The 144,179-nt window shown below is 39.7% G+C and overlaps 3 protein-coding genes, 1 long non-coding RNA gene and 1 other non-coding gene across 6 annotated transcripts; 2 read left to right on the top strand and 3 right to left on the bottom strand.

The window, feature by feature from the left end:
* Positions 1–6,350: 6,350 nt before the first annotated feature.
* ASIC5 (acid sensing ion channel subunit family member 5) lies at positions 6,351–44,431 on the bottom strand. Its single transcript, XM_012097590.4, has 10 exons — positions 44,352–44,431; positions 41,562–41,868; positions 29,787–30,024; positions 29,016–29,141; positions 26,638–26,787; positions 24,784–24,931; positions 22,203–22,259; positions 19,991–20,159; positions 9,610–9,701; positions 6,351–6,728 (listed from the first exon to the last, which is right to left on the bottom strand). Exons 1-10 carry the CDS (start codon positions 44,389–44,391, stop codon positions 6,538–6,540), a joined length of 1,518 nt encoding a protein of 505 aa, XP_011952980.1. The 5' UTR covers positions 44,392–44,431; the 3' UTR covers positions 6,351–6,537.
* A 36,642-nt stretch (positions 44,432–81,073) lies between these two features.
* On the top strand, positions 81,074–100,619 carry TDO2 (tryptophan 2,3-dioxygenase). The gene is made up of 12 exons (XM_004017292.5): positions 81,074–81,169; positions 81,396–81,501; positions 83,212–83,302; positions 85,463–85,533; positions 86,576–86,703; positions 88,019–88,205; positions 89,698–89,805; positions 92,657–92,768; positions 93,334–93,391; positions 95,236–95,315; positions 96,169–96,259; positions 97,972–100,619. Exons 1-12 carry the CDS (start codon positions 81,135–81,137, stop codon positions 98,123–98,125), a joined length of 1,221 nt encoding a protein of 406 aa, XP_004017341.3. The 5' UTR covers positions 81,074–81,134; the 3' UTR covers positions 98,126–100,619.
* A 1,023-nt stretch (positions 100,620–101,642) lies between these two features.
* Positions 101,643–125,882, bottom strand: CTSO (cathepsin O). 2 transcript variants are annotated; one of them, XM_027980246.2, is made up of 8 exons: positions 125,735–125,882; positions 118,276–118,381; positions 117,585–117,724; positions 114,673–114,840; positions 112,739–112,860; positions 107,293–107,456; positions 106,422–106,514; positions 101,643–103,598 (listed from the first exon to the last, which is right to left on the bottom strand). In XM_027980246.2, exons 1-8 carry the CDS (start codon positions 125,843–125,845, stop codon positions 103,564–103,566), a joined length of 939 nt encoding a protein of 312 aa, XP_027836047.2. In that variant the 5' UTR covers positions 125,846–125,882; the 3' UTR covers positions 101,643–103,563. The 2 variants fall into 2 exon arrangements, with proteins under 2 accessions (XP_027836047.2, XP_042090346.1); XM_042234412.2 differs by lacking the exon at positions 125,735–125,882 and adding an exon at positions 125,057–125,542.
* LOC114108922 (U6 spliceosomal RNA) lies at positions 103,969–104,075 on the bottom strand. The gene has a single exon (XR_003585648.2). It is a non-coding gene; the product is annotated as a U6 spliceosomal RNA (small nuclear RNA).
* LOC121816931 (uncharacterized) lies at positions 125,728–129,858 on the top strand. Its single transcript, XR_006056648.2, has 2 exons — positions 125,728–125,958; positions 126,906–129,858. It is a non-coding gene; the product is annotated as an uncharacterized LOC121816931 (long non-coding RNA).
* Positions 129,859–144,179: the final 14,321 nt, after the last annotated feature.

The following is a 144,179-nucleotide window of genomic DNA, read 5'->3' as shown; positions in this document are numbered from 1 at the left end:
TTCAACTGCATATGGTTACTCTCCCAAACTTAAATTTACTTCTTTCTCTGGCCAGTTAATCTCATGAGCTCTGACATCGGAGGGGAGTTTTAGGTTAATTCCTGAAAACTTACGTTTATCCTGAGATTATAGTTTACTTAAGTTTCATTTATTTTAAGGTTTACAAGTAAATCATAAATCTTTTATTATGACATATAGCTGCTGTGGAGAGCTTCAAATATACTTTATATAACACATCTCAGTTAACAGAAGGGCTTCCATGGTGGCTTGGCAGGTAAAGAATCTGCCTGCTACTTCAGGAGACTCTGGTTTGATCCCTGGGTCTGGAAGATCCCCTGGAGAAGGAAATGGAAACTCACTCCAGTATGCTTGCCAGGGAAATCCCATGGGCAGAAGAGGCTTGTCTATGGATTCCAAGTGGTGTTCATGGTGTCCAAGAGTCGGACACCACTTAGTAACTAAATTACAACTCAGTTAATATTACAATGTTATGTCTTAAACTTTCCTACAAAGATCTCTTTTTATACAAACTGCGCTTCCAATGAACAAAGGAGTTACTGGAGGCCAGTGGTCACTAAATTTCAGGTCCATCTGGACTAGGGGAGCATTCCATACCTTAATCTTTAAGAAACAGATTTCCAGTGACACAGGATTCCAGGTATCATTTTGACACACTAACATTCTTCCTTCTGACTCATTCAATGTACTGTGGGGAAAGTTCTTTGGTAATTCAGAGTGCTCTGGCCAGAAAATTATTGTCACACTGTAGTCTGTGTATAGTCATGCTACAAATGCATCCCTCTATTCAGAGTTTCCATCATCCCTCACCACTGCACTTTAAAAAATATAAATAATACACTATTTTTTTGAGCAGTTTTAGGTTGACAGAAAAATTGAGTGAAAAGTAGGGAATTCCCATACACCCATTACTCTACCACCTCTGTTTTACCCTATTATTGATGTTTTGCATTAATATGTACATATGTTATAATTGATATCCCTATGTTGGCATATTATTATTAAAAGATCACTCTTTTTTTTTAACATTCTGTAAATTTTGACAAATGTCTAATGTGTCCACCACTACAGTATCATGCAGAATATTTTCACTGTCCTAAAAATCTTCTGGGTGTTACTTCCTTTCCTTCCTTGAGTCCTGTAAACCATTGATTTTTCTTCTTACATTTTTGTCTTTTTTGCCATATAGTTGGAACCATACAATATGTTGTCTTTTCAGATTTGTTTCTTTCACTTAGCAATGTGTGTTTAAGGATCTGCTATGTCTTTTTCATGGCTTGGAGCTTATTTCTTTTTACGCTGTTGCACTTTTAACACAATAGGTTTTATTGTAATCAAGACATTAATGAAAGATATACGCCCTTTCCCAGCATGGTTGGAAAGTACAATGTTCCGCTGGTTTAGAGATATGAATAGTGCATCATGCCTACACATAATCCTCGCAGGCATCCTCTAGTAATGCCAGGACCACTTGGCTCAACACACCAAGTTCTATTTCCCAGGTACCTACTCTCTTAGGATGTTGAGATTGATATTATCTAAGTCAGTGGTGACACTTCTACTTGTTATATTTTATGCATGTACATGAATAGTACCTTCCAGAGGTAGTGAGTTCAAACATTCAGCTTCTATGTGCAATTATTTCTGAAGATTCTTTGGGTGACTAATCAGTGACTATGGCTGTGTAAAAGCATCTTTGTAATAAGCATGACTTGAAAAATAAAACCCAGTGATGATTTCAGCCTGCTCTTCATTCAGGCAGGTCATCAAAGGGTGCTGATGATATCTCTTCTGCTATGAATTCAAGTAGTTTTTTGGGTTAATTTTATAAATAGACTTAAGGTCACTTTTCCATCTTAGAGGAAAAACAAATCCAGGGATCTTTTCCCTATGGTTCCTGAACTGCTGCTCCTGAGAGAATTAAGAACATTAATTCTTTCATGCAAGCCCTCTCTCAGGGAAAGTACGACAGCATCCTTCCTAATGTTATTTGTATTCACAAGCTCCTTCCCCATCTCCCCAGTTTCTCCTTGTCTGTTGTTGACCTGTTTTAACTCAGACTTGGTTTTATAGATTCAGTCAGACTACCCACAGTCAGGCAAGTAGCAGAAATCTCCTTTCTGGAATGTTCCCTTTTGTCCAGTCCTAAGGAGCACCTTCCAAAGGCAAAGGCTCTGGGACCATTGTGGCCATGAGCAGGGGGCCAGCATCCTGGTCAGTCCTAGGCGAGCCGCACAGTGTGCATTTCTCTGTTCTCCTGGGGATATTTATACTTTCAGGGGAATTGACAGTGTGGTGTCAATTGTTTGCACAGTGATGCTCCCCTCCTTCAGGACACACAAGGGCAACCCTTGATGAGCGGTGACTAGATCCAGGAAAATAAGGAAAGTATTTTGAGATGAGAAGTCAGTGCGTGATCATAGCATCTTCAGCCTTCATTCTCATCCCTGTACTCTTTGGAAAGAAACTTTCTCAAAGATGCTCCTCCTCCACTGTCCCTCATAGTGTCAGCTCAGCTCTTCAAGACTCTATCACAGTCTCTGCATCTTTGAGTAAAAGTGTTTTGAGTTCAGTTTGAAGGTGGTAGGAAATTTCCTAAGATCAGACAGCTTTAAGCTTCTCACTGTTTTGGTGTGCTGACAGCAGTGATGTGTCACTTTGGTCCATGAAATGTAGCGGGTAGAATCAAACGGAAGCACAACCTGTTGCATCAAACCCTTAACGATGAGACTGGCTTCAGTCAGAGGGTAATACAGCCCGGGGTAGAAATCATGCCTATTCCCGTCAGAACCACTTTGAAGCCACCAGGGTTACTGGTAAGGATGTTAACAATCTACATGCTAGTGTTTGTCCTTAAGCATCCTACCCAAAGCCTTTGAAAGCAGTTCTTTTCCTCTCAGTCTTCTGGACTGTGCTTGACCACACGGGAAAGGAATACACCACCTTCCTACCTATTATTATGTGGCTGGGACATCTCTGTGCTCAAGTACATTCATTTGCCAATTAACCAGCTCCAGGGCCAGAACAAGCAAGCCTCAGCCTTCATATGCCACATTCCCTCTGAGTCAGCCATGGGGTTTTCCAGGTGGGCATCTCATAAGCTGCTCTGATTCTCCTTCAGAATTCTGACAGAGATTTCCAAAATCACCTTCCTCATTGAGAGAAATTCCTAATTGTCCAATTATCTTGGGCCCATTTGACTGGCCACACATATCTATAAATATCCAAGTATTATTCTGGAGTGGGAATCCCAAGGGTCAGTCTCCCCATTGAGCCTTCTGTTTTCCCATTGTGTGGACTCACTTTTACCTTCTGCAACCAAAGTGTTACCCTCTAAGTGTGAAGGGAGGCTGGTTTCCAAACTGACTTTCAGTTAAGAATTTTCCATCAGTACCTCAGGCGGCTTGCTTTGAGATAGCAGAGAGGGGATTGTAACGTTTAGGGCATAGAGCAATAGGAGCTGGCCTATTGAGATTTTGTTTACTGGCTTTATTTTTTACTTGTAACATTTACTTGTTGAGTCTCAGAATATTAAGTTCTGTGCATCTTTCTTATACACCATGTTCATTTTTTAATTTTCATTTTTAAATTAATTTTTGTGGGCGAATAGTTGCTTTATAATGTTGTGCTAGTTCCTACTGCACAGCAAAGTGAATCAGCTATACATATGCATACCTCCTCTTTTTTGGATTTCCTTCCCACTTAGGTCATGACGGAGCACAGAAAACAGTTCCCTGAAATTAGTTATCTATTTTATACATAGTATCAGTAGTGTATATATGTCAGTCCCAATCTCCCAATTCATCCCACCCTATCCCCTTACCCGTCTTGGTGTCCGTGTTTTTCTCTATGACTGTCTCTATTTCTGTTTTGCAAATAACATCATCTGTATCATTTTTACATTTCATATATGTGCAATAATATATTTGTTTTTCTCTTTATGACTTATTTAACTGTGTATAACAGTCATATATATATCCATTCATGTCTCTGCAAATAGCATACTTTTGTTCTTTTTATGGTTGAGCACTATTCCATTGTATAAATGTAGCTTCTTTATCCACTCCTCTGTCGATGGAACGCTAAGCTGCTTCCCTGTCCTGGTTATTGTAAATGGTGCTGCAGTGAACACCGGGGTGCATGTATCTGGATTGTGGTTTTCTCTGTGTATATGTCCAGGAATGGGATTGCTAAATCATATGCAATGTGTATGCTGGGCTCTAGTTTTAATTTTTTAAGGAACCTCCATACTGGCTTTAAATGCACAGCTACAAACTGGTTTTTGATACAACGTTCTTCTTCCCTTCCCTCCATGTGCTCCAGAGTCCACATCAAATGTGCTCCCTGAGTACCATTTCCATTGCATCAGTGACTCTGCTGAGTTGCTCTGTCTTTATTGAAAAGTCCTTCTGATATTGCAGTTATGAGGGGACTTAGATGTCTCAGTGGCAGGATATATCTTCAGCAAAACCTGGTAACACATGAACAATTGACTCCTAAAAGAATTCTAAGTAGTTGCTGCATCTGGTGACTGACAGTCTTAAATTTTCAGTATTTTATGCTGAGATTTGATATTAAATTTTTACGAAAGACTAATCTGCATATATCCATTTTCTGATACTTCCAAAGAGATTCTTACTTTAAAGTTACAGTAGTCCCTGTGGATGGAAATCGGGCAATTCTAGAGGTTCTCAAATCAAAATGGAGCAAAAGATGAAACTGACTTATTTAAGTGATAAGCCACTAGTGGCAAAGCCCTCTATCTTATGTGATAAATGCATTATTAGAGGGCTTTTTCTTTCTTGCTCCCCAACCCACAGTTTCCTGTTCACCCTAATGCCTTCCACTGTAGCAGCACTGCATCCTCCAAGCTGCCCTTTCAGCTTTAAGATATTGCCTTCTGCAGCTTCAGCTTTCTTTATGGCTTCATTCCTTCTTAAGAGGAGGTTTGTATTAAGGACTCAAACCTTTATCCACATCTACCATCACTCTCTTCAGTGTTGTATCACTTGAGGGTGACCCATTACTGGCTGTCATGTCACAAACATGGGTTTGCTTGTTTCCACAATATTTAAAATGTTTCAGAAGGACTAGACCCCCTTTTTTTTTTGCGGGGCAGAGGGGGGTAGACAAGGGGGTAGAGTTGCAATTTTGACTTTCAAAGCAAAAAATCTCTGTGTGGCTACCTTCATCAATCCGCAAAGAAGTAACACTCATAAATGAATACTCGTCTCAAGGACTCCATTTCATTCTCTTCTTCATTCCATTGCATTTACTCTCTGACTATTTGCTCTTGATTATTTAAGTAAAGAAATGAAGAAAACAGATTCCCAGATGGGTGATGGTACCTTTCAGCCACATGGTCCAACTCTTACCTGGCCTGTCTATTACCATGTGCTGTTTATTTATTTATTTTTGAACATTCTAATTTAGTTAGTTTTTCGGCTGTGCTGGATCTTCGCTGCTGCTCGGGCTTTTCTCTAGTAGCGGCGAACAGGGGTTACTCTCTAGTTGCAGTGAGCAGGCTTTTCATTGTGGTAGATTTTGCTGCAGAGTATGGTATCTAGAGTGGGCAGGCTTTAGTAAGTTGTGGTTCTAGAGCTCAGTAGTTGTGACTCCGGAGCTCTGGAGCACAAGGCTCAATTGTGGTGCACTGGCTTAGTTGCTACACAGTATGTGGGAATTTCTCTGACCAGGGATCAAACCCATGTCTCCTGCCTTGGCAGGTAGATTCTTTACCACTGGGCCCCCAGGGGTGCCCCCCCCGCCACCCCCCGACACCTGCTGTTTAGATGGTGCATTTAGTAACAGAGTCACAAAGAGGAGAGTAGACCAACTGCCTGAGGGATGATGGCAGCACAGCAAATCTTGAATTTCCTCCCGAGATTAAAGACGTATACACAGATATTAGAGATAAGCACTCTGTTCTCCCAATATGCTACAAATTCACTTTCACATAGATTTATCGTAAGTATCCACCTGTACAGGAAATTGACATAGATACTGTCCCTCCAAAAATCAGTTACATAATAGGACTTTCCAGACAAAAGAAAAGAAATCATGTTGAACTTTCCCCAAAATAAAATCTCTCAGAAATTTTATAAAGCACAAATTACATGTGCTGCTTCCTAAATAAAGAAGTATCTTGTCTCCTCAAATATAGCGTATCTATCATGTCTAACTTATGTAGTTAGTCATAAAGAGTGTCTTTTCTATTGAACATGCTTTCAATCATTAGTAAGTATTTCTGAAATGCCTACTATATAATCTCTACTGTTCTGGGTACTGGGAATTAATCAATTAATTCCATGGTGGAAAAAAACCCAAGACAGTGCCTGTTTCTTTTTTTAATATATAAATCAATATGTATGTGTAATTAAAGACACAGACAGAGATGAAGTATGTATAAAAAGATAGATATCTCCAGGACTATAGCATAAAGTTACAGAGCAGTGAATAAGCCGTGAGTAAATCTGAAGGTATCGTGAAGAGAACAAATGCTTTTGTCCTAAGTGGACATCAGCATACCTCGATGCTGTCTTTATTCCCCAGGTGATTCTGAGGTGCAGGAGTGCCCTGGGCCATTTCAGGGATCTTCAGCAAGAACAAAATGCATATCCAGTAGAAATTGGTGAATATATACTCAATAATTTCTATAATTGTAATCACGCTGGCCCCACAAAATAGGCCCAGCTGACCACCAACATCTGCTGTAATAAAGCCAATAAAGAAAGTGAATAAATCATGCTTATTCCATAAAAAGCAAATTAAACATTACTAGATTTTAAATTATTTGAAGCTCAAAAGTTAATAATAGCTGATATATGAATATGAGCTAATGGTATTAAGTTTAGCATAAATAATGCAGTAGCAATAAATAATACCTAAGAGTAACATTCACATAATTATCTCAAAAAAGGGAGTGAAAGAAAACATAAATTCTATTTCCAAAAATACAGCTCAAGGACTTTGGAGGGTATTAAATCTCAGCAAATTCATAAAACATCCTAGACAATCACACATTCATTTTTAAGTGGAGAACAGAATGGAGAACAGAAATTGGACACCAGGACAGCCTTACTGGTTAATGATACTTTCCAGAAACAGATTTCCAAGCAGTTTATGACCTCAAGTGTCTAAACAATTTCTTTGTAAGCATTTACAGTATTTCATTGAACTAAGATATATGAACACAGTACTGCCTTCTTTTTAACAAGTTTTTCAGCATCTATAAGTCTTTATTGTTTGTGCTTTTTTGTGGCAAAATGTATATAGAATAAAATTAGCCATGTTAGTCAGTTTTAAGTGTACAATTCTGTGGCATTAAGTATATTCCCATTGTCATAAAATCATCACCAGCATCTGTCTCCAGAACTTTCTCATCTTCCCCAGCAGAAACTCTGTCCTCATTAAATACTGACTCATCACTGGCCCCTTCCCCAGTCCCTTGCATCCACCACCCTATTTTTTGTCTCTGTGAATCTGACTCCTCAAGCACTGCCTTTGTAAATAGATTACATTACTAATCTTTTCCTCTTTGCCCTGAGCCATTCTTAGGACAATGTTATTTTTGTAAGACCTGGCAACGGATTGAGTATGAACGTGAAAGTTGCTCAGTCCTATCTGACTCTATTGGAGAAGGCAATGGCACCCCACTCCAGTATGTGACCCCATAGACTCTATACAGTCCATGGAATTCTGCAGGCCAGAACACTGGAGTAGGTAGCCATTTACTTCTCCAGGGGATCTTCCCAACCCAGGAATCAAACCTAGGTCTCCAACATTGTAGGTGGATTCTTTACCAGCTGAGCTACCAGGGAAGCCCATGCAAGAGCACTGAGGATTCTGCATTGTGCTGAGGAGATTGGCTCAGCCACCAGGGTTTGACCTTGGTCACTCAACCTGACTCTGATTCCTGTTCTGTCTGTTCCGCAACCTCCTCTGAGAGACAGTGAGATCTGGAATTCAGCGGTTAAGTTTGCCAAGGACTGAATGATGGAGGAGCATGAACAGGTAGTGTTTGTAACTTAAATGCAGATTTTACTTTTTCAGGTTCTTTGCAGCCCAGTCTGGGTGGAATTTGTTGCAGAGGTCAGTGACGCTGGGAATTTGTTGCAGAGGTCAGTGACGCTGATATTCGACCCAGACATGGGGTTAGATACATCTGGGTGAAGGCAGATGCTGAGTGACCATGAGACCATGCACTGTACCCTGTACTGTGCACAGTCATGGCTGATTCTTTGCAACCCCACAGACTGCAGCCCGTCAGGTTCCTCTGCTGTCCACAGAGTTTTCCAGGCAAGAATATTGGAATGGGTTGCCATTTCCTTCTCCAGGGGATCTTTCGAACCCAGGGATGGAACTCATGTCTCTTGAGTCTCCTACATTGGCAGGTGGTTCTTTACCACTGTGCCACCTGGGAAGTCCATGAGCCCTGCCTTACTTGTGAGCACCCCGCTGCATTTGCTGGAGACATGTCCAGAGACTGGAAAGGTGTCAGACTTACATGACAAGTGAAAGACAAGCACCATGGATTATTTTTTTCTATTGATAAGCTAAACCTTAAATATGAAAGGAAAATAAACTGATAGAAATTTTTTTAAAATTGAGGAACAGACATTTCTACAAAGAAGACATGCAGATGGCTAACAAACACATGAGAAGATGCTCAACATCACTCATTATCAGAGAAATGCAAATCAAAACCACAATGAGGTACCATCTCATGCTGCTCAGAATGGCTGCCATCAAAAAATCTACAAACAATAAATGCTGGAGAGGGTGTGGAAAAAAGGGAAACCCTCTTACACTGTAGGTGGGAATGCAGACTAGTACAGCCACTATGGAGAACAGTGTGGAGATTCCTTAAAAAAAACTGGAAATAGAACTGCCTTATGATGCAGCAACCCCATTACTGGGCAAACACACCAAGGAAACCAGAATTGAAAGAGACACGTGTACCCCAATGTTCATCGCAGTGCTGTTTACAATAGCTAGGACATGGAATCAACCTAGATGTCCATCAGCAGAAGAATGGATAAGAAAGCTGAGGTGCATATACACAATGGAATATTACTCAGCTATTAAAAAGAATGCATTTGAGTCAGTTCTAATGAGGTGGATGAAACTGGAGCCGATTATACAGAGTGAAGTCAGTCAGAAAGAAAAACACCAATACAGTATATTAATGCATATATCTGGAATTTAGAAAGATGGTAACGACAACCCTATATGCAAGACAACAAAAGAGGTACAGATATAAAGAACAGACTTTTGGACTCTGTGGGAGATGGTGAGGGTGGGATGATTTGAGAGAATGGCATTGAAACATGCATATTACCATATGTGACGTAGATGACCAATGCAAGTTCGATGCATGAAGTAGGGCACTCAAAGCCGGTGCTTGGGACAACCCAGAGGGACGGGGAGGGGAGGGAAGGGGGTTGGGAGTTCAGGACGGGGCGACACATGCACACCCATGGCTGATTCAGGTCAATGTGTGTCAGAAACCACCACAAAATCTAAAGTAATTGGCCTTCAATTAAAATAGATAAATTTAAAAAAATTGAGGAACAGCTAGATAATACTTACCAAGTAACTCAGAGACACTCACTGCTTTTTGCTGCTGGGTTATCTTATAGTTTAAGTCACTATAGTTTATTTCAATATTCACAAGATTCTCCCTGGGGATAAAAAAGAGTTCATTGAGCTCAAGATTGTCAGCCCAATTTTATTTTTTCAGCTTTTGAATTACTTTCTCTTTTTTGGTTACTCATATAAACATTGCCCACACTTGAACATGTGGAATATAATTAAATTTATCTATCTTTGATATTTGCCAACTTTCAATCATATGAAAAGAAATCTATGGTTCTGCTGCTATTTTTGACTTTGTCATTTTGACCATGTACTTGAGGTAGGTGGGCAAGCATATTTTATCAAACAGTTAGGTATCTTATTTTGTACCTTTAAAATACTTAGACCTAAGCTAAGTTGCCCTCTTTATAGCATCAAACCTTGCTTCTATCACCAGTCACATCTACAGCTGGGTGTGGTTTTTGCTTTGGTTCTGTCTCTTCATTGTTTCTGGAGTTATTTCTCCACTGATCTCCAGTAACATATTGGGCACCTACCAACCAGGGGAGTTCATCTTTCAGTGTCCCATCTTTTTGCCTTTTCATACTGTTCATGGGAAAAAGCAAAAATCCTGAAGTTGTTTGCCATTCCTTTCTCCAGTGGACCACATTCGAAATAACATTGATTGTATTCTTTGCACCCAAAGATGGAGAAGCTCTATACAGTCAGCAAAAATAAGACTGGGAGCTGACTGTGGCTCAGATCATGAACTCCTTATTGCCAAATTCAGACTTGCCAAACTGAAGAAAGTAGGGAAAACCACTAGACCATTCAGGTACAACCTATATCATATCCCTTATGATTATACAGTGGAAGTGAGAAGTGGATTTAAGGGACTAGCTCTGATGGACAGAGTACCCGAGGAACTATGGATGGAGTTTCGTGACATTGTACAGGAGACAGGGATTAAGACCATCCCAAGTAAAAAGAAATGCAAAAAAGCAAAATGGCTGTCTGAGGAGGCCTTACGAATAACTGTGAAAAGAAGAGAAGTGAAAAGCTAAGGAGAAAAGGAAAGATATTCCCATTTGAATGCAGAGTTTCAAAGAACAGCAAGGAGATATAAGAAAGCCTTCCTCAGTGATCAATGCAAAGAAATAGAGGAAAACAATAGAATGGGAAAGACTAGAGATCTCCTCAAGAAAATTAGAGATACCAAGTGACAATTTCATGCAAAGATGGGCTCAATAAAGGACAAACATCATAAGGACCTAACAGAAGTAAAAGATATTAACAAGAGGTGGCAAGAATACACAGAAGAACTGTACAAAAAGATATTCACAACCCAGTTAATCATGATGGTGTGTTCACTCACCTAGAGCCAGATATCTTGGAATGTGAAGTCAAGTTGGCCTTAGGAAGCATCACTATGAACAAAGCTAGTGGAGGTAATGGAATTCCACTTGAGCTATTTCAAATCCTAAAAGATGATGTTGTGAAAGTGCTGCACTCAATATGCCAGCAAATTTGGAAAACTCAGCAGTGGCCACAGGACTGGAAAAGGTCAGTTTCATTCCAATCTCAAAGAAAGGCAATGCCAAAGAATGCTCAAACTATTGCACAATCACACTCATCTCACATGCTAGTAAAGTAATGCTCAAAATTCTCCAAGCCAGGCTTCAGCAATACGTGAACTGTGATCTTCCAGATGTTCAAGCTGGTTTTAGAAAAGGCAGAGGAACCAGAGATCAAATTGCCAACATCTGCTGGATCATGGACAAAGCAAGAGAGTTCCAGAAAAAACATCTATTTCTGCTTCATTGACTATGCCAAAGCCTTTGACTGTGTGGATCACAAGAAACTGTGGACAATCCTGAAAGAGTTGGGAATACCAGACCACCTGACTTGCCTCTTGAGAAACCTATATGCAGGTCAAGAAGCAACAGTTAGAACTGGACATGGAACAACAGACTGGTTCCAAATAGGAAAAGGAGTACGTCAAGGCTGTGTATTCTCACCCTGCTTATTTAACTTCTATGCAGAGTACATCATGAGAAATGCTGGGCTCAAAGAAGCACAAGCTGGAATTAAGATTGCTGGGAAAAATATCAATAACTTCAGATATGCAGATAACACCACCTTTATGCCAGAAAGTGAAGAACTAAAGAGCCTCTTGAAGAAAGTGAAAGAGGAGAGTGAAAAAGTTGGCATAAAGATCAACATTCAGAAAACTAGGATCATGGCATCTGGTCCTATCATTTCATGGCAAATAGATGGGGAAGCAGTGGAAACAGTGGCTTTATTTTTTGGGGCTCCAAAATCACTGCAGCTGGTGACTGCAGCCATGAAATTAAAAGACGCTTACTCCTTGGAAAGAAAGTTATGACCAACCTAGACAGCATATTAAAAACCAGAGACATTACTTAGCCAGCAAAGGTCGGTCTCATCAAGGCTATAGCTTTTCCAGTAATCATGTATGGATGTGAGAGTTGGACTATAAAGAAAGCTGGGCACTGAAGAACTGATGCTTTTGAACTGTGGTGTTGAAGAAGACCTTTGAGAGTCCCTTGGACTGCAAGGAGTCCAACCAGTCTATCCTAAAGAAGATCAGTCCTGAGTGTTCATTAGAAGGACTGATGCTGGAGCTGAAACTCCAATACTTTGGCCAGTTAATGCGAAGAGTTGACTCATTTGAAAAGACCTTGATGCTGGGAAAGATTGAAGGCAGGTGGAGAAGGTGATGACAGAAGATGAGATGGTTGGATGGCATCACTGACTCAATGGACATGAGCTTGGGTAAACTCTGGGAGCTGGTGATGGACAGGGAGGCCTGGCATGCTGCAGTTCATGGGGTCACAAAGAATTGGACACGACTGAGTGAATGAACTGAACTGAACTGTGTTGCCCTCTGTTGCCCTGGGCTACCCTCCCCCCCCCATTAGGAGAGGTTCTGACCACCTTTTGTGACAGTCTTAGCTGACTTATTCTATTCTCAGCCTTTATTCTAACACGGTAGCCCTCACAGGCATAGACAGAAGGTTTGGCAGATGGTCTTTTAATTCCCATTCGACAAAGGTAGTATTTATTTTTGTCTCAGAGATTGTTTAGTATTGAATTAGACATGACATTGTGTTCAGTACTAATTACTATAGCTTCATTTTAAATGCATTCATGTCATGTTGGTATTTAGGGAAAATAATTTTTCTCCTGACCTAATAACTTTTCTGTGCTTCATTCCTGAGAAACTGGGAAAAGACATTGAAAGTAAATCTCTACTGAGTATATGATTTACAAATGCTTGACTGTGTGTCTAACTTTAATTCAAATCTGGGTCCTGTTCTTTGTGACTTATGTGGTCCTGGAGAAACCACCTTCTTTTCCCGGGTCTTGGTTGCTTCTTCTGTGGTCAGGATTTCAGTTCTGTGGCAAGAAGCAATTAAATAATATATGCAAATAACTGATACAGAACCTCCATCTATTGTGCTTTTGATAAGTGGTAGTCATTTACCTTATATCATTAGTATTTTGGGCAGAGGCAGTTTTCTCACTGTTTTCTGGAAATCTTTATATGCAGCCAGAGTGGCTAAATAACTATTTTGAAATAACTCTTATGTACACTTACCATCTTCAACCCAGACACTACCTTTAAATTCATTAATACATCGAATTGCCTCTTGGTATTCTACTTGATGTTCAATAGACATTTCAAATATTCCAAGTCAAACTTTAGATATTTCTTCATTTTTAATGCAATAACATTTCACAGCTAATCCATCAGTATTTGCTTTACCTTCAAATATACCCAGAATCCAACCTCTCACCCATCCACTGAGAGCACCTTTGCCTAAACCTCCATCATCTCTCACCTGGATTTTTCTAGTCGCTTTCTGGTTTCTCCTTCTGCTTCTGACCTTAGTGTACTCCATCTCAACAGATACCCTCCGCTCTTCACACAAGAACCAAGGCAATACTTTTGCAACTTGTAAATCATATCACTTTCCTGCTGAGAGCTCCCCAGAGATTCGCCCTCTGTGGCGTTATGAGATTTCTGTCTACCACTGACCTGTTCATGGTGACTGATGCTTACCCATCCTTGGCTATCATCTACTCTGCTTCCTGCTACACCAATTTCCAGGCTATTCTACCCATATATAAGGTGCGCTTGTCAGCCTAGGACTTTTCTTGGCATGTGGTTTTCTTTCCTGAAGTGCCTTTTTCCCATTAATATTGAGACCAGCTCTTATATCACCTTAAAGCCTAACAATTTTCAAAGTGTGGTCATAGACCCCTACTGTGCATGCCTGCTTAGTCGCTCAGTATCAGATTCTTTGAAAACTCATAAACTGTAGCCTGCCAGGCTCCTCTGTCCATGGGAATCTCCAGGCCAGAATACTGGAGTAGGTTGCCATGCCATCCTCCAGGGGTGTTCCTGAACCAGGGATGGAACCCACACCTCATGGATTGCAGGTGGATTCTTTACCACTTGAGCCATCAGGGAAGCCCACACAGACCCCTAGGGATCCCTGTTATCTCTTTTGGAAGTTCACAAAGTCAAAATTATTTTCATAAAATACTGACATGTTATCTAACATTTCCACTATGATTGTTACTTCAAGAAAGCTGCAGTAGCCGCTTCTGATGCGGAACATCAATTTCACTTGAAGGAATGGCTGACAAACTATAGCTCTTAAGAATGCGAAATCTGGCAGAGATTTTCAAAATAATGAACAAAATGAGCTTGTTGCATCCAGAATAACTGATAAGACTTGAGGTCAATAATACATTTTAAGCTTTTAAAATTAAAGCTTAAAAGTTAAACTTTTAAAATTAAAGCTAAAGTTAAAATTCTGGAAAATTTATGTCTGCTATGATGAGCTTGATAACTCAACTTTTAAAGACTTTTATGATAGGAAACAGAGAAGGCAATGGCAATCCACTCCAGTACTCTTGCCTGGAACATCCCATGTATGGAGGAGCCTGGTAGGCTGCAGTCCACGGGGTTGCTGAGTTGGACACGACTGAGCGACTTCACTTTCACTTTTCACTTTCATGCATTGGAGAAGGAAATGGCAACCCACTCCAGTGTTCTTGCCTGGAAAATCCCAGGGACAGAGGAGCCTGGTGGGCTGCTGTCTATGGGGTTGCACAGAGTCAGACATGACTGAAGCGACTTAACAACAGCAGCATGATAGGAAAAGTAATGTTATTACACTGCAATGTATATTACATAATAAAATAGATTGATATTTGGAAAATGCTCATAGCTAAAAGAATTTTTCTAATGCCCAATAAATGATGTTCCAAACCATGCACAATGAAAGACCCATTCAAAGTGCAAGTTTGTATAAAGTGCAAGTGAGTATAAATAGAATTGCATATGAAAAATTCACTGATATGTTTTGACATTTCAGAGATGACAGCTTTCAAATGCCACCCCACCCCTTTCTTGTCCTCGAAGAGTTAAAGTGATGAGAAAGCCATGCTCTTCCCCCTTTGGCACCTGGGAAAGTTCAACCACACAGACCTTGGCCCTCATCTCAGATTGTTTGTCCAAGTCCTACCTCAAAACCATAAGGCCAGGCAGACCCAGCTGCCTTTTCTTGTTCTCTCACAAACCAAGAAAAGTTCTGCCTGGGAGCCTGCCCTTCTGTTCACAGAAAGTGTCATTATGTGAACAATAAGTACATTTTTCATACCCTCCTGATGCATGTATGGCAGCATGAATCTCAACAGTGCCATCAAATGTTGAAACTGGAGCCTATTATACAGAGTGAAGTAAGCCAGAAAGAAAAACACCAATACAATATACTAACGCATATATATGGAATTTAGAAAGATGGTAATGCTAACCCTGTATGCGAGACAGCAAAAGAGACACAGATGCATAGAACAGGCTTTTGGACTCTGTGGGAGAGGGAGAGGGTGGGATGATTTGGGAGAATGGCATTGAAACATGTATAATATCATATATGAAACAAATCGCCAGTCCAGGTTCGATGCATGATACTGAATGCTTGGGGCTGGTGCACTGGGACTACCCAGAGGGATGGTACAGGGAGGGAGGAGTGAGGAGCGTTCAGGATGGGGAACACATGTATACCTGTGGTGGATGCATGTTGATGTATGGCAAAACCAATATAATATTGTGGAGTAATTAACCTCGAATTAAAATAAATAAATTGATATTAAAAAAAATAAAGAGTTGACCTCAGTCCCTCTGGGCAAATGACAAAACACATACTGATGTTAACATGTAAGAAGCTAGTCTTGTTGATTTTTGATGTATCATCAAAGAAAAATATCACAATTATCTATACAGGCTTTAAAAATAGGCCTCCCTTTTTGAACTATACATTTGTTTCATGCAAAGTTGTCTTCATGTTCTCCAACCAAACAACATAACCCAACAGATTAAATGCAAAAATGAGAATCCAGCTGTCTTCTCTCGTCAGACACTGAAGACACCTACCACATCCTAAAACAATACTACTCCTCTTCCTAAACATTTTTGAAAATAGTTAATCTTTATAAAAACTTTTACTTATGTTACTGTATAGCACATTCATTATTGTTGTTTTAAGTGAATCAATAAATTTAAGAAGTCACACCTTACTTTCCTAATATGGCAAATATTGATACTTAAAGCTCACATGAAGGAGAACTCAGTGGACTCCTCAGTGATTCTGAAGACTGTAAAGGGACTTTGACACTGACAAGTTTGAGAAGCACTGGGTCTTTGCTCGGCTATCACCCTGCCAGGACCGTCTTACTTGATCTCAGTCCTTCATGCTGAGACCAGCCCTCCCTGACTCTGACTCCTTCTTTTCTTTCCCTTCCCCTCCCAGGCACTCAGCACCATGGCTGATTGCCCCATGTATTTATTGTCCATCTTCACTCCTCAGGGGATGCGTGCAGCATGGCAGGGGTTTATCTTTTATGCACAGAAGTTATCTCTAGTTTTTAGAGCGTTCCAGAATACTGGCACACAAAAGGCACTCATTTCCAATTTGTGAAATGGACAAATAAGGGAACAAATCAAAGAAGAAAACAACGAATGAATAAATTTATAAATATTTAACCTCTCTGTCTTTTAAACTGAGGTAAAAATCAACTACCTGATGGTTTTCATATGCAACAATAGTTTCATTAAGAAAGATCCTATTATGTAATGTAATATGTAAATGGGAAAAGATTTTGGAATAGATATATGTATATGTGTAACTGGATCAGCTGTACATCTGAAACTAACACAACATTATAAATCAGCCATCAGTTCAGTTCAGTTCAGTCGCACAGTCGTGTCTGACTCTTTGCGACCCCATGAATCGCAGTACGCCAGGCCTATAGTCCAATATAAAATAAAAAGTAAAAAAGAAAAAAGAATAGGTTCTATTAGCAATGATTCCTGGAATTATGTGGTATCTTTAATAGCTGGGAGGCATGGTTGTAAATCACTCTTCTGATTGTTTACCATTTAGAAATCAATATTCCCAAATAGAATTAATTCAAAATATGTCATTAATATGTTTACTTAATTTCCATTGGTTTAACCCTGGGTAACAGGGGAATGTACTGCGTTTAAGTAGCTAAGCAAGGGGTATCATAATATTTGCAAATAATAACACAGCAGCCAAAGTGAAGGAAATAATAAGGTTGTTTTGGACGTTGAGAAATTTTAGCAATGTTGCAATCTTTTTGTGATCCAAATTTACATGTAAACTGATAATACTGTTTAATTTCCCAAGCACAAAAGTTAGAGCCATTTTCCAAAATTATCTATTTGTGTTTTGGAGAGAAGATAAATTCAACCCCTATAAAAATATCACAAGGTTTACTCAGCTCCTCCAAAGTGAGTTACTTGCTAGTAATTTGGGTCTCTTTGAAACTACATTTCATGGTGATAGGAACATTTTTCAGAATTTAGATCCAAGAATACCTGTTTATGTCAAGAGGTACGATTATAAAATAAAACCTGGATTTTAATGAGGGTAAGAAGATCAAAGAAAAAATAGAGTGTTTATCCCATTTATAAAACACTAAAAAATGCTTCCACATGCTTAAGTTTTAGTGATGGATTAATTGAGGGGAATAATTTTTTTTATAAACCAAATCATTTTATACAAAATTTACTTGAAAATTCATTCAATTAAACAAACATTTATTTTGCTAATGAAATTGGCCTAAATTGAGCCACAATTCACTTCCATAGGGTCTGCTTCAATCAGGCTAATCTTCTCACCTCCTTCTTGATGGAATCCAGCAACTGCCACTTGGGGCTCCAGACTGGTCATAGTCTTGGGCTGGTTTGTGCCACCACCATCACACTTCATGATTAAATTAAGAGTGCTTTAAACCCTACTGATGCTAAGCTTTTGTAACTGCTTTCCTAACAAACTGTATGCTCTTTCCTGGTGGCTCGGTGGTAAAGAATCCACCTGCCAATGCAGGAGATGCAAGTTCGATCCCTGGGTCAGGAAGATCCCCTGCAGAAGGAAATGGCAACTCACTCCAGTATTCTTGCCTGGAAAATCCCATAAACAAAGGAGCCTGGTGGGCTAGAGTTCATGGGGTCGTGAAAGAATCAGACACCACTTAGCAACTAAACAACAACAACAAACTCTTCATGTTTTCTGATTAACCACTCTTCGATTTTTGATCTCTGTACACAAAGCACATTTTAAATTATATATGTGATTCCTAACCCCTGGTTCTGTTTAGGATTTGGATAGCCCTGAGTCCAGCTGTGTTTGTTAGCCACTCGCCTTAGCCCTCCCGGCACGGGCCTCTGCTAGTCACAAGCCTGCAAGGTCCCCATGCGTCAGTTATAGGATGAGGTTAATGGGTAGCTACTTACAGTAATATAAATTTTAGGAGAAAAAACAACAACATTCTCTAGAGTCATTTTGTATAACAATGAGTTTTTTTTCTGACTTCACCAATATGCCTCTAAAATAAAGTCCACATCCTCTGCATGATAAACAGGGAGCCCAGGAGATTTTTTCCAGCCAAAAAATCACATGAAGTGCTCTTCTCAGGCACAGCTAAGTATAATAGGAATAATATTATAAATACATCAGTTTTCCATATTGAAATGAAATAGAGGCATCTATACTAGAGACAGAAGTGCTGACAAAGATATAGCTGCAAATTTTCTAGTTTTCTATCTTTTCATCCAACTGTTTAAAGTGATGCCCTATCAACTCCATCTTAATGAAAAGACTTTTTCTTCCTGATTTGAAAGATCATTTTATTGTCTAGGAATTTACACTGGGAGAATGCTTTTTTGTTTATTTCATTAAAATACATACCAGCTTAAAACCTGAAATATGCTTTCAAAGTCAGATACTTAGCTGTACAAAAGTAAATCCACATTTAATTAATTAATATATTTTATTATAATAAACTTAAGTACAAACACCAAATGTATTATATTGATATTTCAGGTCCTCAACTTAAAAATATGAATAAAATACAAAGATAAATATTATGATGCTGCCTGATTTTTAAAACATTTTTTATGAAGTTTGATTTATTTCTGATAGGAGAGTGATATAGCAGGAGACCTAATATAATCTTTAGTTCATCAAAATTGTAGTGATGTGTCCCTGTGGAAAATATACAGAGACCAGAGTTTAGGTTGGGGGCATAAATTCTCTGTGTGCCGCTAAGGACCTTCACAGGACAGTTCACTTGAAATGCATTAACTTCACTCCTTTCCTCTGTAAAATGAGAATAATTTGTATTCCCTTTAATTAATACAGTTATTAGTATACCCAAACTTTATAATATATGCGGTTGTGCTTAGCTGCTCAGTCATATCTGACTCTTTATGACTCTGTGGACTGTAGCCCGCCAGGCTCCTCTGTCCATGGGATTCTCCAAGCAAGAATATTGGAATGGGTAGCTGTTTCCTTCTCCAGGGAATCTTCCCAGCCCAGGGATTGAACCCAGGTCTCCTGCATTGCAGGTGGATTCTTTACCATCTGAGCTACCAGGGAAGCCCAAGAATATTGGACTGGGTAGCCTATCGCTTCTCCAGGGAAACTTCCCTACCTAGGAATTGAACTGGGGTCTCCTGCATTGCAGGAGGATTCTTTACCAGCTAAGCTGTAAGGGGTTTTCATGTTTTCAGTCATGTTAGCATTATTCCCCAGTTGGGCCAAAAGTGTAAGGTCATAAGCAAATTATTCAGTCCTTATTTCACTTTTCACTCAATTAAGTTAAGGGATTGAAAGACAAGCTCTTTTCTACATTTAAAATTCTAGGCTTTCATTGATGATTCACTGCTGTCAGCCCTTGCTTCCTGTGATTGATCAGAATTTCATTCCTGGAGTCTTTGAAAGTAAAGAAAATATGTATGTTAATTAGAAATAATATATAAGGCTGAAACAAATACCTGATATATTGCTGGCTTTGATTCAACTTCTTGGAAAGATATTTCAAAGCTTTTTGGCTTGGAAAAGTAGAATAAGAAATGAACGCAGGGTATTCTGTTTCTTCACAAGGTACAGGGCAGCTGGAATTGTGTGTTCCCACCGTACACAATCCCTTAACTTCAATGTGGTCTGAGATGAAAATTAGGACAGGATATTTGGAGAAAAAGATTATTTCACACTGGGGAGGACAGAGCTTTTCAAAATTTTATCATTTCACTTTCACTGTGCAAGAATACTGGGGTGGGTTGCCATTTCCTTATCAAGGGGATCTTTCTGACCCAGGGAATGAACCCACATCTCCTGCTTGAACGTGGATTCTTTACAGTCAGAGCCTTTAGGGGGAAATCCCTATGTTTAAAACAGTGGTTAACAAGTTCAATCACTGCTTCCTTAACGAGTGGTATTTATATTCTGTTTAGATTTTAGTACAAATAGAGCAAAGAAGACAATATAAATCATAGGGGTTAACCTTGAATTCATGGTGTTACTGGATTCATATCTTTGTTAGAAGTAAGAATTTCTTACCAGAAAGTCTCTGGGCTTGTTTTCATAAGATATTAGACATTTGGATAAAAGATGGAAAGTTTTTGTGACCTTACATCACCTTGAGAGGAGCTTAGAAACATCATCTTGAAAGTGAGTGACACAGGTTTAAACCAAATGTACTCTTGGGCTTGTTTCAATAAAGATGGTATGCATCGTGCTGTGGGGTGCTGAGGTCCTCGGGTCTGGGGATGCAGTGACTTTCTCACTTAGTTCCCTGTCCTCTGGCTTCTCCTCAGCAACCACAACCCCCATGTGAGTGTGTCTTGGGAAGGGAGTGGTGTTTGCCCACAGGCACTTTTGGACCAGTGACTGGGCCCATCTCGTTGCTCTATGTTTTCAGCAAATGTTCCAGTTCTTGTTTTCCTTGTGGTTTTGTTACTGAAACTCCAGTGAATCCTTTGTTCACCAAGACCTTGAATAAGGACCAACTTTGGGCTTGTTTTCTAGATTCTCCTACTGATACTCCTCTGAGAATGACTTTTGTAGGCATCCCTTGGTTCTGAAAGATGACTGGCAATAACCTCCATGTTTTCCCTACACACACACACACCCACACACACACACCCACACACACCCACATATACATGCACAGATGCACACACACATGCACTCTTCTGATCCCATTTCCCCATAAAACTCCCCCAAGAAGTAACTGCATGCACGATGTTCCCCCAAACTTCACATTCATCCTTTTTCAGGGAAAGGAAATGACAAGAAATTTGACAATGTAATTTTAACTCCTCACTTAGTAATGTGACTTCTGCATATTCAGCTTGTAAAGCTGTTTAAAAATATCAGATCATTTCTACCCATGCCCATTCCATGAAATATTTTACAGCCATTAAAAGGAGTCTCTGAAATCTAGTCCTGCTTTCCTGGAGTTATTTCTGCAACAGGTTAGATAAGCAAGTTTCATAGAAGAGTATATAGTATGATTCCATTTTAATAAAATAACCAATGACTTAAAATCATAAATAGAAAACTATATTTGTGGAGAAAATTATGGTAGAATGTACTGGAGTGTTAACGCTGGTTGAGAGTTAAGGTAAGAGATATATAAGTGAAAAATGCTGTTTAAGAGGAAGCTGTCTCCAGTATGTGTGTAATGTACATTGTGATTCCATTTATGTAAAAACTATCCATGCACACTTATATATAAGTTACATATAGTGAAATGAAAGAGGAAAAGAATGATCACCTAAATTGTGACAGTAATTTTCAAAGTGATGCCATTTCTATTGATTTTCAGGTGAGTCTTTCCTATTCTGTAATGTTTGAACTAATCACAAGCGTGTTTTATGTATGTAATAAGAAAAACCAACAAAGCTACTTTCATTATAAAAATGTTTACAGTTTTAAAAAATTAGAAGTAAAAACCACAGCTCTCTTACTGGCACTTTGATAGTGCATATCTTTGATTTAGACGTATTTTGAAGTAAGAAAGGCTTTTCATTGTGTTTTACTGTGTAAGCTATTGTTATTAAATTTAAGAACATTGAAAAACTACCACTTATAGTCTCTCTTGTTTCATTTCCGAACTATCTATAGTATGATTTAAAGTCTTGTATGATTCTGAGCAACTTTCGTATAAATCTTGAAAGTAGAGAAATAAATTAAGCCACTTACCGAGTATAGGAGACACACAGTTGTAAAACTTTTGTAGGTCACACTCTATCCCATTTCCTTAAAAATAAAAAGGGTAAATATAGAGACTTTACAGTTTATGAAATGAGTGAAATAATGACAAAAACACTCTTCATCTATCCTTTTGCAAAAACTAGTGTGAAAACACAGTACCCGATGAAAATGCACACTGGGAGGAAGAAAATAATGTTTTTGTTTTCTTCCATGTTTCTTTCCATTTATCTATTTCATTTAAAATCTTAAGACCCTGATGCTAGAAAAGATTGAAGGCAGGAGGAGAAGGGGATGACAGAGGATGAGGTGGTTGGATGGCATCACTGACTTGATGGACATGAGTTTGAGCAAGCTCCAGGAGTTGGTGACGGGCAATGAAGCCTGGCATGCTGCAGTCCATGGGGTTACAAAGAGCTGGACGTGACTGAGAGACTGAACTGAACTGCAAGTAGGAATAATGATTTCCAACTGTTCATATCTTTGGAATTTAAACTCACTTTTACATTTGTCGTCTCATTCTTTCCTACGGTGATTGTAAGACATGCAAATCACCATTTTACAAACGAAGAAACCAAGTTTCAGAAAGTGGCTTGCCTAAGCAGTTAGGGGGCTTAGACTCATCTCTTCACCTTCTATCCAGCTCCCTATATCCATTGATTTAAATATGCATAGACCCACGCACCTGGTGGGGCTGCCTATTGTGGTAGGATGGGGCAGGGAAGTAGCACTCTCTGTGGAACACCTGCTGTGAACCTTGGGACAGAATCAATCTCAATCAGAGCTGGGTTTCATCCCAGGCTGATTCTAAAACTTCAGTCTTTGCATCTTAATGCAGCACTTGTCTCTTGCTATAACCCATGCATCTCTGGGGTGAGCTCAAAGTTTATTCAATGGTCCTGAAAACAAACAACAGAGAGTGTCACTTACAGTCTGTGGAGAAGTTCAGCTGACAAGGGGGAAGTGTGCTTTGGGAAGAAGTGAAAATAAAAAAAGAAAACTCTGCCTTGAACACTGAGTCTATGAGAAGTCTCTCTTACCACACTGTGGCTTACTTCTTGAATGATATTTCTCTCATTACCAAGAACAATGTGCTTCCCAGGTGGCTCAGTGGTAAAGAGCCTGCCTGCGATGCAGGAGACGCAGGTTCAGTCCCTGGGTGGGGAAGATCCCCTGGAGGAAGGCACAGCAACCCACTCCAGTATTCTTGCCTGGAGAATCCCAGGGACAGAGGAGCCTGTCATAGGCCAGTCCATGGGGTCGCAAAGAGTCAGACACGACTGAAGTGACTGGGCACGTACACATCAAGGCGATGAAATTTTGGAAATGATCCACATCTGAAAGGCTGATTTTTAGAACTACCTCTACAATTTGCTAGTGGGAGTTCTTCACCTAGTTCCTTTAATGTGTATAAATCTCATTCCTCATCTGTTAGCCGACTTGGATAACTAAGTATCAAATCAAATGAGATATATTTCTGTAAGCACCCCAAAGTTTGTGCAAATGTCATGCTTTGTGTTTTACATTTCATTTTGCCTAGTGTCTGGTTCTTATTAGTTATTTCATTTTTTTTTTCAGAAATAATACATTTTAAAACTGTGACATTATTTTTCATATATCAATTTGGACCCTTTCCTGTAACTTTGGAATTTTCAGAGCCAGAATTAGAAGTTTTATAGAATGCCAGTTTTGGAGGAGCCACAAGACCAAAAATAAAAATTCTAGAAAGAAGGAAGTGATGATTCTCAAAATATCTGAAAAGCTGTTTGCCGAGTTGCAACCCTTGTTATAGGGGCAGCATTATCATGTTCATGTGTGAGTGTGTGTGTGGTGTGTGTTAGTGTTTGTGTGTGTGTGCATGTGCATGGGGTGTGTGATGGGCCATCACATGGGGAACTGGTAAACTTGTAGGACCAGACTGGTTTCACCCTTTAAATCACTCTATACTTCTTCATAAATACACTGGAGAATAGGGTGAAGGAAATCTGAATAGAAATATCCAGCTGTTACACGGAGTGAGTTCTGTGTCAAGCAGTTTTGAGACTACCTGCATACTCACTCCATCCCTGTTATGACTTGTCAGGACATGTAGGTTGGATACATTATGCTGCTCCTCACTTTCCAGGAGCTGCAGAAGTTAAATGCAAGGCCAGCTCCATCCACCCTGCTCCAATGCCCTGTCCAGGGCTCAGCTCAGACATCCATGGCTCTGAAAGCATTTCAGACTGGATGCAAAGGGGGACTACAGAGTCTTTCTGACAACAACAAAAAGGTCTCAACAAGGAAATATTCAGTACTGGCAAGAAGATCTACTGTTTCTTTCAAACAGAGAAAATCTTGATGAGCAGCTTAAGAGCACCCAATTGAAAATGTTGAAATCAGATTTGGGGACCGCCTCAGACAACACAAGGCTCTTTTCTTTTCCAGATGTCTCTGCTAGGAGGTTTATTTGTCAGGTGGATGGTTTTCCAGCATAGAATTTCTTAAGAATGTGCAACAGCTCTCTGATACCTTTATTTCCATGTTTCAGATTAAGTAACGAGTTACAGAATGGAACACAGCCTCTATTTACCAGGAAGAAGGAAAGGCAGACATCCGCACTGCTTCTTGATGTGCCAAGCTTTGCATTCCTGCAAGCAGCCAGAGGTGCTATAGGTCCTGAAGTTCTGCAGTTTCATGTGGGGATTGCACTCTCCCCAAGGGTATTCCTGATGGACTGTCTTAAGACAAAATAAACACCTGGGTCAGAAGATCTGTCTGGCTCAATACACCCCTTTTCTTTTCTCTCAAGACTTTGATATTCTTTAGTTGACTACATTTGTCCACTATGCCTACTCTATTAACCTGAAAACCCCTGAAGTTAAGTCTACTGTTTGCCCTTTAATATCCACCCTAAATGCTCTGTGTTGTTCAGTTGTTAAGTCATGTCTGAATCTGTGACCTCATGAACTGCAGCATGCCAAGCTCCCGTGTCCTTCACCATCTCCTGGAGTCTGCTCGGACTCATGTCAATTGAATCAGTGATGCCTGTACCTGTAGTGAATCAATAAAATCAGACAAAGTGCTCCAAAACTGAACTCCTACAAGGAAAAAAATCATTTATTGACATATTTTAGCATATATATCAACCCACTCACAAAACAGCAACCAAAATTATACACACAAAAAGATCCTTTAAAACAGAATCGAAACATGAGAACAGCTTATGGTTGCCAAGGTTGGGGGAAAATGGGCTGAGAGTGTGGGATTAGCAGATGCAAACTAGTATATATAGGACGGATAAACAACAAGGTTCCACTGTATAACACAGAGAGCTATATTCAATATGCCATGATATATCATAATGGAAAAGAATGCAAAAATGATGTATATATATATATATATATATATATATATATATATATATATAACTGAATCACTTTACTGTACAGAAGAAATTAGCACAACATTGTAAATCAACTAAACTTCAATTAAGAAAAGATCCTTTGGTGGTGGTTTAGTCCCACCAAAGATCCTTCACTGAGTACCTAATATGTGCCAGGCAATATGGTACTGTTTTCTTTATATTATTTCACTTAAACCTCAAAGTAACTGTGATTTGGCCACCTGATGCGAAGAGCCGACTCATTGGAAAAGACCCTGATGCTGGAAAAGATTGAGGGAAGAAGGAGAAGATGGTTGGATGGTGTTGGAGGCTGAGATGGTTGGATGGCATCACCAGCTCAGTGGACATGAGTTTGAGCAAGCTCTGGGAGATGGTGAAGGACAGCTTGGAATGCTGCAGTCCATGGGGTCACAAAGAGTCAGACACGACTGAGCGACTGAACAACCACAGAGTAACTGTGAAAGGACACATTAGCCCTTGGCCCTCAGTGTGCAGAGAGGAGATGGAAATTCAGGAAGTTAATCCTGAAAATTACAGAGCAAGGGGCTGCCAAGTGGAAACCTGTCAGACACTGGGATTCTAAGACCTGCTCTGCCCACTGACTTTTTCCTTCCTAGAAAGTCCTGTTGAGAAAAACCACAGTTCAGCCACATGGACTTCCTTCTTAATACCCATTTTCAACTCAAAATTCAAAGTTGACTTGGGTTTGCTGGGCTTCCCAGCACTCACTTACACTATATCCGTGAATTTGGGTTTTGAGCCTCCCAGTAATGGAAACGTATCTGAACTGAAACCATTGAATTTCTGGTGATGTTTGAAATGCAGGAGAGAAAAGAGTTTTAATGAAATGTGTTATTATGTGTTTATGGGATCATTACCCCACTGAGGGACACAGCCTCTATTTACCAGGCAGAAGGAAAGGCAGACATCCACACTGCTTCTTGATGTGCCAAGCTTTGCATTCCTTCGAGCAGCCGGAGGTCAGAGTTCCCTCAGACTCTGAATTTTGTGATTATATGTATGTCTTTATTTGATATTTACCTTCACCTGGCGGATGGTCACCCGTGTATGCATTCCCACTGGTGAGGACAAGCCCAAACCGTCAAACTGCGGCACCTTCATGGGTGAATGGATAACAAAGGTGATCCCAGCGTCGACGAAGCCAAGGGTTGGGTCATCTGTAAATTCCTCCTGAAACAAACAAGTATTTCTTCTCAGATTACAAATTGATGTCAATTATGCACAAGATGAGTTTGTGCAGAATTTTGTGCAGAGTTACTCTCATGATAGTATTTGAATAACTTAAAAATCAAATACTTCATGTCAATATGAGATCTCCTTTTATATAAAAGCTGTGAAAATTAAACACCTAAAGACCTACTTTTCATGGTTAAGCTACACATCAAGGCCTCAGTCATTTTCTCCCGGTCACCTCTTGCCTGAGGCAATTTGAATAGAAACATGGAAGGTATGGTATCCTGACTGTCAGCCACCTGGTTCCCCTGGCCCTCTCCTCACCTGCCTCTTTAGTTTCTTTCTCCTTGGCTGTTCTCTTTACTTATTTGTCTCAGAAAATCCTTTGGCCATCTGCTTCTCTTTGCAGTTAAAATATTTGGCCTGACTTAAAATTCAAATTTATTTTCTCCTAAAAGTAAAGACTTATACTACTTCTTTAGCACTAGTGCTTTTCTTCTGTAAATCATATGTCAGATAAAGAATTTTTTACAAGAAAACAAATATGTATATGTAATTGTTCATTACATAAAAACATACATTTCAGGAGCTCAAGCTTTGCTTTTTTATTGGTTAGGTTTCTTGGTTGGCTTTCATATATTATCATAAAACCAAATTTCTGGTTTATCGTTTCTCTTTTTTTTCCCTAAGAAGCCAGTAATTCTTCATGATTAGGATCAGAAAGGGCTTTTGGAGGCATACTGTGTTTATTCCTGTGACTCTGAGGCAGGAAGAGCACACTCCCAGGGAGGGGTCAGAGTGAGCCTGTTTCTCCAACCCACAGCAGCGAGCACAGCTGGAAGGAACCCCAGCAGTGCAGACATGAGCACCAGGCATAGTTCCACTTCCAAAAGGCAGGACTCAGAGCAGCCGGTTTGCCAGAGAGGCACAAGAAATTCAAGATCAAACTTCCGGTGACTTTATTAGTTATAATTTCAAGTTATAAGCAGAAGGGGTGGCCTTGATGAGGGGCTAGGATGATTTTTCTTGCGAACAGTTAACTGCACATGCAACAATAAACCTGCTCAGTCTTGCGTTTGATACTCAGGACCCTGTTCTCCTAGCCCCACTGTAACTCTCTAAGGAACACTTAACTGCTAGTCTGGAGAAATAGCTCAGCTCTATTTACTTACTGAACTTTGCACTGAATTTGCAGATTTTAATTGCACTCTAAAAACACTGGGGGAAATTCTAGCTTATAGAAGTTATTATATAATATTTGAAGTGAACATGTGGCTTATATTTAAATAACTTGAAAATATCAATGAACTAGATATACAAGTCTGGCTGTGTGTATCACAACGTGCAGTGCTGCGGACTCTTGAATGGAATACAGGGGAAGCGTGGCTTAGGAGAAATTCCTGGAAAGTAACCAATTGCCTTGTTCACTTGGATTGGGGAGTAGTTTGGTGAAATTCAGGGGTGCTACCTTTATTTTTCATCTCTGCCATTAATTGTGTGATTCTGAATTCTTCATTCAAAGCATTTCAAATCTTCATTTACAAGATCATAACAATGGAGTAGAATACCTCTAAGTGTGTAACACTACAAATGATTGTGCACGACAGAGGGTGAGGATCAGCCTTGGGTGAGAGTTACACCAGGTAGTCTTGAAGGAACACTTCTGAATTTCTTAGGAGCCTGGACAGCTGCCACCTAGGTCTAAACACTTAGAATCTACTTACGCCAATTACAAATTTACAAAACTGGCTTAGGCAAAGCCTGCTGATACAATATTTTTGCAAAGCAATATTTTTCATCACCTTTTCAGACTATAGATTTCTATGGTTTGTCAAATATCTCTGTACGGCTTCTTTCTAAAACATACTGCCTATTTTCATGAAAATCTAAACATTTATCTGAACACTAAAAATTCATAGGTCTTCTTGAATTACTATATACATTGAGATTTAGAAATCTTTAGTTTCCTTGTTTTCTGACATGAACATTTCCAGCATCATAAAAATGACAGTAAGTAACATAGCTAAAAATGTCCAGGTTATTCCTCTAAACTGTACATTTTCAATCTCCAAGTCTGTAGTTTCATCCTGAGAGTCTTGACTAAATTAATAATTAAAAAAAAAGAAAAAGACATGTGGGAACGATTCAACAGGGCACAGCGTCCTGAAATTCCTGTGCATTCTTGTTTGGCTTGAACCTTGGTGAAGTTTAAAGAAATTCAATACCTGATTGACATTGAAGAGCAAGTGTAAGCCTCTTCCAGAAACACTCACTTTTTCCTTCGCTTGGATATTTTCACCATGATTAAAGGTAAAACAGTTTCCATATTCAGTGAAGACATGTGCAAAATCCTCCAATATGAAAATAAAAAGAAAATGCAATCAGGTGAGTATTTTGGTCCTTTCAAAGTTTAAATGCTTATAACTTTGTTTTCTTACTCATAGTGCTGAGTGAGAAGCAAAAACAGCAGGAAGAATAGAAATCTGGCGATTTTAGTCTGTATTCCAAGAACAGCTTTATTTTCTTTCTTTCTTTCTTTCTTTTTTTTTTTTTGTAAAATGCACCTGTCAATTTGTATCTGCTTATCTAGTTGAGACATTTTCATATGCAGTTGACCCTTGAACAACAGGGATTTGAACTGCATAGACTCATTGTTTTAAAATAAATACCCATCACAGCTCAGCTCAACCTATGGTTGGTGGAATCCTCAGCTGGGACTTGGAACCACAGATAGGGGTTTCCCTTTAAGGACAATCCTGCAAGAAATATCACCAAATATTTCTGTCTTCTATCTTTCCTTATCTAATTGTATGAAAAAGGAGGTATGTCCCATGCGTATTCACACCTCCTGATATCATAAGGCTGAGCTAAGGACATGTGATCTTGGAGCAAATTTAAACTGATTCCCCATGGGAGTAAACTTTACCTCAATGCAAAATAATACAAAGAAGTAGCTTGTTATATTGATGAAATTTGAAGAAATAGTGCAACATTACCTCTGGGCCACATGGCTTTCCAAAAAATTCACATTCTAACAATGTGCTGCTGTTGAGATAAAAACCATTTTCCTTGACAAACTCTGTAATGCTGAAGTTTCGCTCACTTGCAAGGAAATCAATAGCCTCTTTAGAGCCAGTAGAATTGGTACTGATTTCCTGAAGATGAAGGACTTTGGATACGATATTCCATAAGAAAAAAATTATGCCAAATGTGGCTGCAGCTTCTGCTTGGAACCTATTTGTGGGAATAAAGGCATTATTTAGAATAATAAACACTTGTTATCTCAAAGATGGTATCTGAACTCTATCATTTTCTCCTCCTATCTCCTTTATTTTCCCTCATTTGTAATACATTCAAGCAAAATTGGATTACTAAGAGGTCTTTGTCACCTGCTGCAATCTATCTTGAATTTCTACATATAATTTCATTTACCTAGAATACCTTCCAGACCTTGCTCTGGATACATCCAAATAGATCTTCACAACCCAACACTGAGAGAGGTCTTAGGAATTGTTAACACTATAGGAACCAGATTTCCAGGGTTCACATCCAAGCCCCATTGTGCTCTATGCTAAATCTATGTGGCTGCCTCAACTGCATTGCTAGACCTCTCCCTCTTGTCTGCATCTGTTTACAACCTGCAGTTCATTGCAGAGTGGAGGTGTGGTTGTTCTGTACATTGTGAATGTGGATCTGCCACCCCAGCTTGTCTGCACTGGGCAGTTCCCCCAGCCCTGTCTAGTCTCCTCAGACAGCTTCTGCTCCTGGCTCAAACAAGGGTGCAATCTGAAAAAAGATGCCAACTCCTCCTGCACCACCAGGATCGGAGATGAAACACGCATTCCCAGCTCATGTTTGTTTCCTTCATTTCAAATCTATCTTTTTTTCTTCTTTTTTTTTGCCAATATTTTTATTTTATTTTATTTTTAACTTTATTTTACTTTACAATACTGTATTGGTTTTGCCATACATCAACATGAATCTGCCATGGGTGTACACGTGTTCCCAATCCTGAACCCCATTCCCACCTCCCTCCCCATACCATCTCTCTGGGTCATCCCAGTGCACCAGCCCCAAGCATCCTGTATCCTGCATTGAACGTAGACTGGCGATTCATTTCTTATATGATATTACACATGTTTCAATGTCATTCTCCCAAATCATCCCACCCTCTCCATCTCCCACAGAGTCCAAAAGACTGTTCTATACATCTGTGTCTCTTTTGCTGGCTCGCAAACAGGGTTATCATTACCATCTTTCTAAATTCCATATGTATGTGTTAGTATACTGTATTGGTGTTTTTTTTTTTTTTTCTGGCTTACTTCACTCTGTATAATAGGCTCCAGTTTCATCCACCTCATTAGAACTGATTCAGCTGTATTCTTTCTAATGGCTGAGTAATACTCCATTGTGTATATGTACCACAGCTTTCTTATCTTCCTTTCTAAGCACAGATCCTGCTGACTTCAGATCCAACACCAGAAACAGAGGCAACAGACCTGCAGAGACTGCTTACCCAGCCCCTATGGTTCAATGGGCTGAATCCCTATAATAAACCCCTGGTTTTCTGCCATCCACAGAGGTTCTGCTTCTTGGATGGAGCCCTGACCATTAAAGCCTTAAGGCTATGACAGTGCATTTTCTCATCCCACTGTCACACAGCTTCCTCACTTATGAAACTGGTATTTATTAATATACCAATGATGAAGGTTAATATATTGATTTATTTAAATAACATGTCAAACAATCATTTAGATGATTAAACTATTTTTCCTAACATATTTCAAAGAGTGTAAGGTAAATATTTATTAAATAAATGCCTCATTATTGTCAAAGCAACTTGCTGGCAATCAAAGCAGAAGTAATGTGTTTGTCCTAATAAGTGCCTTGTAATTCTTTTATTTTGCTGGACAGTTTCTGCTTTGCATTCTGTATGGTTCTTTATTTTCATACCTTAACTTCTTTCAATATGTGATTTTCATATTTTGGATGTTATATTATATTATTACACAATTTGAAATGGAACACACTTCCTCTCCTCAAATCGGATGCCAGACAGCATAGAATAAAATACATACCCAGCTGGTAAAGAATCTGCCTGCAGTGTGGGAGACCTGGGTTTGATCCCTGGGTTGGGAAGATCCCCTGGAGAAGGGAATGGCTACCCACTCCAGTATTCTGGCCTGGAGAATTCCATGAAATGTATAATCCATGGGGTCGCAAAGAGCCACTTTCATTTCATTCTTGGTGCGCATACAGGACCATGCGGTGCATGGTTTGTGTGTGACTTTGCTTCTATGTCACAAAATCTACATTTTATTTTCACTTTCCTTTTGTATGATCCGTAATGTAATTTTTCATTCTCAGGACAGTCACATTAAACCCTTTCTCAGTCAAGGCGGGACATACACAAAACCAAAAACAGGAAAAACAAAACAACCAAACCAACATTATATCCGTTTAGAGATGCAAAACAGCTTTTTTTGACCAGGTTTTAATAGAATACCTTATGTAACTAGCTCTAAGCCTCGCAAGACCTCTCTTAAAACCATTGCCCCAGGTCCCAGAACCCTATAAATATTCTCTTTGAACTCTTTTCTTCAGAGACACTATTAAGCCTCCACCCTTGTGGTGTTTTACCTAACTAGAATATATTTAACACTCTTGATTTTCTTGGGCAAAAGTGTTTTTAGTGATCTTTTGGGAAGTTAAAAACCTACACTAGTAACAGATTTTGTGAAGAAGTGTTTGCTCTAAACGGAGGGATGAACCTTTTGCTGACTTCAGGTTTCTAACTCTTTGACTGACAGGGGACCAAGGGTCTGCTCCAAAGCCCTGTGACCTTGGAATCCTACACAGATTGAGCCCACACCACCTCATACAATGTTCATTGCATTCTTTTCATGATGATTATGCAGAGAAATGAAGAAATTATTACAGGTGTAGGAGGTCTGAGCACAATATATTAAAAGGTTAAAGAGGAGAGCATTTTAGAACATTATTTTAGAACTATTTTTTTAATACTATTAATAGTTAGATCATGGAGTAATTTAGGTGGATGAATTAAACTTAGTGAATAAAGTCGAACAGTATTTGGAACAAAAGAAGTGATAAATTTTGTGAGACATTTTTGTTTAGCATAAAATCTAAGTGTTTTTCTCCAAGTTTATTCTCAACTTTAATTCAAGCTCCAAAACTCTTCCAAATATAATTTTTCAGAAACCTTGTTTAGTGATAGCTTGTCTTACTCTTTCATTTCCTATACTGATAAGTCTAGTCAAACAAAACAATAAAAATATGATATGTTTAAATAGTTTAAGAACTGATAACCAATTCCCAAACCCATCTTTCTTAGGTGTGTTAGTACCTCTAAGTACATTTCCTCAAATTATATGACCCAAATGAGTAAGCTTCATTTCAAGTCCACGTTGACGCCTCACTCAGTCCTTTGTTGAGCTCCATCAAAATAGATCCAAGTGTATGTGTGTTAGAATCAATTTCCAGATCCTCTGCTCTAACTCAGCATTTAAAAAGAAACACCCAGTGAAGTAAGCCAGAAAGAAAAACACCAATACAGTATACTAACGCATATATATGGAATTTAGAAAGATGGTAATAATAACCCTGTATGTGAAACAGCAAAAGAGACGCAGATGTACAGAACAGTCTTTTGGACTCTGTGGGAGAGGGAGAGGGTGGGATGATTTGGGAGAATGACACTGAAACATGTATAATATCATATATGAAACGAGTCGCCTGCCCAGGTTCAATGCATGATACTGGATGCTTGGGGCTGGTGCACTGGGATGACCCAGAGGGATGGTACGGGAGGGAAGTGGGAGGGGGGTTCAGGATGGGGAACACGTGTATACCTGTGGCAGATACATGTTGATGTATGGCAAAACCAATACAATATTATAAAGTAAAAAAGAAAAAAGAAAGAAAATGAAAAAAAAAGATTTTTAAATTAACTAATAAAATTACATATACTAATAAAAAAAGTAAAAAATAAAAAGAAACACCCACAAATATTCTTCTCCAATTTATGAAAGAGTTTTTACCTGTCAAGCATTACAAATCTTAGCATATAATGCACCTGGTGTATAGCAATCTCAAGGCTCATAACAGGCAAACACTGGTGGAAGACTCCTCTAAGAATTAATCAAAGCTCCCTAAACTTTGTCTTGTCCTGTATGCACATATTTCTGGCTAGGGTGAAGCTTGGCATTAAACATAGGGTATTTGAGCCCCTACTGGATCCTCTGAATTGAGAAAAGTTGAAGTAATATGATAAAACTTGTCATTTCATTTTTATTTTCTGAGTTACTAAAAAATAGGGTTTTAAAATTTTTATTGGAGTATAGTTGCTTTATAACATTTTGTTAATTTTTACTGTACACAAAAGCAAATTAGTACTCCTTCTTTTTTGGATTTCCTGCACATTATTTTAAATGAAACTGGGTTGTTGTGTGCAAATTCCAGATTATTGCAATATTAAAAAATGTGAAGTGTAGTGAAGTGAAGACACTTAGTTGTGTCCAACTCTTTGTGATCCCATGGACTATAGCCTACCAGGATCCTCCATCCATGGGATTTTCCAGGCAAGAGTACTGGAGTGGGTTGCCATTTCCTTCTTCAATTAAAAAATGTACACAGGTTAAAATTTGCATGATTTTTATCAATGAAGTAATCAAATATTTATAAAATCATAAACATTTATTCTTAATAGTCAATCCTTATCATATTTTATCTCCTAATATTTATTTATCTCAAAATATTTATTTTTGATCTCCTAGCATTTATTTTTCTCATAATATTTATTTTTGACCTCCTAAAACTAAGACATTAAGTTATTTAAAGCTATGGTTAAAATTTTAGCTGCCAATTTAAAATTTGCAACTGAAATGCATAGTTTTTCAAACTTCCTTTATATGGAACATGAGGGAAAATGTTTGAAGACCACTGGCTGTGAGAACAGGGGAGTGCACAACCTAAGTTCTTTTCTTGATCCATCAGTCATTTGCTGAAGAGTGTTGGTGAGATGCTGGTGAACTGACATTCAAAGTATCTATTTTTAAAATCAGACTTTGAGAGTTGAAGATGTCTCTAACCACCACGGTATTGATGATGTATTAGTTGTTACCTAAGAAAGAGTAATTTTCTTATAATTAATAATTTTCCTCTTCTACAATTTTAGTTTCTACACTATTGAATCCCATTTTTCATCTGGATATTACCTATATCTAACTGCAGGGTATACTATCAGTTTTTTCTTAATGCCACCATCCAACACCAGAGTTTAAATCATTGATTTGAGATTTGAATTATGCAAAATAAACTTTTATACAAATAAAAATTTAATAAAAACATGATAGTACTTAAATTTTAGGGTATTAAATATTTTCCTTGAGATCATTCTTCTTTTTTTAATCCATGCATTTTCTGATCAGCACTGCTTGAGTTGCAAATGTAAGTTTAGGTACCCTGTGTGTTTCTTCATTCATTTCAGAGGGTTGTCTAACACCATGTGATTTTTTTCTTTCATTGGTTATTTCGTGTGTGCTGTTTAATATCTCTATATTAGTTAATATCCCAAATTTCTTCCTATTATAGACTGCTTATTTCACTCTGTTGTATTTGATAAACATACTCTGAATGATTGCAAATCTTCTAAATGTATTGAAGCTTGTTTTATGGTCTTGCTACAACTTGCCCTAGAAAGTGTTCCATGCGCACATGAGAAGAGTGTGTAATCTGCTGTTACGTAGAGTGATCTATAGGTATTATGGGCCTAAGTATTACACACTTGCATTTTAAAACAAGCAAGAGAAGAAAGAAGAATAAAGACACATTTATAATGTCTTTTAAAATTGCAAAAGTATATTTACAGGTGCTTTTAGTTTTTCATATGATTTGAAAACTCTCTGAGTTCACTTGCTTTAAGTCTGAAGAACTTTTTAGTATTTCTTGTATGATGGATCTGCTAGAATGAATTCTCTCTGAATGTTTTTATTTTATCTTCATTTTAAAGATACATTTTTGTGCAAACTTGGGGAGTTTTGACACAATATATTAAAAAGAAATTTTTTTACTGTATTTTCTCTCCTCTTCTGGTACTCCCATTTTACATATATTTTTATGTTTTTTAGTATCCCCCATTTCTCTGAGGCTCTTTTCATTTTCCTTCATTAGTTTTTCTCTCTGTTTCTCAGCTCACATACTTTGTTAATTTATCTTCAAGTTCATTGATTCTTTCTTCAGCCACTTCAAACCAATTGCTGAGTCCCTTACTGGATATAGTGAATTTTTCATTTCAGTTATTATACTTTTCAAAACCAGAATGTCCTTTTGGTTCTTTGTATAATTTCTGTCCTTACTGATATTGTTTGCTTGATGAGACATTATATCTTCCTTTATGTCTTCAATCACAGTTTCTTCAGTTATTTGTATTATAGTAGCTGCTTTGATGTCTGCTAAGTCTGATACCCCACGTCCAAGGTAACAGAAACCCAGGTAAAATGATAGGTGTTGCGAGAGGACATCATGGAAACCATAATCACAGAAAACTAGCCAATTTGATCACACAGATCGCAGCCTTGTCTACTCAGTGAAACTAAGCCATGCTGTGCGGGGCCACCCAAGACGGGAGGGTCACGGTGGAGAAGTCTGACAGAATGTGGTCCACTGGAGAAGGGAATGGCAAACCAGTACAGTATTCTTGCCTTGAGAAACCCATGAATAGTATGAAAATGCAAAATGATAGGATACTGAAAGGGGAACTCCCTGGGTCAGTAGGTGCCCAATATGCTACTGGAAATCAGTGGAGAAATAACTCCAGAGAGAATGAAGGGATAGAGCCAAAACAAAAACAATACCCAGTTGTGGATGCAACTGGTGATAGAAGCAAGGTCTGATGCTGTAAAGAGCAATATTGCATAGGAACCTGGAACGTCAGGTCCATGAATCAAGGCAAATTGGAAGTGGTAAAACAGGAGATGGCAAGAGTGAACGTCAACATTCTAGGAATCAGCAAACTAAAATGGACTGGAATGGGTGAATTAACTCAGATGACCATTATATCTACTATTGCGGGCAGGAATCCCTTACAAGAAATGGAGTAGCCATCATGGTCAACAAAAGAGTCCGAAATGCAGTACTTGGATGCAATCTCAAAAATGACAGAATGATCTCTGTTCGTTTCCAAGGCAAACCATTCAATATCACAGTAATCCAAGTCTATGCCCCAACCAGTAACACTGGAGAAGCTGAAGTTGAATGGTTCTATGAAGACCTACAAGACTTTTTAGAACTAACACCCAGAAAAGATGTCCTTTTCATTATAGGAGAGAGGAATGAAAAAGTAGGAAGTCAAGAAACACCTGGAGTAACAGGCAAACTTGGCCTTGGAATGCAGAATGAAGCAGGACAAAGGCTAATAGAGTTTTGCCAAGAGAATGCACTGGTCATAGCAAACACCCTCTTCCAACAACACAAGAGAAGACTCTACACATGGACATCATCAGATGATCAACAATGAAATCAGATTGATTATATTCTTTGCAGCCAAAGATGGAGAAGCTGTATACAGTCAACAAAAACAAGACCAAGAGCTGACTGTGGCTCAGATCATGAACTCCTTATTGCCAAATTCAGACTCAAATTGAAGGAAATAGAGAAAACCACTAGACCATTGAGGTATGACCTAAATCAAATCCCTTATGATTACACAGTGGAAGTGAGAAATAGATTTAAGGGACTAGATTTGATAGACAGAGTGCCTGATGAACTATGGATGGAGGTTTGTGACATCGTACAGGAGACAGGGATCAAGACCATCCCATGGAAAAGAAATGCAAAAAAGCAAAATGGCTGTCTGGGGAGGCCTTACAAATAGCTGTGAAAGAAGAGAAGCGAAAAGCAAAGGAGGAAAAGAAAGATATAAGCATCTGAATGCAGAGTTCCAAAAATAGCAAGAAGAGATAAGAAAGCCTTCCTCAGCAATCAATGCAAAGAAATAGAGGAAAACAACAGAATGGGAAAGACTAGAGATCTCTTCAAGAAAATCAGAGATACCAAAGGAACATTTCATGTAAAGATAGGCTCAATAAAGGACAGAAATGGTCTGGACCTAACAGAAGCAGAAGATATTAAAAAGAGGTGGCAAGAATGAACAGAAGAATTGTACAAAAAAGAACTTCACAACCCAGATAATCACAATGGTGTGCTCACTCACCTAGAGCCAGACATCCGGGAAGGTGAAGTCAAGTGGGCCTTAGAAAGCATCACTACAAACAAAGCTAGTGGAGGTGATGGAATTCCAGTTGAGCTGTTTCAAATCCTGAAAGATGAATGTGTGAAAGTGCTGCACTCAATATGGCAGCATATTTGGAAAACTCAGCAGTGGCCACAGGACTGGAAAAAGTCAGTTTCATTCCAATCCCAAAGAAAGGCAATGCCAAAGAATGCTCAAACTACCGCACAATTGCACTCATCTCACACACTAGTAAAGTAATGCTCAAAATTCTCCAAGATAGGCTTCAGCAATACGTGAACCATGAACTTCCTGATGTTCAAGCTGCCTTTTTAGAAAAGGCAGAGGAACCAGAGATCAAATTGCCAACATCCACTGGATCATGGAAAAAACAAGAGAGTTCCAGAAAACATCTATTTCTGCTTTATTGACGATGCCAAAGCCTTTGACTGTGTGGATCACAAGAATCTGGACAATTCTGAAAGAGATGGGAATACCAGACCACCTGACCTGCCTCCTGAGAAACCTATATGCAGGTCAGGAAGCAACAGTTAGAACTGGACATGGAACAACACACTGGTTCCAAATAGGAACAGGAGTACATCAAGGCTGTATATTGTCACCTGTTTATTGAACTTCTATGCAGAGCACATCATTAGAAACACTGAGGTGGAAGAAGCACAAGCTGGAATCAAGATTGCCAGGACAAATATCAATCACCTCAGATATGCAGATGACACCACCGTTATGGCAGAAAGTGAAGAGAAACTAAAAAGCCTCTTGAAGAAAGTTAAAGACGAGAGTGAAAAAGTTGGCTTAAAGCTCAACATTCAGAAAACGAAGATCATGGCATCTGGTCCCATCACTTCATGGCAAATAGATAGGGAAACAGTGGAAACAGTGTCAAACTATTCTTCTGGGCTCCAAAATCACTGCAGATGGTGACTGCAGCCATGAAATTAAATACTCCTTGGAAAGAAAGTTATGATCAACCTAGATTGCATATTGAAAAGCAGAGATATTACTTTGCCAACAAAGGTCCATCTAGTCGAGGCTATGGTTTTTCCAGTGGTCATGTATGGATGTGATAGTTGGACTGTGAAGAAAGCTGAGCGCTGAAGAATTGATGCTTTTGAACTGTGGTGTTGAAGAAGACTCTTGAGAGTCCCTTGGACTGCAAGGAGATCCAACCAGTCCATCCTAAATGAGATCAGTCCTGGGTGTTCATTGGAAGGACTGATGCTGAAGGTGAAACTCCAATACTTTGGCCACCTCATGCAAAGAGTTGACTCATTGGAAGACTCTGATTCTGGGAGGGATTGGGGGCAGGAGGAGAAGGGGATGACAGAGGATGAGATGGCTGGATGGCATCACCGACTCAATGGATGTGAGTTTGAGTGACCTCCGGGAGTTGGTGATGGACAGGGAGGCCTGGCGTGCTGCAGTTCATGGGGTCGCAAAGAGTCAGACACGACTGAGCGACTGAACTGAATTGAACTGAAGTGTGATATCTAAGTTGGGCAATTTCTGTTGACTGTTATTTAAGATCCTCCATCTATTTATGGCTTGATAGCTCTTTTTTTTTTTTTTTAACCACTGATAATATTTCATTTAGTTGTGGGAGTTACTTCTATATTTTGGTGTTTAGCTTCTAAATGGCTGTTTTTTTGAGTAAAATGTACCAGTTATGGTTGTTTCTCCCGGGAAAATTTCTGTTAAGGTCCTTACTCTGGCATACTCAAAATGATATGTGAAATTTCTTTGTGATATTGGCTATCTTCAACCAGCCTTTGCTTTTCTTAGAACATATACCTTTTGGACATCCCTCGTGGTCCAATGGTTAAAAAACTGCCTGCCAATGTAGAAGACGTGAATTCAGTTCTTGCTCTGGGATCTCATGTGTGGCAGGACAACTAAGCCCATGCATCACAACTACTGAGCTCACGCTCCAGAACCCACAAGATGCAACTACTGAGCACATCCACCCTAGAGCCTGTGCTTCTCAACAAGAGAAGCCACAACAATGAGAAGTCTGTGTTCCACAACTAGAGAGTAGCCTCCCACTGGCTGCAAGTAGGGAAAACCCACACACAGCAATGAAGACCTGGTGCCGCCAAAAATAAGTAGATAAATTAAAAAATTTTTTAAATAAATAAAATTTTAAAAAAGAACACATGCCATTTGAAATACAGTATGGTGCAACTGTATTGAATATCTTTGTGGGGCCTTTGATTTAGTTTTACTCTTTGGCACCTTGACACATATCTTGAAGTAAATCTAACTATTACCCATGCTGTAATATCAACTATATATTGAACCCCTGTGCTTCCCTTGTGGCTCAGATGGTAAAGAATCTGCCTGCAATGTGGGAGACCCAGGTTCGATCCCTGGGTTGGGAAGATCCCCTGGAGAAGGCAATGGCAACCCGCTGCAGTATTTGTGCCTAGAGAATTCCATGGACAGAGGAGTCTGGCAGGCTATAGTCCACGGAGTCGCAAAGAGTCAGACGCAGCTGAGTGACTAACACACGCATTGAACACCTGTCCGAAGAACCACCCCAAGGATGAGACAAAGTGGTGTATATACTACCTGAACTAATGTAACAGAAAATACATCAAGCAGATACTACATCATTTTGTTCACAGAGGAGTTGAAACTTTAAAAGCTGAAGTGATTTGTCCATGGCCAAATAGCTGATTAGCGGTGAACCTGAAGGAAACCACCTCCCCCACCCTCTAGGTGAAAATCCCATGTACAGGATTTCAGGTTTGACCACAGGCAGTAACAAGGGTTTTCATGAACGACCTCACGGGAAAGTTCCCTCCCTACTCACCACAAGAGACCTGGTACACAACTAGGGACTTGTAGATCTCTGGAGGGAGTTGTGGTCAAGAGTGCAATAGCAACAGAGTGCTAAACCAAGTGTGTGCACAGGTCACATGCGTATGGAGCTGGGCACATTCCTATCCCCGTAAACACCGCATCCTGAACACACGGGAACATTTCACATCTCCAGCTTTAGCACAGTGCTCTCCTGTATCTTCAAGTTATTCCTCATCTCCCCCTACAAACTGCCTAGCCACATTTTGACACTCACACTCTGTGACACCTAGACAGGGATGTCACCTATCTGTCCTCTGTGCTCGCAGAGTCCTTGCACATACCTTTCATGTAATCTATAGTCACCATATATATTGCATTGTGATTGCTGATGTGTCTCTCTTTCTGGCTAATTGAAACAAGCTTTTTAAATGCAAGGAGAAAGACTTGCACATCTATTTAACCACAGGGTTTGGTGCTTAGCCTAGCATATAATTGTGGAGGGAAAAAAGAAAGAAAAAAAGGAAAATAGAGAAGAAATCAATAAGCCTCTTAGCCCCCAACATTTCTGTTATTAAGACAGTTTAAGACCACAAGTGGTTTTGTGTATATTAAATAGCACACAATAAACTATTTCAGTCATCCAAGAAAGATTATACCTAGCAAAGTTACAGAGACTTATTAAAAGTGTAGCTTTTACCTGTTTAAATTGCAGAAGGTCACAGCTGGGAACTCTATTCTCTCCACATACTGCACCTCCATAGATGTCGTGGTGGGCCACCTGAAGTAGTTGACGAGACGGCTGTAGACCTGCCAGACAAGGAGACTGATGGAACCCAGGACCACCAGCAACCAGACCACCTTGCGAATCCTACTCGGATTCCGGACAATGTTGTGAACTCCGTGGAAGGAAGTGGAGATGGCAAAGTCATGGTCAAACTTCCTACGGTCAGTGTGAGGTGGCAAAGTTTTCTTTGAAAGGTAGAGCTTGATCTTTTCCAAGAGTCCTTACATTCAACCAAAGACAAAACAAGCAATAAGTTAGGAAAACCTAATGCAGTATGTGAAAAACACGACTCACATGACTTTACACATGCTCCCTGACTCAAAATTCATCTCGAGTTGCACAGCTTCTTCAGGAGTCAAGAAGTGTCTACTACAGAGATCTAATAAGTATGTGATGCCTCTCATGAGAGAATGCCTCTAGTTAATGCAAACCTACTTTAGCCCATTTCTTATTCTAATAGTGTGTTTCTCTTTAGCCAAATGGGAAAAACATTCTCTTCCTAATGAGTTGGTTGTATTAGATAAAATAGCACCTAAGGATAGCTTGGCACCTCACCCAGACCGTGATAAGTACTCAATTCATATTAGCAACTTGTGTTTTTTTATGAATTTGGTAGTGATGTGGTAGATGGAAGAGTTTCATGTCTAAAATTCTCATTTAAGAAATGAGTTCTTGGGTCTTCCTTGGTGGCTCAGTGGTAAAGAATCTGCCTGTCAATGCAGGACACATGGGTAAAATCCCTGATCTGGGAAGAGGCTACATGCCGTGGAGCAACCAAGCCCTGTGTCACAACTACTGAGCCTGTGCTCTGGAGTCCAGGAGATGTGACTACTGAACTCAGCATGCTGCTGAAGCTCATGCACATTACAGCCTGTGCTCCACAACAAGAGAAGCTGCTGCAACGTGAGGCCCATGTACTGCAACTAGAGAAAAGCCCAGACAGCAACAAAGACCCAGGGCAGCCAAAAACAAACAAACAAATAAATAAAGAGAGATGAGTTCTGTCTCGCAAATGCTCATGATTAACTGAATTAACTTTTATATCCTTTGTTTCAGTTCAGGAAGTATTCTTCAACTAATCAGCATTAATTTAATTCCAAAAGGTTTCATTAAATCATTAGTTAATATTCCCCAGGTCCCTAATCAATTAACTAAGTTTAAGTTATGGGATATACAATGATACATAAAGACAACTATGAACATTTTCTAAGGGACTCTATCTCATCTGCAAAGCATTAAGGCACAATTACAAATTATTTTATGATTTTTTACACAGATTCTACACTGAGCAGGAAATTATGTATTAGTCTGATTAGCTTGACTTTGTACTAAGATTTTATAATATCTCCACAAACGGTTTTTAAAAAATGTTTGAATTTTAAACAGGTTATATATACACATATATAATATATATATCCTGTCATGTGGTTATATATTAATACATACTTATTATATATATATGGGGGTTCCCAGGTGGCTCAGTGGGTAAAGAACCTGCCTGCAGTGCAGGAGGGGCTGGAGATATGGGTTCAATTATTGGGTCGGGAAGATCCCCTGGAGGAGGGCACAGCAATGCTCTCCAGTATTCTTGCCTGCAGAATCCCATGGACAGAGGAGCCTGGCAGGCTTCAGTCCACAGGTCGTAAAGAGTTGGACATGACCGAAGCTACTGAGCATAGCACATTTTTTTAATATATATATATATATTCCTGCATGCGGAATCTCAGCTTCCTGACAAAGGATCAAACTCATGCCACATGCAGTGGAACAGCAGAATTTTAACTTACTAGACTTCCAAGGAAGTCCCTAAATATGTGTATTTAGAGTAACTGCACAGCTCCAGAGCAAAATCAGAAATGTATGAAAAGCTTTTTGTTATTATTATTCATGAGCAAAATCAACTTAATAATGCTTGTTTACATACTATTTATCCATTAGCTATAATACATGTGGGGAATTGACTCTGACAGGACAATTCAGTCTCAGGGAACCTGATGCCCTTCCATCCACAAGGGAAGAGTGATTTAGCAATCAGTATTTAGTCAACTGCAGTGTTTCTGGTTGTAAACATTACTCTGAAAAATGTAAATTTTAAGTAGCTCTGTCAAAACTCAGCTCATTTATTATAAATCTACTTCTTGACAACTGCTCTGACTTTCCTGGGGTGTTCTCCATCATTTGCTAGGGCTTAGAAAGAATTCTTAAAAATATTTTTGGATGGATAGTGAAGCAACAAGGTCATGTATTACAGTGAGGAAGATTAGAATTTGTTTAATAAGGAGTCTACCAGTCTACAAAGCAAGACACTTCTTACTTTCCCACTGAAATGGATACTTTGTAATTATTACAAGTGGCCCTTGCATTGAATATTGATCTTTACAGACGCATTCTAAAGAACATCAAACAAGTTTTGCTGTATTTTAATATAAAAATTATAGGCACATGATAAATAGAAGCCAAATCAAATATAACTGCAAAAACAGATTCTGGTATACAAGGATATTTTAAAACCACATATATTTGACTGCTGCATACAAAATAACACTTTTCCTAAGTAACAGAAACTGTGTTACTTATAGTATATCTAAATAATATTGGAAATCAAATTTCCCCAATGAAAATATAACCTCCCTTTCCTTTGTTAATTTCTGGCTTTTACAGATAAAAATTCTACCTGTTCTGAAGATTTTACTCCTTACCCACCTTTCTTAGCCTGGGTGTTTGATTTCTCAAACTGCTCCATCTCCAATTTCAATAAGCAGGAGTCGTTGAGGTCTAACCAATTTCCATCAATAACCATACTCATTTTGTGGCCTTTATATAAAATACAGCAGTTGAGGCTATAAAACGTGGGAGCAATTTAAATGTTTGTGTTGCTATGTTTTGCCTCATAAAGTGCATAACCTGCAAACTGAACACACTGGCAAAACCAGCTATGGGCCTCCATGGACTCATGAGAAGCTGTCATAGTGAAACCAAAAAACATAATTAAGGAAACCATTTTCTCAGAACTAACGGGACAATCTCTACAAATATTTGTGGTTTTAGAATCCCCCTGAACAGGCTAAGTGACTCTGAAGACTCACCTGGGAGAAAGTCTTCATGGTCTTTATTTCCACCTCTCTTTACATCACTGAATCAAAAAGCAGTTGGAGTGAAATTTGTGGGGATAAAGATGTCTTTTCCTCGTTGAATTTTCTTTCTAAATAGTGGATGAAGGTTTTGAACAGAAATAATAACCACATGAAAATGACAAAATAAAACCCCAGAAAAATATCTCCTTGAGAGGAAATGGTTGTTGAAAGCATTCAAACTCAGTCGAGCACAAAGGCTGGTTATTTGTCCATAGGAACAATTCTGAGAAATTATAAGGATTTATAATATTAAATAATAAACTGGAGACTATGCATTGTTGTGTTTAAACGGCACCATCTCTTGACAGAACTGTGGAACTGCCTGTATCACTACTTAAAGCCTTTTAGAGTCACCATGGTAACATTTCATATGATCACTAACCTTTAACATGGTAAGATATGTGTTACATGTATTTTCTTGGAAGCTTAGGACTCTAAGTTGAAACTATTCTTATATAAACTAAGAAATTTCAAACTAAGAAATTTCAAGAGATGTAAATGAAACTCCTGGGATGACTTCCCTAACTATGAAATTAAAGATTTCAGGAAGAGGGTCAATCGTAATGTATGAATTTCTCCCTTAGAGGGCTCTCCTTTGGGGTTAATGACAGCCTCAGTTACAGTCTGTTAAAATCCAGGTGCTCCTCACTTACGTGATCACTCTTCCTTCCCCTGCATGTCCTCCTTCTTTTCTTCTGAGCATCTTTCTGCAGCACTCCTGGAGGTTACATGTTCATGTCCTGTCAGTTACTCACTGTCTGAACTTTTAGGGGCAGACTCACTGGGTGATTTCAGTTTGGGAACAGACTGGTAGGTGATGGGGCCAACATGGAAAGGGCAGGCCAGGTGGGGGGCAGTAATAAAAATGGGAGCAGGTGCCCTGGGGGGAAAATGCTGGAAGGGAAATCGAGAGAGAGAAAGATAGCCTCCAAAGCCACATTTTATCTGCATCATAGTTTAATGAAGGCACAGGCATAACCAGGGCTTCCCTGATGGCTCATCAGTAAAGATTCTGCCTGCCAGTGCAGGAGGCACAGGGGCCGTGCGTCCAACTCCTGGGTCAGGAAGATCCCCTGAAGGAGGGCATGGCAACCCACTCCAGTATTCTTGTCTGGAGAATCCCATGGACCAAGAAGCCTGGGGGGCTACAGTCCATGGGGCAGCAAAGAGTCAGACGAAACTGGAGTGACTGAACATGCAAGCAGGCAGGCATAACTAGAAATATTTCTTTTTTTGATTTTTAAAATTTTTTGATGTGGAACATTTTTTTTCAAGTCTTTATAGAGTTTTTTTTATAATATTGCTTCTGTCTTATGTTTTGTTTTGTTTTTGATCCTGAGGCATGTGAGACCTTACCTCCCTGATCAGGGATCAAACCTTTACCTCCCGCATTGGAAGGCACAGTCTTAACCACTGGACCACCAGGGAAATCCCTACTAGAACATTCCTAAAGTCCCTTTCATGTATTCACTTCCTCTCCCTCTTGCTCACAAATTCTGGTTACTTCCACATAAGACCTCAGGGCAAACAGGAAAGAAGAGTGAAACAGAAGGTTGGCAAGACCTCTCCTGTTTTGCCTACCCTTTACTTGATAGAGAATAGCATTTTAAAAGCCTCTTATTTTTATGTGTATTCCTCACATGTGACACAATTAAAGACTGTGGTTGCTCTGGTCTGCCTGCCCTGATACCTCCCCCTCTGTCTTCTACTTTAGGATGGCCTTTCCAACATTGCTTCCTTTTCTCCTTCTCTGCTCAGTTTTAAAAATATTTCACTCACTTTCCTGTATCAGCAGCTGGTAGTAAATATGAACTCAATCTTTGTCTGGTGAGGAAATACCCCCATTTACTTCATCATGTCCTTCTGTGAAATCTAAGCCCACCATCCATCTCACAAGTGCCTCTGGTTTCTTCTTTGTTAATTAATGTACCTCTTTAAGCAGCTCAGTGAAAACACAGAACCTCCCACTCCCTTCCTTCTGCTTGCCCAGCTCACTGCCCTTGATTTGCATAGCAAGGGCCTTTGGCAAAAGATCCATCTCCAGATTCCTCCCATCACCACCCCTTAACATGCTCACAAACAGACAAAATCAAATTCAGGGGGAGTCCAGAGGTTTCTAAATTATTATCTACCACTCTTGCACCAATAGTATCAGCCGCAGAAAACCACTTATTACTACTGATAAATACAAAAGGTGAAATAAAGAGAGTGGATGGGGCAGAGGGAGCATTTTCTCTGCCCTTGCATTTGAATTCAGAGCATAAGCAACATTAAGAATTTTATGCAGTGTCTAGAGAAGTATATTCTGGCACCACATTCATTATACAGACACATTTTTATTCTATTTTTCAAAAAAATCTTATGTGTGTGTTTTTTTTTAATGTTGTTGTTGTTGCTTGTTTTTTGCCACACAGCATGTGGGGTCTTAGTTTCCTGGCCAGGGATTGAACCTGCACCCCCTGCATGGGAAGCGTGGAGTCTTAACTGGTGGACCACCAGAGAAGCCCCAAATCTTATGTGTTTTTAATAAAATTTTTGATCCCATTGAATCGACTTACATCTAAAGGTATCGAAAAGACCATCTTTAGCTACTACTTTTAAATTTACCTTTGAATTAAAACTTTTACTTTCTCTTTAGGAAAATGCATAACCATTAATAGTAATGCATAACTTTTTTAGATTTAGACAGATCTGATAATGACTATATGATCTGCAAAGAAAGACAATGTAAAAAATACCTTTTCTTGTATTATTTTGAGACACTCTTCTTAATAATCTTGGAAAGGACAAGATAAAGCAAACTCACAGCTTAGCATATCTTAACAAATACTTTCTGTCATTATATCTATTGTTGTGGGTAAGAATCCCTTAGAAATGGAATAGCCCTCTTAGTTAAAAAAAAAAAAAAGAGTCCAAAATGCAGTACTTGGGCATAGTCTCAAAAAATAATTATCGTTTTTGTTTTCAAGGCAAACCGTTCAGAATCACAGTAAGTCTATGCCCAAGTCTATGCCCCAGCCACTAATGCCAAAGAAGTTGAAGTTGAATGGTTCTATGAAGACCTACCAGACCTTCTAAAATTAAGACCAAAGAAGGATGTCCTTTTCATCATAGGGAATTGGAATGTGAAAGTAAGAATTCAAGAGATACCTGGAGTAAAAGGCAAGTTTGGCCTTGGAGTACAAAATGAAGCAGGGCAAATGTTAACAGAGTTTTGCCAAGAGAACACACTGGTCATAGCAGACACCTTCTTTCAACAACACAAGAGATGACTCTACATATTGACATCACCAAATGGTTGATACCGAAATCAGATTGATAATATTCTTTGCAGCTGAAGATGAAGAAGCTCTATACAGTCAGCAAAAATAAGACCTGGAGCTGACTGTGGCTCAGATCATCATCTCCTTGTTGCAAAATTTGGGCTTAAATTGAAGAAAGTAGGGAAAACATCATTCAGGTATGACCTAAATAAAATCCTTTATGATTATACATATGGAGGTGAGAATAGATTCAAGAGATTAGATCTGGTAGACAGACAGTCAGAAGAACTATGGACAGAGTTTTGTAACATTCCACAGTAGGCAGTGACCAAAACCTTCTCAAAGAAAAAAAAATGCAAGAAGGCAAAGTGGTTGTCTGAGGAGTCCTTACAAATAGCTGAGCAAAGAAGAGAAGTGAAAGGCAAAGGACAAAGGAAAAGATATACTCACCTGAATGTGGAGTTCCAGAGAATAGCAAGGAGAGATAAGAAAGCTTTCTTTTTTTTTTTTTATTGTTTCTTTTAAATTGTTATTTATTAAAAACCATTTCTTCCTTAACCTTAGTATGGTCATTCCTGCTTCATTTGGCTATTCATTGCGTGAAAAAGTCTCTTTTCCTCTTCTCATTCGACATATTTTTGTCTTTGTGTTTCAAAAAGTGAGTTTTGAATTGACAAAATGCAGTTATTTTAAATTGAGAGTGATTGACATGACATTAATTTCAGGTGTACAACATAATGATTCAGTATAAGGGCATATTGCAAAATGATTACCACAATAAATATAGTTAACATCCATTGCAACACATAGTTTCAATATTTTTCTTGTCATGGAACTCTTAAGATTTACTTTCCTAGCAACTTTTGAATATATAATTCAGTATTATTTATAGTCATCATGTGGTATAGTCTATCTGCAACACATTTACTTTGTAACTGGAAGTTTATACATTTTGATCCCCTTCATTCTTTTTGACCACCCCTCATCTCTGGCAGGCATTGATACCCAATACCAAATGTGTATTTATGAGATCAGATTTTAAAGTATTTCACATGCAAGATTGATCATACAGTATTTGTCTTTCTGTGTCTGATATATTTCACTTAGCACAATAATTTTAAGGCCCATCCATGTTGTCACAAGTGTCAGGATTTCCTTCTATTTTCATGGCTATATTATATTCTATGTATGTATGGATTGTGTGTTATAGATATGTAATGGAATATTTATGTACATAATTTAAAAATGTATTCTTTTGGGAGTTCCTTGGTAGGCTGATGGTTAGCTTCCTGGTTTTTGCTGCTGTGGCCTAGGTTCAGTGCCTGAGATCCTACAAGTGGAGTGGCCAAAATATAAATACACATATATTCTTATAATATATGTTTAAAATTGTGAGTCCCAATCAATTAAAGTTAATAATTAAAAATTATTAATACTAAAGGACTTATTCCTGCTGTTAGTTTTTGTTCTCACATATGTTTTTTGTTTCTCAGTTCTTCCAGGATAGCCTTATTTTTTGTATGAACATTTTTTTCTAGTGTGCGTTTCTTCCTCTTTCAAATTTTCGTATATTTTTCAGTTAATCTTTTTTTCTTAAATTTTTATTTTTACTTTATTTTACTTTACAATACTGTATTGGTTTTGCCATACATTGACATGAATCCACCACGGGTGTACATGCGTAAATGAACACTGCAAATAAATAGAGGAGAACAATAGAATGGGAAAGACTAAAGATCTCTTCAAGAAAACTGGAGATAACAAGTGAGCATTTCATGCAAAGATGGGCACAAAAAAGAACAGAAATGGCAAGGACCTAACAGAAGCAGAAGATATTAAGAAGAGGTGGCAAGAATACACAGAAGAACTATACAAGAAAGTCTTAATGACCCAGATAACCACGATATATAGTCACTCATCTAGAGCCAGACAATCTGGAGTGTGAAGTCAAGTGGGCCTTAGGAAGCATACAGTTCCGTTCAGTTCAGTCGCTCAGTTGTGTCCGACTCTTTGCAACCCCATGAATCACAGCACGCCAGACCTCCCTGTCCATCACCAACTCTCAGAGTTCACTCAAACTCACCTCCATCAAGTCGGTGATGCCATTCAGCCATCTCATCCTCTGTTGTCCCCTTCTCCTCCTGCCCCCAATCCCTCCCAGCATCAGAGTCTTTTCCAATGAGTCAACTCTTCGCATGAGGTGGCCAAAGTACTGGAGTTTCAGCTTCAGCATCATTCCTTCCAATGAACACCCAGGACTGATATCCTTTAGAATGGACTGGTTGGATCTCCTTGCAGTCCAAAGGACTCTCAGGAGTCTTCTCCAACACCACAATTCAAAAGCATCAATTCTTCGGCTCTCAGCTTTCTTCACAGTCCAACTCTCACATCCATACATGATCACTGGAAAAACCATAGCTTTGGCTGGATGGACCTTTGTTGGCAAAGTAATGTCTCTGCTTTTCAATATGCTATCTAGTTTGGTCATAACTTTTCTTCCAAGGAGTAAGCATCTTTAAATTTCATGGCTGTAATCACCATCTGCAGTGATTTTGGAGCCCCCCCCAAAATAAAGTCTGATACTGTTTCCACTGTTTCCCCATCTATTTCCTATGAAGTGATGGGACCAGATGCCATGATCTTCGTTTTCTGAATGTTGAGCTTTAAGTCAACTTTTTCACTCTCCTCTTTCACTTTCATCAAGAAGAAGCATTACTATAAAACAAGTTAGTGGAGCAGATGGAATTCCAGCTGAGCTTTTTAATATCCTAAAAGGCAATGCTGTTAAAATGCTGCATTCAATATGACAGCAAATTTGGAAAACTCAGCAGTGGCCACAGGACTAGAAAAGGTCAGTGTTCATTCCAATCCTAAAGAAGGACAATGCCAAAGAATGTTCAAACTACCACATAATTGCACTGATTTCACATGCGAGCAAGGTAATGCTCAAAATCCTTCAAAGTAGGTTAGTGTTAGTGTTTTTGTATTTGTTACAGTATATCGTTTTTTTTTTATAAAACACTAAATGAAAGAAACTAGCTACTGTATCATATCTATTCAAAGCAAATAAATTCACATATTTAAAATGATAGCATTTGTCACAGAAAGGAAACTTATGTTACCACCAAGTCCAAGCCTCATTGCTACCTCCACCCTCACCCAGACAAGAGGAGAAGGAAAATAAATTCCATGATAGCAGGGTTCTTTTTTTTTTTTTTTTTGCTGTTGTTGTTTACCCAGCAGGGTAGAAAAATAAGTGGTAAGTAAGAGGTAGTCAACAAATATGTCGAATGAATACAAAGTCTGTCCTCACCTTGTACTTTTTTCATTATGCACATGCTATCATGATACAAGAAAATTATAGCCATTAATTTTGTACTTTTATTTTGAAAAGTACAAACTTAAAATTGCATAAATTGTGCCATGAATACCTATATGCTGGTGCTGCTAAGTTGCTTCAGTCATGTCCGACTCTGCGCGACGTCATAGACGGCAGACCACTAGGCTCCTCCATCCCTGGAATGGGTTGCCATTTCCTTCTCCAGTGCATGAAAGTGAAAAGTGAAAGTGAAGTCGCTCAGTCGTGCCCGACTCTTAGCGACCCCATGGACTGCAGCCTACCAGGCTCCTCCGTCCATGGGATTTTCCAGGCAAGAGTACTGGAGTGGGTTGCCATTGCCTTCTCCGAATACCTATATACTCTACCATAATCCATTCATTTTTAACATTTTCTCACATTTGCTTTATCTTCCTTGTTAAATAAAGGAATAAAATCCATCCTCTTATTGCTTAAGAAAAAAGACGTCTTCCTGTGTAAATATAATGTAAAAATCATACTCAGGAAACTTAATTTTGATGTAGCAGTATAATTTAACACTCATTCTATACTGAACATTTCCAAATTTTTCCCCAGTCAAATTTTATAATATTTTATTTCCTAATCCAAAATCCCTTCAAGGATCATGGGTTTAATTTCCTTATCATTTATATTCATTCACTTTTAATCCAGAACAGTTCCCTAGCCATTAGTTTATTTTTTTGTCTTCTCATCATATTGCTGTTTTGAGGAATTCATTCCAGATGTTTTGCAGAATGTCTCTCAAATCAGGGCTGTATAGTTTCTTCTTCATTAATTAGGCTCAGGTCAGGTACTTAAGGTCCCTGGAGAACCACTCAGGGATTGGTGTTCCTCACAAAGCATCAGACCAAGGAGCATGTGACCTCAGTCTCTTGTATCATTGACGGCAGGAAGCTTGATTGCCTGGTTAAGGGAGGCCAGTCATATTCCTTCTTCATAAATGCACCTTTTCCCTTTGTAATTAATGACTAACCAGAAGGAAGTTAAACTTGTTCCCAACTGTTCACCCACTGATTTTAGCATAAATCAATGAGTCTCATCTGAATTAATTATAGCTATGGTGTTTATAGAATGATATTCTCTTTCTTTATTCTTGCTATATTTTTTGTCACTATTCTTCTAAAAGAAGAGCTTTATCTTCTGATTTCCCTTATTTTTTTAAAATTAGTTTTGAATTGTTGTATACATTAAAACTTATTTCTGTGGTTACTACTTTTTAAAAAATTATTTAAGTTGACAACTTTTCTGGAAGGACTAATTGAAATATATTTGCTGTATTTACTCCTGTCTCATCTTCCATAAGTATCTATTAAAAATTAGAAATTAAAAATACACTTTAGACAAAAATGTGTTAATCTGAGAATAAAAACTTGTGATGTTTTATACTCAGATCAATTAATTTAAAGCACCAAAATACTTAGCTTTAGGAAAGAGATAGGATTCATAATTATTTTAGCACTGAGTTATTTGGGTGGCTGTCAAGAGTGGTAAGGTAACATGTAGACATCCTAACTTTTGGGGGTTCCTTTTAAGTACCTCAATTTCCTTTTCTGTCTTTATTTTACATCAAATAAAGATAAATAAATTTATTTATCTTTGTGTTTAGATATATTAGAAACAAAGCCTCTTGGCTCAACACAAAATTGAATCACAGACTCTGTTTCTTTATCTCTTGACACTTAATAAGATGTTGACCTTGTTATCCAAACAATTCTGAATTTCATTTTAGTGCTCTGATTCAATAAAATGCCCATCCTTCAGTTTTTAAATATAGGAAGCTACTGTTTTCTACACATAGCAGTAAGATAGACAAGAAAATGTCACATAGCTGTAATATCATCATTAATAAACATGTATTAAATGTACCTCGATGATATCCTAATTATTTGTATGTGGAAAAAGCCCACCCCCAGCTGGTACGTTCAACCTTCTGAAAATGGAAAGCTCTGGGGACTCCAGCTCTGCCACAGCCTGCCATTGGTCCATTCTGTGGGAGGTTTATTTGTCACTCAGCGCCTGCCATGCCACAAGGGAAACGGTCTCTGTTTAAACACCTCTGGGTTTTCCTCACAGCACTGAACATGTTTCTGTTATTGGCCAAAGTAGGGGAAGGACTCTACTAATGCTTAACCTGCAGGCCCAGGAGGTTGTGAAACTATGTGTCCATATAGTTCATGATGCTGGGGTCAAGGTTAGTTGGATAGAGTCAACTTATCCAAACATTCTACTGGAGATTTTATGTTCCTGTTTCTTTTCTCAACTCTGATCTCTTATTTCTTTGTGCAATGGCATATTTGGAAAAAATTTACCTGCATTCCAAGTACTTAGAGGAAAAGTAGTGATTCCTCACAATTTTCATACGTTTGGAAACTATTCTAAAGAAGGCTATAAGTTGTGTGCTTAGCATATCTTCAAGAAAGAAGGCAAAGCAAACTCAAAGATGGTGAATTTTTAAAATTGAACATTCAACAGGCATAGATTGTCAGGAATAATAAGAATGATTTAATTTTTCTCATGATCTAATTTTTCTCATGATCTAATTTTTCTCATGCGAATTTCACACACTAGAGGGGGGTAAATTAAAAACATTCATGTCCCTGGAAACTTCAATATGACCTTATTTAGAAATAGAGTCTTCATGGATGTACTCCGTTAAGGATCTCAAGGTGAAATCATCAGGATTTTGGACACACAGAGGAAGCCATGGGAGATGAAGGCAGTGATTGGAGGGACACTGTGCCTTAGCTGAGAATCTTTGGGAGACCCCAGCGGCTGGAGGAGACAGACATCGTATTTGTGGTAAATTATTTTAGCAGTCCTAAAAAACTCTTGGGCTTCCCTGGTAGCTCAGTGGTAAAGATCTGCCCGCCTATGGGAGAGATGTAGGGTATCCCTGGGTCAGGAAGATCCCCTTAAGAAAGAGATGGCAACCCACTCCAGTATTCTTGCCTGGAAAATCCTGTGGACAGAGGAGCCTGGCAGGCTAGAGTCCATGGAATCACAAGAGTTGGACACAACTTAGCCACTAAACAGCAACAACAACAACAAACTCGTACACACAATGAAGAGATATCTGGTGGATTTTTAACTGGATTTGTAAAAAAGTTGTGAGATTCCTTGGCAACTAAGCCTCATGATAAAGCCTAGTTTTCTGAAGTAAACAGTAAGTTTCTATGTGAGATGAAACTCTTTGCAACTCTATAGCAAACAAATGTGACAATCCAGGTGAATGCCAGGAAAGATATTGACGATATCGAGAAATGCTTCCTGAAAACTATGTCACAGCAAAAGCCCAGAATCTCTGTAAGGCTTTCGATAAGTCAAGAACAATGAGAAATACTTTTATACCATACTTGGGTTTAGCATTAAATCTGTGGGGATAGTTGCCTTCATTCAACAAAGTCTGGACACCCTGCTGTTGTTCAGATGCTGCTCCCAGCTCTGTAAGAGGCATCTGTGGGCAAAACAGAGATGCCTGATTTTGTGGAGGTGCTAGTTTAGCAGGAGATGACAGTAAACCTAATCAGTAAGTAAATTACATAATGAGTTAGAGAAGGAACTGTGCTAGAGAAGAAAAAGAGGTAAAACATGTAGGAGAGATCAAGGGTCCTCAGTTGGAGGAGATGGTGTAGATGATGCTGGGGCAGTCAGTGTGTAACAGGAAAGAATAAACCTGACTCCATATTGAATCTGTTCCTTCTATGTTAACTCTGTTCTAGGGCTGGGGAAGAGAGAAGATGAAAATAATGTGAAGAACCAAGCTGGGGTTCATGGGGATGATTTTAAAGTGAATTCAGTAGAACGACACAAGAATAAAACACATGTATAGCTTTTAAAATTTTCTTATAGACTTTAAAAAAGGAGAAACAGGTGAAATTGGTTTTAATCATATATCTCACGCAACAAAGTAACTAGTATATTATTTGGACTTGTTATCAACATGATTATTAAAGAGACATGTTTCCACTCTTCTTTTAGCGCTTGATCTTCAAAATCTGGTGTATATTTTACACTCACATCTCTGTTTGGACCAAGAACACTTCAAGTGGTCAATAGCCACATGTATCTGACGGCTACTGCGTGGGTGGTGCAAGAGCAGGTGGTGGCTCCGGGGGTGACTGGCTGAGAGAAAAGGAACTTCAAGATTCTTAGAGGAGACAGAGAAACCAGAGGACAGATTGGACAGGCTGTGCATAGGGCAGTCTACATGCACTGAAAGTTTCACGAATAAATAAAGGACAACCTCTGAAAGGAAAGCCAACCTGCTGGTAGGTAGAATCCTTGGGAAACATGAAAGGACTGTGCAGGACTCTGTCCTTCATATCAACAGTGACAAGTGATTTAGTTTTCAGAAAGAAACAAAGAATAGTCTGAAAACAAGAATAAGAAGTGAGTGGACCGCTGTAAAAAAGAATTGAAATAATATCATTTGCAGCAACATGGATGGACCTACTGAGTGAAGTAAGTCAGAAAGAGAAAGAAAAAGAAAATACAATATGATTTCACTTATATATGGAATCTAAAAAGATGATACAAATGAACATATTTACAAAACAGAAATAGACACACAGACATAGAAAACAAACAAGTGGTTAACAAAGAGGAAAGGTGTGTGTGAGGGGGTAATTTAGGAGATTGGGATTAACATGTACACACTTCATTGTTGTTGCTGTTCAGTCACTGAGTCATTTCCAACTCTTTGAGACCCCATGAACTGCAGCACATCAGGCTCCTCTGTCCTCCACCACCTCCTGGGATTTGCTCAAATTTCATTGAATTGGTGATTTTATCTAGCCAGCTCATCCTCTGCTGCCCTTGTCTTCTTTTGCCTTCAATCTTTTCCAGCATCATGGTCTTTTCCAATGAGTCAGCTCTTTTCATCATGTGGTCAAAGTATTGGAGCTTCAGCTTCAGCATTAGTCTTTCCAATGAATATTCAAGGTTGGTTTTCCTTAGAATTGATTGGTTTGATCTTCTTGCAGTCTTGTCAAGAGTCTTGTCCAGCACCACAGGTTGAAAGCATAAATTCTTCAGTGCTCAGCCTTATTTATGGTCCAACTCTCTCAACCGTACATGACTACTGGAAAACCATAGTTTTGACTATATGGACATTAATATGTATAAGAAATAGATAAAGAACAAGGACCTGCTCATAGAACAGGGAACTTTACTCAGCATTCTGTAATAACCTATATTACAGGTTATAGGCTGTCAAAGACTCTGAAAAAGAATATGTGTATGTGTGTGTATATACATATATCCTTTCAAGGAGGTGCCCTTGGAAATTTCCTCCTTTCTGGCTTTGCCCTCACTCTTCCTTCATAAGATCCCATTCTTCTTGAGTCCTTGACTTTTTATAAGGAGTGAACTGGAAGATCTCAAAGAAGATGGCAGAATAGAAGGACATGTGCTCATCTTCTCCTGCGAGAATTCCAAAATTGCAACTAACCACTGAACAATCATCAACAGGAGAAAGTTGGATTCTACCAAAAACAGAGACCCCATATGAAAAGGTAAAGGAGAAGCCCCAAGATGGTAGGAGGGGTGAAATCACATTTAGAATCAAACCCCATACCCACCAGAGACATTAGGAGGGCTAAAACAAATCTTGTGCTTACCAAGCCCCAGAGTTAAATAAGCAGGATGCCAATATACAGCCTTGACATACTCCTTTTCCTATTTGGAACCAGTCTGTTTTTCCATGTCCAGTTCTAACTGTTGCTTCCTGACCTGCATATAGGTTTCTCAAGAGGCAGGTCAGGTGGTCTGTATTCCCATCTCTTTCAAAATTGTCCACAGTTTATTGTGATCCACACAAAGGTTTTGGCATAGTCAATAAAGCAGAAATAGATGTTTTTCTGGAACTCTCTTGCTTTGTCCATGATCCAGCGGATGTTGGCAATTTGATCTCTGATTCCTCTGCCTTTTCTAAAACCAGCTTGAACATCTGGAAGTTCACGGTTCACGTATTGCTGAAGCCTGCCTTGGAGAATTTTGAGCATTATTTTACTAACTTGTGAGATGAGTGAAATTGTGCGGTAGTTTGAGCATTCTTTGGCATTGCCTTTCTTTGGGATTGGAATGAAAACTGACCTTTTCAAGTCCTGTGGCCACTGCTGAGTTTTCCAAATTGGCTGGCATATTGAGTGCAGCACTTTCACAGCATCATCTTTCAGGATTTGAAATAGCTCCCTGGAATTCCATCACCTCCACTAGCTTTTTTCATAGTGATGTTTTCTAAGGCCCACTTGACTTCACATTCCAGGCTGTCTGGCTCTAGGTGAGTGATCACACCATTGTGATTATCTGGGTCGTGAAGATCATTTTTGTACAGTTCTTCTGTGTATTCTTGCCACCTCTTCTTAATATCTTCTGCTTCTGTTAGGTCCATACCATTTCTGTCCTTTATTGAGCCCATCTTTGCATGAAATGTTCCCTTTGTAACTCTAATATTCTTGAAGAGATCTCTAGTCTTTTCCATTCTGTTGTTTTCCTCTATTTCTTTGCACTGATTGCTGAGGAAGGCTTTCTTATCTCTCCTTGCTATTCTTTGGAACTCTGCATTCAGATGCTTATATCTTTCCTTTTCTCCTTTGCTTTCCACTTTTCTTTTCACAGCTATTTGTAAGGCCTCCCCAGACAGCCATTTGGCTTTTTTGCATTTCTTTTCCATGGGGATGGTCTTGATCCTTGTCTCCTGTACAATGTCACAAACCTCCATCCATAGTTCATCAGGCACTCTGTCTATCAGATCTAATCCCTTAAATCTATTTCTCACTTCCACTGTATAATCATAAAAGATTTGATTTAGGTCATACCTGAATGGTCTAGTGGATTTCCCTACTTTCTTCAATTTAAGTCTGAATTTGGCAATACAGAGTTCATGATCTGAGCCACAGTCAGCTCCTGGTCTTGTTTTTTGCTGACTGTATACAGCTTCTACATCTTTGGCTGCAAAGAATATATATATAAAACTGACTCAATTTGCTATACACCTGAAACTAACAAAACATTGTAACTCAAGTACACCGCAATATAAGATAAACAGTAAATTTTAAAAAGTGAGTAGCATTTCTATCCCTGGCTGCCAGGGGCCAGCGTGAGGAACTCCACCCATGGCAAAGGTCATGAGGAAGGAGGCTTGGCATACGCAAAGGCGTGATCAAGCCTCAGGAAACCCCCTGTTCCCGAGCATCTAACCCCAAAACCAGAGTCTGTTTTATGCTCTCCCTCATAGCTGTTTCTCTTGGAGAAGGAGTAAATGTGCAGCTCCAAGGCAATAAAAGTTCCTGGGCGTGACAAGAGTATTTCAGCTTACGGACTCCTCTGAAGGTTATCTAGCCCGCCTATATAGGTTCATCCGGCCACATGTGATTGTTTACAGCCTCCCAACCTGAGAGGCATGAGATGTTTTAGACTTACTAAAGGCAAATTCTTTTGGGGAGTTGGAAATTATCAGTATAGTGGGTTGGTTAAGAATTATATTGGTGAAGGCTTTTTCCATTTGTTGTGTCAATAATTGCTGCTAATTCCCTGCTCTGGGTGGGACAAGGATGTCTCAGGTCAAACCTCTCTGCTGACAGACTAGCTTGTATGACAGGATTATCCATACTCCTGCACATGATTGTTTACTACCTCTTAACCATAAACAGCACAGAGAGTTTGGGAGTATTTTGAGAGTCTTAATTAGCATAGGGCTTTTTCTTTTTGTTGAGTCAATGATTGCAGCCAGGTCTCCATATCCTTAGGCACCTGGGAATATATTAATCAATGTATTTGGAATATAGAAAAGGAAATGTAGTAGTTTTTGATGTTAGCAATACTAGACTTTTTGAGTTAATGGATTTTCTCTTTTGTAATAGATCACTGTACTTTGTTATAAATCATTGTGTCCTTGCTATGTAAAAATGTAACTTTATCATTATCTTAAGACTAAATAGATCTTAAGGGGAACATTGGTGAAAGGATTTTCATTTGTTGGGTTGATGTTTGCTGCTAAATCTCCATATTCCCTGCCCTTATAATGAATATAACTAGCATATAGGAGAAATAAGTATTAACCTTTAAGATTAATCATGTTAACCTTGGGTTAAATAAATTCCTTTCTTGATTGTAACTCACTACACCCTCATCCTATAGGAATGTAACTTTATTTGGAGGGTGGTACCTGGTTTAAGAAAAAACACCCTTGGAAGAAATAAGTTTTTGGTTATCAGAAAGAAAGGATCATAAAATGTCAGCAGGTCTCACTCATGGCCAGAAGATGTTGTAATATCCCTAAGACCTTTTTTTTATACATTTATGTGAAACACCTGATTTTGATAAAGGTCAGGACTGCTGACCCCCACGTGACTCTGTATTCATCCCTATATGTAACAAAAGGTATATAAGCAAACCCCCAAAATAAAGAAATCGGATCAGTTTCCGGAAAGACTGATTCCCCCATGTCGTTTCTTTCTTGCTCCCTGTTTTTCTGGCTGAATTCCCATCTGGAGCATGGATGCTATTCCACATAGACCAAGTTATTCAGCCTCTTTTTCTCCACTAATCTTCCTACTACACTATCCGTTTCTAATCTCTCTATGTATCTGTAATTAAATATGTATTTTTCCAAGGACGCCGATGCCGTCCCCACCTTCGAATTCCCTGAAACCACCGGGGCTGGACCCCGGCACCTGGCCATAGTGGAAGAGATGAAGAGAGAAGAAGCAGGCATATTAGAGAGGGCTTCTTTGGGGATAAATAACTTTGGGGAGATTTTCAGGACAGTGAAATGAACCAGTTAATCAAGAGACACTGGTTTGCTTACAGCTCTTAAGAGATGAGCTTTTTTTTGCTGGAGTTGAAAAATTTCATAATAAAACTAGTCAAATACACACATATTTGCATTTTTCAACATAGGTAAACAGATTTGATTAAATTTATAATATTAAAAATAACTATTTTTCTAGATATGGGGATATTTGACTCAAGTTAAAGATTGGTTCTTCCTGGGAAGTGGAGCCCTGGTAATCTTCATTTTTGAGTTGCTGCTGTTTGTATTGATATTGTTTCACAATATGTACATTTTTGTAGGAATAAAGAAAAATTCAAAGGCCTATTTTTTACTGGAGTTCTTTTAATTTTATATAATCTCTCTCCTGAAGAAAACATGGGGTTTAAAAAAATAATTGAATAACACTGTTCTGTGTGTGTGTGTGTGTGTGTGTATATATATATAATACCATGTTAGATAATACATACAAAGGAGAGCCACAGTTACCAAGTATTTAATAAAGAAGGAAACCCCAGGCTGTGTCATCCCCAAGTATACTTCTTTGACATAAAAATTATGTCGAGTTGAAGGCAATTCAGAGCAGTAAATGCAGGAAAAGCTCCCCACTTTCTGCCTAAAGCAGGAATTTTCCCTTTTTGCTGGAGTCAGACTCTTATCAGCCCAGATAAAGTCAGCTGAGCACTCTGCAAACAAGCCTTTTTCCCTTAGCCCTTATATCCTGAGTTACTTCTCCACTCTTTACTACACCAGAACCCCTTCTTGTTAATTCTTCACAGATTTATTGTTTCTCGGTCCAAGAAATATAAACGACTCTTTCCAGGTCTTCACTCCCTTATGAAGGCTCCTGTGTACATGTATAAATTCTGTAACATTTGTGTAATTTTCTTCTTTTAATCTGTATTTGTCAGTTTGATTTTCAGAAACAGCCAGGTACCCTCAAAGTGTCAAGGAACATGCTTTTCTAGCCTTCTGCAACAATCCTGAGCATTCTTTGTATATGAGCTAAATCAGACTTCACCAGGACAGACAAAACACCAAAGTAGGTGGCTAACCACAGCTATCCTCTGTTGGTATCAGTGTTTTCTCAGGACTGCTGAGGAATCTCTATTCATGTGCTAAATTAATCTCACAATTGAGGAGACAGCCATGGTCATTTTCCTTCTGCGACCTGAGATCTACCCTTGGCTGGGGGCAGCAGCCATGGTTTGCAGGGCCCATGGCATTTTACAATTGCCTTTTAAGCTTGAGGTGACTGAAAGCTTTAAAATGAACCACTACACACTTAAGCCTGTATGATAATTTGAATTTAGCGAAAAGCTTAAAGCTGCCATTATTTTTTCAACATAAATAATGTAGTTTTTCTTTTTCATTATGGTTCATCACAGGATACTGAACACAGTTCCCTGTGCTATAGAGTAACGTCTTGTTGTTTAGGCCTCCTATATATAATATATATAATAGCTTATATCCACTAATCCCAAACTTCCAATTCATCCCCCTGCAACCCTCCTCACCATTGCAACAACACATCTGTGTGTGAATCTATTTCTGTTTTGTGGAGAAGTTCATTTGTGTCATATTTTAGGTTCCGTATATGAGATATCATATTTATCTTTCTCTATATGACTTACTTCACTTAGTATACTATGTTGCTGCATATGACATTATTTCATCCCTTATTATCGCTAAGTAATATTCCACTATACATATATTTATACCACATCTTCTTTATCCATTCATCTGTTGATGGACATTTAAGTTGTTTCCATATTTTGGCTATTGTGAATAGTGCGGCTATGAACATAAGGGTACATGTATCTTTTTAAAAAATTAATTTATTTTAAAATGTAGCAAAGATGAATATTTTTAATGATGAAAGGTACAATTAACAAAGAATATAGACCTCATAAACCATTAGACATCTAACAGAAAAGAAACAAAGGTATATAAAGCAAAAATCAGAGGAAATATAAGGAAAAAATATAATCATAGTGAGACATATTAACATTTCCCTGAGAATATTTTATCAAGTGCAGAAAAAATAAGAATAGGAGTATCTTGAAGGATGTTATTAATAACTTCAATATAATGGTTTATATTTATATTGCTCTAATATCCTACATAAATATATTTAAAATTTTATATCTATAGGTTGTTATTAGATTTCCATAGGAAATTTACAAAAACTGGAAAAAGATAAGCATTACTAAATTTCAAAAAGTAAAATTCTTTTTTGTGTGATCCAGTTATACATATACACATATATCATTTTTGAAATTATTTTCAGTTATAGTTATTACAAGGTATGACTATAGTTCAATAGTCAATCACAAGACATTGACCATATTTCCCTGTGCTGTACAGTAAAGCTTTGTTGCTTGCTGCATATCTATTGTTTTAAATTAGAAAGCCAGCATTCTACTCATACTAACTCAAAGTGGAATCAAAATGTCATAGATTTTTTAGTTAGCCAAAAATTCATATGTTTTCTCAAATATATATATTATACATACTATTTATATATATGTATGCAAAAACCTTTCTATTATGCTTGATAAAGGCTTGAGAAAGAACATAAAAAAAAGAGATGGAGAAATTGGAAAAAATAAACTAAATGAAATAGAAGCACTGAATATGAAATAGAAAAAGTGAAAAAACTAGATAAAAGTAGAAGATTTTAAAATATTTCAGTTGTTTTTAAACATGGCTATTCATTAGAAAAATATCTGGAGCTTCGGAGGAAAAAAAGCAATACCTGAGCATTTATATTTTTCAAAAAATTTCAAGATAATTCTGATATGCATCTGGATTTTAAAAGTGATTGCAGGTTTTTCTGTTAAATGGTAGTTTTGGTGATATAGAATTCTATTGTTTTTCTGTTGACCAATCATGATACAATGGTATTAAGTGAGTAATAGTTACATAATCACAATAGTAAAAGATGTTTATCAGTTTTCACAGTCAATAGAAAGTGAAGTGGCTCAGTCATGTCTGACTCTTTGCGACCCCATGGACTGTAGCCTGCCAGGCTCTTCCATCCATGGGACTTTCCAGGCAAGAACTCTCGAATGGGCTGCCATTTCCTTCTCCAGGGTATCTTCCTGACCCAGGGATTGTTTCCAGGTCTCCCACATTGCAGGCAGACTCTTTACCTTCTGAGCCACCAGGGAATCCTCACAGTCAATAGCCAGACAAAAAATAAAAGATAATTACAATTGCAAGCCATATAGGGAATGTGATTACTCTAACAATGTAAAATAATTACACTGTTTTTTGGGGTTCAAGCAGAGTGATGTGCTAAGTGCAAGTGCATACATGCACATGTTTGCATCTGCTCAGCCAATCTATTTCTCTTAGTTGGTGCATTAATCCATTTATATTTAAGGTAACTATTGACATGTATCATCCTTTCACATTGTCTTAATTGTTTTGGGTTTATTTTCTACAGGTAGGTCTTTTCCTTCTCTTGTTTCCTGCCTAGAGAAGTTCCTTTACCATTTGTTGTAAAGCTGCTTTGGTGGTGCTGAATTCTCTTAACTTTTGCTTGTTTGGAAAGCTTTTGATTTCTCCATCAAATCTGAATGAGAGTCTTGCTGGGTAGGGTATTCTTGGTTGCATGTTCTTTCCTTTCATCACTTTAAATATATCATGCCATTCCCTTCTGGCTTATAGAGTTTCTGATGAGAAATCATCTGATAGCCTGATGGGGGTTCCCTTGTATGTTATTTATCTTTTTTCCCTCATTGCTTTTAATATTTTGTCTCTGTCTTTAATTTTTGTCAGTTTGATTACTATGTGTCTCAGTGTGTTTCTCTTTGGGTTTATCCTGCCTGGGACTCTTTGTGCTTCCTGGACTTGGTTGGCTATTTCTTTTCCCATGTTAGGGAAATTTTCAGGTATTATCTCTTCAAATATTTTCTCAGGTCCTTTCTCTCTTTTCCTTCTGGGACCCCTATAATGCGAATATTGGTGCATCTATTGTTGTCCCAGAGGTCTCTTAGGCTGTCTTTATTTCTTTTCATTCTTTTTTCTATATTCTGTTCTGTGGCAGTGATTGCCACCATTCTGTCCTCCAGATCACTTATCCATTATTCTACCTCAGTTATTCTACTATCAGTTCCTTCTAGTGTATTATTTATCTCTCTTTGTTTGTTCTTTAGTTCTTCTAGGTCTTTGGTAAACTTTTCTTGCATCTTCTCAATTTTTGCCTCCATTCTTTTTCTGAGATCCTGAATCATCTTCACTATCATTATTCTGAATTCTTTTCTGGAAGATTGCCTATCTCCACTTCATTTAGCTGTGTTTCTGGGGTTTTATCTTGTCCCTTCATCTGGGATATAACTTTCTGCTTTTTCATGCTGATTAACTTTCTGTAATGTAGTTTTTGTTTTAGTTGTTGTAGGAATGTGGTTCTTGCTTCTTCTGTCTGCCCTCTGATGAAGGAGGCCAAGAAGCTTGTGTAAAGTTCCTAATGGAAAGGCCTGGTGGTGGGAAAAACTGGGTCTTGCTCTGGTGGGTAGGGCCTTTTTTGGTAGGCTTTAATTCATTTATCTGCCGACAGGTGGGTTGCACTCCCTCCCTGGTACATTTTTGGCCTGAGGTGACTCAGACCTTGAGTCTATGGGCTCTATGATCAGGTTAATGGTGATCTCAAAGAGGGTTTATGCCAAGGGGACCTTCCCAAAATTGTTGCCAATGCCCTCATTCATGTGGTGAGCCCCTGCTGAGCCACACCTCCACAGGAGACCTCCAACATTAGCAGGTAATTTTGGTTCAGTCTCCTGTTGGGTAACTGCTCCTTTCTTCTGAGTCTTGGTGTGCAAGGTTTTACTTGTGCTCTCCAAGACTGGAGTCTCTGTTTTTCCCAGTCCTGTGAAAGCCTTTTAATCAAATCCTGCTGGCCTTCAAGGTCAGATTCCCTGGGGATTCCCAGTCCCTTTGTCAGATCCCCAGGCTGGGAGGCCTGACATGGGGTTCAGAACCTTCACAACAGTGGGAGAACTTCTTTGGTATTGTTTTTCTACAGTTTGTGCATCACCCACCTAGTGGGAATGGGGTTTGATTTTATCATGATTGTGCCCATCCCTTCTTTGTCCCTGGACATGGTATATCTTTTCCCACTAGCTGCTGCTGCTGCTGCTTCTAAGTCGCTTCAGTCATGTCCGACTCTGTGCAACACCATAGATGGCAGCCCACCAGGCTCCCCTCTCCCTGGGATTCTCCAGGCAAGAACACTGGAATGGGTTGTGATTTTCTTCTTCAACGTGTGAAAGTGAAGTCACTCAGTCGAGTCCAGCTTAGCAATCGCATGGACTGCAGCCTACCAGGCTCCTCCATCCATGGGGTTTTCCAGGCAAAAGTACTGGAGTGGGGTGCCATTACTTTCTCCTTCCCACTAGCTATGTATTAAATATTTCACACATGGTAGTGCAGTTATGTCAAACATAATCTCCCAGTTCATCCCACCTTTCCCTTCACACCGTGTGTCCAGATTGAAAAAAAAAAAAAAAAAAAAGAAGCCTTGCAGAATCTAAGCCTGCATGCATACAGCCAGCATTTGATGACTGAAACCTTTATTTTGATGACTGTCGTGAAATCAATGAGGGTAATTCTGTCTCAGAGTCCCACTAAAGTGATGTGTTGAAACTGCAAGGTATTAATACAGCTTCATATGCTGTTCAGGGACTCATAACCCTCAATGAAACATCTCCTGATAGAGATGAGTTCTGGCTTAGCCCCTCCCCCAGCAGCTTCCTACCTACACCAGGGAACCTCTGTTTACTAGGACAAAGGGCATTTCTCTGTTTCATTACCAGGACTGTTTGTGGATTTCCCAAATAACCAACTTATCTTTATTTTAACAAAACTGTGACTTGTGTACTTATCTAATTTCCTTCTTTGCATTGGCTACTAGAAAACTTAGAAGCAAATTTTGGCTCCCTCTCTAAAAAACTCTAGATTCTTATAGCTTGCCTTATGATAATATCATTTCTGGCTTAATCTTATTTCCCTATATTCATTCTCTTTTTGCCCTGTTCTCTGTTTAATTTTAGCTATCTTTTTCATGCTCATTGAATTTATATTATAAATTGCCTGAAATTTTTTTTTCTTTTGGAATAAGGGAGGTATAAACACATAATAAATAACTATATTTTTATCCCACTTCCTGCATGTGTTTTGTTTAGTTAACCCAGTCTCCTTTTAGAGAAGCAGTGTAACATAGGAGAATGATTATTCCCTTCTTGGAGGCAGAAGATTTTTAAATGGTTTTACTCCAATCCTGTCTCTACGTAGATGTTGCATTTAAGCCATATTTTGAAATTCTCTGAGCCTTCATTTTCCCACCTGTGAAGTGAGATGGTTAGAAATAAATGGCCTAGGTTAAGAACTGCAAGCCAAGGAGTTTGGCTGAGAGGGAAAATGCAACTTGCATGGCCCTCTGGAGAAGAGAGAGAATGAAGTGGCCCTGGCACTTGTCTGGTGTCGTGTAGAACTGGTGCTGGTCTAGGATATGTGGACAACTGGAGTTAGCTCACAGTGTGGTGGCCATTTAAACAGACATCTCTTACAGAGCTGTTAAGAAGAAATTTTCATTTAATCAGAATTATTGTTTCTAAACACAGACTCGCTGATGATTCAGTTCCAACATCTGAAGTGGAATGAGTAGTTTGAAACTGATTTTTAAATTCTTTCAAAAAAGTTTTCTTTTTAAAATGGTATCTTCATTATACTTCTATATCTTAAATTCCTCAGAAAATAGCATGCCAAGGGATTGAGAATATGTTTATGAAAAGTAAGTTATTTATTCCCATTAAACAGCAATAGTTTTGCATTCTTTCTGTTCAGAATTCCAGCTAACTGTCCTGCACCTGCACATGGAGAGAACATTCAATTGTGATAGGTCAGGCTCTTGAGGAATCTTCTTACCCCTCCATCCTAGCCTTGAAGATACTTCCTATGCAAACAGAGGAAGGCTCTGGTCACATCTCCCCCATGATACAGGGAGCTGTGCAGTCATGTTTATATTCATGTTATCACCCATAACCCTACATCTGTCCTGGGCAAATGAGACAAGAATGCAGGTGAACTGAATGGGTATCTACTTGTTCACACCAGGCACATAGGGAGTGTCTCAGCCTCCTTACCTGGTGACTAGGGCACTGTTGAGGTGCTTGCTACAACACCCTCTGTAGCTGCAGGGGGCCATGATGGAATAAGAGACAGCACTTCTGGACACTGTGGACATCTAGTCATCTGGAACACTGTATCATGTTGGTGTGAAAAAGTCAATGGACACAGTTATGTATGAAGTGTGACTCCAATAAAAGAGAAAAAGCTAAAAGAAAAAAAAAGCCATCCCTGTGCTCTGCTGGAACAGATCTTTCGCAATTGTGTGAACAGACAGAAGTGCTGGCAGGATGGCAGCATCACACGGCCCCGTCACTGTTGACAAGCAACACTCAGGAAGACCTGCCTTGAAACAAGTGTAGGCAGTCACCTGGGGCCAAGCACATGCTATCAACAGATATTAAATTATCTGTGTGAATTTAACTTTTTTGGATATCAACAGTCTTATGTGAAAGTTTTTATAGATTTGCTTAGGAGATAAAATATACAAGAGTCAAGCGTCCTTACATTTATTTTGTCCATCCAGATCTGGGCCTGGCTGACTCCTTGGTACCATTTGGGTTCATAGATGACACCTCTTGGATGGCCTTGCCTTATCAATCAAATGTCCCAAGCCCTGTCTCATGATCTTATTTTATTTTATCCATTGTGATCTAAAATTTTCATCTTTCTTAATTTGTCTTAATTTTTATTTTCATTTTTTCTTACTAAGGGTATTAACATTATTATATAGATATTTTCTATTCTGCTCATCACTTTAACTCTTGAGCTTAGAACACTTTATGACATAATCACATAGTCACATATAACATAGTTATAATATAACATATTATAATTTTAAATAAAATTATAACAAAGTAGTTTAAGTTAACACTTATGATTATTTCTATTTTGGTACACTATTTTAAAGGATTTTCCACTGTTGGACAGATGATAAACTAAGTGATTTTAACTTCTGAAACCCAGGCTGTATTTTAAATACCTAGGATTTTATGTGATAAAAATTCTGTGTAGAAAATACTACACATGAGTTTCTACACCAGAGCTATAAATCTTTGGGTGTTTGGATGCATTACTTTTATTTTATTTAATTTTATTTTTTTACTTTACAATATTGTATTGGTTTTGCCATACGTCAACATGAATCCACCATGGGTATACATGCGTTCCCCATCCTAAACCCCCCTCCCACCTCCTTCCCTGTACCATCCCTGTGGGTCATCCCATGGCAACAGCCCCAAGCATCCTGTATCATGCATTGAACCTGGACTGGTGATTCATTTCATATATGATATTATACATGTTTCAATGCCATTCTCCCAAATCATCCCACCTTCACCCTCTCCCACAAAATCCAAAAGATTGTTCTATATATCTGTGTCTCTTTTGCTGTCTCGCATACAGGATTATCATTACCATCTTTCTAAATTCCATATATATAAGTTAGTATACTGTATTGGTGTTTTTCTTTCTGGCTTACTTCACTCTGTATAATCGGCTCCAGTTTCATCCACCTCATTAGAACTGATTCAAATGGATTCTTTTTAATGGCTGAGTAATACTCTATTGTGTATATATATATCCATTATCTGCTGATGGACATCTAGGTTGCTTCCATGTCCTGGCTATCATAAACAGTGCTGTGATGAACATTGGGGTACACGTGTCTCTTTCAATTCTGGTTTCCTCAGTGTGTATGCCCAGCAGTGGGATTGCTGGGTCATAAGGCAGTTCTATTTCCAGTTTTTTAAGGAATCTTCACACTGTTCTCCATAGTGGCTGTACTAGTTTGCATTCCCACCAACAGTGTAAGAGGGTTCCCTTTTCTCCATACCCTCTCCAGCATTTATTGCTTGTAGACTTTTGGATAGCAGCCATTCTGACTGGCATGAAATGGTACCTCATTGTGGTTTTGATTTGCATTTCTCTGATAATGAGTGATGTTGAGCATCTTTTCATGTGTTTGTTAGCCATCTGTATGTCTTCTTTGGAGAAATGTCAGTTCTTTGGCCCACTTTTTTTTTTTAAATTTTACATTATTATTATTTTTTTAATTTTTATTTTACTTTATTTTGCTTTAAAATACTGTATTGGCTTTGCCATACATTGACATGAATCAGCCACGGGTGTACATGAGTTCCCAATCCTGAACCCCCCTCCCACCTCCCACCCCATATCATTCCTCTGGATCATCCCCATGCACCAGCCCCAAGCATCCTGTATCTTGTATGGCCCATTTTTTGATTGGGTCGTTTATTTTCTGGAATTGAGCTGCAGGAGTTGCTTGTATATTTTTGAGATTAGTTCTTTGTCAGTTATTTTCTCCCATTCTGAAGGCTGTCTTTTCACCTTGCTTATTAGTTTCCTTTGTTGTGCAGAAGCTTTTAATTGTAATTAGGTCCCATTTGTTTATTTTTGCTTTTATTTCCAGTATTCTGGGAGGTGGGTCTTAGAGGATCTTGCTGTAATTTATGTCAGAGAGTGTTTTGCCTATGTTCTCCTCTAGGAGTTTTATACTTTCTGGTCTTACATTTAGATCTTTAATCCATTTTGAGTTTATTTTTGTGTATGGTGTTAGAAAGTGTTCTAGTTTCATTCTTTTATAAGTGGTTGACCAGTTTTCCCAGCACCACTTGTTAAAGAGATTGTCTTTTCTCCATTGTATATTCTTGCCTCCTTTGTCAAAGATAAGGTGTTCATAGGTGTGTGGATTTATCTCTGGGCTTTCTATTTTGTTCCATTGATTTATATTTCTGTCTTTGTGCCAGTACCATAGTATCTTGATGACTGTGGCTTTGTAGTAGAGCCTGAAGTCAGGCAGGTTGATTCCTCCAGTTCCATTCTTCTTTCTCAAGATTGCTTTGGCTATTCGAGGTTTTTTGTATTTCCATACAAACTGTGAAATTATTTGTTCTATCTCTGTGAATAATACTGTTGGTAGCTTCACAGGAATTGCATTGAATCTATAGATTGCTTTGAGTAGTATACTCATGTTCACTATATTGATTCTTCTGATCCATGAACATGGCATATTTCTCCATCTATTTTTTTTGTTTGTTTTGTTGTTTTTTTCATATTTTATTATTATTATTTTTCTCCATCTATTAGTGTCCTCTTTGATTTCTTTCACCAGTTTTTTATAGTTTTCAATATATAGGTCTTTAGTTTCTTATTCCTAATTATTTTATTCTTTTCATTGCAATGGTGAATGAGATTGTTTCCTTAATTTCTCTTTCTATTTCCTCATTATTAGTGTATAGGAATGCAAAGGATTTATGTGTGTTGATTTTATATCCTGCAACTTTACTATATTCATTGATTACCTCTAGTTATTTTCTGGTGGAGTCTTTGGACGTATTACTTTTAATTTGGCTGTTTAAACAGACTCAAGCATTGAAGCAATTTTGGAACTAGTGAAAGAAAACAGCATGGCTTACTTCCTGGAGAAACTAATAAACTTGCCTTACAGTTCAGACTCTGGATTCTGCAATTTTATCATGTAATATTAATATAATCAAGGTCAAAATCAAAGTCAAATCAGCAAATCATTATCCTGACAACTGATTTCTTTATAGTATAAGATAACTAAAGATATTCCTAGATTTACAGAAATGAGAAACATGGGACCTGATTCTTGATAAAGTGGAGAATCAGCAAAGATATGTAAAAAGAAAAACCTCAGTGTTTCACCTGTTGTGTGTCCTTTACTTTTTTTCACAGAGCAGTTTACTTCCTGTCACCAACTGTGGACAGGTTTTCCCCCCACACCAAGCAGTTATCTTTTTTCCCTCTGGACTTACTGATAACTGGTGTTACATCAATGCAGGCTTAAAACCCCACCTTGGATGTGGGGCCAGGACAGAAAGAGGGTGGGCAGCAAATTAATCTGAAGACCAAGCAGAAGGGAGGCAACCAGCCAGGGGTCAGGCTGTTTCCCCAGACGGGGCTGCTGCAGAGGGTGGCCCTCACAGGCAGAGTCTCTGTCCCAGAGAAACAGGTGCAAAGACCACCAAGAGCTCCCCACAAAAATTATGAGAGGGGCAAGGACAGAAAGCATCCAAAAGGAAGGAAAAGGAAAGCTGGATACCAGCAGGTGGCTGCCCTATGACTTAACTGGATTCTAACTCTGTCCACCTGGAGATCACATCAGATTCCCCAGGTTGAGACTCAGTCCCACAGGACTGCTCCCCACCCCTCAGACATCAATTGCAATCATAGTTCCTCTGGTCACCCATACCTTCTGTCTGATTTGACTACAAATTGGAGACTCCTATGACCCTGTCCTCAGGTTCGATTACTCGCTAGAGCAGTTCACAGAACTCAGAGACACAATTACTTATATTTACCAGTTTAAAAACACAGATGAACAGCCAGATGAAGAGGCGTATCAGGCACGGTGTGTGAGGAGGGGTGCAGAGCCCTCATGCCCTCTGAGTGTCCCCCACTTTTGCAGCACCTACCCGCACCTCCCCTCAGTCACCTACCTGCAGCCTCTCTGGATGCCATACTATGGGGTGTGTGTGGAGGCTCCATCACACTGGCAAGATCCATCTTTAAGCCCATTCTCAGCCATGCTAACTTCACAAGAGAATTGTGGGGGTGGGGCTGAAAACCCCAAGCATCTAATTATGGCTTATTCTTTTCAGAGACTGTTCCTCAACCAAGACCCCCTCAGAGTGGCCTTATTAGAACAAAAGACACTCCTGTCATCCAGCAAATGACAAGGCTCTGAGGAGCTGTATCGGAGCTGGGTTCAAAGACCAAATATTAGAACAGAAGATGTTTCCAGCACCCTTTGACATGGACCATTTTTAAAGTCTTTATTGAATTCATTACAATATTGCTTCTGTTTTATGGTTTTTGTTGTTGTTGTTGTTGTTGTTGTTGTTCAAGGCATGCAGGATATTAGCTCCCTGACCTGAGATCGAACCTGTGTCCCCTGTACTAGAAGGTGAAGTCTTAACCACTGGACCACCAGGGAAGTCCAGTCCCAACACTCTAATTACTTAAGAAATTACAAGGGTTTCAAGAGCTCTGTGCCAGGACCTGTTATCTCCTAGGATGTTACTGAAGTCTACCAGCTGGGAAACACAAGGCAGGCTATGTAGGAGAGAGAGCAAGGACTTAGAGTGAGAGTCTGGGTTATACTTCGGCTCTGTCAACCACCAGCATGTGCAGCGTCAGTTCTTAGAGGACCAAAAACATATAAACCTTTGTACAGCCCTAGCATGGTGTTTGGCACATAGTGGACATTACAGAAACTACACAATTATTTTCTCTTTCTCTTTACTGAATTTTCTCTCCATTCCTGGAAATCATTTCACACATAATGACCAATTATTTGGAAGTGACTGATTTAAACTTTGAACTGAGAAGAATTAAAAACACAGAAGATGATTAACTGCACTTGAACAACTTTTACTGAGTAGGTGCTTAGCAAGTTGTTGATGTACTTACCTGCCTATGTGTAAATATTTGTTCTAAATATACAAGTCATGATACTTGAAATTCCTAATTTGAAAACAAAGTTCATTGACTTTCTTCTAAGGTTAACCATGTTTAGCCTCTCCTTTGTAAATACTATCAATAGGCTCCTTCTCTGCTAAATAGCTAAGTTTTAAAATTGGTTTTTGACTCTCCTAAACAAAGGGTGATGGAAAGGGAAGTTAGAAAAATTAATTCCATCCTTTTAAAAAAAATATTATGACAATTTTATATCTTCCTTACTATCATAAACAACTACTTTTTGTACAAATAATTGGGTTGAACATACATATATCATGAGCAGTTAAATGTTGAGAATCCCTTATGTCCATTTGGTGATTATTCTAGGAAAACTGAGGCCTGGAACTACATTTTTTATGATATCATATATATATATATATATATATATATGACCCAGATTTGATCCCTGGGTTGGGAATATCCCCTGGAGGAGGAACTGGCAACCCACTCCAGTATTCTTGGCTGGAGAATTCCATGGACAGAGGAGCCTGGTGATTTGTAGTCCATGGGATTACAATGAGTCAGACACAACAGAGTGATTAACATGTTCATATATGGGATTATAAAAAATATAAATATATATTTTAATGATATATAGTTGATTTACAGTCTTGTGCCAATCTCTGTTGTACAGCAAAGTGACTCAGTTATATATATATATATATATATATATATATATATATATAAATATACATTCTTTTTAATATTCTTTTCCTATATGGTTTATCAAAGGATACTGAATACAGTTCCCTGTGCTATACATTAGGACCTTGTCTGTCCATTCTAAATGTAATAGTTTGCATCTATCAACCCCAAACTCCCAGTCCCTCCTTCTTCCTCTTGCTCCTTTTGGTAACCACAAGTCTGATCTCCATAACTGTGAGTCTGTTTCTGTTTTGTAGATAGGTTCATTTGTGCCATATGTTAGATTACACATATATGAAATTATATGGTATTTGTCTTTCTCTGTCTGACTTGATTCACTTAGTATGATAACCTCTAGTTGAATTCATGTTGCTGCAATATTTTCATTATTTCATTCTTTTTTGTGGCTGAGTAGTATCCATATATATTTATATATATGTATATACATCTTATTTATCCATTCCTCTGTTGATGGACATGTATGTTGTTTCCACGTTTTGGCTGCTGTGAGCAGTGCTGCTATGAATGCAAGGGAGTATGCATTTTTTTGAATTATAGGTTTGTCTGGGTAAATTCCAAGGAGTGAGTTTGCTGGATCATATGGAAATTCTATTTTTAGTTTTCTAAGGAATCTCCCTACTGTTTTTTACGGTGGTTGTACCAATTTGCAATCCCACCAATAGTGCAGGAGTGTTCCCCTCTCTCCACACCCTCTCCAGCATTTGCTATTTGTAGACTTTATAATGATGGCCATTCTGACTGGTGTGAGGTGGTACCTCACTGTAGTTATGATTTGTATTTCTCTAAAAGTTAGTGGTGTTGAGCACCTTTTTCTGTGCCTACTGGCCATCTGTATGACTTCTTTGGAGAAATGTCTATTAAGGTCTTCTGCCCATTTTTTGATTAATTTTTAGTTTTATGTTGTTGGGTTATATGAGCTATTTGTATAGTTTGGAGATTAAACCCAAATATTATCTTTCATTCCATAAGTTGTCTTTTCATTTTTTAATCATTTTCCTTGCTGCACAACAGCTTGCAAGTTTGATTAGGTCCTATTTGTTTATTTTCATTTTTATGTCTATTGCCTTGTGAGACCAATCCAAGAAAACATTGCTACAATTTATGTCAGAGGATGTTTTGCCTATGCTCTTTTCTAGGCAGTCATAGTCATCATAAATCCACACAGAGGGAAGAAATAGTTCCTTAATTGATCCATGATTAGCAACATGAGTACCCCTTCTCTTTAAATTGGTGTTCTAATAGTGTCTTTTCTGTTTTTTCTTGGGTCTGTCATAATAATTACAACTGAGCAAAATTTACTTATTGATAGCTTTTCCAAGTTTTACCAAACAAACTTTGCATAGTTCCTACTTGTATGACTAAATTTAAATATCAGCTAAAATGCACTTTAATTCTCTCGAGACTCCCATCTATGGGACTAAAGCAAAACATCAACAATAACAATACAAGAACAACCAATGAAAGACTACTTCATATAACAAGTGGCGATTTGTCACACAAAATAAATCAATGAAAATGGATTGTGGAATGGCTGATATGTTTATAGAACTTTCTTTGCTTGGAAAGGAAAATGATTTTGACAAACAAAAAGGCAACTACTCAGTTCCAAAATGTTCTGCATCTCATGATGAATAAGAGTTTTCCATATGGCTTTGGTTTTCTCCAAAGCAGAGCCTGAGGCAAGGGCTTGAGCAGGGGGAGCTTATATGGAAATTGGTCCTAGGAGGAGGTAGTGAGGAGTGGGGACATGAGACAGGCAGGAAAGGAGGAAAAGCCCAAACCAAGATTCCTTATGGAGGTAGATAAGTTGAGGTTCTCTTGCGGATGTTTTGAAACGGGTGCAGGGTACCTTTCAAAATTATCTTCTGAAAAATAGAATGCTGGGTCATTTATCCATGAGAATTTCCATTCTGACTCCCTATTTCCTTGTCTGCCACCATCTTTAACTGTTGAGCAAGAAAAATGGGAACAGGTGGTTTGTGGAGTAGGGTTGCGGGTGTTGTCCCAGTTCTAAATGAAAGAAGGAAATGGGACATTCCACAGCAGATTACAGATGGTCTTTCTAAACCAATACTGTGATGGCTGAAGGAATAAAGGAAATTCTCTTCACTTTCTAACCGGAAACATTGGTTTTTAACAGTTCATTTTTTATACACTTTTAATATTTTTAGGACACGTACTGTGCTGTGTTGTGCTTAGACCCTCAGTCGTGTCTCTTTGAGACCCCGTGGACTGCAGTCTGCCAGGCTCCTCCATCAGTGGGGATTCTCCATGCCCTCCTCTGGAGGATCTTCCAAACCCAGGGATCAAAACCAGGTCTCCCACATTACAGGTGCATTCTTTACCAGCTGAGCTAACAGGAGAATGCTTTTAGGACATACCTGTGGACAAGATTATTTTGCTTCCCAGGTTTTCAGTATTTTTTTTTTAATTTTTATTTTTACTTTATTTTACTTTACAATACTGTATTGGTTTTGCCATACATTGACATGAATCCACCACGGGTGTACATGAGTTTCCAAACATGAACCCCCCTCCCACCTTCCACCCCATATCATCTCTTTGGATCAACCAGCCCCAAGCATCCTGTATCCTGCATCGAACATAGACTGGCGATTCATTTCTTACATGATAGTATACATGTTTCAATGGCATAAGAGATGGGTGATTTGTAGGGATTCCTTTGGGCAAAATTGGGCATGATTCCTGTCTTCTATGCATGGTCATCAGCCAGCTTTGTGTCCAGTGTTTCCCTTCTGAAATTCATGTGTGCAGAGTTATGTGTGTGAGAACACACGATGAGTTTGGAAGACTACCATGAAACATTGTCTATTCCCATAAGTCTGTCTTCTCTTTTCACTTTCTTTGATGTCTGAGCTTCTCACCATGAGATTTCTTGGAGTTAAAATTATCTTTCTACAAGGTCTGTATAAACTATCCAGTACATAAAATATATTTGGAGCAATAAGTACTGCATTGATTATAGAAGTTTTAAATCTGATCATGAAGAAAAAATTTTCACTATGAGGTAAGCATCAGACTGACAGATTGATTTCCAAGTGGCAACATGTAAGTATTAACAAGATGCTGGCTAGAATACAACCAGTCCTAAAATTGCATTATACTTTCTATTGCAAAAATAAATAGGAATATTTGTGTATGAGGGATCGTTATTGTAGTTACTGTCCTTAGGTTAACTTATGTATTCTCTGATGCACTGAATTCACATCTTTGAATAATCAGTTCTCATGTTGCATGACAAGTAACTAAATTGACCCTACTTAGAAGATCTGAGGGCTTCCCTGGTGGCTCAGATGGTAAAGAATCTGCCTGCAATGCAGGAAACTCAGGTTTGATCCCTGGCTTGGGAAGATCCCTTCGAGAAAAAAAAATGGCTATCCACTCCAGTATTCTTGCCTAGAGAATCCTACGGACAGAGAAATCTGGTGGGCTACAGTCCATGGGGTCACAGAAAGTTGGATGTGACTGAGTGACTCACACACACACACACACACAAGATCCAAGTGGAATCTTATTTTAAAAAAGAAGAAAACTTTTTGCTTCTAAAATATCTGATTTTTCTAATTCATAGTGAAAGAAGTTTCTTTATTTGTTTCACTAGTATAGGGACCAGTATGTGGAGAACACTTTTCAACCTTAAAGAGAGTAGAATAAATGATTTAGCTGTATTCTTTGTAAAGTCATAGCTAGTTAAACAACCACGTGGAGCAAGAGGAGCTATTAAATATTCTCATCTTCCAAACACTCCAGGCCAGGATACCGGGACCTGTTTCTGTCTCTCTTGCTGACAAACCCCTGTCCTGGGAATAAGCAATTGCCAGATGTATCTGTAAAAAGGGCTTCCCACGTGGCTCAATGGGCTTCTCTTGTGGCTCTGCTGGTAAAGAGTCTGCGTGCAATGCAGGAAACCTGGGTTCAATCCCTTGGTTGGGAAGATCCCCTGGAGAAGGAAAAGGCTACCTGCTCCAGTATTCTGGCCAGGAGAAGTCCATGGACTGTATAGTCCATGGGGTCACAAAGAGTCGGATACAACTGAGTGACTTTCACTCACAGGTGCCTCTGTGGATAAAGAATCTGCCTGTGGTGAAGGAGACACAGTGAGGTGGGTTAGATTCATGGGTCAGGAAGATCCCCTGGAGAGGGGAATGGCAACCCACTCCAGTATTCTTGCTTGGGAAATCTCATGGACAGAGGAGGCTTGCAGGCTACAGACCATGGGGTTGCAAAGAGACAGCCACAACTGAGGTAACTGAGCACACACACACACCTGTATATCTGCAAAAACCCCAAGGGAATACGGGGGTCAAGGAGGTGGCTTACATGATTTTCAAGTTCTTATAACATTTTCATGCTGTTTATCCTTCTGTAAAAGTGCATTAATGTTACAATTTATTATAGTCATAAAATCAGAATTTTGCTTCCCTGGTAGCTCAGCTGGTAAAGAAGTTGCCTGCAATGAAGGAGACCGCAATTCAGTCCCTGGGCTGGGAAGATCCCCTAGAGAAGGGAACAACTACCCACTCCAGTATTCTGGCCTGGAGAATTCCATGCAGTCACAAAGAGTTGGACATGACTAAGTGACTTTCACTTTCAAGATCTTTGAAACTACAGTCAATTTTAAGCGTCTTCATTTCTTTGGATGAAGTTGATACATATACATGTTAATTTTCCCATATCACAAATAAGTCAGTGGTAGAACTATGGACAGAGGTTCGTGACATTGTACAGGAGACAGGGATCAAGACCATCCCCATGGAAAAGAAATGCAAAAAGGCAAAATGGCTGTCTGGGGAGGCTTTACAAATAGCTGTGAAAAGAAGAGAAGTGGAAAGCAAAGGAGAAAAGGAAAGATATAAGCATCTGAATGCAGAGTTCCAAAGAATAGCAAGGAGAGATAAGAAAGCCTTCCTCAGCGATCAATGTAAAGAAATAGAGGAAAAGAACAGAATGGGAAAGAGTAGAGAAAATTAGAGATATCAAGGGAACATTTCATGCAAAGACGGGTTCAATAAAGGACAGAAATGGTATGGACCTAACAGAAGCAGAAGATATTAAGAAGGGGTGGCAAGAATACACAGAAGAACTGTACAAAAATGATCTTCACGACCCAGATAATCATGATGGTGTGATCACTCACCTGGAGCCAGACAACCTGGAATGTGAAGTCAAGTGGGCCTTAGAAAGCATCACTATGAACAAAGCTAGTGGAGGTGATGGAATTCCACTTGAGCTATTTCAAATCCTGAAAGAAGATGCTGTAAAGGGGCTGCACTCAATATGCCAGCCAATTTGGAAAACTCAGCAGTGGCCACAGGACTGGAAAAGGTCAGTTTTCATTCCAATCCCAAAGAAAGGCAATGCCAAAGAATGCTCAAACTACTGCACAATTGCCCTCATCTCACATGCTAGTAAAGTAATGCTCAAAATTCTTCAAGCCAGGCTTCAGCAATACATCAACCATGAACTTTCAGATGTTCAAGCTGGTTTTATGAAATGCAGAGGAACAAGAGACCAAATTGCCAACATCCGCTGGATCATGGAGAAAGCAAGAGAGTTCCAGAAAAGCATCTATTTCTGCTTTATTGACTATGCCAAAGCCTTTGACTGTGTGGACCACAATAAACTGTGGACAATTCTGAAAGAGATGGGAATCCCAGACCACCTGACCTGCCTCTTGAGAAACCTATATGCAGGTCAGGAAGCAATGGTTAGAACTGGACATGGAACAACAGACTGGTTCCAAATAGGAAAAGGAGTACGTCAAGGCTGTATATTGTCACCCTGCTTATTTAACTTATATGCAGAGTATATCATGAGAAATGCTGGGCTGGAAGAAGCACAAGCTGGAATCAAGATTGCCAGGACAAATATCAAAAACCTCAGATATGCAGATGATACCACCCTTATGGAAGAAAGTGAAGAGAAACAAAAAAGCCTCTTGATGAAAGTGAAAGAGGAGAGTGAAAAAGTTGGCTTAAAGCTCAACATTCAGAAAATGAAGATCATGGCCTCTGGTCCCATCATTTCATGGGAAATAGATGGGGAAACAAGTGGAAACAGTGTCAGACTTTATTTTTGGGGGCTCCAAAATTACTGCAGATGGTGATTGCAGCCATGAAATTAAGACACTTCCTCCTTCGAAGGAAATTTATGACCAACGTAGATGGTATATTAAAAAGCAGAGACATTACTTTGCCAACAAAGTTCTGTCTAGTCAAGGCTGTGGTTTTTCCAGCGGTCATGTATGGATGTGAGAGTTGGACTGTGAAGAAAGCTGAGTGCCGAAGAATCGATGCTTTTGAAGTGTGGTGTTGGAGAAGACTCTTGAGAGTCCCTTGGACTGCAAGGAGATCCAACTAGTACATTCTAAAGGAGATCAGTCCTGGGTATTCTTTGGAAGGAATGATGCTAAAGCTGAAACTCCAATACTTTGGCCACGTCATGTGAAGAGTTGACTCATTGTAAAAGACTGTGATGCTGGGAGGGTTTGGGGGCAGGAGGAGAAGGGAGCAACAGAAGATGAGATGGCTGGATGGCATCACCGACACGATGGATGTGAGTTTGAGTGACCTCCGGGAGTTGGTGATGGACAGGGAGGCCTGGTGTTCTGCAGTTCATGGGGTCACAAAGAGTCGGACATGACTGAGTGAATGAACTGAACTGAACTGAACTGAACTGAGAGCCAATACTGGAAATGAGGCTTTTGACCTCTAATGACTGGTGAATTAGACATAAACTGACCATTGATATAAATAGGAAAAGCCATCTCTGTGTGGTTCTTTGTGCACTGCGGTGGTGGATAGGGAGGATGGAGTTTCAGCTCTGGCTCCATGGATCCCAAAGCAACAGTTAGAACTTAAGCCAATCAATAATATTTTCTAGAAAGAATACTTTCTCATGGACATGCTTTGGACTTCAGTTATGTTATTCCTGTTTTAAAATTATCTGCAGACAAAGTGGGTTGACTCCCAGTGCCCTGTAGTCAGTATGCCCAAGTATCAGTAAATTAATAATATGCATTTACGTTCTAATACAGTAAGCAGCCTGACTGCTGCTAATTATTAAATGAGATTCAGACCAGGAAAACTTTGAAGAGGGGCTGAAATTTGGGTTTAAGTGTGACTCCTGTCTCTGTTGAATACTGGATTTCTTTCTCCAGAGACACTCAAGGTCCATCTTTGGCTTTGGCGTTGTAAAAATATCCAAATCTAAGACCAAGAGAATAAATATTTGTTTTTTAACAAGCTCATCCTCTTATACATTCTAACACTATGCAAATGTGTTCTTGGAATAGAGTAGTTAAATCTTTGGGTTTTAAACTTTGCCTCTCATCGATTTATTTACTGCTTGTTACTTTGGATATGAAAGCAGAACTTACCAAGTCCAATACTGTTGGCAGAATACTCAGGTCTATAGCAAACAAACTGCCCCAAACATAAATCCACTCTACAGTCTGCCAAAGTTCAGCTTCTGTACCAGCTGAAACAGAAGTCCCACTAGGAGATGCAAAGGGGCTGATTGGCTGGGGCAGGTGGGCAGGGTGCATAAAAGGCAGCTGTGGACCATCTGGGGAAGTCAGTCTCATCATCCAGCTATAGTCAGAGCTCTGGGCTTCCCTGACAGTGTATCTTCATCATGAGTGGGTGCCCCTTCTTAGGAAACAACTTTGGGTGAGTATTTACCTCTATCCTGAGTATGGTTAAGCTCTTAGGAAGGTCAAATATGAACAGTAATTTCAGAATTTCAAGAGCAAGAGTGAAAACTGTCAGCCTTCTTCCGCTGTTTAATCATCTACTTTGAAAAGTTAGGAATAAGAGGATTCTCGTTGCTTCTGTTATTCGGTACTGTGCTTTCTCAAACTCTATTTTTTTCCCCTTTTACTTCTTTCACCTGCAGATATACTTTTAAACCTCTCTCTTCACAAGGCAGTGAAGAAGACAAATCACAGGCCGGTGTGAATAGAGCCACTAAAGGAGGACTTATCTATGGGAACTACCTGCAAGTAAGTGGCAGGGTCCTTACAAGGATTATCTTTCATTTTTAGGCCCTAAACTCAGCTACATGACATTTTCATGTTTGGGATTGTTTTGTGTTTGTTTTTGCAGTTGGGCTTCCCTGGTAGCTCAGCTGGTAAAGAATCTGCCTGCAATGTGGGAGACCTGGGTTTGATCCCTCTGTAGGGAAGAGCCTCAGGAAAAGGGAATGACTACCCACTACAGTATTCTTGCTTGGAGAATTCCATGGACCGTATAGTCCATGGGGGTCGTAAAAATTCTGTCACCCAACAGTTTTATGGATCTAAAGATATCTCTTTTTATAGAAATGTATGCTTTTTCGAGCATATATTTTTGTTAGAAAATTCTAAAGACTTGCATGTAAAGATTCACCTGCCCAACAAAAGTACAATAACGGTAGAGAAAGCATAGATAACTGGCTGGCATTGCATGACCTGTTCACGTGAGACCTGGTTACTAAATCCCAGCCTAGAATTATAAATGTAGCCAGACAATTTCTCTTTTAAAGTATTTATTGTAAAGTGGAAATGTTGAAGACATATGTTTAGATGAAAGAAGGGTGCTACAAAGAGGTATTTGAACATTATTTTTATTTTATTTCTCTCTCTCTCTCTCTTTTTTTTTTTTTTTTGCCACTTGGCATGTGGGAACTTAGTTCCCTGACCAGGGATTGAACCCTCACCTCTTGCAGTGGAAGCATGGAGTCCCAACCACTGGACCACTAGGGAAGTTGCTGGAGATTATTTTTAAGATGTGAAATGATTAGAGTCCTTGATGACTTTGTTGATGGGTTTCTAAGGATGAGCTGATAGGCAATGTTAAGACCTTCTTAGAACTGACTCTTTAGGAGAATAAAAGAACAGCAGACACACAGTAGGCTAAGCAAGTTATAGAGCTTTTATGGCACTGGCTTCAAGAGCTGGAAGGGATGTGATTTCTCAGTGAAGGTAATAGTATGTTTTAGGATAGATTCCTGGGCTTCCCCAGTGGCACAGTGGTAAAGAATCCACCTGCCAATGCAGGAGACTCTAGAGACTCAGGTTTGAACCCTAGGTTGGGAAGATCCTTTGGAGGAGGGCATGGCAAACCACTCCAGTATTCTTGCCTGGATAATTCCATGGACAGAGGAGCCTGGTGGGCTACAGTCCGTTTGGTCGCAAAGAGTCAGACATGACAGCACACACACATACACAGATATAATTTCTTCTGAAAAGAATAAAACTCATAAATTCAACCCACTCCTTGTGAAGAGACATTAATTGTTTAAAAGACAGTAGATTGGTTCCTGAGTATTTGGGAGACATTTTTTTTAATCATATCATATTCTATTTATTAAAGTTGGTAAAAATCAAGTTTTGCAATTTCAATATCAGTCTTTTTGTAGTATTTTTTTCCAGTTTTACTGAGATATAATTGACATATATCTTCACATAAGTTTAAGGTGCCCACATGTTGATTTGATTACACTGACATATGGCATAGTGATTACTACCAGAGCATTAACTAATGCCTGCATCACATCACATAATCACTTTTCTTTTTTTTGTGTGGTAAGAACACTTAAGATCTAGTATACGGTGCATTGTCATTAACTACAATCACTATGGTGTACACTAGATCCTAACTGTAACTTATCCATCATGTAAATAGAAGTTTCTACAAAATCAGTTTTTCTATTTTTTTTTTTTTGTTTGAAGTTGGAAAAAGTTTTGAATGCACAGGAGCTTCAAAGTGAAATAAAAGGAAATAAAATCCATGATGAACATCTTTTTATCATAACTCATCAAGGTAAGTTGCACACAGGGTTGAACAGTAACTATTCGTAATAGTTTCCCACTGGTAATGAGGAAAGTTACAATGCTTTTAACTGTAGAATGGTGGAAGAGTAAAGGATCATGTTTGTTAGGATGCTTGCAAATACTTTGCCGTCAGATAAATTATCATAGGTCCTCCTTTTGGGATTTATTACAGTCTTCTTTCTGTTACCTCACTAATTGGATCAGGTAGGACTTTGTCCTTAATCCAAAGAGACTTTTTATCTCTTGGAATTCACAAAGAATCTGAAAGTTAAGATATCACTACTTGTCAACTCAGAGCTATTTTCAAGAAATAGATCACTCACATTTACTGTAGCTTTACATGTCCTACAGAAATCTGGTACTAAACAGGAATATAAATGTTATCTAAAATGTGTATTCATTCTCTCCAGACTTCTAACCTCTGGGTAGTGGTTTTTTAATGTAGGAGTCCATAACTTTGGAAGTTTAGGAAGTCTCGGAACTCTTTGAATTTTGTGCAAGATTTCACAAATATGTGTCTTACAGAAGTCTGTTACCCCAAAATATTAAGACTTACTCTAAATCCTTTGTGCCATAATACTGTCCTCTGGTTGATCATTGCCCTGTGTCTCATGCTGATCAGTGATGCATTTCTAGGTGTTTCTTTGTCTTATCCATTCTTTCTGTCTTTTCCTCAAATGATTGTTTTCTTCACTGACTGGCTAATATAACCAACTTCTTTGAGGAAAAAAAAAAAGGAAAATAATTGGCTTAATGTGTTACTTCTTCTGTTTTTTATGTTGACATTCTGTTGGTGGCTTATACCAAGACAAAATCAATGAGGGCAGAATGACAGCAGGTCAGCATACATCTAGAATCAGAAATCTATTTCGAATCCCATCTCTACCATTAAAGATGATGCAACCTCAGTCTGGTTTCTGGACCAGTAATTCTCTCCATTTCCCCATCTGTACAATGGGAAGAATGATTACATCTTCTCATTCACAGAGCTCCTGTGAGGATGACATGAGATAAGGTGTGTTACACACTTAGTTCAAGGTACAGCATGCAATGAGCTCATAGTAAATGGCAGCTTGCATCATTTGATGGAGAAACTTTCCTTCCATCAGAACACAAGGTCAGCAGGTCATGGGACCTGCTACCCAGAGTTAAACTTGAAAAATTGATAAATAAATGGATCAAAAAATATTTGATTTGCTCTTTTTGTCTAAAGATGGAAATTAGATTTCTAAAGTCTCCTTAGCTCTAATTTAAAGGTATAATTTTATTCCTTTCATTAGTACAGAAGCACAGCCTTTGCCCAAACAGAATGCATGAGCAATCATTAAAATGATTCATTTCCATGCTCCCCTAATGACTACATTTGCTGTTTAATTTATCTATTTATAAAACAATCACCCAGTGTTTATCTTATCTCAAGCATTATGCCAGGAGCTGAGGGAAACTGATGAATATGACAGAGTTTCAGCCTGTTCGTAACTTGTCCTCCCTGTAAAGTCTAAATCTCTAGAAATAGAATGTTGTCATACTCCTTAGGTTGTGTGCATGCATGCTTAGTCACTCAGTGGTGTCCAACTTTTGCAATATTATGGACTGTAGCCCACCAGGCTCCTCTGTTCATGGGAATATCCAGGCAAGAATACTGGAATGGGTAGCCAGTTCCTTCTCCACAGAAGCTTCCTGACCCAGGGATTGAACCCTTATTGCAGGGATCAAACTTCTGTATTGCAGGCAGATTCTTTTCTGTTTGAGCCACCAGGGAAGCCCATTCATTAAATTAATGAATTATTAATATCTCACTTTATAGATATTCAGTATTACTTCTGTTTCTCCACACACTTCCAGCTTCCACATGGGAAGATAAGATTATTTGCTGTATCCCAAAAGACATTTACAATATTTTGTTGAAAGAAATCAGTTCAAAAATAACATAAAGCATATAGATAACATACCTGACATATTAAAACATTCATTAAAATGAGGCTATTTTAACTTGATCACTAATACTTGTTTGTAGCATAGTATAGGGCTATGTTGGCATTTATAGACTTTTAAGTTACACTTTTATTTCTCTTTCAACGTGTTAGCTTTGTCTTTCATATAATTACAGTCAAAAGGCTCCCAACTGATGATGATCTTCTCTTTGCAGCTTATGAACTCTGGTTTAAGCAGATCTTGTGGGAATTAGATTCTGTTCGTGAGATCTTTCAGAATGGCCATGTGAGTTGCTATGTCACAGTATTGCTTTCATACTTTTCTTTGAGAGTGTAGAAAATATTATTAATGGGAAAAGTTTAACACCAAATGGTGGAATTAGTATTTAAGAGGAAAAAAAGTTTCTAGTGTAGAGAGTTTAGTCTTCCAGTGTAATTATCACCATGCCCTTGCTTTAAGATGCCTTTCGAATTTTATTTTCAAGTCCCTTGTTTAGAAATCATTTTTTTCGGCTGCAAAAAAGTTGTTACAAATGACATTGGATTGCCAGGACAGCTAATGTAGATTCTTTAGTCAATAGCTACCAGAATTGTATTTCTAATGAACGTTTGCTATGGGAAGATAGGAGCAATGATGAGGGAGGTTAGACAGGAGGAGAGGTGGAGATAGGGAAAGAGAACAGACAAGATGAGGAGGATGAGTCAGAAGAGGATGAGGAGGAAGAGTCAGAATCCTGGTGATGTTCCCTCAGTCTCCCTCCCAGCTCACTTCTCGCACATGTACCTTCCTCCATCCTTGGAGGACACAGGACACAGCCTTGTGTTCTCCAGCTCAGAGCCCCTGTGCCAAGGGGGCTGGGAAGGAGAGAACATCCATCCTCAGACAGTGAACATCATCCCCATCCATCTCCATGGCAATTCCTACCCTTGGTACAGTATAGAGGAACCCTATAAGATTGAGTGTCTGCTTAATCCTTAGCCACAAGTTTCCACGTTCTCCTAACCTTTATTCCTCAGAGCAAAACTAAGAGAGACATTTGCTTTGAAATCAGTGGGAGTTGTGTTCTAGAATTTACTTAATTTGTCCTTCCATAGAATCTCTCCAGTTTTAATGAAAAAAAAAAAAAAAGATTTTAATGTTGCAGACACTCCTTGCAAACAATTCAGAGTAGCCATTAGTTTAGCATCTACCTAAGGCACATTTTAATGCAAATGTTCCTCTTTAAAGTCGAGATAACATCCTCAGGAGTGTATTGCTACTTATACTCTATTTAGTGTCTCCCAGAATTGAGGATTGATTACTCAGTGTCCTGTCTCCTAACACCCAGGTCAGGGATGAGAGGAACATGCTGAAGGTGGTCACCCGAATGCACCGGGTGGTGGTGATCCTCAAACTCTTGGTCCAGCAGTTTTCCGTCCTGGAGACCATGACAGCCTTGGACTTCAATGACTTCAGGTGTGCACGCGGCGTTGCCAGCATGCAGGGGTTACCCTTCCCTTCTGATGGGCTGGAAAGAGCGTGCTTGCTATTTTGTGTGGCGTTAAGGAGTCAGTCTTGCTGACAGTGTCACTGTAAGCACTTGGGAGCCGTCATCTCGAAGCATTTGAGTAGCTATTGAAAATATTTCATCTCTTCCTTTTGCATATGAACATAACAGGATCCATTAAATTCAATTCAACATGTGTACCCTGGTTTTATCCCAAAAGGATTTTAGACAGCTTAGCAAAATGGCTTAAAAGGCTGATATAATACACATACTAAATTTAAATGATTAAAAACCAAAAATACAAGAGAAACAGGAATGATATATAAAGAAGCATGTCACCAAAACTGACAGTATAAGTTATGGATTGAACTATACATTTTATTTTTTATGTGTTTAAAAATTTTTATTTTATGTTAGACTACAGTTAATTAACAACGATGTGTTAGTTTCAGGTCTTCAGCAAAGTGATTCAGTTATACATGTACATGCATCTATTATTTTTTCAGATTCTTTTCTCACTTAGGTTATTATGGAATATTTAGCAGTCAAACTATAAATTTTATAAGAAAACTTTTTCATAACTAAGATTTGAGAATAAATTTTAAGAGCATGGGGTGCAGAAGCAGTGTCCTCTACATGGTTGGTAATCAAATGAAAAGAAGTGGAATTCCTTTTTAATATATACTTAACAAATTGAAGTCTTAGTACCAGTTATAGAGAGAACATCTAGAGGGATGTGAGGGTTGTGCCTGGTGGGAGTAATCACATTTTGTGATGCCCTGTTTTGTGCTAGGCAACACTCCATTCATTTCACTTGTAAAGTCTCCCAGTGCTGAACTTTGAGAATTGAACTTTAAGGAGAAACTGAAGAAAATTTACAAAGGAACTTTTAGCACTACTGAATAAGAAGTATTGCTCAATGTTCATCTGTCTTTACCTTAGGAAAAAGCTTAGTATACACACATGTACGTACATCTATGCATGTGTATATATAAGTACACATGTGAACACACATACACAGATATAAACACACGTTGGTACACATACGACCCTTCACAAACTATACAAACATCAGCCTGCAGAGAGGATGATGTCGAGGAACTCGTCGTCCTGATTTGGATCAAGTCCAAGTCATGGGTTCAGCCCTGGGCTGTTGTGTCTGTGCCTGGTGACACCTGCAGAGTCACATGATCACCACCTTCCCCCTCCCCAAGAAGGCAGTGTTACAGTGATTTACGATGTACACCTTCCCCTGCTCTTCTCTCCCGGGACCTGTTCTCAAAGAGAGTACTTATCCCCGGCGTCCGGCTTCCAGAGTCTGCAGTTCCGCCTGTTAGAAAACAAGATAGGGGTTCTGCAGAGCTTGAGAGTCCCTTACAACAGAAGACACTACCGCGACAACTTCAGAGGGAAAGACAACGAGCTTCTGCTGAAGTCCGAGCAAGAAAGAACGCTTCTGCAGCTGGTGGAGGTGCGTGCGCAGATGTAATGTTTCGCTCAGCACGTGTCGTTCACTGAGCTTCTGCACGGTCTGGACTACAAAACTCCTGTCGAAACTGGGTTGCATTTGTTGTAAATAAGAGAAGAATAAATTTATAAAAATACTTCAACTGGTAAATTCCACTAATTAAAATATTAAGAACTCTCTTGAGAACTTCATATATATTTCTATAGTCAATGATAATGTTAACATTTAATAACCTCTATATCTTATTAAAGCAATCCTTTTAAACATTCCTGCTAAGCAACTAGCCTTGGGTTAGTTGATTTTTAAATTGGGTATGGTTATTTAGTGAGATTTACTTTAAAATATTCCATAATTGAAAAGTTCCACAAGTTGAGTATGTTTCTTAATTAAACTACATCACTAAGGTTCATCACTAAGGTTCTGTCCTTCAGAATTTCCCCCAGTCATATCTAATTCTTTGTGGGTCTGTACATGGTCCTGAGGAATTATTAGTTTCTGCGCAAGAAAATTATTAAATAAGGATTGTACAGTCTTGATTTCCTGGACAAAGGCTTTTACTTTGCAAATTAAACCTTTATTTTAGCAAATTATGCTCCGCTCACTAATCCCCTGGGCATTGTAAATACAGATTTAGGTTAATATACTGTTAATGCCACTAAAGAGGGCTTCCCTGGTGGCTCAGACGGTAAAGCGTCTGCCTGCAATGCGGGAGACCCAGGTTCGATTCCTGGGTTGGGAAGATCCCCTGGAGAAGGAAATGGCAATCCACTCCAGCACTCTTGCCTGGAAAATCCCATGGATGGAGGAGCCTGATAGGCTACAGTCCATGGGGTCGCAAAGAGTCGGACACGACTGAGAGACTTCACTTCAATGCCACTTAATGGCTATAGAAAAAGAATCACAAAGTTAAATTCAAAACTAAGAATAGGATACATGAGAGCTCACAGAGATGCATGGACTCATTTTTATTTCTAGATTAAAAATCCTGTGGAATCTTGAAATAATTGAGTAGCTAGCTGACTTCAAAGTTGCTAAGTACAAAGTATCCTTGCATTTAGATCAAATCAAATTATATATGTTATGATTCCTTCAGCTCCTAAGACATAAACTATTTTGAGAATAAACCAGTATACCTCATTAAAACAACATATACATATGTTCATAGATCTATAGAACAAAATTGGAATATCTGTAATAATTTGTTAATAAAAAGTAAAATTTTAATATGATTGCCTTCTACATTAGGAGAAAAAAACACTGCCTGTTTTATAAATGAAGAAATTGAGGGGGAGAGGGGATGTAGCTCAGTGGTAGAGCATTTGACTGCAGAAATTGAAAGGAAAGAGAAACATTTACATACAAAAAGATTAAGGATGTACTGACATTTTCCTCAATACCAGGAAAAATTTCTGTTTCAAGTTGACAGATGTATGTTACAAAACATTTACATATTTTAAATTTTACAGTGTATTCACTTGAAAAATATTTACTTCAGGCATGGCTGGAAAGAACCCCAGGTTTAGAGCCGCATGGATTTAACTTCTGGGGAGAGCTTGAAAAGAACATTGTCAAAGGTTTGGAAGAAGAATTCATGAAGATTCAGGTATTTGTGAAACCATAAGTAAACATAAGTTTACTATAGGAGAAGTTTCGGGAATTTTATTTTAATTTTATTTTCTCTTAGTCTTTCATTTTCCTTATATTCTTTTTCTTTTACATGTGCATCTGCTTGGAATATATTACACAAGTGATTTAATTTTATTGATGCATGATAAAAAAATGAAGGAGTTTATTGTAGGTAAGGTTTTGAGGAGACAAGACTAATAGACATTTTTCATTTTTCTTGAAAGTTTCTTGTTATGATTGCTTCTAGACAGAAGTGGGCTCATAAAGGACTGGTCAACCAATACATTAAGTCACATAACTTCCCCTTCACTTGTGTGTGCTGAGTTCTTCCTATCCGCTGAGTTCTTCCTCAGACAATGGCAAACTTCTCTCAGTTAAAACAGTACTGTTGATTCCTCAGTTTCTCTCATGTGACGGGCCCTCTTGTTTCTTCATGACCAAATTTTTGGAAGAGTTGTTTCAGTTCTATATCTTGAGAGGCTGCGTGCACCATGCAGTGTTATCACCGTCATGGGCCAAATTCCCCTTCCCTTCTTGGCGACCCTGCAACATACCCTTCTGCTACCTGGTTCATTTGCTTCTCTCCCTTCATTGGCAAAATGTAAAATATGAGTATTTACCTCGCAGGGATATTGTGACCATTACATTGGATTCATATTTGCAGGGTATTTAGAACAGCAGTGAGTGTAATTATTTCTTTTTCTCCATCTAATTCTCACCCTGGTTCAGTCTGTCTTCCTGTCATTCACAAATGACCCCCCGTACATAAATCCAATGGCCGTTTTCTCTTCATGTTACTTCACTTCCTACTGGCTTTAATACTAATGACCACCTACACTTTCTTGAACATTTCCCCCCCGCCTCCCCCCTATGGTTTTGGTATCAACAGTTTGTCCTCACCTAGCTTTCTGACCCTTACTTCTCCAGCTCTTTCATGGATTCATGTTTCTTTCTGAAACCAGTAACTGATGGAGATTCACAGTGCATGGGCTCAGGTCCCTTGTATCCTCTTTTTCCTCTTCCACCGGGTGAACTCATTTACACCTGCTGCTGTGGCATCTGCTTAGACACCAGTAATTCTCAACTGTTTATCTCTAGCTTATTTGGCTCTTTGAATTTCAGATTCCATTCTTTCCCAGATAACTTTTTCCCAGTCTTCAGGTCTTGGTTCAAGGAAAACTTCAGCAGGAGGGTCTTTCCTGACCTCTCTGCTACTATAAGTTGTGATGGTATGACATTGCTTCTTTACTTCACTGCCATGGTTGCAATTATTTAAAATTTTTTTTCAAAAAATTGAGGTATAGTTGTCTTACAATGTTGTATTAGTTTCTGCTGTAAAACAAACTGAATCAGCCATATGTATACAAACATCCCCTCTGTCTTGAGACTCCAACCCCCTGCCCCCCGCCATCCCATCCCTCTAAGTCATCACAGAGCACCAATCTAAGCTCTCTGTGCTATACAGCAGCTGCCCACTAGCTATCTATTTTAGAGTAGTGTATATATAGGGCTTCCCAGGTGGCACAGTGGTAAAGAATCCACCCGCCACTGCAGGAGATGCAAGAGCAGTGGGTTCGATCCCTGGGTCAGGAAGATTCCCTGGAGAAGAAAATGGCAACTCACTCCAGTTTTCTTGCCTGGAAAATCCCACGGACAGAGGCTACAGTCCATGGGGTCACAAAAGAGTCAGACGTGACTGAGCGACTGAACACAAACATGCATAGTGTATATATAATCCCAGTCTCCCAATTTATCTTGCTCTCTTGCCCTCTGTTTCCAACTCTCCATGTCCACACATTGGTTCCCTACACATTTATCTCTATTCCTGCCCTGCACTGTTTATAATAGCCAAGATCTGGCAACAACCTAAATGTCTATCAACAGAAGAATGGATGAAGATATGGTACATGTAAAAAATAGAGTATTACTCAGCCATAAAAAAGGAACGAAATTAGGTCATTTGTAGAGAAGTGGATGCACCTAGAGTCTCTCATACAGAGTGAAGTAAGTCAGAAAGAGGAAAAATAAAGTATATTAATGCATATATGTAGAGAAATGATACAGATGAACCTAGCTGTATAGTTGTAATTTAACAAGTTTTCAGTGTTTCAGTCCCACCAGATAGAAATCAGGGGACTCAGTTTTTGCTCACAATTTTTTCTCTATCACTAGCCTGACATTTACTGAATAAATGAATAGTCCATTGGCCATAGAAGGCACACACATTCTAACCACATGATATGCTTGATTTGGTAAATGGAAGTCAGCTGGAGTAACTGATTTTTGCTCCTAGTAATGAGTTCTAAGTAGTGCATGTGTTGAAGGCAGGAAAATGCAAATTTCCTTAAACAAATCAATAAATATCAAGTGAATAAAAATATAACAGTGAAAAATATCTAAGGAATTGTATTTATAGAATATTGCACTGAAGATAGAATTTCAGTAGAATTAGTAGTTTCTCTGACTAGGAATTCTAAACTTTTCCTAAGTGGAATTAATTTACTCCCTGTATTAAATAATTGTTGTCTAAAATTAGACATTATTGACCCCTCATAGTCACTCTAGTTTTGCCCAAGTTCATTTATCATAACATTTATGAAAAGAGTATTTGAGTTTAACAAATCATTTAAACTTAAACAAAAGGGTAGAAGCAGTGGGCATGAGGGAAGGCCTGGCTCATAGCTTCCAAGCTATAGTCTTAGATGATACAATGCATATCCTAGGGACATCTTTTCTGCACCTGGGCTAGTCTATTTCTCACAAGCAGTATTTTCTAAAATAAGAATTTATTTTCTCTTGGGAATATTAATGCAGCTTTTCTCCCAAAGGCTAAGGAAGAGTCAGAGGAAAAGGAGGAACAAATGGCTGAATTTCAGAAGCAGAAAGAGGTATTACTGTCCTTATTTGATGAGAAACGTCATGAGCATCTCCTTAGTAAAGGTAGGCATTTCTATTCAGAGGATCCTTTCCCTGGAACATAAGACTGTGAGACCAAAATACCGAACCCTACTTCGGGGGGATAAAATGGATATTTCCATTCATAGAAGTAAGGAATTTAAAAATTTATCTTGCAAGTTATCTTTATCAATTTTTTCTTTTTTAAAAGTGACAAAATATATTTAACAAACTTTATAATTCTATAATTTAGTTGCATTATTTTCAATGAGATATTCATAAATGATATAGGAACTAAGTATTTAGAGGAAAAAAGGTCACGTCCCCTTGTCTGTGGCTTTTTATTGCATGATTTCTAACTCTATTTAAAAGTTTTGAGAATTTAAAGTGTGTGTGTATATACATGTATGTATTATTTTGTCTTTTAAGATCTAATACTAAAATAATGTTTTAAATGATAGTTTTCCAAATTCAAGCTAAGGGATTAAATATTTAACTAACATTCACATTATTTTCTAAAAACATGAACAATTGCTTACGGTGATGATGCCAAATTAACATGAGTGCCTTAAATTACCTATTAAATTAAAACTTGTTCCATGTCTTGCAGGAGAAAGACGGCTATCATACAAAGCACTTCAGGGGGCCTTGATGATATATTTTTACAGGTAAAAACAAGTCAAAAGAAGAGAATTTGAAGCAAAAAATTGAGGAGTAGATATAGATAATGTATCCAGTATAAAGCTTATACATTGCAATCATAATTTTAAAAAGTCATTTAGATTTGGGGGAAAGCTTAGAAAATAATTGCGAAGTTTCATGAGGTTTTTCTTTATTTAAATAGTAAGAGTCCAATGTTATCCCTGTCATGGGTTAAACACACACACACACACACACACACACACACACACATAAGTTAATCAAATATCCTTTTCATTAAATTCTGCGACATTGTGTCCTAAGGACCCGAAGTTGAATCTGTCTCAGAATCTTAGCCATGAAATAGGTTCTGTCATTTAACGACATTGTTATTCCTGTTTTATAAAATGACAAAGAATGAAGTAGAAACACCATAGAAATTGCTGTTCTGTTTGCTCTGCAATTTCAAGCCTAATTGTCATCACTGCCCACCATGTCTGAGGCCCATCTGTGTTTCATAAATTGAATGTGTCAGAGCAATAGATGCCATGCTTGTATAAAGCAAAAAAAAAAAAAAACTATGTTTACTGCGTGTCTTACTTGAATTCATTTAGTTTTTTAATCCTCTCTCACCTATTTTTCAGAATGGCAGCAGCATAAAAAACAGTTTTGACTGTTTTCCTCAATTCTTAGTGAATATATGCTATTCAGGCTTATGTATCCTCTGCAGAAAATACACCGAGAGGATTGACAAAGGAGATGAAAACTGAAAAATATATATAAATAAAATTATATATATAAATTTAAAAATATATAATTTTATTTTATTTATATGTATTTATTATGTATATATGTATTAGAGGAAACTTTATTTATTTATTTTTTATTAAATTTTTTTTTTTTTAGTTTTTATTTTTTAAATTTTAAAATCTTTAATTCTTACATGCATTCCCAAACATGAACCCCCTCCCACCTCCCTCCCCATAACATCTTTCTGGGTCATCCCCATGCACCAGCCCCAAGCATGCTGCATCCTGCGTCAGACATAGACTGGCGATTCAATTCACATGATAGTATACATGTTAGAATGTCATTCTCCCAAATCATCCCACCCTCTCCCTCTCCCTCTGAGTCCAAAAGTCCGTTATACACATCTGTGTCTCTTTCCCTGTCTTGCATACAGGGTCGTCATTGCCATCTTCCTAAATTCCATATATATGTGTTAGTATACTGTATTGGTGTTTTTCTTTCTGGCTTCCTTCACTCTGTATAATCGGCTCCAGTTTCCGAGGAAACCAGAATTGAAAGAGACACATGTACCCCAATGTTCATCGCAGCACTGTTTATAATAGCCAGGACATGGAAACAACCTAGATGTCCATCAGCAGATGAATGGATAAGAAAGCTGTGGTACATATACACAATGGAGTATTACTCAGCCGTTAAAAAGAATTCATTTGAATCAGTTCTGATGAGATGGATGAAACTGGAGCCGATTATATAGAGGAAACTTTAACAGGCAGTCTTTGTTTTCACAGTTTAATATCCTTGCCTGGAAGAAGTTTCTGGCTATATTGACTAGAAAACCTTAGATGGTGTTTGTGTCTGCCTTTTATGAGAATGGGGGTGAGGTGTGACTCTGGTTATTTCATGTACTTCAAGGAATGTTCTAGAATCTTTAAACATACACTGCAAGATGAATTGTGTTATCCCCTAAGCCTGGGAGAGTTATCTAAGCTGTCACAGCTCCCCAGAGGCATAGGGGATGTTGGTTTGGGGCCCAACAGATTGTAGAGTATGTATTCTTTCTGACACATTGGACTTGGCTGGACATGTTTATGGTCCAGACGATGATGGTGGTTTTGTTCCCTAGGGAAGAGCCCAGGTTCCAGGTCCCTTTCCAGCTGCTGACTTTCCTCATGGACATGGACTCACTCATGACAAAGTGGAGATGTAAGTCCTTCCCCCCAACCTGACCCACAACCCTGCTCCCCTTGAAGTCCCCATTACCCTCTGTCCTCCACTTGTGTATGTGTGTGTGTGCGTGTGTGTGTGTGTGTGTGTGTGTGTGTGTTGGGGGGGGATGGGATACTTTGTGAAAAAACAGCTCAGAAATTTCTCTGAGGGCCACCCAGCCAGTGCACACAGCAGGCAGTTTTCAGGGCTCATATGTCCTTTGGGGGCCCAGGAAAATGTGTTTGATCAGGAAGAAAAGTGAAGTCGCTCAGTCAAGTCTAGCTCTTTGCGACCCCATGGACTGTAGTCTACCAGGTTCCTCAGTCCATGGAATTTTCTAGGCAAGAGGACTGGAGTGGGTTGCCATTTCCCTCTCCAGGGGATCTTCCCGACCCAGGGATCGAACCCGGGTTTCCCGCATTGCAGGCAGACGCTTTACCGTCAGAGCCATCAGGGATCATCAGAAGGAAAAAGTAAACTTTAGGTGAAAGAAAATGTTTTAATTTATAATAGTAATGTATTCATCTTTGTGTCAATACAATTTGAAAATATGCCAATAGTTTTGTTTTAATGGAGGAAGGGCCCCATGAAGGCGATAGGAACAAGGGCTCATAAAAGTCACCGTGTACCCTCACCCCGCGCCCTGGCATCCAAGAGCTAATCCTAGGGAAGAATGGATGCTCCGCCCAGCCTGGACCAGGTAGAGTGCCAGGCAACCTCCCCTTGTGCCGCATCGGCTCGCGCGTGAACCTCCCATATGGAATGATAAAGGGGAGCCTTTTCTCAGAGGCAATAATCTTTCTAACCCATCCCCCTCAGCTCCCTGGAGCTAATGTGTGTGTTCACCTAGATAACCACGTGTGCATGGTGCACAGGATGCTCGGCAGCAAGGCGGGCACCGGCGGGTCCTCGGGGTACCAGTACCTGCGCTCCACCGTCAGGTAAGCCGGCGTCCCCCTCACCTCGGCGGGGCCACCAGCACCTGTTTCTCCACGGAGATGTGCCTTATCTAGGCAAGTCACTTACACTTGCTCCTGTTGCTCCTGTCTGAGCTGCTGGCAACACATTTAACCTTAAATTAAGGTATTCCTACAGGAGCTTTTGGAGATCATTGTAAACATCCTTATTTCTGGAAGGTCATCAATTGGATCCTGGGATGAGATGGGGCACCATACCAATATTTTCATCACCTGTGAGGGAAGGAACCAAGTTAACCCAAGGAGAAATGTTTTCAACTCATTCTCCCTCAGGTTTGGGCTAGACTAAAATAGGTATCATTAATGTCACTGATGTCCTCTTGGCCAGATGAATGACACAGCTTGTTTACTGAAGTGACTTTTATAGTATTAAAAACCTTTACGTCTCCAGAGTGCCCTTTACAAGGAAAGAGGGCAACATTAACTGAGCACTCAAAACATGCTAGAGAGATTTCAAGGACATTCATTTTCTTATTTAGGATTCCGAATGTTATAGATAGATGCTGCTGCTGCTAAGATAGATATACACATCTGAGAACTGGAAAACTTATATGGCTCCTTGGGAAAGGAGAATCAGCTCAAGAATAAATGAGGTGTTCACATTTAATCTCTGAAATTCTTAAAAAATTGTAGTTTTTTGAGGTATAGGTGATTCACAATGTTGTATTAACTTCTGCTGTACAGCAAAGTGACCCTGAAATTCTTTGTAGTTCACCTATTTTCATCCCTAATCTTACCACCTGATTAACTAAATTATAAAATGCACAGTTTCAGTTTTCATTATTTTTATACATCTTCATTTTCCCAGGAATAAAAGTTAGATTGAATGATTCTAAAAATTTATTAGTTTGAATTTTTATAATCATTACACATTTTCTCCTTTCCTGGGAATAAATTCTGTGAGCATGAAACCTTAAATGATCACAGAAAATGAGCACACCCATCAGTGGTGATGGGAATAGTGAACACAAACCACCTTCCTAGTGTGTCACTTTCTCATTTTAAATCATCACAAATTCCTGGTGAGAGGAAGGCATTGTGGTTTTTATGTGATGAAGTTGGAAACCAAAACACAAAGCTTTGGACAACTTGACCAAGGTCACATGAGTTGCAAATTACAGCAAGATATGAACCCAAATTTGATTTTAAAGACAAATGTTCTTCTGCAAGTGAAATGCAAGTGAAAGTAGTTGGCTAACAAACACAAAAGCAATTTTAAAGTGAAAACCACTCCTATAGACATTTATTATATAATCTAAGATGGTGTTTCAATATATCAATGCACTCATGTCTGTTACTTGGCAGCTACTTTACAGGTGGGAAATATTTTCCAATGAACAACTGGGAATTTTATTTACTTTCAATTTATTATTTTGCATCCCACCCTTTAAAAATCAGAAACAGGAATACGTCTTTATCTTCATGAAAGTAGCATGACAGTAATAACTCTAGGTTTTGTTCTGGCCCAGTCTGGTCTGGATTGCTGAAACACATAATATTGTTTTATGGACATAAACTTTGGATATGGAATAAAAAAGAAGCAATCTTAATACTAATACTTGATATATATAACATGTAACATATATAATATGATAGAATATAGAAATTTATTTGAAACCTTTAAAAATCTTTCATATCAATAATTCTAAAACATCTGTATATATGTGTTTTTTCAGTGACAGGTACAAGGTATTTGTAGATTTATTTAATCTCTCAACATATCTGGTTCCCCGACACTGGATTCCGAAGATGAACCCAGTCATTCATAAGTTCCTTTACACGGCTGAATACTGTGACAGCTCTTACTTCAGCAGTGATGAATCAGATTAAAATCATCTGCAAAAATCTGTGAATTTGCTTCCTCAGTCCATTTAAAATTTTTTCTATGAATTTTCATGACTATACAGAGTCCTAATGTATTATATGTACTTACATATATATACATATATAGCATATATTAAACATATAGCACTGTAGCACTGATTCAAACCTAGAAATAATTTTATCACCTCATGTTTGTGATAACAGACTAAACATTAAGATAAGAAATTCAGTTAAATTATAACATTGTACATAGTGTGTTTTCCTGTTAAAAACAATGTCCTAGTACTTATCTTAATGTAACCATGTAATGTAATGGTTATCTCATTTCAAACATTGTAAGCTTGTAAACTTCAGCTGTTTCAAATATTTTATGCAATAAAATGTGTCATTCTGTACAAAGAGGTGTTCAGTCAAACATTTTGCAAGTATTGTTTGTTGACATATATTGTTTTGGAAACATTGATTGCATCTGTTAGGACTCTTGGTGACCAAGGACAGAAATCTATCTGAAACTTAACTCAAGGGGGTTCACTGGGCAGTTACTCCAGGAGATCCTGTATGTGAGAAAAGCTTGGGAAGCTTGGAGCCCCCAGGGATGGATGCGGGCCCTGGAGACCTCAGTTCTTGGCACTTGGGGGGAACTGGGTCTCACCTCTCTTTCTCAGTAGGGGTTGGCCTTGCTCTTCCCTGTTATGGACCAGTTCTGTCCTTAGGCTGCATCCATGCTTCAGCACCTCTAGACTCCCAGAGGGAAAAGTGCTCTTCCCAGCCCCAAGGCTCATGATCTGGGAGGCAGAGCACACCCTGAGGCACGGCAGAATTGAGGTGACCAGGGGTATTCTTTCTAGAAGACAGGAGACACAGATAAACTAAGAAATGACCAAGTTTATTTGTCATGAAAAGTGTGAGACCCAGAGTTTAGATCAGACAGGAGTTCCTTTCTTCTCTTTCTAGCATGGCCTGGCAATACTTGGTAGAATTTCTGTTATGAAAATATAAAAAAATTTGGGATGTAGAGTAACATTGACCAAGTGATTATCTCTGTAAGAAGCAGGTTCTTGATTCTGAATTATTCTTTGATCTCAATTGCAACTTTTTCTTATAAAAATCATACCGTCTAGTTTAATCTCTAAATTACATATAATTGCTTTTGCCTATATGTGTGTGTATATATATATAGTACCTGATGGTGGTTAAGCTGAAAAATCCAAAGACAAATAGCATGGTGGCCGGTGGTAGTGCCTTAAGTTTGACAGTAAATGAACCTATTACCTATTTTGATACAAGGTTAATCCCCAGTTTCCTATCTAAATGTTTAATGGGGATAAAGTTTACAATTTTTGCTTTTTCTCATGAAGTAATGAAGAAATATGTTAATGGATGTTCTGTCACCAAGATGCCTTGGAAGTTTGAAATAAATGTTGTCAAGACTTATTCTTTTAATAAGTAATCTTATTTAATTATTTTTATCTCATTTCTTGGTGTGCTGGGTTATACAGCTGTAAGGGTTTTTCCAAATGATGTATCACTAATTCTTATGTAAATGTCAAATGCACTTATGTACTATGTCTGCATACAGTTGTGTCTGACTCTGTGCTACCCCACGGACTGTAGCCCGCCAGCCTCCTCTGTCCATGGAATTTTCCAGGCAAGGACACTGGAGTAGGTTGCCATTTCCTACTCCAAAACCACTTATAATGACCCACTTAAACTTGCTTTAGTTTCTACAATGCACTTTTAATAATTCTTAGATAAATCAAGAAATCAAGGCTGCCCAATTTAGTATTCACTCTGAGATCCCAGCGAAATCACATTCAGGAACATATTGATGTTTTTCATTATGACTTCTACTAAATACATGATGATTTCATTGCTCTGCTCTTGGCCTCAATGGGTGAATGCCCAGCAGCTTGTCAGAGCTAGACCACAGCACACACCCACGTGGATTAGCAGCTGGTGAGGCTGAGAAGCCAGTGAAAGAGCTAACGTTTAGGCAGGCAGTCCAAGGCCCTTTAAAACGTGAACAGTCTTGCTCAGGCTGTCCTTAAGCCTTGTGCAACAATGTATCTTGCCTGAGATACATATTTAGGTCTGGAACTAATGATCACAAAGCACAATGTCTTACTCATGGAAATGCTTTTCTTAGGCTCTAAGTGAATGATTATAATTGTGACAGATCTTGCCTGGGAACCTGTTTCTCAAGACTTGTACCCCTGATTGCACAGCAACAGTGTATCTTGCCTGGAGACATTGCAGGGAACTCTTCTCCCTGGCTAGCTAATCTTGTGCCAAAGTTATTTCAGGATGCGTGCCTTGGGAAAGGGTCTGGTGAACTCTTGCAAACTTGAGATATTCTTTTTATGTATTCTCAGCAGGTAGTTGAAAAGTATATAAGGTCCTGCTTAAACTAGTGAGGCAGGTACTCTCCTGCCCCCTTCCATTGCCTCTTCCTGGAAGCTTTCTTTATCCCTGTTACTTTAATAAAATCTTCACAAAGCTCTGAGTGAGTGAGACTGTCTTTGGTCCCAGAGTTAAATCTTTTCCTTCAGAGACCTGAATCCAGCAGCACCATTTACTGTGAGCTATCAACAGGAGGTGGCTTCTTTGGGAAATCTCTTTCAGAAGAGTTGATGTGTGATCTTTTAGGCATGAAGAGACCCTTAGAAGGCTTAAACGGGGGTGGGGGTGGGGTAACATGATTGTGGTGTCTTTTAAAACTGTCAACCCAGGAACAAAGAGTAGATGGATTCACATCCCGTCCACCACAAACACCTGGGGGGACTGATGAAACAGTTTCCCATCCTCAGCTGATTCCTGGTCTGGGGACCACACTTGAGAAGCCTTGGATTAAAGGACATGGACTTCGTGGGTCAATTCCTGGGCAGTGGGGGTGAGAGATGCTAAAGAATATGCATGAGGGGAGGATGGAGAGAAGAGATGGAGAAGTGGCAGGTGATCAGGTGATGGATCAGGTAGAGCCGAAGTGGTAGAACACTCAAGATTTCCCTCAATTTTATTGATTGGGTCAATGTATAATGCTCATGATGTTACCAAAAACAGAGACTCTAAGAGGTGTGGGGAGTTGTTTTGTTTGTGTGTGTGTGTGTGTGTGTTTCTCTAAGGAGGGAAAGGAGATGGTTTACAGACATTGTAGTTAAGGTGTCTATGTGCATGCATGCTAAATCGCTCCAGTCATGGCTGACTCTTTGCAACCCTATGGACTGTGGCCCACCAGGCTCCTCTGTACATGGGATTCTCCAGGCAAGAAGAGTGGAGTGGGTTGCCATGCCCTCCTCCGGGGATCTTCCCGACCTAGGGATCGAACTCTTGTCTTTATGTCTCCTCCATTGACAGGAGGGTTCTTTACCACTAGCACCATTTGGGAAGCCCAACATGTCTATAGAAAAAATTTAAAAATCAATATATATATGGATTCAGAGCTGAGGAAACTCCTGTGTGAATATAAAACACATTAACACTGTGTTCACAGAATGTAAGTTATACACAAGGACAGAGTCTTAAGTCAGTCAAATATAGATTGTTTCATTATTAATTTTATAAAAATCCACAAGAGCTGAAAAGTATACATCATTCTGTAATTAAAGATATCATTTGTAAAAGAATATCAGAAAATCATTTACATTTTACAAGAATTAGTATCACAAACTAGGACAATCAAGACATATTCCTTTCTGGTACAGTTGGATATTTACAATATTAATCAAATAAAATATCAATTTTCATTCTGAAGCATTTCTCAACCTGAGTCAACACATATTCGCTTGAAATTGTTTCTGGCTGGTGTAAGGAAAAGAAATAGTGTCCTGTTGTGGATTTTCTTTTTCTAATAAGGAGACTGATAAAGGCCAACCATGAGAGAAAAACAGTGGATGTCTCAACTGTGTTCAGTGGTTGTTGCTACCTTTACAATTTTGCTTCTCTTGAGCTTGAAAAGTGATCATGAATCTTAGAGAGGAAATGCTTAAACATGTAGTATTTGGTGCAGCTGTATTAACTCCTGTGATACGACTGTACTTGTGTCAATCAGGAAAGCAGCTTTCATACTTTGAGGTTCTTACACAGCCACACTGACTAAGCAAAGGAGGAGATGACCTCAAGAACCAGGGACGAGCTGAAAGCCCAAAGGATGCACAGAAAAGTAGCTAGGAAGGGAGTCTGAAAAACACGCAGAAAACTGGAAAAACAGGGGCTGGGGAGCTCACATTTTGGCTAATACAGTCTCAAATTACTGAGACTGAACTTTGAAAGGAGTGGTGCCTCCACATGACAGAGGAGCAGACAGGTGAGGTCCTGACATGGATAAAGCCTTAGAGACAACTGGAATCAAGTAAACGGTTATAAAATAGAAATAGAAGGTAAAAAATGAGACTTCTTTAGCCAGGGAAGCCAGACCATGAGGAAGATTTAAAGTTTCACAGTTGGGAGTAAGAGAAAATGTGAGAAAATATAGGAAGGCCCACTGCTCCTCAATCCAGGGAGAACCAAGGAGGAAATAAAAAGCGCTGGAGGGACGTCCCTGGTGGTCCTGTGGTTGAGACTTGGTGTTTCCAAAGCAGGGGGTGCAGGTTTGATCCCTGGTGCTGGAGCTATATGGTTCTGCATACCATGAGGTCAAAAAACCAAAACAGAAAACAGAAACAATATTGTAACAAACTCAATGAAGACTTTAAAGATGGTCCACATTAAAAAAAAAATGCACTGAAATCCTACTGATAGTGAAAATTCACAAATAACAATTTGTCTCTCATGCAAGGCTACTTGAGGTTTTCCCATTACATGGTTGCCATATGGGTTACTTTGTTTCAATCAATTGTTTGTCTTAAAAAGTGATTGTCTTTTTGGCTCTTTCTACATGACCTCTGCACAGGTCAAGGGGTGAGCACCATTTTGGGGGATAAAGCAACTGGCATTTCACAACTCTTATGAAATTCCCTCTGGCAGGCTGGGAACACCTCTATGACAGGCACACGCAGTTCTAGGTTGGCTGTTCCTGTGCGTAGGGGCAGCGGAGGCCGGTGACTGTATCCCATAAAAGAAAAGGACTGTTTATCCTCTCCTTAATCCTGTTTGAAATATGTCATTAAAAACAAACAAATGACAAATAGAAACAGCAATCAAACAAAACCAGATAATAGATGCTTCAGAATGAAGAGACCTAAAACACTTCCTAATCTGACCTTCCTCCCAGGAGGAAACTGTTCCCAGTCTTCCTCCCAGGCCATCGTGCTGGTCTTCTTCCATCTGGCTTGGGCAGTTCATCTCTCTCTAAGAGAATTTTCATTGCTTGGTTTCAACATGACCAGGTCCTAGAACCTGGCTTTGTGGGAAGTTGCAAAAGCATAATGATGAAACGCCAAGAATGAAGTGTCAGATCTCATTATGAACCTTCAGTTTTGTATTCGACTCTCAACCTGGCAAACATGTTAAACGAATACAGCCGAAACAGAATCTGCAATACCTAAGAAAAAAAGGAAAATCATTGGTACTACTCTATTTTTTCTTTACATGGTTTTTTTTTTTTTTTTAACTAACGTGAATGAGCTTATTATGCACCACTATGATTTAACCCTTCATCACTAATTTTTAAAATTTATTTTTAATAGAAGGATAATTGCTTTACAATATTGTGCTGGTTTCTTCCACACATCAACATGAATCAGCCATAGGTCTACATATGTCCCTTCCCTCTTGACCATTCCTCCCACCTCCCACTGCTCTAGGTTTTTACAGAGCCCCGGTTTGAGTTCTCTGAGTGATACAGAAAATTCCCATTGACTATCTGTTTTACATATGGTGTGTATATGTTTCCATGCTACTCTCTCTGTTTAAAAAATATGCAATGCTCCACTAATTCGCATGTCATCCTTGCCCGGGGGCCATGCTAATCTTCTCTGTATCGTTCCAGTTTTAGTAAATGTGCTGCTGAAGTGAGTACTATGTGTCTTTTAAATATTAAAACAGTTTTGATTTGGGTTCAGAAAGTTAATATCTACCAAGAAAACAGCTTACTGGTTCTAGTTACCTGTCCATATAAACATGGCAACCTCAAAAGAAGACAGAAATGCTTAATGTTTTTATTTCAATAAACTATTAAAAAAAACTCAAAACAACTCATCAACTGAACAGACGAATGTATCTGAAATATGGAACACACTCATATATACTTTAGAGGCAATACAATAATTTATAGGATTATTTTACATATAACTTAAAACCTTTAAATTCTAAGACTAGAACTTTAACAAAATTTCAATCAGTCACAAGTGTGCTATGCTTCCTTAGCATGAAAGAGCACAGATCACAATGCCATGGTGGAAGCGATGAAACATCCTATTTAAAGACTGGATTTGTGTGATTAGCTGTGTCTCTAAAATTTCTTGGGCCCACAGAATTGCCATCTGCCTTCGGTGGTTGTTCATGAGAGTAATGTGATCGTATCAGGGATTTAACTTTCAGGAAACACTTTCAGAAAGGATGTGGGCTCCTATGTAATGACTAACCAGGCAGGGTGTGCAGACTTAATTGGAGAACAGAAAGAAATGACCCCAACCACCCTTTGTAGCTGGCGGCTGGGAGAAGTGGGGGCAGGGAACAGAGTTGTGATAGACGTGAAGATGAACCAGTGTTTGAATTATGTTCCTGCAACTCTCCTTCTAGAGCTTTAACAGCAGCCGCCCCTCAGCCCAGATGCAGGCACCACACTCCACAGTCAGAGATAAACTGGAGGTAGCAAGGGTTCAGGAACCACATCAGCCATCTACCTGCAAAGCCCCTCAGGGATGCTGAAAGGAGAGGCGTGGCTGGGGTCTGGTGCTCTGGCTGCAATGCTCCAGTTACCAGTTAGTGGAACAATGGCGCTGTTGTCACTAGGTTGAATCAAAATATAAGCTCTCACCACTTAACCACTGGTGGTCCAGTGGTTAAGAATATGCCCTTGCAATGAAGAGGGTTTCGGTTCAATCCCTGGTTGGGGAGTCAAGATCCCATTTGCTGTGGAGCAACTGAGTGTGCATGTCGCAGCTACTGAGCCAGTCTGCTCTGCAGCCCACGCTCTGCAACTAGAGAAGCCACCACGTGCCACAGCAAGACAAAGCCTGCAGGCTGAATAGAAGACCCAGTGCAGCCAAAGTAACATATAAATAAATAAATAAATAAATAAATAAATATATATATATATATATATGAAGAAGCAAAAAAATATATATGCTCTCAAAATTTTCCATAACTCTTTTTTTTTTTTTTTAACTCAGAATTTATCATAAGAACTTCAGTAAACTATTCCTCAGCTAAAAACTCTATTTGGTCCTATTCAAGAGGAGTGGCTTAAATTAGCATATTTGTTTCATTGCTCTAATTTCTCTTTGCAAATACTGCATTTGAACTAGAGAACTGTGCTCCAGTGGTCTACGGGCAACAGACCACTGTTTCATATTTTATCCACTTCAGTAGCAATGCCAAATCAATTATAAAAACATCTAAAAATGACTCTTTATCATTTTATCACAAATATTACAACCTGGGGCATACCACAAAAGTTGTATATTTGTTAGAACTAATGAGAAATTAGATAACTGGTCTCATACATAATATAGTTTGGATCAACTCAATTCAGAAAACTTGCTGATTTTCCAGATCAAAAGTTTTAGAATAGGGTTTGAATATAGATTTTTAGAATACATTTAAAATACTTCAATAACTACTTAACTTTGTTGTTCTTTAATAAAAATGTTATTATTCAACAAAAGAGTGTGTCTGGTATTTTCTTAAGCCTCTCAATTCCAGGGAACAGAATTTTTTGCTAGAATTTTATAGGTGGCAAGAGGTATATTAAATCTGAAACAACACTAATACTCAGATTTTCATTCAGTTTGATACAAAGAAAAAGTGATTCTTGATGATCCTAAGGTAGGCATTATAATGCATTAAATAGTCATATAGTTATAAAAAGCAAATTTGGAAAATTTTGGAGAAGTTCAGATTCTTAAGTGGGTTTTTGGAAGCAGTTAGCTTTGGTAAATTATTGCTATATCTTATAATGTTCTGCTCATTACATTGGTTTTTACTATAGTCCCTTTTAAAAACATGAATATGTGTAGTAGTGTCTTATTTAAAAAAATACTATTTTATTTTTATCAATTAGTTGAAGGATGACCATAATTACTGTAACAGTGGTTTGAAAACCCTGGATGATACTATGGATGGGACAGACTTATAATTTTAATCTATTCAGTCTCTTTCTTGACATTGAGCCAGGAATTTTCAATATCAGTTCAAGACTCACCACAAATATTTCCTCCCATTTTCACACGGACATAGCCATCGATGCCCCATGAAGTTCCCCAGGAGTTCCGTACAATCCAGTATGGGATACTTCCTACAAAATATAAATCAGACTCTGGAGAACATAGCTGTGGTGAAAGAATGTTCACTTAAAGCTCAGGTGGCACAGTGGTAAAGAAGCTGCCTGCCAATGCAGGAGATGTAGGAGACGTGGGTTCGATCCCTGAATCAGGAAGATTCCCTGGAGGAGGAAATGGCAATCCACTCCAGTATTCTTGCCTGGGAAATCTCATGGACAGAGGAACCTGGTGGGTTATAGTCCATGGGGTCTCAAAGAGTCAGACATGACTGAACACTTCCTGAAAAGTAGAGTGGTTTTAAGAAAACAAATATACAAAAAAAAAACCTAAGAAAATGCTAACAAACTAGCCAAGTAAACTGAACAGTACTAGTGTCACACTGCAATCAATGGAAAAGGGGTTTGAATTCATTTTGCTTGTTACATTTAATACATAAAATGAAAACACACATATATACACATTTCCAAGCAATTTGAAAAAAGGAAAGGAAAAGAACTGATAAGTATGATGAAATAATAAGCACTTCTCTTTTCCCAGAAATTATCCTAAACATTGCAGATGGAGAATGTCCAATATTTAGATCAAGAATTTAGTGTCATTTTAACACGGCATCTACCAAAAATTGACAGGGGATCTGCAGGGCGTGTATACCTGGAAGTTTAGGGCAGAGTTATAAAGCTCATGAGAACTTAGATGTAAGAGGACCAAGCTTCAGCATTTTAAAGGATGGAATCACGTGTCAAGCTGGAGTTCAAGCTGCAAAGCAATCAGTCACGTCTCAGCAGCACTCACCTGTTTTATCAAAGCCCGTTACAAGGACGGCGTGATTTGATTCTCCGCTGGAGCAGTGATGCTGTATGATGCCTCCCAGGTAATCTTGCCAGCTCATGGCATCCACCACCACTATCAGAGGTCCCAAGGCAAGAAGTGCTTTTGCCATTTTGTCTTCTTGGCCACTATCAAAAGAAAAACAAATTTAGTTAAGAAGTTTAGTTTCCAAGGTAAAAACATTTTACAAAAGTGATGTATTTAATCTGTATATGGCAAGGAGTAGGTTTGGTGGCAATTATCAAGTTCTCAACAATGGAGGCTGTAAGAAGTCTGGAAGACTGGCAGTCCAGGAGTGCTATGGGGCTCCAGGACACCAGGATCTGGGTTCTTCTTATATGAGGATTCCATTCCCAAGATCACTTCACGGTTCAAGAAGGCTGCTAGAGTGCCAGCCATTTCACTCATATATTTCAGACAGTAAGAAGTAGAAAGGGGAGGTGCGATGTCCCTGTTGAGATCTCAGAAGTGATCACACATTCTGCACACATCTGCATATGTCTCACTGGCTGGATGTCAGTCCCATGGCCAAGGTGAGTTTTAAGAAAGTTGGGAAATTAAATTTTATAGCTGGTGGACAAAGTACCATGCTAAAATATAAGGATTCTCTTAATAAGGAAAGTGGAAAGCCTGGATGTGGTGATATCTCATCACCTCTGCCACACCAAGTATAAATCAAGACAGCAGACAGCCTAGGTTAGTGAATATCAAATAAAGAAAACTACAGAAAAGAGTTACCCAAAAATGTAGGGGGCGGGGAGTGTAGTTATAGGGCGCGAGGGATGTTAAGATGCCAGGAGAACTAGGGCTGAACTGGAAAGAGAACAGGGCATGCAGTTCTGCCTTCCCACCTGGACCCGAATTGATAAAGTCTGATGTTACATAACATGCAGCCTTCATCAATCTTAAAAGTACATAATTAAACCATTAATTGCGTTTTTAAAGGTCAGCTTTGTGGGTGCAGGACACTGAAACCAAGTTACCGATATTTCGGCCCATTAAGATAGCATTTGATAGTTTATTGCTGTAGCAAAGCATGGAGGATTAGTGGCTAGAAAGAGTAGATAAGCCCTCATCCTGCCAGCTGGAGACCGGTTTCTATCAAGGGGATATTGTGTCCAAAGATGAGGGAAAAATATGAGTGCCTACCAATGGGATTTGCTGAAATAGAAACCACAAGTTCATTCTAAACAATCACTCACATTATCTGTTAAGGAGACAATGTTTTTGGAGATTTACAAGCAGGCATTTCTAATTTTTGCTGCTGTAAAAATAATTGGTTTTCATTAAAGAGAGTCAAAATTATAAAATTCTGGAGGAGAACATGATAGGGTATGGGCTTTGAGGTTCCACAGAGTTGGTTCAAATTCCAGTTTCACGCCACAGCCACCACATCCACCTTCGGAATCAACATAAAGACACAATTATAGGCATAGATTTCATAGCCTGCCTAACCCGCAAGTTATACCCCAGGTTTATAATAAACATTGTTTCCTTCTTTCATTTCTAAGTTATCTAATAAATTAGTTTTCTTCAGCATAGGTTTTAGTGTATAACGTCTATTTTATTTAAATTTGCAGAATGTTTTGTAATGCAACTATGACAAATATGATGCTGCTGCTGCTACTGCTGCTGCTGCTGCTGCTAAGTCGCTTCAGTTGTGTCTGACTCTGTGTGGCCCCATAGACGGCAGCCTGCCAGGCTCCGCCGTCCCTGGGATTCTCCAGGCAAGAACACTGGAGTGGGTTGCCGTTTCCTTCTCCAATGCGTGAAAGTGAAAGGTGAAAGTGAAGTCGCTCAGTCGTGTCCGACTCTTTGTGACCCCATGGACTGCAGCCTACCAGGCTCCTCTGTTCTTGGGATTTTCCAGGCAAGAGTACTGGAGTGGGTTGCTATTCTGCCTTCTCCAGACCAACAAGATAATCTCCATATTAACCAGAAGACAACTGCCTCCACCTTTTAGAGATAACAAAAGCTATCCAGTAAATTATTCCAGTAAAATCAAAGATCATTTTACAGAGATGGTGTGAGGGAAGGAGAAGGATGAAAGAGAGAAGTATGAGGGAATTGCAGAGGTGGTGAATGCTATGGGGTCATGGAAACAGTTTAGTTATGGTCTCTGCTTGAGGGAGGACCAGGAAAAAGATTTCATAGTTGCTGGAAAACAGGAAATAGGAGGGCACCTGTGGTCTAGACCAGCAGGGAAAGGCTCCAGGGAAAGGCTCCATTTAGCCCCAGAGCTGTTGTCACTCATCTTTCAGAAAGGTGTGGGCCAGAAACAAGTTACAATATATTCCAAAAAATATCTTTATATCCATTTTAGCCCAATATGGAGTTACTATCATATTACCAAACCTTGTTCCATGAGCTTACTATTACTTTCGCAGATCAGTAAGAGACAAATCCTGCAGTCTTTAAGAATTCTCCTAAACGTTACTGTCACAAAGATTTGGTGATTAGGGCGAGTCCTACCTGTTACAGACCCTTGATGAGCGCATGGATTTACACTTCACCTTCCCTATGGCATCCTAGTTTTTCTGTCCATAGTTATACGTGACAGGTTCTTTCCCTTTTTATTTATTTAGTCATGGTCATATTCTAGTTTGGCTTCTGAAATGTTTTTCTTGAGGTCTGATGAGCAAAAATGCAGGAGGCAGCCTGTGTATGAATGATCATTCTGCTTTAAGGCTAGATTATGCTTTTTGGATTCAGAAGGGTTTTCTATGTAAACACATATTTTCAGAGTTAGCAGACAATTTTGTGAACTTTTTAGCTGATAGCTATGATCTGGGCTGGTGTTGTCTGGGAATACTAAAAAACTAAGAGAGCACGATGATAAAAATAGAGGTCAGGGGAAATTCCTGGGAGATGATGTACACCAACACGGCTGGGGCATCATTTCTGACATGCATATTCTGCCCATCTCTGGAGGTCCTGGTAGGACTGAGGGCCTGGTTACCCCCAGGACTAACTTGTTTCCTGAGGACACTCGGCTCTCTGGTTCTGCTTCACACCCTAGTCCTCCTCCCAGCTTCCTGGGATTACTTTCTATGTGTCTGTCTCACGTGGACCTGCTGTTCTCTATTTCTGTCTTAGACTCTCCAACTTCCTGCCTGGCAATTCCATTCTTTCAGTCTTTCACGGCAAAAGTCCTAGAGTCCTCCCTGACATTCTCCTCTCTTATCCTCACAAATATCCCTCAATACGCCCTGTGGGGCTTTATTCTCTATTCCATCTAATATGTCTAAGATCATTCTTCCAATACTGCCCCAAGATCACCCCCTGATGACCTCTGTCACTCATCCCCTACAGTCTAGTGTGTCTCTCCATGACATGACACAACACGACAGGACAGGACAGTCAGCGGCTTCCTCACTGCTCTACAGCTATGCCAGACCTATGTCTGCTGCAGGGCCTTTGCACATACAATCCCTTCTGCCAGGAGCTGTGTTTCCCCAGGTGCCTGCAGGGTTAAGTCTTCACTAAATGTTACATCCTCCAGGAACCCCTTCCTGAGACTGCAACCCCCTACCCCTGTTGTTTTCTCTTCACCTCATGGCTGTTTAATTCTCTCTAAAACTATTTCATCTAGCAGACCATTCATATTTTTATTTCTTTGGTTTACTGCTTGTCTCTATCACTAAAATACAGTCCAGAGGGCAGAGCTTTTGTCTGCTGTGTTCACTGCCAAATCCCCAGAACCTGAAACGGTTCAGTAAATATCTGAACGAATGAATAAATCAAAGGAAGGTATTTTTGCAAAGAGAGTCTAATGTGGTTAGCTTGGCGCCATGTTCTTAGAGTTTAATATTCTGTGTGATGGGGGGGTGGGCTTTCACAGTGGCCTCTGCCTTCTGATCCAAGGACAGATGAATCTTGCAGTCACCTTCGCTTTGTCTCTCTCTCTAAAGTAGCCCAATGCCATTATTCTCTCATTTCTTCCTAACTTTCTCAATCTGCTCCTTGTGACAAGGGGTGCCTTGAGTTGTCTCTGATCACACTGTGATCCTCAGGAAGTTCCTGTGCACACAACTCATCTTAGACTCTCCAGGAGCTGGCAGCATAGGGGCTCACTTGCTCATTTAGAAAGTCTGTGATCTTCACCCTCACGGGAGGTGGGGACCACTGTGCTCAGGGGCCCTGCCCGTTTATCACGATTCTGTGCATCCTGCCCTTGGGGACTGAGCTGTCAGGTGAGTTGCTCTGGCAGCTGGGAACTGAGGGGACGGTCAGCCCGTCCTCAGACACATGGCTGCTGGTGTGGGTTCCACTTTGTTCAAGGATCCAGAGTCACTCATGATTTCTTTCAGACTCCATAGGGACATGCCATCTAGACCCAGAGATGCTTTTATATTCAGTAAGTAGTAGACCAGTCTTTACTTTAGCCAAATTTAATTTTTTTTTTTTTGCTTTCTCTGTTTCAAAACCCTGTGCAAAGCTTCCTTCATACTTCTAAACAATGAGTTGGATGGTTCTGTTTCTCATCTCTGAGCACCTATTTTGCACTAAAAACACATGGTCATAATGGGTCTTTAGCTGGCTTTGAGTGCCATGTGTTTTTAAAGCATTTTTAAATGATTGTTTCCCTTGAACTCACCCCAAGTCATCATGCCCCTCCCATTCCCAAACAAGTCCCTTCCTCACCCACCCCTGCAACCCATCATGCCTGCAGGATGAGCTCGTCACCTGCCTCATTATACTCTGCCTACTTGCCTCTAATAGGAAAACTTCATTTTTTGTCTTTCTTACAGTCAATGACTTGAACAATATAGGGAACAGAGAGGGGGTTCAAAAATGCTTCTTGGTAAGTAAGACTGCTTGACATTAGCTTCAGACTCTACAGAAAGCAAGGTTTTTTTTATTATTATTAATTCAAGAGTAAGACTGAAATGCGCTAAGGGTAATTGTGACACTGAAACTTGGTAGGAGGTGCTAAGTATCAATTATACCTTCAAAGGAATTTAAATGTGTTGATTTAATTGCCTTATTTCTGTTGGTAGAGATATGGAAAAAAAGTAGATCATATTTAAGAAACAACATCCACAGGCCTCCATGGTGACTGCCAATTCTTCTCTCTAATAAAAGTGTTAGTTGCTCAGTTGTGTCTGACTCTTTGTAACCCTATGGACTGTAGCCCACCAAACTCCTCTGTCCACGGAATTCTCCAGACAAGAATACTGGAGTGGGTGGCCATTCCCTTTTCCAGGGAATCTTCCCGACCCTGAGGTAGAACCCTGGTATCCTGCATTGCATGCCGATTCTTTACCATCTGAGCCACCAGGGAATCAAGTGTATTTTAAAACATTTAAAAGTATGCAGCAATGCTGCCAATCAATTTATTAATTCCAAGTAGTCAGTAGATAATAACTTGAGAAATAGAGGGAAACCCACAAGAGAAGGAGACATTTACCTGAAGTCATATGCAGAATAACCTTTGATTGAAGATCCAGAATGTGAGTCGGAAAAGTAACGGCAGAGGCCATTCTGGGCTTGAAATGGGTATTCTGAATCTCTCACCAGCTTGACTTGCAGCTGAAAGAAAATAATCATCCAACATGATCTATGTCACATGGTTGTGTCAAAGATCAAACAGAACTTACTACAGGGAGTCTAAGATTCCACTTGGTCACATTATCTGGGTTCTTTGAGTTATGAAAATCTTAAGTTAAAACTTTAAGTGTTTTTTTATGGACAGCCTAAGTAATTAAACTCTGTTTGTCTTTGTCTTTTGCTCCTGTTTTCTCTATATCTCCTATTCCTGGAACCTCCATTGATTTGATAATAAAGTCTGGTCATCTTTCTCCTGAAGGTTCAAGAGCATAAACATCTTCCTTCTACAGCTCTGGCTCTGGGTTATCAAGCCTTTGAGGTCGTGCATTATGCTCACAAGCATCCTTCCATCCACTCTCTCTGCTGTTCATCTGGCGGTGACTCCAGACACAGCAAACGAAGAAGAGAGGGATGTTCAACTTTGGGAACTCTGTCTTGACAGCTTTTCACAGTACACAGCAGCACCTTCATCGCTGGCTTTATGCCACTGCTGCTGGACCAGGACAGTGTCAGAGGGTGTGTGCTGGGGGTGGGTGGGAGGTGGGGAGAGGACTAGGGTGCTGCCCATCTCAGCTACTGACCTGGCAATGGGGTCTCACCTCCCAGGGCTCAGTTCTGCATCTACATAGAGGCACCCAACCAGCTGACCTCTAATCCCCTTTTAACCTGGGCATTCAGAAGTTCTATGGAAATGAATAACCATATGCTGTCATTTTAAAAAAAGATAGGTCATCTGTAAAAAAAAGCAATTACCAAGTAATATTAGGGAGTAAACATAAATATTTTTCTGAACAGAGATTGCAGGTAAGATTTTTCACACTTTGGTTTCTCTCTTGATGGCTGACCTGCTGCTGCTGCTGCTAAATCGCTTCAGTCGTGTCCGATTCTGTGCAACCCCATAGATGGAAGCCCACCAGGATCCCGTGTTCCTGGGATTCTCCAGGCAAGAACACTGGAGCGGGTTGCCATTTCCTTCTCCAATGCATGAAAGTGAAAAGTGAAAAGTGAAGTTGCTCAGTCGTGTCCGACTCAGTGACCCCAGGGACTGCAGCACCAGGCTCCTCCATCCATGGGATTTTCCAGGCAAGAGTCCTGGAGTAGGGTGCCATTGCCTTCTCCAATGGCTGACCTACACAGAAGTAATTCTTATTTTTTGGGGTGGAGGGCTTAAACAACTGACATTTATTTTCACATAGTTGTGGACACTGGAAGTTCAAGGTCAAGGTGCCAGCAGGGTCAGTGTCTGGTGAGAACTTTCTCTTTGAGGTGCAGACGGCCACCTTCGCACCATGTCCTCACACAGGAGACAGAGACCCTGCCCTCTTCATTCTCTTCTTCTGTCACAGTCCTATCAAATTAGGGCCCCGGGCTGTTGATCTCATGTGTGCGTGCTAAGTTGTTTCAGTTGTGTCCAACTCTGCGATGCTATGGACAGTGGCCAGCCAGGTTCCTCTGTCTATAGGATTCTCCAGGCAAGTATACTGGAGTGGGTTGTCATTTCCTCCTCCAGGGGATCTTCCCAACCTATGTATCGAACCCACATCTCCTGTGTCTCCTGCATTGCAGGAGGATTCTTTACTGCTAAGTCATCAAAGAAGCCCCTTAAGACCTCACTTAACCTCAATAACCTCCTAAAGACCTCATTTCTAGATATACATAGTCAGATATATGGGAAATCTTTGGATTAATTCAAGCTCTGGTTAGCTACATTTCCAAACTTGAAAATATTATTTAGTAAATGACCGACTGAACGCACCGTAAACAAGCAGCTTAAAAGACTGCAGAGCCACTCACCTTATTGAGCCAGTACAAAGCGTTGAGCGGGGATCCTCCATTGCAGCCGTAGTTGCTGTAAGAACAGTCTATCACCTGCTGAACACTCAGCACCTCCAAGGGCTGCCCTTTTATCGCACACACAGACTCCACTGCACCTACCACGCTGAAAGCCCAGCATCCGCCACACTGAGATAGAATGATGATAGAAACAGAAATGGAATGATATTTGTTATCTAACAATGTGCAAATCACGTCTATCGACATCTCTGACAACACAAATGATCAAATCATGTGAGCAGAATCTGGAGGCCTACAGAATATAAATGCTAATCCTGCTGATTTTCAATTAAATTCTATTATAAGCATCAAAATATACTATTTATTAAAGGTAAATTGGTAGTATCACTATTGCAAGTTAGATATTGCAAAATAAAAGTGAACTTTAGAGATTAGGAAAACACTTGGACGTTCTTTTTAAAAAAACAAGTCAGCACAAACATAGGTAACTGACTTGTAGTTGCCAAGGGGGGGGGGGGGGGGGGAGGGGTGGACAGGGAACTTGGGATTAACCGATGCAAACTATTACTTATAGGATGGATAAACAACAAGCTCCTACTGTACAGTACATGGAACTATATTCAATATCCTGTGATAAACCATCAGGGAAAAAATATGAAAAAGTGTGTGTGTGCTTCTCCCCTGACACTCTGCTCTGCCCTCCAACACCTCCCCTCCAAGGGCAGAAGGCAGGGAAAAGGTGAGCAGAGCCGGGGTGCATGGTGCATATTTGTTCTCATTAACAGATAAGCATAGGACCTGGATGAATGACTTGTTAGCCCATCAGGATTATGAATGCACAGGTAATGTCCCAATTATAGGAGCCCACAGCAATCGTTCCCCATTGAAATACTAACAATTTCTCTGACTCTGCGTCTCTTAACTTGCTTTTATTGGCTAAACTAGAACAAAGGAATGAAAGGGAACGGGACGAAGATTTTTCACATAAGAAAGAAGAATCGCAGGAAAGGCAGAGATGAGAGTGGGATTTGAAACTGGGTGGAACCACCTTAATCCTAGGACCAGGTGCTGCAGGAAAGAGAGGAAGGGCAGCTGGTGGTCCTTGGGGAGTGAAGTTCTGAGAGATTTCGTGTGGCCTTATCTACACCTCTAGCTCCAGGGCATGTGGAGAGTACAGCATTCACTAAGGGATGCTACTGCAGGCTCTGCACCCTTTGAAAAAGGTAAATGCTCCAGGTTGCATTGGAAAAAGGTTGCTCCAGGTCACCCACCTACTGCTGCCCCAAGAGGGTGGTGGCTGCTTCAAAACATCTTTCCTTTAGTACAAAGATTCCTAAATGAAAGTTCTACTTTAAGACACCGTTGAGTGCTTCCTGCATAGACTGGGTTTCAGACTGCATCACTCTTCATTAGAATCCAGTAATAAAGCATACGATATGGTGGTAATTTCAATCCACAACAACAAATGCAGAATCTGAGAAACAAAAATGATCTCATCTTAATGAGATGGTCACTGGGGAACTGTTGGATCCAAAATGCTGGCCTTACAAGAGGATGCTGAGTGACCTGTTGAGGTTCCCACTGCAGACAAACTGAGACCACATCCCTGTAGGGATCAACTTCTACTGGTAAGCTGACTTCCCTGTGCCTGGCAGGGGTGCAGGGCACACACACCTGTCCTCAAATGTTTGCCGGCACGATGGCTCACTGTGGGCCATGAGCACCCCACCAGCATCTGGGGTTCTGCTTTCCCTCTGATTCCAGATAATCTTCACAGGCACACGCAGGACTTCTGCAAGGTAAATGGCTGTATTTTTTAAATTTATCTTTTCATTGAGTATAGTTGATTTACATGTAGTATTAATTTCTGCTGTACAGCAAAGTGAGTCAGTTATATATAAACACACACACACACTTTCTTTTTCATATTCTTTTCCATTCTGGTTTATCACAGGATATTGAATATAGTTTCCTGCGTTGTACAGTAGGACTTAGTTGTTTATCTATTTTTATATGTAATAGTTTGCATGTGCTAACCCCAAACTCTCACTACATCCCCTTACATCCCTCCTCCCTGGCAAGAGGAAGTCTGTTCTGTGTGTCGTGAGTCTGCATCTGTTTCGTAGATAAGTTTATTAGTGTCATATTTTAGATTCCACATATAAGTGATATCACATGGTGGTAAATGGCTGCATTTACTGCAGGACTTACACATTTCTTTATCATTTAACACAGGTAAAACTGTGCTGTTACTTTTACTACTTTCTTGTTCTTTTTCTTTTTAACGTGTCATGAATTTTTAGTGCGGAGTCTTAACCTCATTTCTCCTACAATCCCTTTCACTTCCATTTTATGATTTTGCACAGTTGGTAATTTCCAGGAACGTCTATGTCATATCAAAGCAGATCTGACAGCTTTTTTAAGGACCACAGATAAAACATGTGCGATTCTGCAGGGGTGGGGCTGGGGGCAGGGTCTCTGAGGGAGCTCAAGGGATGGACCCAAGGGTTCAGGGAGCACTGAGGGACCAGGCGCCTGATTTGGGGTTGTTTCCCTTTGGAGCTACTTAACTTGGTCAAGTTCACCTCCTTCAGCCTTCCACCCACTGTTCTGCAGAGTCCTGGGAACCGTGAAACTGGGCAGCAGCCCCGAGTCTGCATGCTGAGTGGGGGTCAGGCAGGCAGGGAGGGACACCCGCAGAGCTCGGCCAGTGAGGCTGGGCCTAACAGCGCCTCCTCCCTCCGGGGGATGGGGGGCGGTGGCCTCCTGGTCTCATCGTTCTGTGATGACCGAGGTGTGAATTTACCTACTGAAAGGATGGTTCCATCACAAGTTTGATTGAATTTGACCCCAAAAGTGACTCCCATCCTAAAGTGATTAAAAAGAAAAAAAAAAAAAAACCTAAGACATACCGTCTTCTGGTTTCTCACTTGGGTGATGACATGCTTATCCCTCCAGTCAAATTTTAACGGCAAAGACAGGTTGGAGATGGACGTGTACTCTTCTGCTGGAAATCGGGGAAACCTGGAAGGGCTGCTTCTTAAATAAATAGCTGAGGACACACACAAGATGAAAGGACAACCAACATTATATTACAGGGATTCCTTTCAGAGGGATGTTTCAACAGAAACAGTGGAGCTTCTGATAAAGTCTGCTTTTTATTCTTTTCCATAATTGGAATGGAGTAGACAAAGCTATAAAAGATGAGAATTCTTCCAATAGGGCCGGGCTGTCACATGAAATGGTTTGAGAGAAGTTGGTCAATAAAAAATGAGTATAATTGACATCATCTGTTTTATCATAACCAGGGGGGTCTTGAACAGAAATAGCATAGCAAACTGGATGAGGGATGAGTTGTTATTCTTCAGAGCCACAGGGAAATGTCTGCATTTATGGTATTTCATTCTTAAGTGATCATTAGAAGAAAGTGGCCATGAGCTTATTTCTCCAATGTCAGCACCAGGTACTTGCTTGAGACTTTTAAGCATTTAATCACTGTTAACTATTACTCAGTTTACTAACTTCACAACTGAAGATTCTCAAGAATTAAGGAAAAAAATTAAAATCAGGAAACTAATCAGCTAATAACCCCAGAGCCCATACCTTTAAACTCTTCAGGAAACAAATATGAAAACTGGTTTATTCCATAGACGGCGGTGGAGTTTTCATGGGGAAATGAATTCAAGTATCGCTGTCTATTAAGACTTTCCTAGAAGAAGAAAAAAAAAAAAACCACACTAATTTCTATCAACTATGTTAACTTTCTGGAGCAATGTGCATATAACTGACTTAGAAATAGTTTTCAGATGCAAAAGTAAAAGCTTGATTTATTTCTTGTGGATCACAATGAAAGGTTATCTAAGATAATAGATTAGATTTATAAATGTTTTGTATTAAAAATACTATCTGACTTCAGGAATAATTTCTGAGGCTGGGAAAGGAATGTCTTATCCATTTATAATTCCTCTTTACCAAGCATTTGAAAGCACTAAATATGCTTATTTAACATAGTGGAAAAAAGAAAACAAATTGCAAACAAATACCAGACACTAGTAGGAATTGTAACCACTAAATGCTTATGTGATCTATATCTTTATCTCAGCACAATGAATGAAGCATGAAAAAAGGAATAAATAACTAATGGATAAATCAGTGTGGTTCTATCTGGGCTTTACAGAGATCTCTATTTCATTTGGGTAAAAGGCTTTGGGAAAGAGATTCAATCCTGGAAATGTCCCAAGAAGATGACTCGGTTTGTCTGTCTGAAGAGAAAATTAGATCCTTGTTTACAGATTCCTCCACTTTGAATTTTGTGATAAGTATGTTAGACTCATCTTTTACACAAACAAGCTTCAATTTGCTAGTACTAACCAACTCTGAAAAGCAGAGACATTACTTTGCCAACAAAGGTCCGTCTAGTCAAGGCTATGGTTTTTCCAGTGGTCATGTATGGATGCGAGAGTTGGACTGCGAAGAAAGCTGAGTGCCAAAGAATTGATGCTTTTGAATTGTGGTGTTGGAGAAGACTCTTGAGAGTCCCTTGGACTGCAAGGAGATCCAACCAGTCCATTCTAAAGGAGACCAGCCCTGGGTGTTCTTTGGAAGGAATGATACTAAAGCTGAAACTCCAGTCCTTTGGCCACCTCATGCGAAGAGCTGACTCATTGGAAAAGACTCTGATGCTGGAAGGGATTGGGGGCAGGAGAAAAAGGGGATGACAGAGGATGAGATGGCTGGATGGCATCACCAACTCGATAGACGTGAGTTTGAGTGAACTCTGGGAGATGGTGATGGACAGGGAGGCCTGGCATGCTGCGATTCATGGGGTCGCAAAGAGTCGGACACGACTGAGTGACTGAACTGAACTGAACTGAGCTGAACTAACTCTGTGGAGTAAATACAACTTCAGGAGACCACCATTCCTTAAGTTTCTATCTTCAGCTACTCTAAACTTGCTTGTTCACTTATATGTTTATTGGGTGTCTGTCTCATAAACCTGTAAGCAAAATGAGGGCCAGGCTGGTCTTATTCGTTGCTGTTTCTGCCTCACTGAGCACATGCCTGGCACACAACAGATGCTTAATTAGCACTTTTTGTTGAATAACGCATAATTATATTTTATATACATCATGCCCTTGATAGCTCTAAGCTATGTTTTTTACATATGTATATATAATGATTTTTCAGACTGTTTTCCATTATGGGTTATTACAAGATAATGAATACAGTTCCCTGTGCTATACAGTAGGAACTTTTTGGTTATCAATTTTATATATAGTAGTGTATATCATTAATTCAAAATTCCTAATTTATACCTCACCCAACCCCATTACCCTTTGGAAACCGTAAATTTTGTTCCTATGTCTGTGAGTCTATTTCTGGCTTATATATAAGTTCATTTTTAGGTTTCACATATAAGTGATATGGGTATTTGTCTTTCAATGTCTGACTTTCTTCACTTAGTATGATAATCTCTAGGGTCATTCTTATTGCTACAAATGGCATAAGCTGTTTATTTTTAAGCAAATCATTCCTGGGATTTATCATGATCATATTTTCCTTACTGAGCATTTGTGGTAAGATTGCTAATCTATGAAATTATCAACAGTTATCGAGTTTCAGGCATTCAAAAGATAATCTTGATGAAGCAAGGCTTTGATTTTAATTTGGGAAGAAGATGTATACATCTAAAAACAGAACTGAATTACAAAGCGAGTATGTGACAAATATAAGCCAGTGACTGTAAACTGCTGAGCAGTTTAGAGGGTTCCTTGGTCCTAAAGACATCTCCTGGACTTCATTGTGAGTTGGAGGGATGATGGACATCCTGAGGGTGTAGGACCTTTATGGATGCACAGGAAAGTACATGGCAGCCACAAGGGTGGGCCTCACAGACAGACTGCAGCGAGGAGGTCCAGGTTCCCAAAACCTGGCCCATGACCAGGCACTCAGGTGTCTTACTAGGGGAAGGGGCTCCCCTGAAGGCTGGTTTGTGATTAATGCATCCCCACGGATTCCTGACCCTGCCCTGGCCTGCAAGGTGTCCAGGGCACATCCCCCACGCCCTTTCTCCCCCTTTTCTCCACTTAGAGCTTTGCTCTAGTCAGATGCTCTCCCTGAGCCCCTCCCTGCACTTTCTCAGTCCTGACTCCTGTGATAAAGAAAAAAGAAGAGAAGACACATAATAAATCACCACTATTGGGAATGAAAGAAGGGCGACAAAGATGCTTCAGGCACTAGAAGAATCATATTTTTAGCACTTGAGGCCAACAAGTTTGATAACCTATGCAAAATGGACAACCCCCAAGGAAGACATAGATCACCAAATCTGGATATAACAAAAATAGAGAATTTGAACAATTTTTTATCAACTAAAGTCATTAAATTCCTAACTGAAAATCATCCCACAAAGAAAACTCCAGGCCCAGATGGCTTCACTGGTGAATTCCATATAACTAAAAAAGAAATGCCAATACCAATTGTACACACACATTCATGGGAACCCCTTGCAGCTGGTTACATAAGGCCTGATTCCAAAACCAGACAAAAACACCTCATGGCAAGAGAAATATACACCAATAGCCCTCATGACTGTAGATGTAAAATCCTTAAAAAAAAAATCAGCAAATCAAATTCAAAAATTTATAAGACAATAGAGCATGACCAAGTGAGGTTCATTAAAAGAGACTACATTGGTTTAGTATTTGAATATCAATCAACATAATTCCCCCCACTCATGGAATAAAAACAGGATCACCATATGATATTTTCAATAGATGCGGAAAAAGCACTTGACATAATTCATAATCCTTTCATAAGGACTCTCAGCAGTGAATGAAAGGAAACTTGATCAACCTGATAGAAGGAATTGATGAAATGCCTACTCTGACCAGAGGCCAACTTCTAACAGAATCCATTTGTGTCTTATTCCCCACTGAATCAATCAGAAAACCTAGACCATCTCATTATCAACTACAAATTGGCACCTGCCACAGGTGCTTGCCATCTTCCTCTACAAGAATCATGTGCCATTGCAGCTGCTGACCTTCAATACCCCCTGAAAGAAGTTCTGTGTGAAGATCAGAAATGATGTGCCCTGTGCTCAAGGAAAAGTTGGCAGGACAGCTCTTCAAGAGGTATCTTCAGAAGCCGATTTTGAGCCCAATTTCTGCATCTCCTACATGGTAACATCTGCTCCTCATGATTAGCAGAAACCTTCTACAAAAAATATGTGCTTGACTGCATGTACTCCCTTTTCACTAAAATTACATATATATTGAACTCCCCTGCTACCTCTTTGGAGCAGTTTCTCGGAGCTATCTAAGATGCAGTCTCCCATGCTATAGTTCTCATTTTGCCCCAAACAAAAATTAACTTGCAACCCTTATATTGTGCTTTTTATTTTTAAAGTCAGCACATTATACATGCATCAGTCATGTCCGACTCTTTGCGACCCCATGGACTGTAGCCTACCAGGGTCCCCTGTCCATGGGATCCTCCAGGCAAGAATACTGGAGTGGATTGCCATTTCCTTCTCCAGGGGATCTTCCCCACCCAGGGATCGAACTCGGGTCTCCCGCATTGTGGGCAGACGCTTTACCATCTGAGCCACCAGAGAAGTCCACATTATATAGTAAATGTTAAAGTACTAGATAAATAGATGGACAGATGAACAAATGAATGAATAAATTTTGAGCCAAGATTTCAAGTTTCTGGTATATTTTAACTTTGGCAGTATATGCATTAAGCTAGAACCATTAGAAATTGCCAACTGAACAAGAGTCTTTTACATCAATTTCACCTCTTAACGTTTCAGTTAGATAAAAATTGTGGTTTAAAGTGTTCTGGATAAAGTTTATTTGGAGGAAATAATCCAGATCTTCAGGGGCTGTTAATAGCAAACTGTGGCTCATTCTTTAGGATCATTCATCATAAAATGATCTATTTAAAGAAACATGCCGCTAAGTATGCATAATTTAAATTTTTTTAAAACTGGCACATGTATCACTAAGGTAAGCATTTTTAACGTGAAGCTGCTGAAATTTTAGGTAAAATCACATGTGCACTGGCATATAAACATTATTCTGAAGTGAGTACATACAGCTATCACTGGTTCCCTTAATGGGTTTGTAGCCCCGAAGCGGTCAGGAGACCAGCTGCTCTTGGTCAGACAGGGAGCATGAGTAAAGGTCAGTGCACAGCTGGGTTCCAGCCTGAGGAACAGGCTGAAAAAGAGCAGGGGCTTCCTGAGCACCAGAAGCTTCTAAGCAGTGAAAAGGTGGGGGCTGGGTGCTGTTTCCCCCTTTCCTGTCAGTTATCCTGAGAGGCATCCCATAATCATCCCAGGAGGGGCCTGGTCTTCACCCAGCAGTAACTGAATGACAATTTGTGAGCAAGGATTACAGATGCCACCTAACTTCCACTCATGGAATATTCGAAGTGAATTTAGGAAACCTCCTGGCCCTCCATATTTGTTACTTTTCACCCTAAAACCTATTGGTTCTCCCTAGCACAACACAGACTGTACTTTATAACTCTATTTTAATTTTTAAACATTAAAAAAAAAATTTAACTTGATTATGGAGCCAGGGAATTTTCTAGAATCTGTACATAATTTACCCCAGATAGGTAAGCAGAGAATTTCAACTTAACCAACTCCTAATCTGACATAATTTTAAGGAGTAAAGTTTTCCAGAGTTATACTGAGCATCAGTCACAGTTAGTCTCTCTTGTCGGGGCAGAGGGAGGCTTCCTAATGCTCAGGCAAGGCCCTTTCTACCTAGTCTGCCCCAGGTTCAAACAGCCATCAATGCTCAAACCCAGTTTCCAGCAGGTGTGGAAAGGAGTCACCAACATCTCATGAAGTCAAGTCCCACGAGGGGCAATTGCTTTGGAAATTTTTCAGGCTCTCTCCACTCAAGATTTTTAAAATGTGCTCAGAATCTTTATCACTCTGCCCTCCTCCACCTAAAACAGAAATTCTATCTCCCAACAAGCACTCTTGTACTTCTCACACAAGCTAGCTGTATTTCCTAGCTGCCATTGTCTGGGTAGGGCCTCTAGTATGAGTAACTATATAATATGAACAAGTGCACATATATCTATGAATTATACAAATAATATATATTTAAGATATATTCATTACTCTTGCCTCCTTGTGATTCCAGTCCCCAAATAAATTTTTGAAGAGGATGGCAGCGCTTTTATTTCTTCAGTCAATAAACACATCACCAGGATAGGTAGGACTGATTATTTTCTCCCAAAGGGGTTTACTTCACCATCACATGTCACTAAGCTCAGGGCAGGAAGAGAACACAGCACAAAAACTTTGTTCTCAAGCAATTATACCAGTGCTTCTGGTTTTGAAAGCTAGAGCAGTAAGTAGGAGATTAAAAAAAAATATATCTTGGTTTGGGCAAAAATACAAATAGACTCAGGTGAGGTTGGCACTTCCCACACACTGTGGCTTCAGGGGACCAGCAGGAGAGGTAGAAGGGAGCACAGCCTCAGAATCCCTGGCAAACCTCAAGAAAATACCAGGAAAAAGAATAAATACAACTCCAATAAGCAGCAGGATTACTGACTTCATACTTCCTGATTAGGAATGAATGAACTTTCTTTGACAGCAAAATTAAACCATGATAATGACCTCTCACAATTTAAAACTATTAGATAGTATCAGATACTATTAATAGAACACACTGAGGTCCACTCTAAATCATTCTCTCTTGCAGCTTCCTTGGTTTCAGGAAAAACACTGATAAGCTCAGCCGACTGGTGTGCTCCTGAGTTTTAACGCTGGGGTGCCATCTGAGATTATGAAGCCTTTTCAAAATAATCTGAAAAGGAAATTAAACACTACACCCTTCTCTAAATCAGTCTCCACCAAGTCAGGTGAACTTTTAGGGTGGGTAGTTCAAGGAGCCAGGGTTCAGGATAATCATAAATGGGCAGGATTCCCTGAGCTCTGGATAAAATTCTGATTTGAGGAGGAGGTGATCAGTGTCCCCCTCCAGAAAACGGCCAGGTTTCTTCCGCCTACTTCTGGTTCCAGTCCCTGAAATGCACAGTCTGGGGAGGCTGAGAGAACGCCCGAGGGCTGTGCCTTTCAATTAGGACCACCTTGGACATAATCAGGCTTCCCTGGTGGCTCAGAGGTTAAAGCATCTGCCCGCAATGCAGGAGACCTGGGTTAGATCCCTGGGTCGGGAAGATCCCCTGGAGAAGGAAATAGCAACCCACTCCAGTATTCTTGCCTGGAGAATCCCATGGACGGAGGAGCCTGGTGGACTACAGTCCATGGGTCGCAAACAGTCGGACACGACTGAGCGACTTCACTTCCACTTTCACTTTGGACATAATCAGTGGGCAACTTGGGACGTACCATATAAACCCTCAGGCACCCATCCTTCCTGGAGGACCAATCTGTGGGTCAGCATGCCCTGGGAAACCCTGGGACGGAGTCCGGTCTGGAACCCGGGCGCGTCACCGGACTGAGTTTAGGCGACCCCCTAGGGATGGCGCTCGAGTGCCACCCCTTTCGCCCCCACCGCTGGGAAGGACGGCGCAGGTATTCTCTGGGGGTGCTCGCGTGGCCCCTCCAGCCCGCTCAGCCCGGGGACAGGGGGGCGTGCTCGCGGTGGAGCTCAGGTGCCCCCTCTCCCAGCCCCGGGACCAGACAGGGTAAGCGACCCCGCGGGTGGCACTCGCGTGGCCCTCAGCCCCAGGACATGACGGGACTTGAGATTCTCCCCACGCCCGCCCCCGCCCGTCCCGGTGTGGAGCTCAGGTGCCCCAGCCCCACTTCTCGCCCCGGGAAAGGACGGGGCAGGTAACCCGCCGGGATCGGCTCGAGTGGCACCTCGGACCCACCCAGCCTAGCCCCTGGCTGGAAAATACGGGAGACTCCGGGGTGTGGAGCTCAAGTGCTCCGCCCTCCGCCCCGGGACCGGAAGGGGCCGGCGACCCCGGAGGTGGGAGTGGGTGGGGCTCGCGCGGCCCCTCCGCCCCACCCAGCCCGGGGCTGGCAGCGCGGGAAGGGACCCGCGGGCGTGCGCGGTACCCGGAAGGCGGCGGCCGGGTGGCGGCCGATCGGCGGGGTCAGGGCGGCGCAGGAGCCCAAGCAGCAGCAGCAGCAGCAGCAGCAGAGCAGCCAGAGGCGCCGCAGCTCCATTCCGCGCTTCCTCTTCGGTTTCGAGCTCCTCCCTGCCGGCGGGTCCGGGGCGGGGCGTGGGGCTGAGACGGCGACGCCCCCTCGTTCCTGGCGGCTCTGAGCCCGGATGTCGGGTAGGCTGCAAGCTGTAGGGTTCACGCTGTTTTCAGTGCGAGCACCTGCCCCGGACCGTGTGCCCTGGGGTAGTTTCACTTCTGCTAGGAAAGAGCCTCTTTACTCGGAAGTGTGACAGTGCAGACAGCTGTGTGACCTGCACTTCCTGCGTCAAGTCGAAGTTTTATCTTTTCCTTTTCCATCTCAGATGGAAGGATGCAGGCAACAGTGGAATCCGAAGGACCTTAATTCTGTTTCTCTTTGTGATGAGCCCTGACTTTAGGAACCCAATTCCAAAATGCTTGTGAATTTATAGACATTCTTTCAGCAGGTGTTTATAATTGCGTATCAAAACACACTTGTGAAAATAATACACCACGTTTTGACGGTTTAGATCATAGCCAGTTCAAAATTTGGAAATCAGTTTCTGAAGGTAGCACTTCTTACATTTGTGTTGAAATTTAAATAAAGTATTTCAAACGCTTTGTAAGATGCCCAGCGCGTTTTAAACGCTTGATTTATCAGCTATTTTGTTTTAAAGGTAGCTTTCCCCCTCTTATTATCATTACACTGCTTTCCCCCTGTTCAGCTTAGTTCATAGTAGCCCATCCTTCACGTTTTCTTCTCTCTTTCATTTATTTTTTTTCATTTATTTTTTTAAGTCATTTCACTTCATATCAACTTAATCCTAGAGAATGGACCATAGACACAACAGAAGTAATGTTCAAATCAGTTAACATCCCAATCTGGCAGCATTTCCAGTTAAGGATTTTCTGGTGAAGGTGGAAGGTCCCCTTTAAGGATGAAAGTGGCTCTTTCGCTCTCTCTCCCCCACCCCCCCATTTCTATGCCTTCAAACCTTAAAAACCTAATTGTAGGAATGAGATCCTTAGGCATCAAAACTAACTCCTGATTTATGCTCTCCTGAATGCACACCATACCTAGCCTGACCTATTGATTCTTCTAGATAAAAAGAGATAAGAATGAAGACTTCATCGGCTAAAGAGTGGCTCCCTTTCTACCCAGAACAGCCCCCTGAGCAGTCCTGCTGGTGGATCACACAGGCAAGATAACATCTGAAGAGTCAGCCAGCCTGCAGCTATGGAGGACCACGCAGAACCCACCCTCCTGCTTCCCTGACTTACTGAGACTCTCTGCTCCCATCCGTTTTTCCCTTGAAAACGTACCATGACTGCTCAAAATCTTTGGAGTTCATCTCAGGACATGAATCCACCTTCTCCCCAAAATGCTGGCTTTTCTGATTAAAGCACCTTTCCTTTCTGTTCACACTTGCCTCTTGGCTTTTGAGCTGCAAGCAGCTGCGACCTGAGTTCAGTAGTAACAAGGAGACCAGGCCACTTGTAATGTGCATTGTCATCAGTGTCCAGGATGGCTTTTGGAAGGGCACAGATTTGTTTCTCAAATTTAAAGTGCACGTTGAATGCAAATTCTAATGCAGGAGTTCTGGAGTCGGTCCCGATTCTGCTTTTCTAACCATCTCCTGGGCCTGCTGCTGGTGGCATCAGGGTTCCTGTTTGGAACAGCAAGCAGTGTACCAAACTTGCTGCTGTTTCTCTGCTCCCCTAACTCAAGAGGGACATGAAGAGAAGGCTAGGGTATCTTTCCCAGGGAAAATTCATACTTTCCTGGTCATTTTATCTCTGCTCATTTCCTTGCACAGTGAATAGTACTGAAACAGAGCAGGGCCCTATGGTTCTTGTTCCTCATGACCTCTGTCTGCCTTTGTCTGTGAAGAAACTTTAGCCAAAGAAGAAGTTTAATCAGAGAAGTGGGAAAATGCAGACCCAAAGGAAAACAGTCTGACAGGACAAAGCAATAATAGTTCAGTTAGTAAGCAAAGTCAAGGACGTTTTGTTCCTTCTCAAGGGCTTTAGATTGGGGCTTCCCTTGTAGCTCAGTTGGTAAAGAATTTGCCTGCAGTGCAGGAGACCCGGGTTCGATTCCTGGGTTGGGAAGATTCCCTGGAGAAGGAAATGGCAACCCACTCCAATATCCTTGCCTGGAAAATCTCATGGACAGAGGAACCCGGTGGATTGCAGTCCATGGGGTCGCAAAGAGTCGGGCACGACTGAGCGACTAACACACGCACACTAAGCCATAGCGTGTGAGCTGTTCTAAAGATATTGAAACCCCCACCAGGTGAGAGAAGTTAACTGCGTGATGACCAGACTGTAGCCTTGACAGTAGCTGCCACAGTTCTGAGAACTGGCCTGAAGAAATGGAAACAAACTGACCCTGAAACTGAAGATTAACTGTACCTAAAACAAGCAAGATGACACTGGTCAGACCTTCAATAACCAACTTCAAGGTGATGGTCAGAGCTAACTGTGCTGGGGTGGCCTTTGGACAGGCATGTGCCCTCCCCAAAGGTTGCCAGAATCCAAAGGCAAATTCCTTTTCACCAACCTAGCCTCCACCTGCCTGATGGCTTTTGAACAGTGAGCAGCTGGACCACTTTTGGTTACAGGTAGTGAGTAATACTGTCTTCCCTGGCTTCAGGGCAGCTACGTGATTTGCAGGGTCCCGTGTAAACAGAATGTTAGTAAGGACTTTAGGATGGCAACAGTAGAACATTAAACCAAGGATGAGTCTCTCTTGTACAGGGTCCTGTGTGGCTCCCCAGGCCACACACCCACACAGGCAGCTTCCTGGGTCTTTCTGCTATAATCTTTTCAAAACGACTTTCAGGAGTCTTCTGAATTGATGTCACGGTCAGCCTCTTAGAATTTTTAGACTCACTCTCTGATTTACATCTTCAGTTTTTACCTAGTACAGTGAGTCATGCTATTCTCTGATGGAAAATTGTTAATAAAGATAATGTATGTTGATAATGTATTAAAAGTAAAGACATGAAAACTTTTTTCTACACATATATGATGAGATTATTGCTCTCGGAATGTAGATGGTAAAGATTTAATTTAAACGGTGAATTTACAGGTCAGTGTTCATATCATCCCTGGCAGTTCTGCATCTAGACCTTCCTTGTAAGACACTGAAGCTAATATATATACAGTGAGTCCCCTATATACGAACCTTCAAGTGGCGAACTTTCAAAGGCATGAACATGGGTTCACATGTTCAATCACAGAGACTAGTTCACATGTCTAGTGTACATCATCGCCTGCATGCATCCTCTACAAGTGGTTGTGCTTTTGTGTACCTTACCACAGTACTCTATAGAGTACAGTGGGGCTGTATCTTTATTTCAAGTTCAGGATGTCCAGAAGCAAGTGTAAGAAGAGATCCAGAACACAGGAAATGGCAGGGGAATCTTCTTTATCGGAGGAGGCACTGTTAGCTTTTGAGGCACAAGGGCCTGAATGTAGAATGGTGCACAAAGGTGGCAGCAGCCATTCAGAATTCAACCCAGTGCTACTGTGTCATCTATGATGAGGAAAGAAGAGCCGCTACCCAGACCTTACTGGGCCATTTTTTTCAAGAGGGTGAGAGAGTCAGTTCCTAGGCAGGTTGATAAGAAGTCTGGGGTCCCTGAGGAGGAGGAGGAGAAGAAGAAGGAGGAGGAGGAGGAGGAAGGTGTCTCTGGGGCTCTCAAGGAGAAGATAGGGGTCTGGAATTCTCAAGGAGGAAAGGACAAACATTTTTTCCCCTATATTCCTTAATAAGGATTATAAAACATTAATGTATCCTGCTTGAGAGCATGTTTCTCCTTCCTGAAAACCTGACTAACCCTGTTATCTTAAAATGTATATTGTGGGAGTGGGTCTAGTAAGATCTTTACAAACTTGAGACATTCTTTTGATTTATTGTGATCAATTAAAAAACTGTATAACTTCCTTGCTAGCACTAGTAAAGGGGGGCACTCTCCCTCCCCCTTCTGATGTCTGTGTCAGAAGCTTTCTCTGTTCCTTTTTATACTTTAATAAAACTGCTACACAGATGCTCTTGAGTGATCAAGCCTGGTCCTTGGTCCTGAAGCTAAATCTTCTTTGGAGATCAAGAATCTGACACTGTTGACTGTAAGCTATCAAGGGTAGACAGAATTGAATCCATCAAGGAACCAGACCTATGGCACCAACGTCAGGAGTGAGTGACTTTGCAGCTTGCCCTCTGTTGCTGATGACTCTTCACCTCTACCATCTCCCACCTCCTCTCCCTCCTCCGGTCAGTAACTCTTCTTGCCTGTTCACTCAGTGCCAGCCGCTGTATGCCAGCTGTTGTACTGTGTGTGTGTGTGTGTGTTAGTCCCTCAGTCATGTCCAACTCTTTGCGACCCATGGACCCACCAGGCTCCTTTGTCCATGGAACTCTCCAGGCAAGGATACTGGAGTGGTTTGCCATTCCCTTCTCCAGGGGATCTTCCCAACCCAGGGACTGAATCCAGGTCTCCTGGATTGCAGGCAGATTCCTTACCATCTGAGCTACCTGGGAAGCTCTGTTGTACCGTACTACTGTACTTTTCAAGATACTGTAATGTAGGATTAAAAATGTTTTTATTTTTTGTTTTTAATGTATTATTTGTGTGAAAAGTTTTATAAGCCTTATTTACAGTACAGTACTATATAGCCAATTGTATTAGTTGGGTACCTAGGCTAACTTTGTTGGACTTATGAACAAATTGAACAAGCATGTTCTTGGAAAGGAACTTGTTCATATTTAGAGGAGTTACTATGCGTGTATATGTGTACATATCTGCAACATCTTGCCAAAAAAAAAAAAAACCTCAAAGGAACTTTTTGGTCAACCCAATATAAACAAAAGTTTTCATTCAGATCATAGCTACTGTTTATTGACAACCTACTGAGTCAGGAAATTTTAACAGAACAGCCACCTAACCCCAGGAATATTGGTATGGGGGAAAAAAAAAACATTTAAACTAAATTTACTTTCTAAGCTCACATCAACAAATATATGTTGAGCGCCTGTTAAGTACCAGACATGGTTCTGGTTGATGAGAATCTGTTAGTAAATAAGTGATTAAAGTAATAAAATTCCCTGCCCTCATGGAGTTGGTGAGATGCTCTTGAATCTGGGGAAAGAGAAGCAGATGGAAGGAATGGTCACTGCCCATCCTTGAGGTGGGACTGTGACTGCACTTTCCCAAAACATCATCAATTCTTTGGCGCTCAGCCTTCTTCACAGTCCAACTCTCACATCTATACTGCATCTACGTGGGAGGTAATTTTTCTCATTAACTTTGTAGAATAGCACATAGCACTTCCTTCATTTCTGTGTTAGTTGTTGCTACACAATAGTGACCCCAAACTTAGTAGCTGTAAGTGCTAACCTTTATGATCTCATACAGTCTCTGTGGAGCAAGCAGCTAAGAGGGACCTAGCTGGATGGTTTGGGCTCAGGCTCTCTCATGCGGTTGCAGATGTCAATGAGGAAACCTGCCATATGACTAAGCAAAGGATGTTGTCACCTTCCACATTACAGCCACCCTGACAGTGAGCCCTAAGGAAACACAGGATGGAAAGAGGGTGCCTACCATCCAGCAGTCAGTCCTGCAGCCAACCTGCATTGAAGCACCCCAGGGTGACTCAGGCTGAGAAAACACAGGATACTGGCCCCCGACTGCTGAGGTGTACATCAGAGGAATGATTCAGTGAGCCCAGACTCTTGCATCTTCCCTAGAAAATGCAACATAGAAAAGCTCTGAATTCCTTAACTTGAGATATTTGGTTTTCTTTGACGAACAGTAATTTTAGAAGTTCCTACTACCTGGTGTTTGTTGTAAAAGCTCCTATATACCCTGGCTCCTCCCTTGCCTCTTTGAAGAGGTCCTTCAGAGTGATCTGAGAGGGCTGTCCCAGGCTTACATCATCAGGATGTCTGCCAAATAAAACATAATTCTCAACTTCATGGTTGTCCCTTTTTTCCCCAGTGGGCACAGACCAGCTGTTGGGAGCAGCTGAGGTTGTCTGAGAGCTTCACAGGGCTGGGGTTGAGATTTCAAGCTCACATCACTGTTGGTAGGAGTTCTCAGATGTCCTCAGGCTTTTGGACAAAAGCCTCAGGTCCCCACCACTTGAGCTCTCCCCAGGGCTCCATGGGGCCTGTAAGCTGTTTTCCTCCAGAGTGAGGATTGGAGGTGTGGGGAGAACAGGCAAGGGAGTGACTGAGATGAGGCAGCAGTGTCTTCTGGGACCTGACCTTGAAGTCACACAGCATGCTGCTGCCCAGGTTACCTAGACCAAGCCTGGTCCGGGCCGGGGTTGGAGGGCCGGGGAAGGGAGAGGATACAGGCTGTGAACCCCAGGTGCTGGGCCCACTGGTGTGTCTGGGAAACCAACTGCCAAGGCCTCATCTGGATACAAGCGGTCCTACAGCCCACATGGTCACCTGTGTGTGTATGAAAATAATCATGACAATAATCCAGCTCTTTGTCTGCTTCACAAATGCTTCTCAAGTTCTGTGATAGTCAAATCATTATTTATTATTTCTACGATCTTGTCATAAACCTTCTGGGTTTTCTTTCTTTAGCTTATAATCATTTTACTTTATTTTAAAATGATTTTGCTATGCAGCACAATTTGCAATAGCTGAGACATTGAGGCAACCAAATGTCTATTGACCGAAGAATGAATAGAGAAGCTGTGGTACACATATACAATGAATATTACTCAGCCATAACAAAGAAGGAAATACACCATTTGCAACCACATGGATGGGCCTGGAGATTACTTATCTAAGTGAAGTAAGCTAGACAAAGACAAATATCACAGGATATCACTTATGTGTGGAATCTAAAATATGACACAGATGAACGTATCCATGAAAGAGAAGCAGGCTCATAGACACAGAGAACAGGCTTGTGGTTGCCAAGGGGGAGGGGTGAGGGGGGGAGAGATGGATTGAGAGGCTGGGATTAGCATATGCAAGCTATTATGTATAGGATGAACAAACAACAAGGTCCTCTGTGTAGCACAGGGGACTATATTCAATATTCTGTGATAAACCATGAAGGAAAAATATGGAAAAAAATATCCATAACTGAACCTGTGCTGTAAAGTAGAAATTATCACAACATTGTAAATCAGCTAAATTTCAATTAAAAAATAAAAATGAATAAAATGACTTTGCTATGGAGTTGTTTCATTTGCTTTTCTTTTTTCTTTTTTTTTACTTTATAATATTGTAATGAACACCCATGTTTTTTATTTTCTAAGCATTGTTCTAAGTACTTTACAAGTATTACCTTTATTGAATCCTCATGCAAACACTTGTAGGAGATGGTATTATCCTTATTTCTGCTGTGTGTGTGGGAAACTGAGACACAGAAAAGTTGAGGTACTTGCTTGAGGTTGTGCGTCTGACAACTGGTCCATCTGAATCAGCAGAGTCTGGCTCTCATCTCCGCTATGCAGCCTTTCCAGTCTTTCATCCTCATTTTTGAATGCTTTATTAAATTCTGGACATTCTTGAGAGATGCATTACAGTACTCATTGAATGAGTACTGTGATGCATGAGATTTTGTAAATTTAAATCAGCTAAAGTTTGTCAAGCATAAACTGAGAAGCTCCTAGTTTTAAACGGGGAAATGTTTCAGTGGATATTAATTTTATAAGAGATTAGTACTTTAGTGATGTTTTTCATGATATGGGAAATTATGTACCATCTAACCTCATGATTTCAGGATTTCAGATAATGAATATACTGATGAAAAGGATGCTTACTCACTACCTCTTATCCTTACAACATCTTTGCAAGGTAGGTATTCCTCCCTCCGCAGATGAAGAAACTGACTTGCATCGTGAGAAAGAAAATTATTTAAGACCCTAGGTAGTCAGTAGCTGTGATGAGATGTAAATTAAGCTCTTACTTCAGAGCCATATTGCCCTCAGTTATTCCAAGGAACATTTGTGGTTGTTCCTTCTTCTTAGTTTTATTTTGTGTTGACTTTTCTTTATTATTAATATTTTTGTAGTCTACTACAAGTTTTCTATATTTTGATATGATTACAGAACAACATGACACTCGATAGTGTATTCGAGTCCTTGTATCGCCTCTGGGTTGAAGAGCTGCTTTTCTCCTTTTTAACTTTTCTCTTCCCAGTACAGGAGGGGATTCTATTCCTCCAGGCAATTAATTAGCTAATGTCTGGATTGAAATATTTTATTTTCTTCGGCCTTGAATTTTGCACTGAAAGATTTATTAATGCCACAAAATCCTCCCCGACCATGCATCCCCTTACGTTGTTGTTGCTAGCTGGGTTCATACAATCATCACAGTTGTACTGACATCCTGCATTGGCTACATTTCATGGAAGTGAAGTCGCTCAGTCGTGTCTGACTTTTTGCAACCCCATGGACTGTAGCCCACTAGGCTCCTCCATCCATGGAATTTTCTAAGCAAGAGTACTGGAGTGGGTTGCCATTTCCTTCTCCAGGGGATCTTCCCAATCCAGGGATTGAACCCCGGTCTCCCACACTGTGGGCAGATGCTTTACTATCTGAGCCACAAGGGAAGCAGAACTCCATAAATCCTGAATGAGAAAATACATTATAAAAATCTCTAGGTACCAGACTTTCAAATTTCCTTTCAGGCCAGAGAAGAGAGATGCTGTCTGAACAGTCACTGCTGATGGGTTGGATCTGTAGGCTTTAGAAGCAGTTCATTCCATTTTCTCATCCACAGGGAAACTGCAACTGGGGGCTGCCAAAAATGTGGTAAAACAAGGTGGTAACTCCACCCACCAGCTTCTAACCAGGAGGGAAAATGTCATTAGTGAAAAGCCGTAATGTATATCTCCTTTCTCCAAACAATTAATGAAATGAAATATCCCGAGAAACAACTGAAACCTCAAATGGTTTCCATAGAAACTTCAATCCATTCTATGTGGCTGACATTTGAGTAAATGTGAGCAGAGAAAGCCTTTAGCTTTGCTGTGCTGCATGTGCTATGGTGACAGCTAATGGGTTTATCTTAAAACCATTATTAACTGCTCGTAACAAAATAGTAGCAGTTCTCTTTTTATAGACTTAAGGTGATTCCATGCGTGCTGCGCTGTGCTAAGTCAATTCAGTCAGGTCCGACTCTTTGCAACCCTATGGACTGTAGCTTGCCAGGCTCCTCTGTCCATGGGTTTCTCCAGGCAAGAATACCAGAGTGGGTTGCCATGCCTTCCCCTAGGGGATCTTCCCGACCCAGGGATCAAACCCGCATCTCTTAAGTCTCCTGCATGGCAGGCAGGTTCTTTACCACTAGTGCCACCTGGGAAGCTCTGGGTGATTCCATAGTCTTAAGAATGTTAGAAAAACCCAGGACTCATAGGTATCAACAATACATTTCACATGACAGCAGTACTTTGCAAGAGCCTAAACTCCCTTTCTCTTTCATGTAACCATTTTAAATATCAGAAATGTGTCCTTTTCATAATCTAAGAAAAGTAATTCTAGTATTCTTTATTCTCTGCACGTCATTAGTACTTATGTACTTTATGTTTTAATACTTTTCCATTCCCTGAGGTTAGATGGAGCCTGAAACAATTACATACCTTTTGACTTTTATTGCCTGTGCAAAAATCACATTGCTGCAAATATAACATGTGAGAGAAAAGGAAGACTTACAGGGAGGGACACACATTAAAAAAATAAAAAATACTGTCCTCAGGTGGAATTTGCATAAATTAGGGTGGCTCTTACTGACCATATATCTAGCATTACACTCAACAATCACAGAAAAATCTATAGTCCAGGAAGTATACGAAAAAGAGAACTACTCGGAGCTGAACGACCGAGGCAGCTAACTGAAGAACGACACAGCTTCGTGACTTTGAAGGATTCAGTTCAGTTCAGTTCAGTCACTTAGTTGTGTCTGACTCTTTGCGACCCCATGAATCGCAGTACACCAGGCCTCCCTGTCCATCACCAACTCCCAGAGTTCACTCAAACTCATGCCCATCGAGTCGGTGATGCCATCCAGCCATTTCATCCTCTGTCGTCCCCTTCTCCTCCTGCCCCCTAATCCCTCCCAGCCATCAGAGTCTTTTCCAATGAGTTAACTCTTTGCATGAGGTGGCCAAAGTACTGGAGTTTCAGTTTTAGCATCAGTCCTTCCAAAGAACACCCAGGACTGATCTCCTTTAGAATGGACTTGTTGGGTCTCTGTGCAGTCCAAGGGACTCTCAAGAGTCTTCTCCAACATCACAGTTCAAAAGCATCAATTCTTCGGTGCTCAGTTTTCTTTAGAGGCCAACTCTCCCATCCATACATGACCCCTGGAAAAACCATAGCCTTGACTAGATGGACCTTTCTCGGTAAAGTAATGTCTCTGCTTTGGAATGTGTTATCTAGGTTGGTCATAACTTTCCTTCCAAGGAGTAAGCATCTTTTAATTTCATGGCTGCAGTCACCATCTGCTGTGATTTTGGAGCCCCCAAAAATAAAGCCTGACACTGTTTCCACTGTTTCCCCATCTATTTGCCATGAAGTAATGGGACCAGATGCCATGATCTTCATTTTCTGAATGTTGAGCTTTAAGCCAACTTTTTACTCTCCTCTTTCACTTTCATCAAGAGGCTTTTTAGTTCCTCCTCACTTTCTGCCATAAGGGTGGTGTCATCTGCATATCTGAGGTTATTGATATTTCTCCTGGCAATTTTGATTCCAGCTTGTGCTTCTTCCAGCCCAGCGTTTCTCATGATGTACTCTGCATAGAAGTTAAAAGAGCAGGGTGACAATATACAGCCTTGACGTACTCCGCTTCCTATTTGGAACCAGTCTGTTTCATGTCCGATTCTAACTGTTGCTTCCTGACCTGCATACAGATTTCTCAAGAGGCAGGTCAGGTGGTCTGGTATTCCCATCTCTTTCAGAATTTTCCACAGTTTATTGTGATCCACACAGTCAAAGGCTTTGGCATAGTCAATAAAGCAGAAATAGATGTTTTCCTGGAACTGTCTTGCTTTTTCCATGATCTAGCAGATGTTGGCAATTTGATCTCTGGTTCCTCTGCCTTTCCTAAAACCAGCTTGAACATCAGGAAGTTCACGGTTGATGTATTGCTGAAGTCTGGCTTGGAGAATTTTGAGCATTGCTTTACTAGCGTGTGAGATGAGTGCAACTGTGCATTAGTTTGAGCATTCTTTGGCATTGCCTTTCTTTGGGATTGGAATGAAAACTGACCTTTTCCAGTCCTGTGGCCACTGCTGAGTTTTCCAAATTTGCTGGTATATTGAGTGCAGCACTTTTACAACATCATCTTTCAGGATTTGAAATAGCTCCACTGGAATTCCATCACCTCCACTAGCTTTGTTCCTGTGATGCTTTCTAAGGCCCACTTGACTTCACATTCCAGGATGTCTGGCTCTGGGTGAGTGATCACACCATCCTGATTATCTGGGTCGTGAAGCTCTTTTTTTGTACAGTTCTCCTGTGTATCCTTGCCACCTCTTCTTAATGTATTTTGCTTCTGTTAGGTCCATACCATTTCTGTCCTTTATCAAGCCCATCTTTGCATGAAATGTTCCGTTGGTACCTCTAATTTTCTTGAAGAGATCTCTAGACTTTCCCATTCTGTTGTTTTCTTTTATTTCTTTGCATTGATCGCTGAGGAAGGCTTTCTTATCTCTCCTTGCTATTCTTTGGAACTCTGCATTCAGATGCTTATATCTTTCCTTTTCTCCTTTGCTTTTCACGTCTCTTCTTTTCACAGCTATTTGTAAGGCCTCTTCAGACAGTCATGTTGCTTTTTTGCATTTCTTTTCCATGGGCATGGTCTTGATCCCTGTCTCCTGTTCAATGTCAGGAATCTCCATCCACAGTTCATCAGGTACTCTGTCTATCAGATCTAGTCCCTTAAATCTATTTCTCACTTCCCCTGTATAACAATAGGGGATTTGATTTAGGTCATACCTGAATGGTCTAATGGTTTTCCCTACTTTTTTCAATTTAAGTCTGAATTTGGCAGTAAGGAGTTCATGATCTGAGCCATAGTCAGCTCCCAGTCTTGTTTTTCCTGACTGTATAGAGCTTCTCCATCTTTGGTTGCAAAGAATATAATCAGTCTGATTTTGGTGTTGACAGAAGATCAGGAGATGTCCGTGTGTAAAGTCTTGTCTTCTGTTGTTGGAAGATGGTATTTGCTATGACTAGTGCGTTCTCTTTTCTCCTGCATTATTCCTTATTCCAAGGCCAAATTTGCCTGTTACCCCGAGTGTTCTTGACTTCCTACTTTTGCATTCCAGTCCCCTATAATGAAAACAACATCCTTTTGGGGTGTTAGTTCTAAAAGGTCTTGTAGGTCTTCAAAGAACCATTCAAATTCAGCTTCTTCAGCATTACTGGTTGGGGCATAGACTTGGATTACTGTGATATTGAATGGTTTGATTTGGAAATGAACAGAGATCATACTCAGCTTAAATGACTTTTTAATTGATCACTGTCTTTTTCAAATTAATAAATTGTATTTTTAGAGTTGTTTTAGGTTTGGTGCAAAATTGAACAAAAGCACAGTGAATTTCCACATATTTCTTGTCCCTCCCCCTACACATATGATATCCCCCACTGTCAGCATCCCCACTGGATAGTATGTTTGTCATAATCAATGGCCTATATTAGCTCATCACTCTTCTCCATTGGTGCTCACTCTTGATATTGGATAGTTTATGGGTTTTGATGAATGTGTAATGACAAGTATCCACCATTATAGAATCATACAGAATTGTTTTACAGCCCTAAACATCCTCTGTGCTCCTATTCATCTTTCCCAACCCCTGACCCTTGGCTACTGCCAATCATTTTATATTCTCCATAATTTTGCCTTTTCTAGCATGTCATATAGTTGGCATCATAACGTAATTCAGCCTTTTCAAATTAACTTAACTTTCTCTTAGTAATATGTATTTGTTTCCTCCATGTTTTTTCAGGGCTTAATAATTCATTTTTTTTTTTTTTAGTGTTAAATAATATTCTTTAGTTTGGATCAATCACAGCTTATTTATCCAGTCACCTACTGAAGGATATCATGGTTGCTTCCAAGTGTTGGCAATTATGACTAAGGCTTCTACAATATAAACATCCACGTGCAGGGTTTTTTTTGTGTGTGTGTGAACAGAAGTTTTCAATTTCATTTGAATTCTACAAAGGGCTATTGCTGTATTGTATGGTAAGAGTATATTTACTTCTGAAAGAAACTGTCAAGCTATCTTCCAAAGTGTCTGTACCATTTTGCATTACTGCCATTAGTATATTTGATTTCCTGTTGCTCCACAACCATGACAGCATTTGGTGATGTCAGTGTTTTGGATTTCAGTCATTCTAATAGGTGTGTAGTGGTATCTCCCTGATGTTTTCATTTGTACTTTGTTAATAACATATGATATTGAATACTTTTATGTGTTACTTGCCATCTATGTATCTTCTTTGGGGAGGTGTCTGTTAAGATCTTTGGCCCATTTTCTGTATGGGTAGATAATCTTTTTAAAAAATTTTAAATATAAATTTATTTATTTTAATTGGAGGTTAATTACTTTACAATATTGTATTGGTTTTGCTGTGCATCAACATGAATCCACCACGGGTGTACATGTGTTCCCCATCCTGAACCCCCCTCCCTCCTCCCTCCCCATACCATCCCTCTGGGTCATCCCAGTGCACCAGCCCCAAGCATCCTGTATCCTGCATTGAACCTGGACTGGTGATTCGTTTCATTATATGATATTATACATGTTTCAATGCCATTCTCCCAAATCATCCCACCCTCTCCCTCTCCCACAGAGTCCAAAAGACTATTCTATACATCTGTGTCTCTTTTGCTGTCTCACATACAGGGTTATCGTTACCATCTTTCTAAATTCCATATATATGTGTTAGTATCGGACGTGACTGAGCGACTTAGCAGCAGCAGCAGCAGCAGCATACTGTATTGGTGTTTTTATTGTTGAGTTTTAAGAGTTCTTTGTATATTTTGAATAGCCATTCTTTATCAGCTATGTCTTTTTCAACTATTTTCTTCCAGTCTGTGTCTTATCTTCTCACTCACTTGACATGGTCTTTCATAGACAAAACTTTAACATTTTAATGAAGTCAGCTTATGATTCATTTCTTTCATAGGTTGTGAATTTGGTATTGTGCGTTGAAAGTCATCACCATACCCACGGCAGTCTAGGTTTTCTCCTGTGTTATCTTTTAGGATTTTTACAGTTTGCTTTTTGCATTTAGGCCTCTACTCTGTGAAAGGTGTAAGTCTGTGTCTAGGTTTGTTATTTTATATGTGGAAGTATAGCTGTTCCAGGACCATTAGTTGTTGAGATAGTCCATTGTATTGCCTTTGCTTATTTTTCAGAGACCAGTTGATTATAATTAATGTGTCAGAGACTAGTTGATTATATTATACCGATCTACTTCTGAAGTTTCTATTTTATTTCTTTAAGCTATATGTCTGTTCTTTCACTGATACCATGATGTCTTGATTACTGCAACTTCATACAAAGTTTCAAAGTGAGTTAGTGTCTGTTCTCTGACTTAGCTCTTCTGTATCCTTTGTCTCTCCATATACACCTCACAATCAGTTTGTCAATATCTACAAAATAACTTGCTGGGACTTTGGGATTCTGTTGAATTCACAGATTAAACTGGGAAGAACTGACATCTTGACGATATTGAGTCTTTCTGTCCATGAACATGAGATATTTTCCCATTTATTTAGTTCTTCTTTGGTATCTTTCATCAGAGTTTTGTAGCTTTTCTCATACAGATCTTGTAATATTTTTGAATTTTTCTTAAGTATTTAATTCCAGGGGTCCTAATATAAATTATATTATGTTTTTAATTTCATGTTCCACTTGTTCATTGTTGTTATCTCATAAAAGAGACTGACTTAACCATATTAACATTACATCTTTCAACATTGCTGTGATCACTTACTAGTTCCAGGAGTTTTTTAGTTGATTTCTTCAGATTTTCTACATTGATTAATCTGTTATCTGTGAACAAAGACAGTTTATGTCTTCCCTCTCAATCTGCATAGCCTTAATTTTCTTGTCTTATTGCATTAGATAGGACTTCAAGTATGATGTTGAAAAGCAGTGCTGAGAAAGAGTATCCTTACCTTGTTCCTGATGATTGCCATTTTTAATACTGCATTTGTTCATTATGGTCTTTAAGATAATTCTTGAACTAAGACCCTAGATAATACCAGAGTGCATGTGACACAAAGTGGATAAAAAACAGCCTTGTGTGTGTGTTAGTCACTCAGTCATGTCCGATTTTTTGTGACACCATGGACTATATATAGCCTGCCAGTCTCCTTTTACCGTGGAATTTTCCAGGCAAGAATACTGGAGTAGGGTGCCATTTCCTTCTCCAGGGGATCTTCCTAACCCAGGGATAGAACCTGGTCTCCTGCATTACAGGCAGATTCTTTACAGTCTTAGTTTTCAGGGAAGCCAAAAACACAACCTTGGATTTGGGTAAACATGAACCCTTCTACTTGTTTGCTTATTGTCTGTGTGACCTTAAGGAATTACTTACCTTTCTTGGGCCTCAATTACATTCTATATAAGTTAGACATACTTAGTTCTGGTGTTATAAGGATTAGAGATAATGGATCAAGAGTTCTTAGGCCACAGCTGTTGACTCATAATAGTAGCTATGGTTGTTGGCTATAAAATTTCCCTGTGGGATAAGATGCAGAACCAACATCTATAGACTTTACTCTCTTTATTGTTAAGTCCTTATGCAAAAGTCATTCCATATTTGCAGATGGCAGCCTTACTTTGTCTTTTCTGCATCTTAGTGAACTTTTCTGATCTCAAGAGTGCACTAGTAGTCATATATCATAAAAGCTAGCTATTATTATCAGGGACATATGGTAACTTCCTAATGACTAACTTATTAATACCATAATAATTCCTTCTTAGATAGTCTCACTGACCCAACAAATTTGGACATTTTTTGTTTAAGTTTTTATTTCTTCCTTTAGAGATATTTAAGGAAATAGGGTTCTTGGAGTTTTAAACAAAACAGAGGAAACATGAATGGCAAAGTCAGCAGCATTATTTTTGCATAGAACTTGGGGAGAGAGATTGGCATGTGAAATTCAGTCACTGGATTTCTCTGTCCATATGACGCTTTAAAAAGATCTGATAGCACATGCTCTATCATTGACTTATTATGGGCAAACGTAAGACTGTTAACCTCACATCTAAGATGGGTGGTTGAGAAATAACTGAAAAAGTTAAACAAAGCCTAAGCAAACACAAATCCTCCTGCCACGTGACTATAGAATTATGAAACAAAGCAGACCAAAGATGAAGATGATCTGAACTCCAGACTTTTTAGAATCATTAGGATCAAACCCTAGAATCTAATCCCTTTAATTTGCAGATGAGAAGTTTTCTAATGAGATGAAACACTCCTAAATTTCACATGGTCAGCCCCTGAAGAGCCAGAGATTAACACGGTATTTTGGCTGCTACTGCTTCTCTGAGTAGACACATCCTCTCATTTTTAAACTAAAAATTCTTTTTTTGCAACTTGAAATGCAGTCACTGCTGATCTGCCTTGTGCAGTCAACCAACAAAAATATAAACCTGAAATAAATCCTCTCTCATTCCTAAGCTCTTCACGGACCTTTTTTCACTTACCAGGGATAGAGTTTGAACTGTTTAGAAGATCAGTATTCACTCGTTAATTTAAGATACTTAATCTGTTTTTTTGATTCACATCCCAATAGGTTGGTAGTGAATATTAGTTATTAAATAAAGTAGTATTATTCTGTTAGCAATAAGATACTTAATTCAGAAAGAAGTTAACATTGTTTAGCTCCTATTTTCATCCTAGGCATTGCATTTGTATAGTTTTCATATATATTGTATTATCTCGCCTCATCTTCAAAAATTCTTTGTTCCTTTCCTTATGTCTCCTGATAATGGAATATTAGAAAATGCACTGTTGTTAATCTAAAAGAATTGAACAAGGTAAGAATATGATGGCTAAAGAGGTTGGGCTCTGAGTCAGAAAAAGCAGCTTTATACTGCCCTTTACATTTAGTTGGACTTCCCTGGTGGCTCAGAGGTTAAAGCGTCTGCCTACAATGCGGGAGACCTGGGTTCGATCCCTGGGTGGGGAAGTTCCCCTGGAGAAGGAAATGGCAACCCACTCCAGTACTATTGCCTGGAGAATCCCATGGATGGAGGAGCCTGGTAGACTACAGTCCATGGGGTCGCAAAGAGTCGGACACAACTGAGTGACTTCACTTACATTTATTTATTGACATCCTGGTACATTCCCCATACGTGTTTTAGTGTCCACACCTGAAAAATAATATATCAAAACAGCCTATGCTTGAAAAATTAAGTGAGATGATGTATGTAAAATTTTACCTTGCCTATCTCTTAGCTAATGCTCATTCATGTTAACTCATGTTAGAATATGTATTATTATTCCTACAAGAAAATGTTGCATCCGTGTGAGTGTGTAAAGCTTTGATGCTTTTAGTGGACAGGTGATCCAAACTGATTTTGTTACTATTTATGAATTTTATTTTAAAGTATAGGATTTCACTTGACATTAATTAAAACAAAAATTGTACTTACTGCTTTCCTTAAATGTGTGTCATTTCAACTCAGACCACATGAGGGCAGCATGGTACTTTTAAAAACAGAGAAGTGCCTGGCTGGAGTTGGGGGCGGATATCTAGTATTAAATCTATAGAAATCACAGGTAAAAATTAAAACGGGAAGACTCCATAATGACTCTCTAATCCAAGCTTTCTTTTTAAAAAGAAGGAATTGCGGTCCAAAGAGGCCAATTAGCAAGTCCCCTGTCACACAGCCGCCATCTACGGCTGCAGAGCAGAGAACCAGCCCACAGCACTAAGGAAGCAATAGTAATTGCGTTATTGGAGCACGTAAGTACTAAGTACGTTTTATTATGCACTAATATTGTGTGCGCCGGGATTGTAGAGGAAATTGAGTGTTTCTGATAACGAACTGGCCTCCAGAATCTTCCTTTCTGAAGAAATAGAAAAGCAGAAAGAGTCTCATTTTCTCAAGATGTAAATGCGTCCTTCAAGGCAGAAGACTGAACTGGGCGACTTCTCAAGGTTGTCATTAATATTTTGCTCATAGCCCTGTGCTTTTGTGCGGCCTTTAAACTGAAGTGCTGACTCCAGGATCCAGTGGCCAGCAAAGGAGGAGTGCACACCTACCTAGGTATCTAGTAAGTATCTAGTATACCTCGTATATCTGCCCCCTTTCTTTAACCCAGTTTTCTCCACACCCCACTTCCCAGCCACATACAAACACATACACACA

The sequence above is a fragment of the Ovis aries genome, chromosome 17, assembly GCF_016772045.2.
Source record: "Ovis aries strain OAR_USU_Benz2616 breed Rambouillet chromosome 17, ARS-UI_Ramb_v3.0, whole genome shotgun sequence".
NCBI lineage: Eukaryota > Metazoa > Chordata > Mammalia > Artiodactyla > Bovidae > Ovis > Ovis aries.
Note: the sequence above shows the minus strand (reverse complement) of the source record. Positions and strands in the feature narration are given on the sequence as shown.

What these genes read in the sequence shown, in the direction of transcription:
- ASIC5 (XM_012097590.4), bottom strand. Translation starts at nt 44,391, where the DNA reads ATGGAGCAGTTTGAGAAATCAAACACCCAGGCTAAGAAAG. An exon ending in AAACACCCAGGCTAAGAAAG is followed by an intron (nt 41,869 to 44,351) that starts GTGGGTAAGGAG and finishes GTTGAATGTAAG; the next exon opens with GACTCTTGGAAAAGATCAAG. An exon ending in GAAAGCCATGTGGCCCAGAG is followed by an intron (nt 29,142 to 29,786) that starts GTAATGTTGCAC and finishes TTCATATTGGAG; the next exon opens with GATTTTGCACATGTCTTCAC.
- TDO2 (XM_004017292.5), top strand. Translation starts at nt 81,135, where the DNA reads ATGAGTGGGTGCCCCTTCTTAGGAAACAACTTTGG. An exon ending in TCTATGGGAACTACCTGCAA is followed by an intron (nt 81,502 to 83,211) that starts GTAAGTGGCAGG and finishes TTTTGTTTGAAG; the next exon opens with TTGGAAAAAGTTTTGAATGC. An exon ending in TGAGCATCTCCTTAGTAAAG is followed by an intron (nt 92,769 to 93,333) that starts GTAGGCATTTCT and finishes CATGTCTTGCAG; the next exon opens with GAGAAAGACGGCTATCATAC.
- CTSO (XM_027980246.2), bottom strand. Translation starts at nt 125,845, where the DNA reads ATGGAGCTGCGGCGCCTCTGGCTGCTCTGCTGCTGCTGCTGCTGCTGC. An exon ending in CTTTGTACTGGCTCAATAAG is followed by an intron (nt 112,861 to 114,672) that starts GTGAGTGGCTCT and finishes ATTTTCTTTCAG; the next exon opens with CTGCAAGTCAAGCTGGTGAG. An exon ending in AATGGGAGGAAATATTTGTG is followed by an intron (nt 103,599 to 106,421) that starts GTGAGTCTTGAA and finishes TTTTTTTCTTAG; the next exon opens with GTATTGCAGATTCTGTTTCG.